Source organism: Gossypium raimondii, chromosome 10, assembly GCF_025698545.1.
Source record: "Gossypium raimondii isolate GPD5lz chromosome 10, ASM2569854v1, whole genome shotgun sequence".
Lineage (NCBI taxonomy): Eukaryota > Viridiplantae > Streptophyta > Magnoliopsida > Malvales > Malvaceae > Gossypium > Gossypium raimondii.
The window spans coordinates 55,550,330-55,682,291 of record NC_068574.1 but is presented as its reverse complement, the minus strand read 5'-3'; the positions used below and the strand labels follow the sequence as shown (position 1 = coordinate 55,682,291).

At 32.4% G+C, this 131,962-nt stretch overlaps 6 protein-coding genes and 1 non-coding gene across 11 annotated transcripts; 3 read left to right on the top strand and 4 right to left on the bottom strand.

Moving 5' to 3' along the window:
- The first annotated feature begins 21,749 nt into the window (after positions 1 to 21,749).
- Positions 21,750 to 26,530, top strand: LOC105776733 (phenylalanine ammonia-lyase G4). Its single transcript, XM_012599601.2, has 2 exons — positions 21,750 to 22,258; positions 24,509 to 26,530. The coding sequence occupies exons 1-2, from the start codon at positions 21,876 to 21,878 to the stop codon at positions 26,256 to 26,258; spliced, it is 2,133 nt and encodes a 710-aa protein (XP_012455055.1). The 5' UTR covers positions 21,750 to 21,875; the 3' UTR covers positions 26,259 to 26,530.
- Positions 26,531 to 30,761: 4,231 nt separating this feature from the next.
- Positions 30,762 to 31,418, bottom strand: LOC105775620 (RING-H2 finger protein ATL72-like). Its single transcript, XM_012598120.2, has one exon. It carries the CDS (start codon positions 31,414 to 31,416, stop codon positions 30,916 to 30,918), a length of 501 nt encoding a protein of 166 aa, XP_012453574.1. The 5' UTR covers positions 31,417 to 31,418; the 3' UTR covers positions 30,762 to 30,915.
- A 39-nt stretch (positions 31,419 to 31,457) lies between these two features.
- On the bottom strand, positions 31,458 to 35,012 carry LOC105778069 (ATPase GET3B). 3 transcript variants are annotated; one of them, XM_012601656.2, is made up of 11 exons: positions 34,737 to 35,012; positions 34,024 to 34,235; positions 33,876 to 33,938; positions 33,586 to 33,696; positions 33,122 to 33,196; positions 32,964 to 33,032; positions 32,812 to 32,877; positions 32,481 to 32,555; positions 32,299 to 32,397; positions 32,032 to 32,166; positions 31,458 to 31,870 (listed from the first exon to the last, which is right to left on the bottom strand). In XM_012601656.2, exons 1-11 carry the CDS (start codon positions 34,924 to 34,926, stop codon positions 31,733 to 31,735), a joined length of 1,233 nt encoding a protein of 410 aa, XP_012457110.1. In that variant the 5' UTR covers positions 34,927 to 35,012; the 3' UTR covers positions 31,458 to 31,732. The 3 variants fall into 3 exon arrangements, 2 of the variants coding, with proteins under 2 accessions (XP_012457110.1, XP_052478675.1); XM_052622715.1 differs by lacking the exon at positions 34,737 to 35,012 and adding an exon at positions 34,329 to 34,568; XR_001128510.2 differs by having other exon boundaries at positions 31,686 to 31,870; positions 32,032 to 32,156.
- A 756-nt stretch (positions 35,013 to 35,768) lies between these two features.
- Positions 35,769 to 41,866, bottom strand: LOC105777321 (ABC transporter G family member 24). Its single transcript, XM_012600530.2, has 14 exons — positions 41,186 to 41,866; positions 40,892 to 40,968; positions 40,324 to 40,590; positions 40,157 to 40,220; positions 39,911 to 40,057; positions 39,742 to 39,776; positions 39,574 to 39,647; positions 38,488 to 39,386; positions 38,023 to 38,319; positions 37,451 to 37,942; positions 37,145 to 37,293; positions 36,707 to 36,996; positions 36,474 to 36,607; positions 35,769 to 36,261 (listed from the first exon to the last, which is right to left on the bottom strand). The coding sequence occupies exons 1-14, from the start codon at positions 41,425 to 41,427 to the stop codon at positions 36,105 to 36,107; spliced, it is 3,324 nt and encodes a 1,107-aa protein (XP_012455984.1). The 5' UTR covers positions 41,428 to 41,866; the 3' UTR covers positions 35,769 to 36,104.
- Positions 41,867 to 61,908: 20,042 nt separating this feature from the next.
- On the top strand, positions 61,909 to 65,355 carry LOC105776928 (serine/threonine-protein kinase PCRK1). Of its 2 annotated transcripts, none has more exons than XM_052621967.1 (5): positions 61,909 to 61,934; positions 62,639 to 63,053; positions 63,962 to 64,222; positions 64,356 to 64,478; positions 64,653 to 65,355. In XM_052621967.1, exons 1-5 carry the CDS (start codon positions 61,924 to 61,926, stop codon positions 65,169 to 65,171), a joined length of 1,329 nt encoding a protein of 442 aa, XP_052477927.1. In that variant the 5' UTR covers positions 61,909 to 61,923; the 3' UTR covers positions 65,172 to 65,355. The 2 variants fall into 2 exon arrangements, with proteins under 2 accessions (XP_052477927.1, XP_012455349.1); XM_012599895.2 differs by lacking the exon at positions 61,909 to 61,934 and adding an exon at positions 61,958 to 62,233.
- Positions 65,356 to 65,416: 61 nt separating this feature from the next.
- Positions 65,417 to 70,952, bottom strand: LOC105776926 (amino acid transporter AVT1C). 2 transcript variants are annotated; one of them, XM_012599892.2, is made up of 14 exons: positions 70,905 to 70,952; positions 70,053 to 70,107; positions 69,759 to 69,957; positions 68,872 to 69,200; positions 67,711 to 67,925; positions 67,565 to 67,588; positions 67,225 to 67,405; positions 66,913 to 67,132; positions 66,554 to 66,689; positions 66,349 to 66,368; positions 66,032 to 66,177; positions 65,882 to 65,925; positions 65,716 to 65,778; positions 65,417 to 65,609 (listed from the first exon to the last, which is right to left on the bottom strand). In XM_012599892.2, exons 3-14 carry the CDS (start codon positions 69,932 to 69,934, stop codon positions 65,511 to 65,513), a joined length of 1,653 nt encoding a protein of 550 aa, XP_012455346.1. In that variant the 5' UTR covers positions 69,935 to 69,957; positions 70,053 to 70,107; positions 70,905 to 70,952; the 3' UTR covers positions 65,417 to 65,510. The 2 variants fall into 2 exon arrangements, with proteins under 2 accessions (XP_012455346.1, XP_012455345.1); XM_012599891.2 differs by lacking the exon at positions 70,905 to 70,952 and adding an exon at positions 70,670 to 70,818.
- Positions 70,953 to 129,113: 58,161 nt separating this feature from the next.
- Positions 129,114 to 129,219, top strand: LOC128034210 (small nucleolar RNA R71). The gene has a single exon (XR_008190341.1). It is a non-coding gene; the product is annotated as a small nucleolar RNA R71 (small nucleolar RNA).
- Positions 129,220 to 131,962: the final 2,743 nt, after the last annotated feature.

The window sequence follows — 131,962 nt, the reverse complement described above, 5'->3', positions numbered from 1 at the left end:
TATTAAGTAATAAGATAGTTTAGTCATATAATTATTTTAGAAGTTTGTAATTTTTGGGTGGAAGAATTAATGATCACAATGATTTTTTCCCAATTTTTTTAAAATTTGACTTTTATCATTTAAATATTTTAATTAAAATTTTATATGAAATATATTTTAAAATTATTGTTGCTATCTACAGTTGTTTATTGAAAATCAAAATAGATATTTGAAGTATCTGATTGCATTGGTCACTGCGGCTTAGCACTGCACAACTGTGCACACTAAAACACAAAGGATATCAATGTTTGTTTATACAGTTTGGTTTCTCTATATTTGTAGAGCCTAAATCAATGAGTAATTTCACTATATTTAATCTACAATACAACAAGTGAATCATATTCTATCACTTTCCAAGTATAAAGATCTCATCTTTGTACCTAAAGACTAGAACACTCACCTCTAAATTCTCCCTTTAAGAACTTGAGCAGTAAATACTCAATGTTTACAAATTAGTTTGCACTTACAAAATAATTTTTCAATGAATAGATTTAAGTGCTCTCGCTATGCTCTCATACATTGCCTAGACAAGCCTCAAAACACTTATCAATTTCAGTTTGCTAACATATAACCTAAGTGGATACAAAGTAACTACTTGAAAATAAATATTACAACATAAACATTAAAAGCACAATTAATCAAAGATATGATCTTCAAAAATCAACAACGCAATCTCGATTAAATCTCTAAATTCTAAGGGCTGAATTGATTCACTCAAATCCAATCCAATCTTAAATAGCCAAGGATTGATTTTCACAGATGAACTATAGTTTCTTTAAAAATAACAACACATTAACTAGGCTAAAGATTTCCTTCATTAAATTATCAATTCAAATAAAACAAATAATTTTGTCGCCTCAACGACAACCTACAATGAGCACTATCGAGCGCCACTCAGATCAATCAACACACCTTACCTCAACAACTACTACATCCAAAAGTTTTAAAAACTTTTATCAATAATAAATATAAAATGATAAAAAGTAAAAGTTAAAGATTCTTTACCATTAAAATCAAAATGTGATAAGCTTATTGGAACGGAAGTAATTATCTATTCTAAAAATCTATCGTTTTCTTTTCTTTCTTTTTTCCTTTTAAGTTGGAGGTCAAAAGCAGGACTTTAAGCATCAAGGTGAACTGAATAAATTAATGTAAAATAGTAAACCCCTAAGATTACGTATATTTTTATATCGATATAAAATTAGAAATGATATTAATTAAAAGATATCTATGATTATTAAAGCATAATTTGTCGATTGAGTCTTAGCTCAATTGGCATGAGTATTGTTGCTAATGTAGGAGGATGTGGGTTCAAGTACGCTGAAGTGCATTATTCTCCTATTTATAGGTTGGGAGAGGTAATGGATAGTTTTAAGTATTGTATAAAAAAACAGATATGATCAGAAAAATCAAACATCATAGTTTATTAATATTTTTTGAATGAGTAGTTTATATTTGTTTGCATGTTAACACATATTTATATGTTAAAACATAATTTTATTGATTATAAATATTTTGATGTTCTTTAATTAAATATGTGTACGTGTCACGAGGCTAGATCTTTCACCTCGCGATCCATGCGGCCTTAGGCGACCCGTTTGCTCCAAACTCGCCTAAGTCAGCTTTTACACCCAAAAATGAGGATTCTTTTAGAATTTCTCTGAGGCACCAATTTATATAGTGGAAGCGATTGTGCCAAAAGAAGCTACAAATGAACAACAGAAAGCCAAAGAAAGAATGCACACAAAGTGTTTGAGTAAATGCTTAAAGAATTCTATTACTCTTAAGAATTCAACATACAATGGATGAGATACAAATGGGGGGAGGCTCTCTATTTACAGTTGAGCTCCCCCAGAACCGACTGTCAATATCAAATTACATCGACAAACGAGATTAGCCTATCCTTTAATTTTAGGTATTTACAAGATTACATCATATCAAATCAAATCTACAAGATATGATTCTCCTACTTACTAAAAATAGACTAAGTTGTCATATATTTATTATCAGGCCAACCAGGCTTTAATCTGACAGTCTTATCCAACAGTTCTTTAAATCGGGCCAATTCTCGTGGGCTAAATGTTTCTCATCTAATCGATAGACTTCCATGAGGCGCATCTTGTGTCATGGTCACGAGTTTTACACTTTGGCCCGTGACATACGCATATGAAAAGAGTTATAATTACCAACCATTAAATTTGAGGTTAAAACATTTAATTAAGTGCAAATATACTCAAATTGAAGGAGAAAAAAATCTACTTTTCTTTATTAGAATTAGTGTTTGATTATTAATTGAAGCCTTTCGAAACATGCCAAAAGCTTTTAAGATAATTAATATAGTTAGACATCATGAATACCATACGTTTTAAATATATATAATGTAATTTTTATACTGTGTGTTGGTCTGATGGTTAAGGTGTTCATCATTTCAAGTGTAGCTTGAATTCAAGTCACGCTAATCACGTTGCCATTATGACTTTACCCTCCTCTTATAATTCATAAAAAAAACTTTTACTCCAAACAAAATCATTATTAATAATGAAAAATATCAATGTCTATTTGATGTTTAAATAACCTAATGAAGGCAGGCCTCGGGTGGCTTTACAACTTTCATTTCCAACATTTTATATTCATTACTTCAATGGGATTTTGGTTAATTTAATTTCGATCAAATTAATAATAACAATTGGATACGGTAAAAATAAGATTTGAATAAAATTTATAGTTAAAAACATTTGTTTAAAAATATATAATATAATATAATATAATATATTTTATTTTTATATTAAATAATAAAATTTAAGTTGAAAAGTTTTTGTTAAGTACTGAATAATAATCATTAAATCATATTTATGTCAAACGTAAATTATTTAAAATTATTATTATTAATTTTAATAATATTTATGTAAAAAGTAAATCATATTCAAAATTATTTTTCATATTAATTATTTTATGAAAGATTTTAATAATTAATTTAAATTTAAATGCCATTAATAAATAATGTACACAAACGATAATAAATTTTTGTTTTTGTAAAAACTTAGTATAGATGTATCCCATGAATTTGTAATTTGTAAATTTATATTATTAATGATTTAAAAATCAATTGATTATTTAAAATTATATACACTCTTATTGAACATAATATATATAACGACAAGTGCCGGAACCCTGTTTTTTCTATTTTTTAATTATTTTTAAAATAAAATCAAGTTATTTTTAGACATAATTAATAAAATATTCACCTATTATTATTTTTAATAATATTAAATTTAAAGACACTTTTTTAATTATTTAAAATTTAAATTTATTTTAAGATTAATTAACTTTCTTTTAAATTAAAATTAAAATTAAATCAACACCATCATAATATTAACAATTATTATTTTTAATTTATCTTAATATAACTATATATTTATTTATGAGCGTATATACATATTGTTCATGAACGTAAATTAATTATTATAATAATTATGAACAATTGATACAAATTGTTATTTATATACAATTTGTAATTTACGTTTATAATAATTATTATAAATAAAATTATCAATTGTTTGTAAAAAAAATAAGTATTATAAACACGGATCTAGAAATACATATATTTTATTTTATTTATGATTTGAAATATGAATAAAATTAAAGTTTAACCTTGAGAATTGTATTGTGCTTTTATTTTATTTTTTGGGGGTTTGGGAGAAAAATTTAAATTTTTAGAAGGTTTAATGTAATAAAGTTCATCTTAAAAGGAGTGTTATATGTAAATTTCTGAAAAACAAGGCTGTGACGCCCGCTAACATATTTACCTACATTGATGCTTTAATCACCCTTTTAGTTGATCCATTTTGCATACTTTGTAAGCAATGAAAAAATAGTTGGATTTTAATTAGCAAATAGACCTTTCATTCTGCATAAATCATTACATTAATCTTATTATAAGTTCTTATCATATCAACTGCTCATAACCTCTCTCCAACCCTTAAATAGGAGGATAATGCGTTTCAATACACTTAAACTCACGTTCTCTTGCATTAACAATAATATCAATGCCAGGCAAATTAAGATTCAGTCGGTCATTTTAGTTCATTGTTTTCTTTTTTGATCTATTTTACTTACATTCATCGCTTTTTTCTTCATTTTATTGCAACAAATAAAACTTCAATTACTAACTTTTCTTTTTCATTTAAAAATTGAATAGTAGTTTAACACAAAATTAGATATCTAATATTTTTACCGTAAAGCTTTAATGTACATCTCAAATGTTTTTAGGAACAAAATGTTCTTGACGAAATTAAAAGATAAATGATTAATATTATTTCAAAAAATTAAAATGTAAAATGGTCACTATATTATTAATAATATTGAAATTTGTCACTAAATTTTATTTTAATTAATATTTATCATTATATTTCAAACATATAATTAAATTTGTCATTCAATTTTTCGTTATTGAACTTTATCTCCAAACTTTGAATTTTACTAAATTTTGCCACTAATCTTGATTTTTAAATAAATTTTACTGATTAATATTGATTTTGGTTATTTGAAAATAAAAAGAATATTATTATTTCAAATATTAATATTAATGTTAATATTTAAAATATTAAAATATATAAGTTAACATAAAATTTTTATTTAATAAAAGGAAAAGTTGAAAAATAAAAAATAAGTTTACTTTATTTTATAAATAACTTAATTATTTATTTATAAGTATTTAATATTAGTTTTATTATATTTTATTCAAAATATTTTTAAATTAAAATTAAATAGTAAAGTTCGATAAAAAATTAAATTTTAGTGACAAAATTCAATCAAACAAAAGTAAAGTACCAAACCTCAATATAAAATTAAAATATAATGGTAAATTTATCTTAGGCTCAAAATTATAATGACAAATTTGAACTGGAAAATTTACACATTAACACTATTTTAAATATGTTATTATATTTAATTATTTACATGCATAAATGAAATTGATTATAATATTTATATTGAATTTATGTTGTATTTCTACCAGTCGTAAATCCTTTAAAGATAAAGGAAAGAGAAAGGTTGTCGACAAAATTGATGATGCCAATTATGTTTATCTTACCCTTCTAAACTTCAATCTATTCAAATCTGCATCTTTACATTAATTTTTGAGTTTTCATATATATATATATATATATTTAGAAATTCTAAAATAAATTTTAATATTTTTTGTACTTATAAAAAATGAAAATGAATTTGAACAAATGATTATCTATATTCATTTTAATTTTTTTTAAAAATATTTTTTTACCCATGTTAGCACGCTGCCACGTAGTAGTTTTTATGGCTTCCGTCTGTCATGTCAGCATGTTTAGTGGTCAAATTGGTCAGTTAATGATATTCATTAATGGAAAGAGCCAATTGATTTTTTTTTTATGTCACTGAGGACTCAATTGAATACAGGCTAAATTAATTTTTATTTTATTTTCACTAAGGTTTTAGCCTATTATATTTAACATTATAAATAATATAATTTGTAACAAATTACGGGCAAGAAATGCAACCTATACAACAATGATATCATCACCTTTGTTGATTATATTATTAACACTTTATTTATTTCATGTTACGATACTAAATCTGAATTCTTTCATCATTTTTATGAATTTATGAATTAATGTTTAATTTTATAATCATTTTAGTATCATATATTTGACTAAAAATTATATATCCAAATTAAAAATGAAACATTTTTTATTATTACAAATTTTATTTTAATAAAATTCTAAGAAAAATGCTTATTTTTTTATAATTTCATATATTTTAATTTATACGCATAATTAATCAATGCATTGCCAGGTAAAAAAACTAATATATATAATATAACTAGGTACATAGTTTATATTTGCACCAAGTGGCACTTTTCAATTTATTTTTAATTTTAGTCATCCATTAAATAAATAACTATTTAATAAAATAAAATAATTAATTAATTAATTATCCATTTGATTTAGCTTAATTAAATTATTTAATAAAATTTTATCTATACAATTTTTAAATTTATTCAAATAAAATTATTTAATATGATATAAATATATTATTATTTTTCACAAATAACATGAAATAAACATGTGAAAAATGAATCCCTACCCATCGTAATCATGTTATGTCAAATTACGTATTAATTTAATTGTGAATGACAATAATCGAGAATGGCACTTTTCTTTTCAATAACATAAAAAAATTTACTTTTTTAATCAAAGGCTCGAAATTTCTTTGAGTTTTCCTTCTTAATTATTATTATTATTATTTACTGACTGTTTCTTACTTTTTAAATATTGTAAACTTATTAAATTAATCACGAGGGAAAAATGAAAAAATAAGTTAATTATCTTATCATTTCTAATTTTTTATAAACATTTACCCAAAGTCTGAAGTTTAGACAAAAGAGAAAGAAATAATTTGATTTATTTATATAAATATTTTAATGTAACATTTTTCAATTTTATAATTATTTTTATTTTGTTTATCTTATCGCTATATAATATATTAATAATTAATTTCTTGATTAAAATTTTTCATAACGTTAACGTATGTATTTGTTAATATATGTAATATACTTTTTATTTATATAATAAAAATTTTGTAGTAAACAAAATATTTCTGGACCCAAATGTTAAACAACACTTAAGAACCTATTTACTTTATATTTGTTGTCTACAATACCAACATAATTAAAATTTAATAATATAATTATACTTAAAAATATGGTTATATTAATTCCACTATTTCTATTATTAATTTGCTGATGTTTTTGGTGTTGTTTGATAAACTGAAAAATAAGTGCTGAAAAATTAAGTATTGAAAATTTAAATACTGAATTTAAGTTGTAAAATTGTTTGATATATTACTTAAAATTAATTATTGGATATAATTAGATTGTTTGATAAATATATTTTTAAATTATAAAATATATTATACATTTTATCCTTAATTTTTAAATATTTCATCTTATTCTAAACAAAAATCAAAATTTTAACGTAAAGTTTTTATAGGATAACATAATATTAAAACAAATAAAATTAAATTAAAGTTTTTATAGTGATAAGTAATTCTTATCTACTTATTATTTTCTACACTTTTTATAGAAAAATTCTATCAAATTATTATTTTAATTATCAAACATTTTAAATAATTGAAAATATTAATTTTCAATTTATTTAATTTTTTCAATGGTCTATCAAACAAGGTCTAATTTTTTTAAATTTCGTGATTTTTTCTTAAAAGTATTATTACAGAATTAAAAAATAATTAAGTTTTAAAATGTTAAAAATTTATTTGGAAGACCATTTAAATTCAAGTGAATTATTGCAAAATTATTATTTATTATATTTATAGTTTGTAAGAAATTAGGAAATTAATCTCATTTTGCAAGAAATTATAAACAAAATCTTATTTTGTAATATATTATAATTTTTTTCATTTATTTAATGTTGACAAATATATATAAAACAATTTTTAAATTATTTATTTATTCCCCAAAAACATGTTTATCTAATATTTGTTTTAAAAATCTTTAATTTTCAAAATTTTAAAACATTTATATATTATTTTTATTATATTTATAGTTTGTTTGAAATTTTGATATGTGATTTATCTAATATATTCGGTTATTTTGAATATAAACTTTTAAACAAGAATTTAAAATTACAGATTTATTATCATATTGTATTCAGCTAATATAGTTATTTTATAGGGATCACGATAGATCTTCTTATGTAATTGAGCACTTAATCTATTCTAAGTAAGGAACCTTATTGTATGAGTGTATATTGATAGTAAAACATTTGTATTGTAGTTTTACTTATTCACAATGGGTGAATTTAATGGTGAGAGTATTAAGTCTTCAAAGTATAATGATGATGAAAATTATCACGGGGTGTGATGAGTAAGTTCACTTTGTGCAATTGTTGAAGAAAGTGGATATTTTTCACTAAGTTAGACTCGACAAATATAGGGAAACCGAATTACGTAAACAACCTTCTTGTGTTCTGTTTCTTTACTGTTTTCTTTACGTAAATTTTTCTGTAATTAAATTCAATAGCAACTAATTATCAAAATAAAAATGACGCCCCAACTTCTACCAAACGACCATCACATTTTCTAGCTATAGAAGGGGGGGGGGTGGCATCTATGTTTCCATGTAGATGTAGGCCATTTATCCAAGATTCAAGTAGAATTTTAACTCATTTGATATTAGAATTTATAGAGGTAGCAAGTTAGAAGAAACATTGATGCATGATATTCAAAATATATAGCATGTATGATGTTTATTATATTATGATTTAACTTTTTTTTAAAATTTATATTAGTTTTTCATTTAATTTTTCATTTCGTTTATTCATTAAATTTGTATTGTTTGTCTAATAACCCAAAATGAATGGAAAAGTTTACGTTTATTAACTTTGTTGACATGGCATCCACGTAGCAGTCTAATGTGTTTCATATTATCAATTAATTAATTTTTTAAAATATTTTTAATAAATTTTGAAAATTTAAAAAATTAATTGGCTGCTGGCATAACATCCACATGGCAATTCTTATGTATTATGTATGTCGTGTCAGCAATGTTAACAAGTATTAATTTTGATTTAAAAATCAGTATAAATTTAAGACTTATAAAAAGTGGGAAAAAAAATGGAGGACTAAGTAAAAAAAAAAAAAATCGCCTACTTTTAATACTACTTCTAGGGTAATGAAAGGTAATTGAATGATAGGGGCAGTAGGAGTTACCAACTATGTCCATATTAAAGTTTCTATTATTTATTTCACATCATAAGTTGATGTCATGCAATTGTTTATGCTTAAATTTATGTACATTTAGCGGTTCCTACATCTTTACTCATAAGGTCCACCCTTGATATTAAATATTGGAGTATTACTAATATTCCATCATAAATGAACATATCCCTTTAATATATTAGTACAAAAGGAAAAAAGAACTTAAAAATAATATTAAAAAATTAAAAATTAAATTTTTTTATAATTAAATTTTAAAATGTATTTTATTATTTAAATTGAATTCAGGTCGGGCTGACTAGAAACGTGAAAATTCTTGTCCAAGTCCAACCCTAGTCATGTCGGGTAGGGCGGGCTACCCCGCCCTTAGATAAGCCTACTTGGTATTCATGTAACAAAAAAAAATAACATTGTAATGGATCTAAATTTAATAGAGAATTTTAACCGTGTTAACAATTATTAAAAATTCACGTCAATATTTTAATCATAATAAAGTATTTAGATTAATTAATGACATTATAAAATTTGAGGTACCAAATTATGTTAAAATTAAATTATATAAATTAAATCTCAAATTTAAGTGAAAATATGAATAAAAACTAAAATTTAATCATTCTTATATAATTTTAAAATATGGAGGATTAGAACTACAATTTAACCATTATATTCTCAAAAGGAGAAAAGAAAAGAATCAATGAATGGACAGGTGTCATGTTAACACCTTCCTTTTATATATATAGTAGTATCGATGGTAAAAATATCAAGTAAGCCTAGGGTGAATTGTATTTCAGTTTCCTATAAATTAACCTTTATATATTTAGAAACATGCAAATTAATACTTTCATTAAATTTTATTTATTAAATATTAAAGTGAAATGTTAATTTATATGATTAATTACTAATTTGGTCCCTGAATTATAGTTAAAATATTATTTTAATTTTTTTTAAAAATTTCTTAACAATAATGGTTTAAGGTTTTAATGGCGGTTCGATAATGGTGATAGTCGAGGGGCTTGAATGATGGTGATGACTTTGGTGAATGGAGTTTGGTTGAGGTGTCTGTCTGGTTATAGTTCTGTTTGTGGTTGGTTTGGGAGGTAGCCGAATAGCAATGGAAGCAAGGTCAAATGCAGATGATTCGTGGTTGGAGCTGGAATTCTATAGCAATGGAGGCTTTATGGGTGATGATAGTAGCTGAAGGTGAAGGAAAAATGACGGTGGAGATGGAATTGCTAACCTCCCTTGCCATGGCTTTCCCTTTTGTTTGTATAGAAAAAAGAGCAAAAAAACATTAAAATTTAGTCATCCTTTTGCCGATTATAACTTTGTTCAAGAAATAGGGATAATGGTGGATTCATAAGTGATATTTGTTCAACAATTTTTTTAAATGCGTACATTTATTCAAACATAAATAATTACATTAATATAATATGAAAATAAATGCATGTATTCATTTCTTTAAATATGTAGAATTAAATCAAAATTAAAATTTCATATATACATATGAACTACAATTCAAATCTTATATATAATTGTATCAAATTAAATTTATATATCAAATTACACACTAAATCAAAATTTATATACAAATTTGATATAAATTAATAATACAAATTTGATTGTATTAAAAAAAACAACCCAATAAATAATCAAATCATACATTAAAATAAGCACAAAAGAGGGTAAAGAAATCTTAGAATTTTCTTGATAGTTGCTTGAAGAATATGAGTATGACAACAATGGTGGTTAAAAACAACACTAAAGTTCATATTTTTATCTAAGAAAAGAAAGTTTAGTTGAGAATAAGGATTAAAATAAAAATACAAAGAGAGTTAAAGTACTAAAATGCAAATTAAACCAAGCTATATTGAAAATAACTAACATTAAAAAAAAAGCTTAAAACTAAACCCTAGAAAGGAAGAAGAAGATAACTAGAAAGCTAAAAAGATAAAAAGAAAGTAAAGTGAACAATCTCCTTAGTTCTTAGCCAAAAATGGCTTTTAACATCTTATTACAACCCAAAATTTTGGACCAAAATGTCTTTGGACATTGTATTTTGATTGGTGTTGTTGTTGGACAAAAACTACCTCTACAATCAATTTTCTCTTAATCCACTAGTGGTATCACGACACCAAGGCTTTGATTCGCGATACCCAAAATAGTATTGAAATTGGGAGTCTTGGGGGTTTCGATGTTGCAATACCCATGCTCGGTGTCGCGATATCACTAGAATTGGACTCAATTTTCTTCACTTTAGCACCTTCAGGGGCATCACGACTTCCATGCTCTCAATGTCACGATACCCACTTTGAATGATGATTTCCTCGAGCTCGGGTCATTATCAACTTCCTACACCACCTCGATCATATTATTAGGTCCCTCAATGGTGCCATTTGGCCAATTTGGTTCTTAAAAGGGCGTAAAACTAATAAAAATCATTTATTAATGACAAAAGCTAAAAATCGACAAAAGTAAAGAAAAGACACCTAATTGCTTGAGAATAAGCTCTTTTAGTGCAATGGAGAGTCTAATTTGACGTATCAAATTACGTCAGTTAATCCTAATTGCTATAGGAGTACCGTTTAATTGACCCGTACTTGTTTGAATCACCTCAGTTAATCTTGTCTTTCTTTGATAAAAATTAATACGATCTTTATAAAACTCTGCTTTAGACTGAAATTCAATGGGATCTAGAGAGATCATGTCTTTATCCATAGGACCCCAAGTGCCTGGATCAATCAAAAGTTCAATTCTATCTGAACTACTCATTTTCAAATGATATCCACATTGTTCACAAATATTCATTTTTGACTCAACACAACACACTTAATTTTTTTTACTTATCCTCAAGCAAACATCTAAAACACATGCAATGCAGACGACTCTTGAACAATGAGCAGAATTGACAACCAATTAACGAGTATGTATAGTGTAACTAATTCTTCTAATTTACAACCTAAGAATGATGCATTGCAAATTCACAAATTCGGGATCAAATTGAGTTAGCTATCGAAGTTACTAAATAATTAGATATAGAGGTAATCTCATAAAAAGACACTTTTTCAAATTATTCCATCAAAATGAGATTTGCATATAAGGTGTAACTATACATGAAGGAATTCAACTTATTCATTTTGCGCTAAGTTTTTGCACATTTCAGATTTGTACATGAGGATGCTAATGTCACATTGGGCTTTTTGTGTAACGCCCAAAACCCAGCCCAGAAGTTTTGATCGGGATCCGGAGGTCACATTGGTCACCGAGGTGACCCAAATCCAAAATGCTAATCAAATCCCAAAAAATCCCATTTTGAAAATCATTTCATTCTCATGTCCAACAAAAGTCCAATAAAACTTATGTTTTTGTATTAGTGTTCTTAATATCGCTAACATTTAAGTTTAATCAAATTGATATTTTCTGTATTGATTTGCAAACATTTATTGCAGCCGAAAAAAATCGTTGTTTGGCACTAGCTCAAAACTCGTAAGTGATATTTCAAATTTTGACTCTTTGTTTAAACAAAACAGTTATATTGTTAATGCTTCCGCACAAAAACATTGGAGTAACTTAGAATCAAAACCACAAACAATTATTTCAAACCCATGCTTGGAATTAAAATTTAGTTTTGGAAAAACTTAAACCAAAAACTTAACGAAAGTCCAAAAGTAAAACCCATACCACAGTTTATATAATCTTCTTTACAAACCAATTGAAAATAATAAACTGAGATTTAGGAAGCATCAATTTAACCAAACAAAATTCCTTAAACTCTGAGACCACCGGTTTGCCGAATCTAACCTCTAAGCTCAAAGGTTACCTAAAAGGAGCAACTAGGGGAGTGAGCTATGAAAGTTCAGTGTGAGTCTAAACCAAACGTAATTAAATGGAATCGAATAGTTAACTAAAATTTAAAATTACGATAAATCAATTCAAACACAGAGATCATAACAGATTGGCGTATCACATTACTACAACACTTAACAGATATGCATAACTTATTTACATATAATTTCTCAAAAATACAAAAACCGAATCAAGTCATAACCAATCAGTCATATGTGGAGTATTTACTCTAAAACAAAACAAACACAAATCATAATCAAATGCATCAGTCCCAATACCTACCTATCCAGCCTCTACACACCATCTTCATCCATCCATCACACACCAATTATAGAGTTTTTTTATAAACCCTTCCATCCTCTACACACCACTATCGGATTATGGTGGACTTGTCCAACCAATTCACACGATGAAGAGGTCATTTTCCTCATTATTGTTATGCAGTCAAGTTACTAACAAATGTTGCGATTTTGTCGTTATTTAAAATAACGCAGTTAAATTGCCGGATCAAATTTCCTTCATCTCCAAAATCAAAACCTAACCCGGAATGCAAATACAAACAAATTCTAGCATACGAATATACAAAATTACAGATACAAACATTCTCCTTCTCAATTTCCATAATCTATTACATATGATCAAACAGTTCAGACATGTAGAGTCAGCCTCAAATACTCATATAATCAATTGTAAAATAACAAAGTCAGTACGCATAATTTCCTGATCATCATGACCAATACATTTATAGATACCGAATTTCCCAAAGCATTATCATACTTACAACCAACAAGATTAATAGTATGAAATTTACAAACATTAGTAAATAAATTATTCTACCAGTAACACATCTACTGTAAGCAAAATTCATGTTCCAAACACCCCTACGGAAGCTTAAACAAGCCAGAAATCAACCAGGGACCGAAACGAATCAATTAGCAAAAATAGTGAAAATTTGCAAAAACAGAACCACATGGCCGTGTAGAAGGGTCTAGACCATATGACAGGAACACACGACCGTATGACTAAGGCATACACCCATATGGCAAAGGGACACGGCCGTGTGGCTGAGAGACACGTCTGTGTGACTGAAGTACATGGCTGTGTAGACAGACCATGTAACTCTTTGAACTGTGTGTCAAAATTACACAACTTAAGGTGTAGGGAAGACATGGTCGTGTAGTTAGATGGCACGCCCGTATGGCTAAAACACACCCCCGTGTACGACCGACAAAAATCCCTGAACACAAGTTACACGACCTTATTGCCAGCCTATGTGACCCACTTCAGGTCGTGAAGCACAAACGATACCCTAATCTGCTACACGCCCATGTAGTCCAAAAACCACCTCCAAATCTGCTACAATTCACGAAATTCGACACTAAACCGACCCCTAAACTATATTTGATTAAGAAACACACTTGATAGACGTTTTCAACGCACTAACAATCGATTAACGCGCCTCAATTAAACCAATCTAAAAACTCAATTTTACAATCATACTTAACCTGTAAGAATTTCGATCGAAACAAAACATAAAAAGAATAAAGAAACTAATGCAAATTAACAGGAACAATACTTAATCTTACCTAAATTGACACTTGATTAAACAAGAAATTAGAGTACAAACGGATCCTTGAGGAATGTCACAAAATTACTAGAGCCGAAGTAAAGTAACGACGAACACAGGAAAAAGAACCCAAAAAGAAAGACAATTTTTACCAGTGTTGTAAAGGCCCAATTTTGCCCGGGCCCTAAACAGCAACCAAAAAATAAAAATAAAAATTAACAATCCCAGTCCAAATTACATCAAGCCCAATTCAATAAAAAAACCTAAATGTCATTTGATCCCTCCCTTTTTTCACGTGTTACAGTTTGGTCCTTTATTTTTTTACAATTTGGCCCCATAAATTTTATTTAAATTTTAATTTAGTCCTTTTTGCATTTTTTTATTATAATTTATGCTCTAAATTTAATTTTAATTTCGATTCAATCCTTTAATCATTTAATTTCAACCTTTTATAGATTATTATATGTATGTTGTTCTATTTGTTTTTTTCTTTATATTTATTTATTCACTTATTTATTATTTCTTTACTTTTTGCATATTTAAAATTATATTTTACATTTTCTTAAGCATTTATTTTTTGTTGCCCCAAATTATTATTATTATATTTTGATTATTTATATTAGAATTAGAATAGTAATTACATATATTGTTTTATTTGTTTGTTTATCTATATATTATCTCTTACCCTTTTATATTTAAAAATTATGATGTTTATATTTTCTTTATTTGTGCACTTGTTTTTTTGTATTCTTCTTCTTATTATTTTCATTATTATTATTTATTTTTCTTATTATTATTTAATTAGTATTAGAATTAGTAACTATAATATGATTATTGCCATTATTTATTTGGTGTTTTATTATTATAGATATATCATCATTTATTAGTATGATATTTTATTTTTTGTATACCATCATTTCATTTATGCGCTATTATTTTATTATTACTACAACCATGTCATGAACTGTGTTCACATATATTTACTCGTTTCTATACTATATTCGAATAAATCAAATACACGTTATTTCAAATTTTACATTCGTTTTTGGCACAATGCACAAAAAAGAAAAATTTTAAATTGAGGCGATGTTCATTATTTTTGGAATTAGAAAAGTCGTGTTCCTAACTTATGAAATATGACTTCCTTCTAAAATCGAGATATTCGAATGTTTACTTTAAAATAAATAAAAAAAGAGATTTAAGTCAAAATCAAATGGCTTTTATTCTCGTTTTCAAGAATTCAAAGTATCATATTCTAACTTACGGGGCATGGTCTTTCTTCTCGATCAACTTGAAATAAACCCTTTTCGCGAAAATAATTTTAGTAATGTCTTAATAAAAAAAAGGGATTGTATTTTAAATTCTCTTCAAATTTTTAATTCTCGATGCTAGGACATCAAGTAGTCAATTAGGTACCAATTTTGGGTGTAACGAGGGTGCTAATCCTTCCTCATGCGTAATCGACTCCCGAACTCATTTTTTGGATTTTGTAGACCAAAAATCATTGTTTTAGTGAATAAAGCCTTTTATTAAAACAATCAAATTACGAGGTGATCCGATCATACATCATAAAAAAAGATTGGTGGCGACTCTATTTTTATTTTTTTAAAATAAAAATTCGATTTCAAAAAATGGTTTCGACAAGTGCAATTGCAAAAGAAAGCAAAATCTCAAATTGGAGAAAAAATAGAAAAACCCACGTGAGAGAAAGAAGTGGACATGAAAAGAATCAGGGAATTTCAATTTTTTTCTTTTTTCTATAAAAGAGTTTTGTTTCCTAAAAATCAAATAAAAATAAAAATTACTAAATATAATTTAATAAAATGCTAACTTACCAGATTTTCAAAATGGAAGCAAAATAAAATAAATCCACTTTGCACACATGGGGATTCGAACACGGGACCAAAGGGTAAACTAAAAAAACACCTTACCACCGAACCAGTATGCTCATTCTTGCCCTTAAAATACAAAAGAATACATAACAAACTATCAGAAACCAATGACTCACTTGCAAATCTTAATTCTTCTAACCTTAATTTCGGGGTGTTACAACTCACCCCTCCTTAAAGAAATTTTGTCTCCAAAATTTCCCACTACCTAACAGTCGCTAACTCGTACAATTTGCTACCACGCATCTGCTGCGCACTCTAATCCCACACACTACAAAACAATACTTACTCTCACAATCTTTTACGAACAGTATTAAAAGACCTAATTTACTAACGCACACAATACCACATCCATACAATTAAAAGATCAAACAGAACAAAACATAGATCGAAATAACCTACAACTATACTTGTCTCGGCCTCAGTTCCAAATCTCTATTTCCAAGTCTTCTTTGGGGCTTACCTCTAAACAAGTGGTCGATAAGGAAAATCCTTAATTCGGTGCTCTGTGGACCCACATCTAAAACACGCCCCTGACTTCTTCTGACACTCGTCCGGATGGCGCTTACTATAGAACCTACATATCAAATAATTCGTGCCTCTACCAAAACCTATCGTATCACCTTTCTAAAATCTAGCCCGCTTTGTAGAGTGTGACTCAACTAGAGGAACTAGGACCTATCTTATTACGGGTCTTACCATGACCCTTACATGCATACACAATAGACTTACCTTTTTCCTCCACCTTGGACCTTTCTAGCATGGTCTCGAAGACCCTCTCCAGAACTTCCAACACCGACTCAGTCAACAAATCAACACTAGTCTCCGAGTTACCACTACCAGTAGCTGGTGTAGCCATGGAAACTTTCGGCTCTTGTGCAGACACACACCCCGACAAAGCAAAGGACTCATCTAAAGTCTCACTAGGTAGATTCTCATAATCTTTCTTATCATCAGATTCCAGAGCAGTTTTTGAGCCTAATATCTTAAAGTATCTACAAATTTCGTAATAGAATAATCAGAAATAATAATCTAATACCTTATATTTCTCATCTTACAATTTTGGAGTTCCTACAGACTAGCATCGAAGTCTTAAGCACTTGCTTGAAGAAACACAAAATTTTAAAACACCGTGGTATGTTTTTATCAAAACTCTTTTAAAAATCCATGCACGCAAACACATTAAAACACAGACTGAGTTTTTGCAAACTTGGCTCTAATACCACTAAATGTAACTCCTTAAAACTCGGCTCAGAAGTTTTAACTGAATTCAGGAGGTCACATTGGCTACCGAGGTGACCCAAATCCAAAACACTGATCAAATCCTAAAAATCCCTTTTTGAAAACCATTTCCTTCTTATGTCCAATGAAAATCTGATAAAACTAATGTTTTTGTAAACAATGTTCTTAATATTGCTAAAATTTAAGTTTAACTACATTTCTATTTTTTGAATCGATTTGTAGACATTGCAGTGAAAGAAAACGTTGTTTGGCTCTAGCTCAAAACTCGTAGTGTGACATTTCAAAATTTGAGTGTTTGTTTAAACAAAATAGTTATATTTTAATAGTTTCACACAAAAACATTAGAGTAACTTAGAATCAAAACCACAAATAGTTATTTCAAACTCATGCATGGAATTCAAATTTAGTTTTGGAATAACTTAAACTAAAAACTTAATGAAAGTCAAAAAAGCAAAACCCATACCACAATTTATATAATCTTCCTTACAAACCAATTGAAAATAATAAACTAAATTTTAGGAAGCATCAATTTAACCAAACCAAATTCCTTAAACTCCGAGACCACCGGTTTGCTGAGTCCAACCTCTAAGCTCAAAGGTTACCTAAAAAGGAGAAACTAAGGGAGTGAGCTATGGAAGTTCAGTGTGAGTCTAAACCATACATAATTAAATGGAATCGAATAGTTAACTAAAATTTACAATTATGAAAAATCAATTAAAACACAGAGGTCATAACAGATTGGCGTATCACATTATTATAACACTTAACAGTTATGCACAACTTATTCACGTATAATTTCTCAAAAATACAAAAGGTGAATTAGTTCATAACCAAATAGTCATATGTGGAGTATTTACTCTAAAACAGAACAAACGCAAATCATAATCAAATGCATCAACAAACGCAAATCATAATCAAATGCATCAGTCCCAATACCAACCTATCCAACCTCTACACACATTTTCAGCCATCCATCACACACCAATTATAGAGTTTTTTTCTAAACCATTCCATCCTCTAGACACCACTATCGGGTTATGGTGGACCCGTCTAATCAATTGTTCCTACCTAACCCTCAATGTCTGTAGCCTGACATCCATTCTATAGTGCAATTCAAGAACAAAGACCGAGAAGGCATGAGTCTTTTAACACACTTTAGGCTCAAGGTTTCAAACACATTGGTTCATTAAGAAATGATCACAAGTCTCAAAATTAGAGTGCTAGGAATGTATATAGCCTACAGGTTAGTCATTTAGGCTCTTGGCTAATAAACAATGTCTTAAGTCATCCCTTAGCATCTCAATGTATACAAAACCTAAACACTTCTATTTGTTTTCATGAATAATGTTAAATTCCAATGCATGCATTCACTCATAATTTGACAAAGAAAAAAAGGAAAATATCTTATGTGGATATATCAATATTGTGATGTGTACAACTTTAAAAGATAATCTGTTATGCATTTAAATATTTTCACTTAATTTCTTTTAAACATTTCACATGATGAATTATATTTTTTCATTTTTAATTAACTTACCTTATAAGATATTTAAAAGAAATTATACATAACAAAGTATCTTTTAAAGTTGTACACATCACAATATTGACATATCCACATCCGATACTTTCCTTTTATCAAAGGTTTTGCATTTAGGTCTAAGGCCTCTTAATTTTTGACAACATTAGACTTCTACTAAATTTAAAGTCAAATTAGGTCAAACTTTTAAATGAGGGAAATCTCTTCGAAATTATTTATCTTTTATCAAGAAATTCGAACTTAAAACCTTATTTAAGGAATTATGAGTACGTATATAATATTATTATTTTTATCCGCGTAAGACAATTATAAAATTTTAATAATGAACTTTGATTTCAAATTTTAGTATATGTTGATTTCTTTTCTTTCTGTTAGATTTGTGTATCATATACATATCATGACAAATTAATTGAATTTAATTTGCATATTCTATAAAAAAATCATAAAGGCAACGTACACATAGGAAATATACCTAATTCAATAATATATATGAAGAACAAAATTAATTTAGGTTTTGCACTTAAGTCTAAAATCTCCTAATTTTCGATAATATATATGTGTCTAAAACCTCTTAATTTTTAATTAATTTAATCGAACCTTAATATATTTATCGAAAAATATCATATTGTTTTTATTACTTTAAATCTTTCATATAATAAATTAATTTTGTTAAACATATGATATGTATATATACATAAACTCTAATAAAAATTAGGAAATATACCTAATGCAATAATATATATGAAGAACAAAATCATAAAGGTTTTGCATGTAGGTCTAAAACCTCTTAATTTTTGATAACCACATTAAACTTCAATTAAATTGAAGTTTTAAATGAAGGAAAGCTCTTCTAAGTATTATTTGTTTTCTATTCACAAAATTGAACTTAAAATTTCATTTAAAGAATTATGAGTACTTTACAATTGGACCAACTCAAAGAAGGGAACACTATAAGTAAAAGTATCATGGAACCTTTATATTAAGAGTCAATTTTCATTTTGTCTCTTCTACTAAAAAAATGAATAAATCAGTCCTTGTATGTTAAAATTAACGAGCAAACATGTCATTTATGTTAAACAAGTCATCCATTTGTAGTGTTAAAAAAATGGTATGACTAACTGAATAGACAATGATACTTGGTGTGCCACGTACACCTCATGCTGATGTATAGAGATCAGTTTTTAATAGTAAAAAGTTATGAAATTTTTAATAAAAGGATCATATTACTTTTTGATTTAACATTTAGGAACTAATTTATTCATTTTTCGAATAAAGAAAATAAAATACAATCTAACTCTTAATATAAGAGTCTCTATGTTATTTTTACCGATAGCCATATTAAACCAAAAAAAAAAATAAACTCCAAGGCTCTCTATCTCCTGTTTTCCACCTCAGCTTGCCACCAAACACTGCTATTAAATCTGATCCAAGTATTTTATAATCCTGTCACAGGAGACACATGATGCGTCATACCACATTTAATCATTTATAGAGTAAACAGTAATGGTGATCTTAAAATTTTGAGTTTACATTTGATCCCTAGATTTTCAAAAGTTACTTATCAGTCCTCATTCTTTCAACGTTTAAACCAAATAATCCTTCTGCTAACTCTACCGTTAAATAATTTTCCTCGAAATGTGTCCATCTAGAATTTGTGTGTTAAAAATTTAGTCAAATATTTTAATATTAATGTAAGTAAATATGATTATAGTTTCTTACAAAACAAACATTAATTTATTATTATGTACCCCAAATACATTGCTAGTTCCTTTTATTATTACAAAATTCAGCAAACTTTGTTAAGTTTGTCACACTATTTCTATCAACACGCCAAGTTAAAAAAAAAACTATTCGGATAATAAATATAAAAATATATAAATAAACTTACAAATTATTACCCTATACTTAATTTTTTTAAATGTATGATATTATATTGTTTCATATCTGATTCAACTAATTAGACAATCAGCTCTTAATTCGACTAGTTAAATCGTTGATTCAATAATAATTAAAAACTTAAATCAGTTTAATAAGTTGAACTATCGATTTTTATCTTGATTTTGATTTCTTATTGATTCACAAATAGTTTGGTTTATACTTGGTTTTATGTCATCAATCGAACTATTAATTCTCGATTCAATCGGTTGGTTTGATTTTGGTCCTATATCACTATAACCATGTTTAATATATTATATATCTATACTATATATAAAGTGTCATAAGTCAACTTGATACTAATTCAATTAAAATACCCTTACTTTAAAGAGTAATTAATATTATGGTAAGGATATTTTTATAAAATATTCAAATAAAACAATTTAAAAATACTATTTGAGAATCAAATACAATACCAATAAATTCATATAAAAAACTATTGCCACTCCGATGATAATCATTTATTAATATATTTTACAAATATAAAATATTTTATTCACTCACATCGTAGGTGTGATAAAATTTACTTTATATATATTTTAAAAAATTGTAAATACCATCCAACCAAAATATATCTGGATACAATCTACGTATGATAAAACTTAAATACGAGTAATAATGGACAAAATGGTAATTTAGCAAGCTGAGAATTGTGGGATGACGTTGCTAATTTCGTGCCTCCCCGAGTGCTCACCAACCCCCATTTCCCTTTCAATTAAAAAAGAAAAATGTTGGAACCATTGGAGGTTAATTAGAGCATCCACCAATCAAGTTCAACCAATTGTCAAAATCACAACCATCAAGATCGAACGGCCATATAATGTTCTCAACTAACCCGTCGGCCAACCCACCCAACACTCAATGTTCATCTCTCAGACATTTTTATTTATTTTTTTATTTCTTTTTTCTCTCTATTTAAACCTTGGAAATATTGTTCAACAAACTCAGGAAAATTTTCACTTTCCCTGAAAAATTTCCTTTCCATTTCAAGAAGGAAAAGAAAATTCTTTAGTTCCAAAACTTCCCAGACGCCAAACATTAGCCATTTGAATCAATGGAACCAATGGAGTTACAGTTTTGTAATGGCGGAAACGGTTCGTCACTGGCCGACCCCTTGAACTGGGCCGCGTCAGCTCAGTCAATGAAAGGTAGCCATCTGGATGAAGTGAAGCGCATGGTTGAGGAGTACAAGAAACCGGTGGTTCGTCTCGGTGGTGAGACGTTAACGATAGCTCAAGTCACGGCCATTGCGAACCGCGACGTCGCCGTTCAGGTTGAGCTCTCGGAGGCGGCTCGGCCGGCCGTTAAGGCCAGCAGTGATTGGGTTATGGAAGGAATGAATCGAGGTACGGACAGTTATGGTGTCACCACTGGCTTTGGTGCAACATCTCATCGGAGAACTAAACAAGGCGGTGCCCTCCAAAAGGAGCTTATAAGGTAACTTCAATTTTTTCATTTTATTTTATTTGTTACCGTATAATTCGGTGATTATATAAAATTTCATACGTTAATTATTTATATCATATATATAAATCTGAAAATATTTATGCATTAATATCATTTCCATACTTTATGTTTGCTTTGTTCTATAATCGTTATTTATTTTTCTATGTTGATTTCATGTCGGATTAATTATTCTGAAAAATTCGAAAATCGAACCTTCAACATCATGTTAAGGAGTTGTTGTCTGGTATTATTATTTTCACGTATCAAAACAGTACTATTCCATTATTGGTAAAATTGCTATATGACCTTTTAAAAGATTGGTAAAACTGCTATTTGACCCTTGTAAAATTTATAATTCAATATCAATTTTTGGACACAAAATTCGTCTTTGATAGTAGGTTAATATCTGATTTTGATTAATTTTATATACTTATATTATACTTTTATTTTATGATAATATATTTTAATTATATTTTCCGCCAACTTAGGTAACTAAAAACTAAGATCCTTTAAATAGGCCATAATTAGCACAGCACTCTTTCCGCCATGTTTGGTAGTTGTAATTTCAGCTATATATCTCCTTCACTAATTAATTATGTGAAAAACCCATGCACTTAGCTTTCAATTTTTCCCCCACCTCCCCTACACTTTTTCTAAAATTTTTTGTAGCTTTTTTTTTAAAAAAAAATCAAAATTTTCATGGAATAGAAATTATAAAATATAAATAGTTTTATTTTTTTATATTAATCTTTTCGATAGGAGTCGCTTTTAGGAAGGGCACAAATTTTAATTTTGTGGGTCACTAGAAAATTGTGGTAATTCAAATGGTTTTAGATTTTATTTTAATACCTGAAGAAAATTTTCAAAAAAGAAATCAGAGTTAATGATCCTCAACTAAATATTAATTATGGAACAAATCTGGCAATCCGTTTATGTTAATCACGTTTCCTATTTTTTTCCCTAATAATTTAAACATAAATATAATTGATTTCAACTAGTATCACAGATTAACGGGGTTGAAAAATAATTAAAAATTATTATTTTAACATAATATTATAATAATTTGAACTTAAAATATCATAATATATAAACATATATTAATTGTATTTAAATATGTGTTTCTTACACTGTTTTCGTGTTTTACTAGAAACTTACATGCACTCCAAACATGAATAGAATATGTAATAAAGATTGGATTCTGGAGTTTAGATAGTTGAAATGAAATGATTGGCTCGAGTTAATTTATTTTAATAAATTAAGCCTCAATCATTTAGGTCTTAATGTGGGGTCAAAATTCAAAGACAATGACATATTTTATATAATCTTAAAATAAAAATATATTTCATTTGGTTGGTGGTGAAGTAAAATCCAAGAAATATTAGAAAAATAAATTTGGTAATCTCCAGCACTTCAACTTAATTTTGCCGAGTCAAAAGGGTAAAATTCTTGTTGAAAATGATCTATCAAGGTAATAGACAGTACTAATTTGTCATTTTCCAACTCAATAATCAATAATAAAAACTTGGAAATTTAGATACTGTTAAAACATTAAATTTGTTAATTTAATTTTTTTCTCTCATTTTCTTACTGGATATAGTGATTCGTATGTTTGTTATGCTTTTATTGTTATAATCCTTTTGAGATATTATATATTTATATCAAATTTGATACTTCAATAATTTATTTTATATAAATTTGGACATGTTTGTTATTACATTATTGTTTTGTTTTGTGTATTGTAAGTGCTATTTTCAAATCGAATCAAATCAGTCAATTGAATTATAAACCAAGTACAGGGCCTGAATCAATTGTTTTGTAAATTGATTTTTCTATTTTTATATATATTTTAATCTTTTTTATAAATTTTTAAATCACTTGAACTGGTCCAACTAACAATAAATGACCTGGTTTATCTAGTCCCATACCTTCTCGGCCATGGCTAACCTAGGGATGACAAAATTTTCCATAAATGTTGGATCCCAGTCCATACTCATTAAGTTCTGACTTGCTCTGTGTGGATAATTTTTTTGGAAAATTGAGCTGGGACCATATCGAACTTTAATTACATCAGGGACTGTTTTAGATAAAATCTGTTTATTCTGAGATATTTATTAAAATATTTTTTTTTTTTATTTTTTTTATCACATGTGTTTGGTTGAATTTCAGCTTGTAATCTTAGATGTTGTTCTTGAAGTTAGTATATTGTTAAACTGTGGCTAAAATATCATATTGTTGCAATAGGTTCTTGAATGCTGGAGTTTTCGGGCAAGGAACCGAGTCATGCCATTCTTTGCCACACACTGCAACGAGGGCAGCCATGCTTGTGCGGATCAACACTCTGTTGCAAGGCTATTCCGGCATTAGATTTGAGATCCTAGAAGCCATTACTAAGCTCCTCAACGTCAACATCACTCCATGTGTGCCACTCAGGGGTTCAATCACTGCATCCGGTGACCTGGTTCCACTTTCCTACATTGCTGGCCTTTTGACTGGCAGGCCAAACTCTAAAGCTTTAGGACCTAATGGTGAAACATTGAATCCAACTGAAGCCTTTAGCAAAGCTGGGATCAATGGTGGGTTCTTTGAGTTGCAACCAAAAGAGGGTTTGGCTATGGTTAATGGAACCGCTGTTGGGTCTGGGTTAGCTTCCTTGGTCCTTTTTGAAGCTAATGTATTGGCTGTTCTCTCAGAAGTTCTGTCAGCCATTTTTGCTGAAGTTATGCAAGGGAAACCTGAATTTACAGACCATTTGACTCACAAATTGAAGCATCATCCAGGTCAGATTGAAGCTGCTGCAATTATGGAACATATTTTGGGTGGTAGCTCTTACATTAAAGCAGCACAAAAATTGCATGAACTGGATCCTTTGCAGAAGCCAAAGCAAGACCGATATGCTCTTCGAACATCGCCTCAATGGCTCGGTCCTCAGATCGAAACTATCAGGTTTGCAACCAAAATGATCGAAAGAGAGATCAATTCAGTGAACGACAATCCCTTGATTGATGTCTCAAGAGATAAGGCCTTACATGGAGGGAACTTCCAAGGTACTCCAATTGGTGTATCAATGGACAACACTCGTTTAGCTATTGCTGCAATTGGCAAACTCATGTTTGCTCAATTCTCTGAGCTTGTTAATGATTACTACAACAATGGGTTACCTTCGAACTTGTCAGCAAGCCGGAACCCGAGCCTGGATTATGGTTTCAAGGGGGCGGAAATCGCGATGGCTTCGTACTGCTCTGAGCTTCAATACCTTGGCAACCCTGTCACCAACCATGTGCAAAGTGCTGAGCAACATAACCAAGATGTGAACTCTTTAGGCTTAATCTCAGCAAGAAAAACAGCTGAAGCTATTGACATATTGAAGCTCATGTCTTCAACTTTCTTGGTTGCCTTATGCCAAGCCATTGATTTGAGGCATTTGGAAGAGAATTTGAAGAACACTGTGAAGAACACAGTTAGCCAAGTGGCTAAAAGAGTCCTAACAATGGGATCCAATGGTGAACTCCACCCATCGAGATTCTGTGAAAAGGACCTTCTACGAGTCGTCGATCGCGAATATCTCTATGCCTACGCCGACGACCCTTGCAGTGCAAATTACCCCTTAATACAGAAACTGAGACAAGTACTAGTAGACCATGCATTGATGAATGGTGACAGAGAAAAAGATTCCACCACTTCAATCTTCCAAAAGATTGGAGTCTTTGAAGAAGAGCTGAAAACCCAATTGCCTAAAGAAGTTGAAAGCGCCCGAACCGAATTCGAGAACGGGAGTCCGGCTATCGCGAACAAGATCGAAGAATGCAGGTCCTACCCATTGTACAAGTTTGTGAGGGAAGTTCTTGGGACTCATTTGTTAACAGGTGAGAAAGTGATTTCACCAGGAGAAGAATGTGACAAGGTTTTCACAGCAATGTGTGCAGGGAAGTTGATTGATCCGTTGCTGGATTGCTTGAAAGACTGGAATGGTGCTCCTTTGCCCATATGCTAAAAAGGGTGTTTCTTTTCTCAAAGTTTGAGAGCGACAACAAAGCCACACTGTTCTATAAGTTCTTTAACCTGTGCTCATATATAAAGACATATATATAGCTTGTTTAAGTTTTTCATTCGAAAAATTTGTGAAAAACAAGAACTGCTGCTGTTTTTAGTGACTTGTTCTTTTCTTTTTTGGGGAATTTAATTACTTGCATTAAATGTTTCTTTGTATCAAGACGTTGATTACAGCAAAATGAAATGAATATATAAGATACTGTTTCTACTCAATTCATTGAATTACCTCTCTTGGTCCTGGCTTTGGAAATTAATTCTTGTTATCATCTCAAAGGATGCTATCGGGATAAATTAAAGGGTAGTAAGAAAAAAAACTTTTGATTAATTTAACTAAATTTCAATTTCTATGTGACATGGTCCCAACATTTTCCAATCTTTACATATCGAAAACTTGGATACAAAAATCAAACTCGATCAACTCAAATATAAACAAAGCTTGATCTTATTTGACAAGTCAATAACCCAAACATTAATAAATTAGAACTTGAAACAATAAAAATTTAAAGTGACTCAAACCTAAAAAATTTGAACTCAAATTACCTAAATCTAAAATAATCGAACTTAAATCAAAAATTCATCTCAACTAAAACTCTTCAAATATTTTAAAACTCGATAAAAACAATCCAATCCAATCTAAAATTAATTTAATCCACTAAATAAAATCAATTTGACAAAAACATCTCAACTTAGAAAGTTGAACCCAGATTGGACTGTTTTGCAGTTTCAAATATTTCTGCTTTGATTTGATTAGTGTTATGCCTATTTATAGTGGAGGATCTGGGTAGGTTGAGTTCGCCATTGTTGACACCCTTCATGCTGTTTCAATTGTTGTATGGTCATCAATCTCCAACTTGTTAATTTTAACCTTTTAAATTCCACCATATTTTAGAGTTTAAAAATCTTATCAATTTGGTTAATTATACCTCAATTAGTGTCAACTAATTGATAAAAAAGTCAACCATTTGAATTCAACAATGCAATATCAAAACAATTCAAATTTTATTTAACTTGCAGGGTGTATTAAGTATTACTTTTAATAAATATTTTGAGACAAAAATATTTTTGGAATAAATGTATTTCTAAACAAGTTTTTTAGAAAAAATTGCTTCTTTTAAGTCAAAAAGTGGTCCAAAAACACTTTTTCAAAAGCTGCAAATTTTAATTTCTCTCCAAAATAACACTTTTGCTAAACTAAGTCTTAATCAGCTCAATCCGCCTATTTACGAACTTTAATCATATGCTTAACATATTATTTTTATAAATTTATATTAATATTTTCTCTAATAAAACCAAAATTATTATTGTAATCTAAGGAGGTAAGTAGGTAGTCACTAGCGCTTAACCAAGTAAGAATTACACGTGCATATATAAGCATAGAATTTTCAATGCATACATATTATTAGGGGTAAGCAAAACTTGATTCGACTCGAAATAATCGAAAAAAATTTGAATTTCGAGTTAAACGAATCGAGTTATTCGAGTCAACTCGAATTCTTTTTCAAATTTCAAGTTCAAATCGAGTTTGGTTTTCGAATTCGAATAACTCGATTAATTTGAATAAACTGAATATTAAACTATAATATTTATATTATTACCCCAAACTCCTAAACCTCTTCACTTTCCTCCCAAAACTTTTACTCCCCTCCCATCCTACCTCCGTTCTACCTCAAACCCATCCCCCCGCCCCACATCTTTTTTTTTTTGAATATTTTTCTCCCAAAATTTTACTCCTCCCATTTATTTCCCCCTTCCCAAAAAAATTTTACTCCCTCAACCACCAAATCTTTTTATTTTCTCCCAAAACTTAGGAGTGAGCAAAATTCGATTTGATTCGAAAAACTTGATAAAAAATTCAAATTTTAAATTAAATAGTTCGAGTTATTTTAGTTAATCAAGTTATTCGGATCAACTCGAATTAAAAATTAAGTTTTTTTGGTTTAACTCGAATATGAATTACACAATTTTGAGTTATCTAAAAATTCGAATAAAAAGGCAAAACTACATCGTTTTGATAAATGTTTACATTTTCTAAAGTTAAAAGTCAAAACTATTAAGTTAGAAGGTAAAATTATGTTGTTTTGATAAATATTTACTCATTAAGTTAAAAGGTAAAACAATTATATAATTTATGCAGTTAAATAATCTTGTACTTCGTTTACTAGTTAAATAATCGGTCCATGTAAACGCAACATTGAGTATAAATAATATGATTCGTTAACTCAACTCGACTTAACTCGAAATTTTTTCACTCGATTTGATTCGATTTGAAAAAATTCAAATTGAGTTCGGTTGCTAAAATATGATTCGTCAACTCGACTAACTCGAATTTTTTTACTCGATTTGACTCGACTCGACTCGACCGAATACTCACCCCTACCTAAACTTTTACTTCTTACCCTTTACCCCAAATAAAAAATTTAAAAAATCCAAAAAAAATTCTAAACCTAAATAATACTAAATTTATTTATATGTACTATTTATATTATTAAATTAAATTTCAAATTTGTACTATTTATATTATTGAATTGTTTTATCATATTGAATCTTTATAAATTTTTGCTAAAATTGAATTATTGATGATACCATAAAATATTCGTGTTAAAATTTTATATTGGTATCAATTTCATATTTTATCTTTAAGATAAATTTTATTAAAAATCAATTTTTTACATTTAATATATTTTTAATTTCAAAATGCATAGTGATAAGAATCGAAGATAATTGAAGCAACTAAGCAAGTAAAAAGTTAACCCGTATATAAAAGATTAATAAATAAAAGTTAATAACAAATTTGATTATGATGGGTGATAGTGATTGCAAGGACCTAAAATATTCTTTTTTATTTAACTCAAACAAATATATTTGATTCGATTCGATTTGAATTACATCTCACTCGACTCAATTCGAGAAAATTTTAAATCGAGTTAGGATGATAAAATATGATTCATCAACTCGATTAACTCAAAATTTTTTCATTCGATTCGATTGAACGCTCACCCCTACATATTACTACTATTAGATGCGAACTCATCCAATTGTAGGTTTGGTTTAAAATTTAAAAGGGTTTAAATAAAAAAAATATAAAATTTAAAAAATAATTTTGGGCAATAAAAAATAAACTTATTTGAAATACAAGTTAGGCTCAGCTTTAAAATTCAAAAGCAGTCCCTTGATTTGGTTTAACCTATTTTCAAGTTTATTTTTGTTATTTTATATATTTTATATCAATAAATATTAAAAATACTATACTATAATGTATATATTAAAAGTATGTTAATTTTTATATTTAGAAATTAAATATATATAAATAATGGTAATAATATTATACATATAATCACCAAAAAAATAATTACTTTTTAAAAATAATATGAGCATGCTTAAACAAGCTTGGATTAGTCTTTTACAAAAGCGGATGAACTTGGATCAAATTTAATATCCATATTTCTAAACAGGACTGAACATGAATTTTTATATATAGTATTGATATCATGCATGTAATTATCCCAAGCCCAATCCAATCCAACTTGATTTATGAACATTTCTCTCTCTCTCTCTCTCTCTCTCTATATATATATATATATTACATATATACGAATACTATTATTAAATACTTGATTGAGTTTGATTCTTTTTACAAAAGAGATATCTTAATACAAGAAACTACAATGGATATTGATTGAATCTTAACTCGATTGGCACCAACATTGTTGTCAATATAGGAGGTCGTGGGTTTGAATGTACTGAAGTGCATCATCCTCCTATTTGAGGGTTGGAGAGAGGTTATGGATAATTCTAAATATTGTATCAAAAAGAAACTTACAATGAATATTTAATTTAACTAAGGGGTAGATAGCTACTTATCACTTAATGTAGAAATAAATTATCTTCTTTTAAAAATGAAATATTGAAATTAACATATTTATCTTTCAACTAAAATTATTCAATATAATATAAAATATTATATTAATAAGATTAAAATTTTAAAAAATCTTTAAAATTATTATTTATTTTTATCAAACAATATAATTATATTAGTACATGTATTTACTAATTTATCAAATAATTTTTAATATAAATTCAACACTTATAAAATTTAACAATAAAAATTCATTTCTTAATTTTTCAACACTTTAAATTTTATTTATCAAATATTATTACTGGGGTTAGCCTCCTCCACTTTTTCCTTCTGTACCTAGAAAAAAATACTAAGAATACTAAATTAATTACTTAATTTTAAATTTTGGACAATAAAAAGTTAATAATAAAATAAATCTAATTAAATAAACCCTAATAGAAACCTAAAAGGCGGATTAGCAACTTTTCATGCACAAAAAAAAGAAGAAGATAAAAACAACTTTATTACATAGAACAGAAACTAGAACAAAAATCACAGTTACAGCATCGATTTCCAACATCTCATCCATCTTGACAATAAATCCCAAGATTTAATATCAATGTATTCATTAATGAAAACAGTTATATATCAAAAATCAAGAAAAAGCATCCATATACTACACCTTCACCTTTAAGCAGCTCAAACCCCTTCTAATTTAGAACATGAGAATACTGAAACATTAACAGCCAATTTAGTTTCAATGCTACACAGTGATGGGTGTCGGTTCTAAACCATGGACTGAACCACGACAAAGAGGGCAATGCCTGTCCTTAACCAGCCATTCATCTATGCAATGTTGATGGTATTGATGTTTGCAGTTAGGAAGAACCCTACAACAATCTCCGCCTTTAAACTCTTCCAAGCATATAACACACTCGCTGTACTGCGATTCAATTTTTTCCTCCTCGTACCGAACAATGGTCCCGACCGTGATTGGCCTCAAAGTTTTTTCAAGCTCCGTCTGTGATGGCTGTCTTTGCATGGCAGGATGAACTACTGGAGAGCTAGGTAGCCCGTTTTCGATATCTTGGTGGATATCCCGGCGGGAACGACCAAGCACTAAATCTATGCAAAAACATGTAGGCACTTCCACATCAAACGTCAAGAAATCAAACGCCATCTTGATTAAGTTGCCAAAAAGCACAGCAGCAATCCATAAAAGTATGAGCTTTGCGAATAACGTGATCAATTCTTCGAACACCATGTTGAAAGGAGAGAAAGATCTTCAGAGAGATACTCGTAATATTAATCAGCAACTTCGATTAACTACGACTTTTATAAGCATCCTTGTTACTTGCTAGAAAAGTAACGTATAGTTTGAACCCTATAAATCTAGTAATATTAATAGCAAACAAAATACCTAAACTCGACCCAAGCTTGGCAAATCAAATAGTAAGCCAATACTGCTGCTCAAAAGAAGTTTTTTTTAGGACATTAATTAATTATCTATTTTTTAAAAATAAATATCAAGCCTTTGATAGAGAATGTTTTTGTGTACCAATTAGCCTCAAAATGTTTCTTTATTTCCATACAAAGTCCCCCATAAATTTAAGTGCTGGAACACCCCTAATCTCCATGTCAACTAGGGGCGACTGGATTAACTTCAAGCTCGATAGCTCAGGATCGTTCCGAATCATATCAAGTGCGCGCATCTGATCCTGAAATTTTCGATTAATGGAAAGTAAATACAGGGAAGTGTTAGGAGAAAAGGAACACATAGATGTTAATGTTCTGTTCATCGGTTATAATCTAGCACCATTGGTCTCTTGACATGGTTAAGGGGGTTATAATCTTCCTACGAAAGTAAGCCGATTAATACCTTCCTTTTCACTGCACAAAATTTGCAGTCGAAGGCCGAAGGGGGAAGAATCTGATTAACAATAAGTCTCCGGACTGGAACATTTTCCTTGCTCAAGGAGGCTCGAAACCTAGATGACTCGCTGACTGCCATCACCTAGGCAAAAGTAGGTAAAATGTAACCAATTGCTTGGAGGCAACAAATGATCACCGTAATATTCATGTAAAGAAAGCTAAAATGGTCCGCTATCGAAATTGAGCCCTGAATTAAAATTGTGAAGGGTGTCACCGTGGGGATTGTGACGATGACAAACTCGGTAGAATCTGTGTCACGGAAAAGGTCTCTCACTTTCACCATCCGCTCCCTCAGCTGCTCCAACTTGTCAGCCTATGCAAATAACATAAGTGAAAATAATATAAAAATAAATTGGTTTTTAGAAAGAAAAAAAAAATGCCGGTTATCAAGCTTACAGCATTTTGACGGGTTTCTTCTTGTCCGAAAACAGATTTAATGGCTGAGGTGGCTGATGCTATCTTCTCTCTAAGCTGTACAAGGCAATGGAGGTGAGAAATCATAGCAAGAAAATAATTCCTCCAGAACTAGATATGAAAAGATAATACAACCAAATTGATACAGCAATAGTTCCGGATTCATAACAGAGTTAGTTCAGGATGCTAGAACCATATGATAATAAGAAAATGTCATACAAATCACTCATTTTGTCACTTCATGGTTCATCCTTAGCTATTGATAGCCGACAAATAAGAACAAAGAGACTACAGGATTTTATGGCATTCCAACCTTCAATATCTTGCCTATGGATGCATCCAAGAAGTCTGGCAAAGACAAAAGTCGCAAAGTATGTCCCTGAAAAGAAATCTCATCGATTAGAATCCGTTACGTTGACTTAAAATATTAAGTGCCACCAAAATAGAAATATAACTCAAACTCACTGTTGGTGCAGTGTCAAAAACTATTCGAGTAAACTTGCTATATTGTGGCGAATCAAGAAATTGCATCACCTACCAAACAGCTTCAGTTGTCAGTATACAGCTCAAAGATATGAAAATGGCATTAAAACATGGAAATAAGCAGAGCACTTGTAACTTACCTTTGAAATTGCAATCGCTTCATCTAAACCGGGAGGTGGAGTGTCCAGTAGCTCTCCCAATTTCAGCTCTCCTAACTACATAAGTCAAATACAGCACCAGAATCAGAAATTTCAAAAGAACTTCCGCATTTCTCCATGGTGTAGCATCTTAAACTTGCCATGTTACTGGGGTTTTGCGAGTCCATGTATGCATGAACATACGCTGTCTGCATATTTGCCTCATGCCCACATCACTAGCCCTAAATAAACAAGCAATTGAGAGAGACATGTAGCAAATAAAGAATGAAACTCCAACCAAATAAAAGTTTTGGGGTCATTTAGAAGAAATTTTGCTTAAAACAAAGATTGGCTGCCTAAATGCAACCATTGAGGTGACCATCAATGGAATTACATAGTGAAAATTATATCAAAGGATTATTTAGTATCTTAAGTTACCATGCTCATAAGAATAACTAAAGCTTCACCTGTTCGGCAAGCATCCCGAGGCCCATGCCATCCATAAAATCTTTGACCCCAGTTACACCATTGTTCTTAGCTGCATCCCTAAATTCTTCCCTAGCCTTCTCCGGGTTTATCTGTGTTAAAGCTATAAATTTAACTTTCTGAGTATACACAGCAAATATAACGATCAAATCATAACTAGCAGACAGTTATCCCTTACAGAATACACGACCTCAAGGGTTACATGTAACAAACAGAAAAGAATCTTCAAAGAAAAACTAGGAAACTTTGATTTGGAGTTTATTCCACATACTTCAAGAGCAAACAAGGGAAAGTCGGGTCCTTCAACTGGTACTAGCATTCCTCCAGTCAAATCCTACAAACACATGGATTAAGACCAAGCAAAGATGAATGCAGTAAGAAAAGCATAGGAAAAAGAATACGAGGGAGTGGATTTAAACCTGCGCGAAAGAATCAGACAACGAATGAGCTGGATCGGTTGAGACAACAAGAGTGTGATGTCCATTATTTGCGAATTTTACAGCTAATGAAGCAGCGCAACTTGTCTTTCCTACACCTCCCTTGCCGCCTAGCATGTAATACTTACGTTGCTTCCCGGAAACCATGTCATCAAACCCTGCAACATCTTCTGTTGGAGCAGCCACTGATCTCACTGCCACCCAAATATACAAATTATATATCCAGCTCCAATATGCTAAGTACCATTTTTATATGGAAAATATAGCAATGGCACGAAACTACTAACCATCTACCATAAACATTTTTCCAAAACACTAAGCATCATGGCATAAAAAAATTTTCAATCATTGGAATCACACTAAAAGCTATTAACCTCTTCATCTCATACATGAAAATATCATTTCAATTACTCTTTTAAGAAGCTTTTAGCGTTAATATCTACTTCCATCCTCAAAAATTAAAACATTTTTATCTAATTAGCACCACTACAAATCAGTTTCTAAAAGAGTGGAATTTTATAACAGTCATACTACTTCTAAACCAAAAGTACCCAATGTAGAATCCATTGTAAGAAGCAGAAAGGAAAAAAAAACATTGAAAAGATTAATATTTTCCTAAAAACAAAGTGAGACCCAAGACAGACACAATGATGAAAAAAAGTAAAAAAAAAAAAAAAAAAGAGTAAAGGAATCACCTTGAAAAGTGTTTGTGGGTCGCTTTGGTTTGATGGAAAGTGAAGGAAAAGGTGAAGATAAGGAGTGAATTCTTGGTGAAAAAGAAGCCAAAAAACTAACTGCTGCCATGGAATTTTTAGGAGTTAAAATCTTGTTAAAAGACAAAGAATATGAAGTAAAAGAAGCATTCAGAGCTGCTGTTTTTTCCATTTCTTGTTTCCTGTGCTTTTCTTTTTCTTTTTTCTAGTTGTTCTTAAGAGGGTTATGAACAGAGTTGTTTTTTCCGTTTGTGTAGAAACAAGGAAAACTTGGATAAAATAATATAATAATCAAGACGTGGCCCCGACCCGCCAATCCTTTGCCTTTGGCGGGCGGGTAGAATACTAATTTTGTTATTTCTTTTATCATTTAGTCATTTTAAATTTTAAATTTTTTAGAGAATTTACTTTAAATTATTTTATTCGGATTGTTATGAGTTCAAGTACTTCAAATGTGTTGCTCAAGTATTTTTTGGTAAATTAATTATTTAGATTATTTCAAATACTATCAAATTTGAATTCATTTTTTATTTTTTATTTTGCTTAGCGGTGGGCTGGCTATCACCAAAAGACGGTACATATTGTTCGTTAAAACTCCACTCACTATCAGTAATTTTTCGTGAAAAGTAGATAATTCTTCGTCAACTTAATCTATTTCTATTTTAAAATTATTTACTATCTTATAATTTCTTAAAAAATTCCTACTTCAATCCTTAATATTTTTATAATATAATTATTTTTTACTAAATAAATAATATTTTCAAGTTAAACCAAACTAAATAGTATTTAATTTACTAGTTTAAAACAAATGTTGGGTGCGAAAGTAAACACGTTGTACTCTCGATAACAGAACACAAATTCAGACTTTAAAAACAATATTATTAAAAGAATAAAAAAATTTTAGTCTAAATCACTCCATAAAATTTATCAATCATGTATGAATTAAATCGTCAAAGATATGACATTTTATCATCTATGGATGAAATCATAACTCTTTTCGAGTAACTCAGGAGAGAAAGAGAAGATGTGTACGGACTAAATAAAGGAGCTGTATCTTTACAGTTATTATATGCCTGGAAATGGATTATCAAGTAAAAAATCCTAACCAAAGAAACATTCTCTCCCTAATGTACAGATGAAATGGGAGATAGGGTAGTATACCTAAGTAATCAAATTTAACAGATTGATTCCAGACGTACAAGAAAAGACATGGCACCATTTACCAATTGATTGTGATCATCGCTCCCATGATTTTCGTGTTGCTGAAGGTTCGATGGTGCCACGAGCCTTTAGGTCCGAAGACCACTTTTTGACAGGAAATAGAATACACGTTAGGTTGGATGCCTATTTTCACTTCTTTCGGAATGTAATCATACCAAAAAACGCAATTAAACGGCTGATTATGCCGGTGAGAATAAGGATGCCTATACAAAGAGTCCATTCGTGTAGATTATAATCGCTTTTCGATAGGGCTCCACATCGAGTAATTAACCACACTCCGTAGTACCTGAAACGTAGCAAGCCTCTTTCTGTAAATTCATGCATCTATCATGGAAACTTATTTGTACGAGTAAGTTCTCGTTAAGCATCAACTTATTCGGAACTTATTCGTACGAATAAGTTGTTCCTAAAGCACAACTTATTCAAAACTAAGGAGCAATGCATAAATATATATATTCGTGATCTCTTGAAATAGATAAAAGGGTGAATACAACTTACTTTTCGGTATTTGCTATCACGAAAGCTTCCAAAGCCCACTTAGGATAACACAAATTAGATATATTTTTCAAAACTTCATTATCTTGAGTCCGAGTGGCAACGAGAGTCAAAACAACTGGAACAAGAACCGACCACTACAAGAAGCACATTGAGGATGAATGAAAGGATATATGAAAATTTAAATCAGTAAAGAGACCTTTTTTCTCACTCGATATGGTCTAATTTTTACTTACCAGTTGCGCAGAACCAGGATGAAAGAAGATGGCAAATGCATAGCCTATACCGGTCACACAGTACACTAGGCACAGCAGGACAACGTAATTTTCTGCGAATGAAGATCTTGGATTCGTGAAGAAAAAGAACATAGAGAGATACACCAGGGGCTTGATCACAGTATTGAAATGGTCGATTGTGTCTTTGGCCAAAAAGTAAGCCAAGCTGCTCATGCCAGATGCTCTTTCTCTCAAATATTGTAGTTTATCGAGTGAAAATGATCTCAAAGCAGCTATTTTGCATAGAAGAGCTGAAAACATCAAGAACCTTTATGGTAAGTAATTTGATATGGCGATAAGACAATTTATGTTTCATTTGCAATTTTCATGGGAACAAATCGAAAGAGCAATTTAGTTCAAAGAAATCCTTGTAGCATCAGTAACAGTTGGCCAACTTACAGACTGCGATTATGGTATACGTATAACCAATGGCTCCAAAGTTTTCTTCGCCTGTTTTACCTATTGTTCCTAAGCAAGCCCCAGCAAGCAGTAAGATCAGATAATCGGTTGCTTGTACTTTGGCTTCCCTCATTCGCTGCTTGCCAAGCCTGAGATTTTACAGATTTAAGAAGCTGATTATTTGTCAAGTAAAAAGGAGACCACGAACAAATTGTACTGTTTTCACCAAGGATAGTTAACTCAAAAGATCATAGACATTTACCCCCTCAGGCAAATCCAAGTAATCATTATGTAGATAGTGCTTACCTTCCGAGAAAGTATCTGTATTGCCAGAGCACACCCGGAGTTCTCCGGCTCGATAAGTCCTTAAACTTCAAGAAATTGTGGCGTATGGTATCCCGATGTATCTCGACAGTTGTCCTGACATCTTGCCATAACTCTCCAGCAAAAGATCTTTCATCTATTCCAGCATGAGGACTTATCCCATCTGAAAGATCTGGACTTGCTGAGGGCATAGAAATCCGAGCAGCAGTTTGCTGCAGTTCAGGGGGCACCGGGTAGCCATTGTGAAGCATCCACCTAACCGGAAGCTCTTTATAGTTCACGCCCGAGCTTTGACTTGGTTTTACTATACCCTCTAAAATGTCAATAAAGTGGTCTGGAGGATTAACACGATCTGGGACATGGATCCCAAGGCCTGCAAAGTATTGTTCCGCTTTCTTTGCTGAACCATGGTAGACTGTGAATCCCCCTTTCGCCAAAAGGACTAGATCATCAAACATTTGGAACAAGGAATAGCTGCACCAGACTTCTCAGCAATTAATATGTTTCATGAATACCAGATTGGCAATGTGGACTTTGGATAAAATAATCGTTACCTCGGTTGATGAAGCACCATGCAGATGTTTACACCTTCAAGAGCTTCATGTCGAAGTGCTCGAAGAAGTTGCAAAGAGGATGCGCTGTCCAAACCAGATGTAGGTTCATCCAAGATCAAAAGTGAAGGTTCCATGACCATTTCCAGTCCGACATTTACTCGCTTCCTCTGGCCTCCTGAGATACCTCGCTTCTCTACGGTTCCTACCAAGGAATCACGCACCATCTGAAGCCCCAAAGCCTCTATAACTCTTTCAACAACAAGAACTTTATCCGGTTTTGATAAATGAGCAGGCAGTCTTCGGTATAGAGAAGTTTATCACATAGGAAAATGGCAGTAGTCAATATAAAAGAAATCATAGTAGAAAAATATAGAAAACCATAAGATCATGACATATAATTGAAGCATGCACAAAAGAACATCAAACACAAGTATCAGGAAATAAAAGGGTTTGAATCTAGCATACCTACACTTTGCATTGAACCATAGATTCTCTTCCACTGTCAAGTTCCCATGCACGATGTCATCTTGTGGCACGTAACCAATTATTTTCCTATATGAGCGGATTGACTCATTTTTTCCATTTATAAGAATCAAACCAGTCATCTTGCAACCCATTGCCTTTCCAGCTAGAGCAGAAATAAATGTTGTTTTCCCAGCACCGGAAGGGCCCATGACAGCAGTGATGCGACCGGGCTTAATTTTTCCAGTAACACACCTCAAAAGATGCTTGTCTTTTCCTTTCAAAGTGAGTGTAAGGTCTTTGAAAGAGACCTCAATCAGAGGCCTTTTCCTGATTTCAGGATTAGTTGCCATAGAAACCACTCCCGAGAATGTAAGATCCTTATTTTCTTCTTGCTTTGCTTTCTCTTTCTCAAGTTCAGCATATGCATACTTAAAAATCTGGCTATTAGTATGAGGCTGCTTTCCCTTTGTAGTATGACCTTTAGATTTTCTATCATGGCTGCTGACATCAAATCTGTCATGCTTCTCAATGTCATCTTCAATTTCATGCATCTGCCCCTTGGATGCTGCAGATGACGATAGAGACTCACTTGAAGCACTCGTATACGCAGGAGCATATGAGTCTTCATCTGCTTCAAACCTTGTTCGATCCAATATTTTGAGTTCCTCAGGATCTTTTGTGGATTTTTTAAAAGAAAATTTCTGCGAAATATGACTTTGCAGTTCACTTGCATGCTTCTTAGCAGCATTCTTAGCAGCTATCCACCTCTTCCGTGCTTTAGCTGTCTCCCTTGCACTTCTTGCCGCTGCTTCTCGGGCTTTGGCTAGTCTTCTTTCCCTCGTGGTAAGAACTTGGTCTGAACAGTTGTAGATAATAAGGAGTAAAGTAACAGTAGCAACCTACATGAGAAAAGGGGATTATTATTGTTGACAGTTGCCTAAGGAGCTATAAGCTTACTTCGGTGAGTATGTCTGATTCAAATGAGAAAAAATAAAACGCAAAACAACTAGAAAATGGTAAGATTACAAAAATAAAAACCAGTGATCAGTCATCCTGATGGCTACCGGAATAAAACAAACAACTTACTATAAGCATAATTCCATAGGCATGCAGATCTTGAGTTGATGTGCTTGCATTGCAAGAAGTCAACTTGAAGCAGCCTGCATGATCAATGAGAGTAAAATAAACAATCCAGACAACTCGAGAAATATTTTGAACTAGGACGTATAATTAATATTCTAAGCAAAGGCTTACGTTTCTCAGACGTTGAACCCTTCCTGCAGTAATGTCTGAAAAGGCACACAAAAATTTGATAGCATCAAGAAAGATGAAAACTAAAGCAGGAGTTTAAGCTATACATAGAAATAATGTGAAAAACATATGAAAAATGTTGGAAGAATGAAACTAAAAAATGTAGCAATACCCTTTACTGCAAAGCTCTTTCTGGACTGTTGTTGGACAATATGACCCTGCAGAACAGAACACCTCACCACTGCTATGAACATCAGCCCATACATTGGCCCCTCCGCAAGTATGGTTTTGCTTTCCGGGAGGCAGCTGGTAAGAATATCTGAAATACCATATTCATAAATCTTCTTAATACGAACCTTGTTATAGCCGTAGGGCATTCAACTTGTTACGAAATGTTTAGAAAATAATATGAACTTACGGCTCACATATGCCAGTTTGATCATTCAGTTTTGCAACCGGACAATGGGAACCCAACGGACAAGCTTTAGGAAGACAGCATCCAATGAAGCATATGCAGAAAACATATTATGAGACACTAACTAAGCACAAACAATATAAGCTAACAAAAGATTCTCAGATACTTACGAATCATGCACGTAAGACCACGAGGGCAGAAAAATCCCTCACAACATGGTTGACAAGAATTAGTCCTAGAAGGAATAACCTGAGAATTTTCAAGGTCCGGCTCATTTGAAGGTGTTCTACAAGCCCATCCAGGCTCACAACCGGAAACCCATGAGGTTAAATTACAGTTCCTGTTAGGCTTCAAAGTATTGCCATTTGAACCTTTGAAAATGGTATCGAAGTAGAATATAGCCTCCGCAGCTGTGCACACACGCTGCATAAAACTTCCTGTTCAACCGATAAACACAACAGTACCATAATAAAATGTGAGAAAACATGATTCTTAAAGCAATTCAACTAATCTAAGTTCTAAGTACATTTTTGGTTTTATGCAAGAAATCTCCACTTAAAGCAATAACTTATGTCAAGGCAGCATGTTTTAGCAAAATAGTACTTGAAGAACACTGTCGAACTATGCTACTCCGAGTATCATGTCCAGCATATCAAACACCTAAACTCCGAGTCCTAATTTCCTATAGCCACTAAAGAAAGAGAGCACTTTAATTTTTTGTAATTATAGATATTGTACCTTGAGTTTTTTCAATACATGAAGCCAAAAACTCCAAATTTGATGAAAAATTAAATGCTTTATTCCATTCAGCTTCCCTGAAATATAAAGACAGCTTCAATCTCAAAACAAGAACCAATTCCATTGCATACACAAGTATATACATATATAAGTCTTAAGCATTGAGAACCACCAATTAGTTCATATATTCATAATCAAGAACAGGTCAATGCAATTAAGAGTTCTACAATTCAATTCAAGAACCAGACGATCAACATGCATAACAATTGGGGAAAAAAGAGGAGGAAAACTCACGGGTCCTTTATGCAGAAACTGGCTTGTTTACTGATATCCTTACTAAGAACAGTGGTAAGATTAGAAAGCCTGCTATTAACAAGGGTTGTAACAAGTGGAAGAACATCTGGGTTGTTCACTTCATAATCATTGAAATTTTGACATTGTACCATGTTTACCAATAAACTCAAAACTACAAAGCCCCAGATTGAAACTGACCATAAAGAGCAAATTTTTAACTTCTTCAACCCCATTTTCAGCATTTTGAAAAGAAACCCAACAAAGAGACAAATTAATTCTTTTTGACACCCAGGATCAATATGAATGTTTGTAGCTAAAGAAAAATGCGAATGAAGAATAAAAAGGGATCTAGGGTTGGCTGAAGGGCACCAAGTCGTGGGGTTTAAAGGTCAAACCTTTAAGATGCTTTTAAGTAAGCAGCTTAGCCACCTTCTTCATTGAAAGGGGAAATAGAAAGGAAAAAACCTCCATTTTTAATCTTCCTATTCCTTCGTGGTTCATGTATAAAGACCAGGTGAGAACTAAGAAGGGCAAAAGGAAGCTGGTGAAAGTGGGACCCTTGTAAGAGGAGACCTTGTCTTAAGAACTATTTGCATTGTTTGCCGGCTTTTAGAAACCATGACATGCTTGGTTGTGGTGTCCAGTTTTGAGAAGAAAACTGTTTGTAATAATTTAAAAAAAAAAAAAAAGCCATATGTTATATTTTATATTATTAGATTCTAAATTCTAAATTCTAAATTCTAAATCCCATACGAAAAACATCAAATTGATCTTTTTAGAAATTTTGAACAACTAGTAGTATACTAAATTATTGTATTTCTGGGTTTAAGAACTTTAGGACCACTTGTTCTTGATAGTTTGAAATGTGGCGTGACCCTTGGGTTGGGTTTAGACCAAGTCAAGCCAACCATGGCTTACTCTTCTTCGTCCATGATAGTACATCACATATTTCAGTTCATTTTTACCTTATGCTTTGTCCTCAATGCAATTAATTGAGGTTTTGATTTCACATTGAATTTTTTGTCAGTTCATCAATATTAAGTACAAATTCATTGACTTGTATAATTATGGATTTAATTCAATTGATTCTATAGAATTTTTTTTAAAGTACTTAATAGACCTCACTATAAGAAAGGCATCATAAATATCTAGTGTCATTTAAGATGTTATAAACATCTTTCCAATTTAGAGGTTGTGAAAAATATGCTGTAATACTAATTTTTACTTGTAGTTCTTTTTTTTTCCTTTTAAGGAATTTTTAGTTGTAGTTGTAACTTCATATACTTCATTTATTTTTTCCAAAATAGGTAAAAGTATCAAAAAAAACCTGTGGATTACATTTTAGTTTCTCTATTACAAATATAATTTAACCTTTATATATTTGAAACATGTAAATTAGTTCTTTTGTTAAATTTTTTGTTACATAATTATGTGAAAATGTAGAAAATTATTCTTTCATGGGTAAATTATAAAAATATCACCAAACTATTTTTTTAGTCATTAAATTTTTAAAATTAAATATTTTAGACACTTTAAGCTGATATAGATTTTTTTATCGGTCTAGTTACAAAATTATCCTCTAATGTTCACACATCTTATCAATTTGATCCTAAATATAGGAAATTCAACAAATTTAGCCCTCAATGTTTACAAAATTTTTCATTTTAGTTCTAATTATAAAAATTCAATAAATTTAGCCCTCAACATTTACAAAATCTTTCAATTTAGTCCTAACTTTGAAATTTTTAAAAATTCATTTTTTTAAAATTCAGTTTTAGCCCATTATAACCCATCGGTGAACTAGTGGTGGCAATGGGTGGGTGATTTTTTACCCGCCCTAACCCCAACCCGATGCTCTACCACCATGTCCCACCTCGACCAACCCTGACTTTTAAAAAATTTAACCCGCTCCAAACCCGAACCTGAAACTTAATAGTATACCCGACTTCAATCTAATTCGAACAGACCCGAGTTTATTTATTTATTTATTGTAAAATTGTGATTAATATATTTTTTTTAAATGAAAGGTTTTGGCACCATTTCTTATTAGATTTGCTTAATGATTTATCTTTGAATTATGTGCTAATGTATATTTACACACATATTGTGATTACAGCACAAAAAGAAAAGAAGGAATAAATGTTCTTTTAATAAGTTATTAAATTAAGAAGATAGAAAATGGGGGAAATAACCTTACGAGGGTGATAGGGGAGACTAGTATAGAGGCGATAGATTGAGACTAGTACTGATAAATTTTAGGGATTTTTTAATTTAATTAATATTAAATATGTATAGAGGGTAATTTCATAAATATCTTGAGGGAGGGTGGGGAGGTTTCATTCTAAACCCGACCCGATTATTTTTAAAAATTAACCACCCCAACCTGCTCTCGACCCCTCAACTTCAAGAAAAAGAAACTCAGACTCTATTGAGTCAGATAAGCTTGGATCCCATTGAATTTAGGTTCTTTTTTCCATCCCTATGGCTAACTCATATGAGATATTAAAATAAGAAAAGGAGTACCCTCTTTCAAGTCACTTGCAAAAATTTCTTGAACTATAATTTAAGCTTCACACTGGACTAAACTTGGGTTGCAAAGGGCTAAAAATAATTTATTTTTAAAGTTTTAGAATTAGGACTAAATTGACAAATTTTATAAATATTGAGGTCAAATTTATTAATTTTTTAGAATTAGAACTCAAATGACAAATTTTGTGAACATTGAGTGATAAAATTGTTGAATTGTTATATTTAGGATCAAATTGATAAAATGTGTAAATATTAGAGGGCTAAATTTATTACTAGATCAATAAAAAATTCACATCATCTCAAAGTGACTAAAATAGTTAATTTCAAAAATTTAGTGACTAAATCGAAAGACATAGTTAAATGACTATTTTTATAGTTTACCTATAAAAAATTATTTTCAATATTTTCCGTGTTATTATTTAACAAAAAATTTAACAGAATATAGAAGAATTAATTTATTATTTTTGAACCGAAATGTGATACTTTCCTAATGCTTTTACTTAAATATATAAATAAAATGATTGCATAAGAAATTTATTATTTGTTGGAATAGGAATCATTAAAGGGATCATATTAAATTCAATTTTAGAAAAATTTAAGTCAAATAGAATTTTATTGAGGTATTAAATAGAAAAGAAATTCAGTCAGAAAGTGGCCGTCCTTTTGAAAGTGTGCTAATTCAAGTTCCGACCCAGTTAGGATCCGATTGCCGATTGGTTCGTTCATTATATAAAAGGCTACAATATGTTCGTATTCTTCGAAAATCTAGAATTTAATTATTATATTTTTATTCAACTATTACCATTATTAAATGCTTTTATTAAAAGTAAATAAATTATTATTTTTAAATAGTGATTAAATTTTAAAATTTTTAATAGTATATAAATTTATGAAATATTTTAACCTGTATAAAAGCTGGAAGAGCTTTGGGCAGGCAGAAAATGAGCCCCATGTGGCAGGCCATGGAGAAAAAAGATACAACAAAACATAAATAGACGTGGCCTAAATGCTATTTACCACGTGGTTACATGCATGGTGAAAAACTCCAAACACTTGTGGTTGACATGTGACTTGAATGTTTTACTCAATTTAAGACACAGACATAGATAAAAAAAAAAAAGGAAATGGTTTATGGGGAAATTTAATGTTTTTAGGGTTAATTTCATGAAAATGATTTACTAATAATATTATATTTTTATGATTTTATTAATAGAATAAATTTAGCATTAGTTATGGTTAGAAGTATTTATGGGTCAGGTTCATCCAAAATTTTAGGTCTATTTTTTAGGTTTAGGCTCGGGTTTAACTCGGATAAAAATATTAAAATCTAGGCCTGGTCCAGCCTACCCATATTAATTTATATATATATTTAAAACATATTACATTAAAAATATTAAAAATATTAAAATAAATTTCCTAACAAATTGAAAATAAATTAAAAAATATGTATACTTAAATAAAACTAAGATAGGTGTAACTTAACTAGCAAATGCCTCTAAAATAGCAATAAAACTAATATTTTTTTTTGTAAATTCGGGCCGAGCTCGGGCAAAAAACCTTACCCGAGGCCCTACCCATTTTCTAAACAGTCTTTTTTTTGCCCAAACTCATTTTTCAAGTCTCTATTTTTACCAAAATCCTCTCACTTGTTAGATGGACCTTCAAGTCAGGTCAAGTGACCCAGCCAATGAATAGGTTTAATCATGATCTCAATAGTCTACCCAACCCGACAAACTCGAGTATATTAAGTCCAATAATAAAGGCTTTTGTACTTTCGAGGAGTTTGATTTGTTCCAAATTATTGTTTCTATAATATTAATTTTTTAAATTTAATTATTCGTATGAAAATTACGTATTTAGAATAAAAAATATATTTAAAAATAACATATAATAAATAATAAAAAGTTTGACTTAAAACTAATTACTAATAACAAATAGAATATATATAATATTAAAATAAAAATAATTAATTATAAGTAAAATAAATTTTAAAATATATTATAGTAAGGGAAAATTATAAGCATCAGGAAGTTGGCAGATTATTGATAAAAGATTTCCCTTTATTCTCATCAAATTTTTATATATTATTATGTCATGGTCAAATAGGTAGGTTAAGTGTGTGAGAGTCTCTAAAATGTCAATTCAATGTATGAACTTAGTTGGAGAATATACATATATGTGTGTGTATAAATAAATGTATATGTGCCTTGGAATCCATATATTGGATCTCATGTTTATACATATGTTTATACTCCCAGATAATTACGCAACATTTAGTATTACGAAGTTTGATGAGGTGGTTCCTAAAATTATTGGATACGAAAGGTTAACATGCAATTCTCAAACTTGAATCAATTTTAAAAATAATAAAATAAATTTCGTATTTTTATTTTTAAATTGAATTCACTCGTGCACACTTTAAAATTTATATCCTCATGATTAAATATCAAATTTGAATTTATAATTTCAAAATCTAAAACAATATATGTTTAATAAGGTATCAATTTTCGAGTGTTACAAGATACTATAACTTTCTTTGTATGTAATCGACTCTCAAATTCAAACTCATTTTTTTATGAAAGGTAATTTTATAAGTATTGGTCACACCTAGCTGAGAATATCAATGACAACTCTTGTAATTTAAGACGTGACATATTGTTTTCAAATAGATAAGTTTTGTACTTGTTTGCAAACAACTTAAAACCTTTCAAATTTACTTGTAGATATAATTTCAACCAAATCTATATTCTTAATGAGTTCCATATGTCTAAAGTACCAATTATACATACATGCTATCATCCATTTCAATAATTTCATTCAATATATAAGTCAATTTATCCAAGTCCTTCATTTAACTAGTTGCAACTTATATACATATGTACATGAACACAAAACCAATTAAGTTATTATCAAACCACAAAACATGCCTAACTATAAGTTGTGACATTCATAGTTTCATGTATTTAGCATATAATCAAATCAAAATACTAATTACATTAGCTCTAATTTGTCAAGTATTTTGATATATCAAAAGTACATTAAAATCCCTACTTAAATTTGCAAAATTTATTTATATGTCCTTAAAAAAATTTCAAAGTGTTGGACAAAATAAACTTTTAAAAAAGCCTTGAATTAACTTAATTTTTTAACAAGTTTTTGAAGTCTGAAGGACTTCTACCAATACTTAGATGGACAAGTATTGGTAAAACTCAAGATGAAAAGACCTGAAAAAAGCTACAGAATTCTATCCGTAGAATTGAGAGTTCTATCGATACAACTCTGTGTTCTACCGATACAACCCGAACTTCTATCGGTAGAACGCACTCGAGTAAGTTAGGTAGTTTTGGCCTGGGACTTCTATCGATACCCTGGTCCGATTACCGATACAACCAAAGTGCTACCGATACCTTGAGGACTTCTACCAAAACAATTCAAGTCAGTAGCCAAAGTTCAACATCCCCTGCACTTCTACTGATACTTTGATAGATTCTACCGATACTAAGTGAAACCCTCAGAGTTATACCGATACAAGAGGACTTGTACTGATAGAATGAGCCCAACGGTCATATTTTGGAAAGACTTCTACCGATACAAGTTTCCTTCTATCAATACAAGCAAGCTGCAGATTGCATTTAATGCTGGTTTTTATAGCTACAACGACTCCATTTTGTTTCTAATGGCTACAAACATCCACAAGGTTGTTAGAGGACTTAAATATAAGGTCAAGGCTCCCCATTGAAGTGAACAAAGACAGGAAACAAGTGCATAACTTCTAAGAACTCAATTTTCCAATCTTTCTCAATCTTTTACTAAATATTTCTTGTACACACTTGTGGGTTAAGTTTTCCATCATTCTTTCAAGTGTTGTAACTTTTTGTGAGAGTGCTTAATTGTTGATTATCTACCTTTTAGCGGTATCATCTTATTCATCATTATTTTTCTCTCATTTGTGAGGGTTACTTAAGGTTTTGGGTAGAAAACCTTAAGGGGAAGTGATTCTATCTTACCTTTGAAAAGATAGGGAGGGAAATCCTTAGTTGAGGAAAGCTAAGGTAGTGGATGTAGGTAATTGAGGTCGAACCACTATAAATACTTGAGTCATTTTATTTTTGCCCTTTCCTGACAACATTTTAATACACCAATTCACCTTCCTCTTGGTGTATTTCGATCTCAACAAATTCCAACTCAACCTAGGTACAAGTCGTATAACCAACAAAAGAAACTATACAAACATTGTTGAGTCTAGGGTCTTTGTCTGGATGGTGAAGTTGATGCTCGGGACCTCGACATGAACCTAATCTACACATGAAAAACAAAATTGTACACTGAGCGATAGAGCTTAGTTGTATTTCCATGATTCAAATCAATATAATACAAAATCCAAATCAATTGCATACAATTAATCTCAAATGAAAATATTAACTAATTCACATACAACTTATGCAAATATTCAAATCATATAACAATATGCATATACCATAAGATACATTAATTATGCCAATTGATTTAACCAAACATATTATCTAAGTTAACAACTAAATGAACATACCATACTAATATAATTTATATTTACTTTTCTTTCACTTTTATGCATTCAATAAAGTTCACATATCATTTCCGAATCGAAAACACCATTATCTTTTCGTATCGGCCTTTAGGCTTATTTAACTGGTCCACTTGGTCTTTCACATGCTATTGATAATCAAATATTGTATATACCTACCTATAATTCAACTTATAATGTTTAATAATTTTTCAATATCAATCATCCAGTTCATAATTTAAGTTATCTATTAACATGACTCGGACTCAAGCGAATATACAAATCCCAATCAACACACCAATTTGGCATCCAGTGCATCATTAAAACGTCCAAAGGAAATAGATTGCACCCAACGCTCATCGGTATAACCGAAATGAAAGTTGTGCCCTGCACTCATCAAAACACCTGAAGGAAAATGCACCCATCTCTTATTGACATATAGCCGAAGTAGCCCGTACTCAATCTATCATATGACATGCCAATTATATCCGACTCTACCCGAACAGTTAATAGCATAACTAATTATCCAATTCGTCATATATCACAATTTACAATACATCATTTCCAATTCATCATTTTATCACATAATATATTTTAGCCCAATTCAAAGTCAATTTCATATTTCCATCAAATTACACTATTTTCTATTCTATTCAATTTAGTCCTCTTTTCCGATAATCAATCTTAATAATAAGAATTCAATCCAAAATAATCACTTTGAACTTAACTTAATATTATACTATGCAAAATAGTATAACTATGCAACAATCTTAGTGATTCGAATCATAAAAATACAAATTAAAGATTTGAGTTACTCGTCATCAACTCTCACCTTTCCTTTCCCTCTCGATGGCTTGACGTCATCTTTAGCTATGAATAATAATCCAACAGTATACAAAATTAAATTTCAGATCAAATCACATTCAATTACAAAGTCACACATATTTTGTAATTTATTCGATTTAGTTCCTAAACCCGAGACAAGCATTACTTTCGATTTAGACCTTAAGATTAGAGTCCGATTTTACCTATATTCATCAGGGACCTTTTATTTTATATTCCTACCAAAATTTCATAATGGTTTTTCATTTATTCAATTTGGTCCCTAATGTACGAAACTTGCAATTATACTTTACAATTAAATATTTTTCTTAAACTAAGCTTAATTTCTATCATTTTAATACCTAAATCATTCAATTCTCAACAATGAAAACTTTCTAGAACTTTAAAAATTTCACAAATTGGTACATAAGCTAGCTAAATCAAGCTCCCATGACCTCAAATCTATAAATATTACAAGAAAAGGACTTAATGCACTGCATTACCTAATCAAATGGCTGAATGGTAGGAACCCTTGAAGTTTTTCTCTTATGATGGATGACCCAAGGTTGAAAATGAAGAGAAATTTGTCCTTCTTTCCACCACAAGTCATATTTATACTTGGTTTAATGCTTGATTAACTTTAGTTAATTATGCTTTAATTTTAATTAACCTCAAATTTTACTTATTTAATCAAATATCATCATACCATCCACTAAGTCGTATTTGAGCATGACCTAATTACTATTTTTAACATTTGGTTAATTGTAATTTAAATCCTCAAGTCATTTACTAATTAAAATTCATAGTGATTGGATTTTACAATTTGTCTCTAAGGCTTAATTAAACACAATTTCGCTAAATTAACTATCCAAATTTCAATTAATCTAAACAATAACTCTGTAAATATCCCTATTTAATATTTACAAACTCGATTTATGAAAACGGGACCCCAAAATCGTATTTTTTGACAGTACTGAGTTAATAGGGCCATTTATAATTAGTTGTTGTAAAATGAGTTTTAGAGTGTTTTGGTATTTTTTATGTGATTCTTAATTCTTTTGAATAAATAAACTTTTTCAAGGTCTACTTATATGCATTAGATCGAGTTCAAGAGAGGAAAAACTTTGTAAGTAGCAAAGTGTTTCCTTAAGTTAGGGAGGTTATTGAGTTTCATTAAGTTGTTTTCTCATGGTAGTTTTCAATTTTATCGTCATTTTATTTCCAACTCCTAATTCTCTTGTGAATTGAAACAACTTTCTTTTTAGACATTATTTAATATTAAAATTTATAAGTTTTATTTAATTATCTAATTATCATGTTTTATTTTGATATATTTTATGTTGTTTGTCAATACAATGGGCTATAATAGCTTATGTGTTGGGAGATCCATAGGTTAATAACTTAGCAATTGAAATAGGAGTAAAACTTGATTTAGTATTAGACCGCGGTTCAATTTTTTTGATTTGTGCTCCTACGTTAATTCTAAATGACAACTAGGTTAATAGAAATCCTAAAAGGAAAGTGTGGTTGAGAAAACTCGTGGCTCTACCTTAGCAATCCAGTCAGAGATTATTCAAAGAATAGTTTTAGGGAAAACGACTAACTGATAACCACATTACACAAAGTACGAAGTTAATAAATAGTTAAACTACACGAGGCATTGAGGGAAGTGTAATAGTGGCACTTGTGCTTTTAACACTTGATCTAAATCTAAAAACGCGTTTGAATAATTAATTCGAGATTAGGTTGAATATGAAATAGGTTATTAGTTTTCATTAATCGAATGAGACCCTGACCACTACTGTAGTGAAATAGGGTTGCTTACTAATTCAGTACTTTATTACTTAGTCTATTGCATTTTTATTTCTTTTTACTCAATATTGATATCTACTTGATTTATTTGTCATCTAATTAGTAACTTAATTATTGAGTCAAGTAAGTAGTTGAAGTCATCCATAGATATTTTCTTGTGGGTTCAATCCGAACGTTCTCCTTTGCTATTTCTGGTCAATGTTGTAATGTCCTAGTGGGAACATGCTCCCTTTTATACATATCATAGGTAGGCCCTGTCCAACGATGATCCTAGTTTAGGGACTGGTGATTAAGGTTATGAGCTGTGGTGGAATGGAGCACCTTACCATTTCGGATGTAATGAATGTACCAACCTTTCATGTTAGCTATCGCTAAATTAGGTTTGCGTTGGCTTAGCTCTAATCAGGTGCCCTTGACGATGTGGGACTGACAATATATAAATATAACAAGTATGACTGTATAATATATTAAATACGATACCAAGGGTTGTTAGGTATCAATTTTTTCTCTTTGTCAAGGTTCAAAAGAAACAAGGGCTAAATATGTATTGAGGAGCAAAGTTATGCAAATTGTCACAACTCGTTTATGTTGCCAGCTTCATGACAATGACAAAAGGATATAATCCTGACGTAAAATACTCACCATATTATATATTATTTATAAAATCGTTTGATACTTTGATGTCCCCCAATTAGACAAATGGACTTGTTTTTTAAAACAGTGATTAATTTCTTAATAAAATATCCCCAAGAAAAAGCTTAGGATGAAATTGATTTTAAGATTTAATCAATCTTTATTTGAGAAGACATAATTAATTGATTATGTCCAATTGAATTTGATTCGATTGGTTGGCCTATTTTAATGTTTACATAATAATAAAAATTTTAAATAATTTTATAATTAAATTAATTATTTTTTTAATCACGTGCATTTTACTCCCCACTTTTCAAAGTTAAAATCCTTCTAGAGAATTATGCTAAGAAGTTGGAGTCACAAGAATAGCTCGATTGCATTATCTCCCATTATTGCTTGTTTGTGGATTAGAAGACTCGTTATTAGAGCTATATACTTCACCACATGGAAAATGAAAAGCACAAGTCTTCAACCTCTATCTTTCAATTAAGATGGCCATAAACTTTATCACCATTTCAAACTAGGGGTATATAAACTAGTCTTCGATATATGGACTGAACTAGCTAAATTAAGATTATATTGTGTAATAGCCCGATTTTAGGCTTAGTCGGAACAGTGGTTTCGGGACCACAAATCCGACGAAAAAAAAATGTAATGGCTTGAATTTTCAGAGGTGTCGGAACGGTGATTCGAGATCACTAAATTCGACAAATGGGTAGAAAATATTATTAATTTAGTAAGTATAAGTTAAATATGAAGTTAGGAAAATTTTTGAAATAGTGAATAGTGCACTAGAAATAAATATTAAAATAATTAGAATCGAAATGAGGTATCAAGACATCGGGGATTTTAAACTGAGCCATAAATATTTTTATAAATATTTATGGAGTGTTAAAAGTTAGTATTAAAGTTTCGTTAAGAAATTTTAAAGTTCCGATAATTAATTGAACAAAAGGACTAAATTGTAACAAATGCAAAATTTTGGGAAATGATTAAATAGCTTAAATGATAAAAGGAAGAGGGCTTAAAAGACAAATAGACCCAAGGTCTATTTGGGCTGGACAACAGAGGCATGAAATCAGCAAGAAAGTAAGGAGAATTAAGGGCAAAATTGGAAAATTTCAAAATTTGCTTAATAAAGTTAGGACCCAAGTGGAATTATCTAGATTTCTCTTCATTTTCTGAATTCTCATCAGCTAAAACACCATGGAAGGGCTTCTTCAAGCTGGTTCTTCATATTTTTATTACAAGTAAGTTCAATTCTTGACTATTTCTTGAAATTTTGTATTTTTATGACTTTTACAACTAGGCCCACTTGTTAAATTCATTAGTTTTGATTTTATGAAAGAAGTTGAAAGTTGATATGAATATGTGCTGGAAGTATATGATGATTTAGCATGAAATTAGAGCTTTAAATTGTTCATATGCTGATTTTATTGAAAGAATTGAATAGAAAGTGAATGTTTGGGACCTAATAGTAAAAGAGTTTGAAGATAGAGTTATATGTGGAAATTCTGAATTTCAATAGTTGTGTAACAACTTATAATGTCTAGTAAAGTACTAATTGAGAAAATTAGATTAATTGAGGGGTTAATTGAGAAAGGACCGAATTGTATAAACTGTGAAATTTGGGGCAAAATGGAAATCAACATTTTGCACTAAAGCAGTTTTGGACAGCAGCAGTAGTGTAACTTTGAAAAATCACCAAAATTGTAGAGATTGAATTAGAGGATGAATAAAATATGAAACTAAAGCTTATTGAGTCTAGTTTCTTATAAAAGAAATGATGTGAGCAATGGAATTGTAAATCATGAGATATAATAGATTTTGTGAGACAAGGTCAGAATGAATTCAGGTTCCCTGTTCTGACTTTGGAAAATCATTAAAATTGAAAAAATGATTATGAGTTATAGTTTATATGGTTAGAATCCTTAATGAGTCTATTTTAGAAGAAACAAGCTAAAACATCATCTGAATTCTGTACAATGAGATAATTAATTTTTAGTGAAGAGTGGTCGGAACTGTCAGACAGCGAAACAGGGAAACTTTAAAGAATAAACTGTACTATTTGGCTGAACCAAAATTATGAAAATTTTATGGTATGAAGATATGTGAGTCTAGTTTCAGGAAAATTAACGGATCTTAATTTGGAGCTCTGTAGCTCCGGATAAAAATAATTTAGTGACTCTGACTCGGATAAACAGCTTTGAATATACATGTTAGTGAATATTGAAATTATGGTTAATGTTGTTTAAGTGTGTTATACACATTAAGGATGTGGAATGGAGAGGAGGAGGAGGAAAATTGGGAAATATATGAATGATTCGTGTATAAATGGTCATATGTTTGATTATAACTCATAAACGATGAAATATGAATGATGCTTATTTTTGTGCATTATTGGTCATGGTTTAAGCTCATGTGTGAAAATAAAGTTTCATAGTATGTGTGTATGGTATATTCAGTATATGATTTGGCATGAAATAATACCATGAATGGTTTATGAATTAACACATGTTGGTAAGCCTGATATATGAATAAATGATCAAATTGAGCGGAACGCCGGATTTGAGTACTTCTGATCAAGTGACAAAGTGATAAGTGGTAGCTTTAGCTACACTTATCTGATCAAGTGACAAGTGGAAAGTGATAAGTAATAGCTTCGGCTATACTTATCTGATCAAGAGACAAAGTGATAAGTGGCTACACTTATCTGATCAAGAAACAAAGTGATAAGTGGCTACACTTATCTGATCAAGAAACAAAGTGATAAGTGGCTACACTTATCGATCAAGAAACAAAGTGATAAGTGGCTACACTTATCGATCGAAACAAAGTGATAGGTGGCTACACTTATCGATCGGGGACAAGTGATAAGTGATCATACGTAAGACCATAGTTATACTATGGCAAAGTGAAAGTGAAGTACTCAATTTTCCGTGACCGTTCCCTAATTTAATTAAGGATGGTAAGTGACAAATGGGCCGAAAGAATTAAAGTAAATGGATAAGTGGTAGTGTATTTATATCGGACGATGTTGTTATTCAAACTAAAGTGATATTTTCATTGCTAAATTGAGAATTTTATAAATGTGTTATTGAATGGTATAATCAATAAACATTGAGTTAAATGGTAAATACGTATTAGTTTTGAATTTGATGTCATTGAATTGTACGTGAATTAAATGGAAATTGCTAGTGATATGATTTAAATTATGAGCATGAGAAATTGCGAATTGAATGAAATGGAAATGAAGCATTAAATTGCATGAGTATGTATCGGGTCTCGCAGGCCCTAATTATTATGATTATAATATTTTGAGGATATATTGTGAAAAGTTATAGAAACATGTTAATTATTTTGAAAGTTTTAATTTTGATGAAATTTTATAACTCGGTTAAATACGTTTACAAGTGTATGTGTTTTGGTAATGCCTCGTACCCTATTCTGGTGTTGGATACGGTTAAGGGGTGTTACATATTGGGTCCAACAATTTGATAATTATTTTTTAAAAAAATATACAAAAATTAATATTTATTTTAATCAAAATTTCGTAATAATAAAATTTAATTGTTATAAAATCTAAAAATAACAAACTGACCATATTTCTGGCTCAAGAGCTATGTATTCATCTTACAACCTCAACGAAGCTATTTTATCAGCAGGTTGAAGTAAGAATGGGAAAATGGAGAGATTAAGGATTTTAGGGAGGGTTTTGGACTTTTGTGTTTTACAAAAAGGAATATATATTTATAAGGTGAGAACTCGACACTTGTAGTTATAGAGGTCATTTAAATTAAACGGATGGTTGGGTCTAAAGGCAGTAAATGTCTAATTTATGTCATTGGTATGATCTCGAAACATATGAATGTTCAGGTTAGCCCACTAACATTGATTTAGGTAGCTGGAGAGTCTGAACAAAATTCAAAGGGACTTCAACATGTTAGAGTAATAAGAGCAGTTAGAAGTCAATTAGCAGTTAGAAGTCAGTTAACACAAACTGTAAGTAGTTAGCAGTTACGTTATTGTTTACGTGTATTACTATAAATGCATGTATCAGTATACCATGAATAAGTAATGTAATCTTGATAGTCATATTATTCAAGATGTTCTTTGCATAATTCAACATGGTATCAGATGTGTTGTTTCTGGGAATGATATCTTAAGTATCATTTGTTTTGTATGAAGCTACTAACTAGTCCGTCTGCTACTAGTGTTGTACAGTCTCCTACACCCACGATGGCTTCCAATCTTGCTACTGGTGCTGTTGATAGTAGGTTATTCTCCACCAACAAGGTCAGTATTCTTCTTGACGACACCAATTATCTTTTGTGGCGACAACAGGTGTTTTTGGCAGTTAAAGCACATAAACTTCAAGGGTTTCTTAATTTGCAAACTGTCCCACCTCCTGCGATGGTTCCAGATGATAATGGAGTACTTCAAGAAAATTATGAGTTTACACGATTTGAGCAGCAAGATAGCGCTATTGCTGCATGGCTCTTTTCTTCAGTAAGTAAAACAGTCCTTCTTCATCTTATTGGGTTGGACACAAGTGCACAAATCTGGAATGCAATTGTGTCTCTCTATGGCAGCAAAACTACCTCTCGACTGATGTTCTATCGTCGGGCGCTGCATTCACAGCGGAAGGGGATCTTACTATGAGAGAATTCTTGGTAAAAGTCAAGTCCTACTGTGACAATCTTGCTAGCTGTGGGGAGGTTATCAGTGAACATGAGCATGTCACTGCTATACTTAATGGTCTACCATGTGAATATGAATCCATTGTCTCAATCATTATTGCAAGTCAAGTGCCATATAGTCTGCAGAGTGTTTCAACAATGTTAATTGATGCTGAAGCTCGACAGCAAATGACCATGGCTGAGGCTCCAAGCTCTGCCAATCTTGTTTCTCAACAAGTAGTTAAACCTGCAAACACTGATTCTGAATCAACTTATCGTCTGGCTTATCGTCCATCTAGCTCTAGAGGTCGTGGACGTGGTCGTTACTCAGGAACCCGTGTTCAATGCCAGCTTTGTGGCAAGACAGGTCATTTAGTAGATCGCTGTTACCACAGATTTGATGCAACCTGTAAAAGTGCTAACTATAGACCTCCACCACAAGCAAATGTGTGTATGTATGCGCCTAGCTCCCCATGGGCACCACCTGCCGTACCATTACAGTCACCTATGGCCTCAATACCTCCAAGCAACTGGATATATCAGTCACCTTCGTCTCACTGGGCGAATCCGTTTGTTGGTAACTATGTGCCACAATCTCAGTTCTCATCTTCTACTGCGCCTCAGGCTCATGCAGCATTAGCTACTCCTGACACGGTTGCTGACTCGGCCTGGTACCCTGACTCAGGTGCCATACATCACCTTACTCACTCGACGGTCTCTCTTGGGGATAATCCCTCTTACACTGGGCCAGGTAAGGTGTATGTTGGAAATGGTAATGCCCTCTCTGTCTTATGCTCTGGTCAGTCTTCCTTGCTCACTAGGACACGACCGCTTTATATGAAATCACTGTTGTATACACCTGGTATAACTAAAAACTTGCTTTCTGTGTCAAAATTCACAAGAGACAACCAGGTGATGTTTGAGTTCTTCCCTACACAGTGTAAAGTGCGTGACTTGAAGACCAGAGAAACACTTCTTGAAGGTTCAGTGCACAGTGGACTCTACAAGCTCCATTTAAAAGATGATCTACCAAAAGTTCAGCCTACTTACGCAGCTAGTTACCTTACAGTCAGTACGTCTGTGCCTCTTCATGTTTGGCACTCTAGACTAGGCCATCCTTGTTAAAACACACTACTCAAGGCTTTGCAGAGTTGTAATGTGTTGGTTGATAATAATAAAGAATTGAAAGCTTGTGTTGCATGCCACCTAGGCAAGGAGCATAAACAACCTTTTTCCACTTCATTATCTCAGTATAATGCATCGTTACAGCTTGTGGTTGCAGACGTTTGGGGGCCTGCTCCAGTATACTCTAATGGCTTCCGGTATTATGTGGCCTTTACTGATGCGTATATTAGGTTTACCTGGGTTTATTTTTTTGCATAGAAAGTCTGAAGTTCTTGCGATGTTTCCTCAGTTTCATAAACAGACTGAACGGATACTTGGGTTGAAGCTTCAAACATTGCAGAGAGATGGAGGGGGTGAGTTTCAAGCTCTCAGACAGTATTTGGCACAACATGGTATTGTACACCATTTTGCATGTCCGTATACGTCAGCTCAGAATGGCCTCGTCGAGCGCAAACACCGTCAAATTGTTGAAACAGGGCTTTCCATGCTTGCTCATGCTTCTATGCCTGTGAATTATTGGAATGATGCATTTAGTAATGCTGTCTATCTCCTCAACCGATTACCCACAGCACCTCTAAACTTTATCTCGCCGTATGAAAAATTATTTCAAATCAAACCTGATTATTCCTTTCTCCGAACCTTTGGGTGTCTTTGCTTCCCGAACCTTAGACCATATAACAACCACAAACTTCAATTTCGCTCCACACCATGTCTTTTCCTAGGATATTGACCTAGTCATAAAGGATATCGCTGTCAAACCTACAGTGGAAAAATATACATTTCTAGACATGTCACCTTTCATGAAGAGGTGTTTCCCTACATTAACTCTACCTCACCCATGTCCAAGCCTCAAACACAAACTAGCTCAACACAAACTAGCTCCAAACTACTTATACTTTCACCTCAAACCCAATTACAAAGTCGTCCGCCTTCTGTTCCAATGACAGCCACCACTCCATAACCTTTGACTTCTTCCCACTCTCCTAACCTACCAAGTTCAACACGGGCATCTCTAAATGCATCTGTTTCTCCTTCAGACGTTGCTGCACCTATTTCATTCCCGTGTCTTGCTCCCCACAATTCACATACCATGGTCACTTGCAGCAAAGCTGGCATCCATAAGCCAAAGGTTTACCTCAGTAGTGCTCACCCACCTCTTGATATTCCTACGGATATTCATACTGCTATGACACAGAAGTGTTAGAGTGATGCTGTATTTGCTGAACTAAGTGCACTTGCTCGCAATAACACATGGAGCTTGTGTCTTCTTCCTCCTCACCGTCAAACAGTTGGCTGTAAATGGCTATTTAAAGTAAAAAACGAGCGGATGGAACTGGTGATTGGTACAAGGCTCGGCTAGTCGCGAAGGGGTTCTCTCAACATGCTGGCATTGACTTTCGCGAGACATTCAGTCCAGTGGTACGAGCTGTCACCATTCGAACAGTCCTTGCTGTTGCTACGATGCTAAGCTGGCCATTGCGTCAAGTTGACATGAACAATGCCTTCTTGAATGGAGAGCTGACTGAAGAAATTTTCATGGACCAGCCACCTGGCCTTGAGGTACCCGGTCCCAATGGTCAGCTGATGGTGTGCAAGTTAAATAAATCCCTGTATTGCTTGCGTCAGGCACCACGTGCATGGTTTTATACACTCAAGCAATTTTTGGTCAACACACTTGGATTTTGTGAGTCAAAGGCTGACCCCTCCCTATTCATTCGATGTGCTGGAGAAAGTCGGTTGCTGCTTATGGCTTATGTTGATGATATAGTCATCACCGGTAACTCCAATGAGGACATTGACAGCATAGTACTTCAACTTCATAATCGGTTTGCTCTAAAAGACTTGGGGCGTCTCAATTTTTTTCTTGGTGTTGAAGTTCAGTCTGTTCCTCAAGGGCTGTTTCTCACACAGAAGAAGTATATTCAGGAAATCCTTCGTAAAACAGGCATGGAAGGAGCAACAGCTACACCCACCCCTATGGTCAGTATGCCCAAGCTAGTTGCTGCTGATAATGATAAGACATGTGTCGATGGTCAGCTCTATCGCAGTACTGTTGGCATGTTACAGTATCTGTGTGTCACACGACCTGACTTATCTTTTTGTGTGAATAAGCTTAGTCAGTATATGAACGCACCAGGTGAGGCTCATTGGAAGGCTGTTAAACGAGTTCTTCGATACTTAGCTGGTACGCTGGAGCACGGGTTGTTCTTCTCACAAGGACAGCTCAAACTGGTATGTTATTCTGATGTCGACTGGGCGTCATCTGTTGAAGATAGACGGTCCACTACAGGGTATGTGATCTACCTAGGGACAAATCCAATAGCCTGGTGTTCAAAGAAACAAGCAGTAGTTTCCAGGTCTTCCTCAAAAGCCGAGTACCGTAGCCTGGCAAATTGCGTGTCTGAGCTTTTGTGGATTAAGCAGTTGCTAGAAGAAGTTGGTATACCCATGGAACAGTCACTTGTAGTCTGGTGTGACAACACCTCCACTGTGTCTATGGCTGCCAATCCAACTCATCATGCCAAGGTTAAACATGTCGAAATTGATCATCATTTCGTGCGAGAGAAAGTCATTGATGGCTCCTTGCAAGTCAATTTTGTACCATCAGCCAGTCAGATTGCAAATGTTCTTACAAAACCAATCACCCACAAATAGTTTGTCAACCTTCGACATGCTCTTAGAGTCACCACAAAAGACACATTGTCTGATCTGTCTGGTCTTCAAAAAGAAAAGAAAGAAACCAGGAGAATGTTAGAGTAATAAGAGCAGTTAGAAGTCAATTAGCAGTTAGAAGTCAGTTAACACAAACTGTAAGTAGTTAGCAGTTACGTTATTGTTTACGTGCATTACTATAAATGCATGTATCAGTATACCATGAATAAGTAATGTAATCTTGATAGTCATATTATTCAAGATGTTCTTTGTATAATTCAACACAACACGCATATGTCGAAAGAGTGTTAAGACCCAACCAGTCTAATTGATTGTACTTCATGTGTAGCTTTTCACAGTTCAAAGCTACGAAATTTATGAGAATTAACGCTTAATGAACATTGACACTCATAAATATCAAGATAACTTTAAACAATATATATTTTTCCTTAAAACATATTTAATTTAAAAATAATTTTAAATTTTTTCCCTAACTTTGGTAGGAATCAAGTTGGAATTATATGAAGTTATGAAAAGCTATTTATGATGGCCCATGTAAGTTGGATATAACTATGGCATTAATGTTGACACCATCAAACAAATCAGCTTATAAATTTTATTTAAACTGATCCAAACTGTCAGTAAACAATGTATGCCCTCCCAATTTGTTATTTTTAAAATAAATATAAATAAGTTTCTTTATTTAATCTATAGTAATTTATTTTAAAAAATATTATTAAATATAAAAACATTGATAATTTAACATAGTTTTAATATTTATTCTACATAATTATATAAATACAAAAATTATGTATAACAACACAGAAATAAAAGTTAAATCAAAGCTCAATTATTTTTATCTACATTCATTTTTTGTCAAATAATAGAATAGTCATAAACCCTAAAGTTTGGATGAATTCATATTTTGTTATATAATTTATTTATTGATCAAATACTAATTCTAAAAAGTACTTTTTGAAAAAGAAGAAAATTCTAAAAGTACTTCCATGGATGTGTTGTCCAACTCAATAATAGAGACAAGAAGAAAAGTGGGCAGAACATGACATGGGCATCAACAGTACATGTTTATCATAAAACGATAACAACTCTAATTAGTCATCATTGACTTTTCTTTGCCCTTTTTATATAAACATTTTAAAATTTAAAGTATACTTGTATCCCACATCTATTCTTATTCTTTAATCACATACATTCAAATACAATACAGTGAGGAGGAATTCTAGAAAAGTTGAACTAATTTATAAGGAATAGATAGAAAGAGATTCGCATAATTAGAATCCGAATAGTAAAAGTGTCGTGGAGGTTTTTGTACTATAGATTAAATTATATTTTATTTATTCTATTAAAAGATAGTAGATTAGTTCACATATGTTGGATCAAAGAATAAATTCATCTTTTTATTAAAATTCATCACTTTATATTATTAAAATTGATATAATTAATATAATAATTAAATAGTGACATTTGACGTGTTAAGTATATTTTATATTGATGTTTGCTTTTTAATCTAATGTAAAATGATTTACTACCCGAACTTTTACTAGCTGATTATGATTCCTATGATATAGGTTTTTTTATGCTGAAAAACTTATGCTGCCGATCAACAATAAGTTAGAACTACTTTTTTTCACCTGCAAATTTATTAAAATTTTATGATTTGTTCTTCTTTTTGTCTTTACTTTGAATGTTGGCATAAACAATTTAAAGCCCATGGCTGTAAGCTACGTCAATGGTTTCCAACTTCCAACTACCTTTAAAAATATTATACCTTTATATTTTTTTGGAGGTATTCATGGATACACAAAACTAATGACTCGTTCTCCGTGATTTCTTCACTTTCAAAATCCTTTCTTTTGAAGAAAGTGACACCCAAATCTTTATCTCTTTTCACACTTTTTCACTTTGATTTTTTTTGGTTCTTTATGTCCTACAAGTAATACTATAATAATCTCATTTGGTTTTAATTATTTTTTTTGGGGTTTTCTTGTTTACTTACTCAAAGTTTTTGTTTTGCCAAATGGGGTTCTCGGTTGGTGGGCTACAATTCATCTGTTCTGTATTGACTCATTATTATTGCTTTAGTTCATGGAGAGCTCGTTGCCATTTCCTTGGATCCTCTCTGTTTAGCTTTTGTCTTTCTGGGTTTCTCTTTCATATGAATCCCTCTAAATTGTAGCTCTTTGTTATCTCCTTTTTGGTGTGTGTTGTAAACAAAAAAATATTAATCAAAAGGTCAGTGCTTTCATGAAATTGTCTCGTTTCTGTCATCAAAGTGTTTTGAGTTTTTGTTTCTTTGGTCATTCACAACTCAAATTGTTGTTGTAACTTCATATCTTTTTCAAGAATTTAATTATGGATTTCACTTTGTTCTAGAGATAGAAAATCTGGGTTTTCATAGTTTCTTTCAAAGATGAATTCTTTGATCTAAAACCAGGTTATGGAATTTAGCTCTTGTTTGAGTTGATCATGGTGTTTAAGTTGTAGTTTCCATTGATGAATTTTGGCTACTTTATAAAATATTCTTGGTTTCTACAGTTTCTTTTTATCATCAAGTTTGTGTAAGGTTTACAAATAGGTTCTTCAAGAAGTTCATATATTTTATTTTGATCCATGCTAATGTGATTTGTTTATACGCAGTGAGGTTTGGTTGTTTCTTCGGGGGTCAATGAAGTGTTTTCATTTCTCTGGTAATGAGAAGAATGATGAACCGAAAACTACAAAGTCTATTTCGGTTCGATCCTCTGAATCTGTTTCGATATCGACGGATCATGATATGAGGAGATCAGGGTCTGAGTTTAATTCTCAGAATGTCTCGGATTTTAGCACCGAATCCTCGACGAAGAACTCGTTTGCTGCTTTGTCTCAAAGGCAAAGTAATCTCAGAGAGTTCACATTCTTGGAATTGAAGGCTGCAACAAAGAATTTCAGCCGGTCCTTGATGATAGGAGAAGGCGGATTTGGCGGTGTGTATCGAGGTGTAATCCGCATCTCTGATGATTACCATAAGAAACTCGATATTGCCGTTAAACAACTCAGCAGAAGAGGATTGCAGGTGAACTTTTCTACTTCTCTAACACAATATTACAATCTTTATTTTCCAATGCCCATTAATATTCACCGCTGATATTCACTGTGATAACATTTGTTATGTCTGCTCTGTGTTGTCCAGTTTTGAGTGAATTCTGTGTGTAACATGCCAGCAAATTTGTTAGGAAATCTGTGCATTATTGAACTTGCATAACTGTCTAAACCTGTATTAGTATCCGACAAGGCAACAACTTCAGGGAGCCCTTTTCAATCCAATAAAGTTAAGATATAACTTACATGGAGGGGATTTTGATAGCTTGTTCTACATACTGAATTTAGATACTTAATATGTTTCTTAAGATCATTGTTTACATGAATGAAGATAGATAATCTTGTTATTCTAAGGAAATCCTTACTGTTACATATAGTCAAACTGTATGATTTATTCTCGGATTGCCTGGTTATCTCCTTAGCTTGCCCTTCCATACAACAGCTAAACCTTCTTTGATATCCATTAAATTGTATAACTTAGACCTACCATGGTTGACACATTGAAGCATTTTACCAAGTTCAAAGGCCTCTGTATGTCAGCATAGCCCTTCCGATGCCCTTCTTCCTCGACTTTTGTTCTCGGACTGCCTGGTTATCTCCTCAGCACTCCTTCCATGTGACATCTCTAGAGACCATCTTCAATATCAATGAAATCATACAATTTGGACCTTCCATGGTTGACACTTAAAAAGAATTTTTACTGAAGTTCAAAGGCCTCGATATGCCAGTGTAGCTGTACTGATGCCCTTCTTCCTAGACTTTTGCTAACCTGTTTTACCATGGACTGTAATGCATATTGACTTACTGTTTAAGAATGCGTAACCTATTTTTTCCCCTCTTTCGGTGACTTACCATAGATTCATATGATCTGTTCTTTCACAGGGGCACAAAGAATGGGTGACAGAAGTTAATGTTTTAGGGGTAGTCGAACACCAAAACCTTGTCAAACTGGTGGGTTACTGTGCTGAGGATGATGAAAGAGGGATACAGAGGCTACTGATATATGAATACATGCCGAACCGGAGCGTGCAGGATCACTTGTCAAGTCGATTTCAAGCAACGCTTCCTTGGGCCACAAGAATCAAAATCGCCCAGGATGCTGCTCGTGGCTTAACGTACCTCCATGAAGGAATGGATTTTCAGGTTCCCTTTTACTTCTCAGTAGATACGGCTTTCCTGAAATCAATAACCTTGAAGCCTCGTTTTACAATCGAAACCTGGAATGACCTCATTATTGCTTTTAGGCTAAAGAAATTTTGGTTTATGGTTGCTACAGATTATCTTCAGAGATTTCAAGTCTTCAAACATACTGTTGGATGAGCATTGGAACGCAAAGCTCTCGGATTTTGGGTTGGCCAGGCTAGGGCCTTCTGATGGATTAAGCCATGTTTCGACTGCGGTAGGTTCGAAGTTGCTATAAACTATGTTGCTCTGACTTTTCATTTTCTTTTATTTGAACATTTCCAGATTTTTATTCCTACTCTGGTCCAGTTTCTTCAAATATTTCCGAATTTTCAGAAGCATGCTTGTTTTTATGGATATAGAGGTATCAAATTGTCCCGGTTTTGAGCAGGTTGTAGGAACCATTGGATATGCAGCTCCTGAATACATTCAAACCGGGCGCCTCACGGCAAAAAGTGATGTGTGGAGCTATGGAGTTTTTCTTTACGAGCTCATAACAGGTAGGCGTCCCTTGGATCGGAATCGTCCCAAGGCTGAACAAAAACTCTTGGAATGGGTCAGGCCACACCTCTCTGATATGAAGAAGTTCAGGCTGATCTTGGACCCGAGGCTCGAAGGCAAGTATTCCCTCAAGTCTGCTCGTAAACTTGCAGCGGTAGCCAATAAATGCTTGGCTCGGCAGGCTAAACAACGGCCAAAAATGAGTGAAGTTCTACAGATGTTGGATGAAATTGTGGAAACTGCAGATATGCTAAGCCCTCAACCCGCTACGAAGAGTTCGATTCCAAAACATGTTTCAGAACTATCAAAAAGAGAGCGATTGAAAAGAAGGTTCATTGATCTGATAAACAGCGACAAAAGGTGCTTGGTTTGGCGAACATGGAGACCGAAGATTGTGAGAACTACATAAGCAATTATCAGTTCGAGTTTTGTCTATATTCATGTATTCGTATAAAAAACAATTGTAAAGGTTTAATGGAGATAATCAACTGCAAGTATTATGTATAGGCTTTGCATTTGTAGGAAGTTATATATATATATTTATATATATGAAGTTTCTAATGAAGAGAAAAGCCATGTGAGAGTTCATTTCTCTTTGATACTGTTTTTTTTTTTTTTTTGTGTAAATCACATAAGAAAACAACACATCAAAACTTCAAAATATAGGGATGTATCTAAATTCCAGAATTGACTCAAAAATTTGGGAAATGTAAAAGCAGTTCAAAAATGAGGAAATTAAATTAAATTTTCAGCTACTCAAATTCTGAATAATCTTGGTGAGTGCTGAGTATGTTCCAAAGGCTGATGAAACTGCTCCCACTGCAATAATTATAATACAGATTGTAGCCTGTAAAAAAAAAAAGAACATACCTGGGTCTAAGTAACGTAGCTTTTATGCATTAAAGAATGCTTAAATATGTATGTTACATGATATTTACATGATATGAACATACCTGGATACAGCCTACTTTACCCCTCAGTATGCTTAAATAACAAGCAGGAGGAAGTATCAAGGTCTGCCATGGAAGTAAATTATTAAAAACAGAACATTAGTGTACAGTTCTATGTTTATTTCAGCCAAGTAGCATCCATGATTAACAATGGCAGAAGATTACTTACAACAAGCATTGTGAGTAAAGATCCTATCAATGACAATACCAAGCCTGCAACAAGGAAGAAGAAGAATTTTAGTTCCCTTAGTTCAAAAATGGTGGATTTGTTGCCAAGTGTATAGGTTTCACTCATTGATGATGAAAGGGAGGCGCTTACCGAAGAAGGGAACGCTGAGACCTACAAGCAAGGTTGAGACCACCAGTGCTGTTCTAATTAACATAGGGTACACGTGAGACTTGAGATGGCGTGGTGGTAATAATTCCTCAAGACTCATTGCCACTGGAGACAAGGTTAATGCATATGTTTGTTCTAATTAAGGCAGAACATTTATATTTTATACATGCATACATCATGGCAGCACAAAGGGTAAAAAAGAGCTAGACATTGTTAACTCATGTTTGGTAAATGGGTAAATACCAGTATCTCAAACTCATAGTCAAGTCCAGAGTAACATAGAATAAAGAAAAGGATATTTGGTAAATGGGTTGACAATCTGCAAAAGAACAAAAAAGTTGAATATATTAGGCTAAACACGAAAGTAATAAAATGCTATTCGAAAAAGTATTGAGCGACTAAGTTACTTAAACTCTTCATTTTTCTTAAAGTACTTATGTCCGACATGCGTAATTAAGCATGGAACAAATAGTGTATAACAATCTGATAAGTCCAGCAGCATACCGTAGCCCACACAGCAATCTTTGAAGCAACCAGGTCTTTAGGCATGTTAAGTGTAAACTGTGATTCTGTTGCTTCTCCAAACATTTTGTACCCCATAACTGCTGTTCCAGCATACAACAAAGAACAGATTCCGAAACTACAAGGAAAATCAAAACCAAAAATGACAAGTTACTCAGACTCGGGTCATAATAGTGTATTTGAAGGGTCCTAAGAAGCTCATATCCCAATATCCATGTTCAGACAAGCATTGAACACAAATGGTAAACCGATTTTTTGAGTATAGCCTCACATCAGCAAAACCAATGCAGAAAGGTAAAAGGATACCAAAAGAGTAACACCATAAATCTCATTTAGTTTACCATGATAAGAGAACTGAAGAGAATTTTCTTGGTTCTGCCATTGAAGTATATATATTCGGGAAAACAGCATGGCCTGAATAGCAGAAACCATAAAGTCCAACAGCAACTGGAAGTGTAGAAAGATTCAATACTGTCCCTTTGTTCTGAAACCCAACTTGATCTACCAATCCAACCCAAAACAAGCAAAACACTACCAAGAATGATGCAACAACTCCACCAGCTGGAAAAACAGACGAAGATTCCATTTAGACAACCTCAAACTCGCCACAAATTGTGGTGAGGGATACCCTACAGATCAATATGTTTTATTACCAGAGATATAACTAAGGACACTGAGGTCTCTGAGCCAAACAGTGGGAAGAACAGCAAGGGTTGTCATCAACGAGAAGAGACGACGCGAGTTCAAATCGAATCCGCCCAAACTAATGTGTGCATTTGGGAATAAGGATGACAAGTTATCACCCTCTAGAATTATATAGTCAACACAAGAAGCCTACATAGAAGAGAACAATGTTCAAAATAATACAAAGTGAATGCTATATTCATGATGATGTGATATCCAACTGTAAAACCATAAGTTTATCAGGTCATGTAGAACCACTTGGTACAATTTATCTGCATAATTCTTTTAGGAAAAGCCAGCTAAACTTACATATAACTCCACATACAAAATTATCTGCATCCACCGAAAACAAGCAAAATTGGCATCAGTGATCACACAGTTTTTGTAAGCTAGTGCTTATATGAGTACTTCAAGAAAAATGAAAAATTGAAACAGGTAACAGGATTACGACTTACTGAAAGGGCGATTCTACCGGTGGAACCAAATGCAGCTTGACCAATATCAGGGTAAGTTTCAAGCTCAGGTGAGCTATCCAGACACTGGCGCAAAAGGAGGCCAGTGTAAAAAGAAAGCACTGCAAATGTTAATAATATTATTAGCCCTAACCATCCTCCTTCCTTGGCAGCATATGGGGTAGAAAGGATTCCTACTCCACATAGCACATTAATCCCTGCAAATAAAAAAAAAATCAAAACACTCAATCTAAAATCTTAAAGTTGATTTTAAGACATATTGATTGACCGTAAGCATATCATCAACCATGTTCTTAATAATAATGCATGTATCTTTACTCCTACATTAGTGTTGGATTTTTTTTTGTAGTCTTATGGGGAAGTTAATATGTTTCATGTGCACCATGTGCTATGGAAGTCATGCCACCTCATCATTTAGTTTTTTTCATTGAGAAATGTAACATGTCCATAAATGGTGGCATTAATGAGCAATGGACAGAATATGGCTGACATGAATCGAAAATCAAAATATAAAATGTAACTATACTATTAAGAAAAAAGTTCTTAAATTACTTCATATTTTTAAATAGACCTTATACTTTCCTTATCTCAAATAAATTTTTATCCTCAAATAAAATTTAGGGATTTATTATGCTAAAATAAATTTGTTTTCCTGTTACAAAAAGAAATAAAATAAAATAAAATAAAATAGAAAAGACTAGAAGTATAATGGTGGATGAGAATATAACAAAAAGCAAAGGTGTGGTTTTAAGCCATGTGATGAGAAGAGGGGTGGGGGACTGATGGTGACAATAGAACTTGCCTGTTCAATGTGTTTCCACATATTTAGCCACCATCAAAGGCTTTGGCCATTGGGGTATTGGTTCGTGGTTGGTGTTTATTGTAACAATCCAGGCCTACTTCACCAATCCTTGAACAGATTTAGCTGACAGTGGTATTGTAACAATGGCAAGTGGCTTCATAAAATGATTCCTATTGCATGACTCCAATTTAAAAGTGTTTTTGTCTACATCTATTCATAATTATTCATAAATAATAAAATTCTAATTTTAAATTCGTAGAATATTTATTTAAAAAATAATTATATAAATCAACTGGATTAAGTTATAGATTTAAGAGTGAATCAAAGTTAGTAAAACTAACCATTTACCACAGCTTGACCATATGAACTCTGGCGACCAAGGGGAATTCCATGACCATGGTCGACCTGTACTTTCTCATCAAATCTTACAGACGGTTTCCTCGACGGTGCCGGAGTTGCCAAAGAGTACGTACTACGTTTATGCGGCTGTATTTCATCATCTACTGATGGTGGTAGCAACGGTTTCTTTACTGGCGCATTAAGTGATTCCGGTGTGAATCTTCGGGTTAACGATGATGAAAGAAACGAACTTCCTAGTCTTGATAGTGTAGGAGTGCCCAAGAACCCGATGGTCGGGGATGGTACACTACTATACAAATCAATAGACTGCCTGAAAAGAAAATCTGCAAAATCATAAGCATTTCGAATTTGACATAGAATCTTATGTTATTCAGAACTTGAAAGTGAATGTCAATCATAAATATGTGCCTGTTAAAGATGTTAAAAAATAATACTTTAAGAAAAATGAAAAGCTGGAGGAACCAGTAGAAGTTCATCATCCATATTTCCAATATCAACAGGGTAAGCATTAGCTCAAATCAATAATTGGAGGCAGATTTGTGAACTTCTTTTATCTGCATTCGAGATTAAGTGTCGGAGATGAAGCCATAATTTTATTTACTGAGAGAGACAAGTTAAACAAGGGGAGCCGCAGTCTTGCCTGCCACTAGTGCGGCCCGTGGTTACGAGTACGGATCTAATAAAGATCTACTTAAGAATCGACTCTTTCACAACATTTATCCACAAAGACGATTATAATTTTCATCAACCAAAATCAATTTTATATGCACTCGAAGTGAGTGACAAATGAGTTCGAAGATCATATGTCATAATATATTCCGAGCTGTAATAAAGCAGAGAAAAACAGAGCAGTGAAAAGAGAAATGACCTGTAACTTTGAGGCCATTGAGTGGCATAAGAACTGTTTTTTCTTTGGGAAGAAAAAGAAGCATAAAATTCTTCATTTCCCTCATCTTCTTCATTTCTATTATACTCTAATTTCTCAACTTCTTCATCGTCTTCGCTCTCGATGTAGAAACTCTGATCCGAAACCGAGTTCTTCATTCTCTTCTTACCTCTCAAATCTCCTGCAAAATCCACATCAGAACAACTCGCCTAATTATTTAAATTGAGGAAGTAATGGATACTATTACGACTCGAAACCGATGTTTTTTTAACATACCTTAAATTGAAAGTATTTAAATACTTTGTTGCTTGGTATGGTAAGTAGCTCTCGCCTAAAATTTTCAATAAATTGGATGAGATAATGAGGAGAAATTGCCATATATATTTGAATGTTTGAAGTTAAATCAAGAAACTAGAAATAAAATTAAACTAAACTAAACTCAAAGAAAAAAAAGAACTGCAAAATTGATAGCAAAATTTGATTTTTCCCATACTTTTAGGAATTTTAAAGAATGTAAAAGGGATATAATCTAAATTTGATCTTTTCCCATATTTTTAGCAATTGAATTTTGAAGCTTTCAATATATATATGTTTCTTTGAATCTTAAACCTTTTATGTTCTGTTTGGTTCCTGAAAAAAAAAATCAGAGAAACAAGGAAAAAACTGGAGAAGGCAAAATTTTCTTAGTTTGTGGAATTATATTCAGTTTGCTCAGCAACCAAACAGAAAAGCTACAGAGCATTGAACAGGAAAATAACCCCAGAAATTTTCTCGACTAAACCAAACAGAAACCATTTACTATACTGGAAAGCCTGTGTCCCCTATAAACACATTGCAATGGCTTCCTTCATAAAAGAGAAAAAAGTATATATACTAGAATCATTGAAGTAAACCTTTTTCTGAATATCTGATACAAAAACTGAATTGGGTTTTTCTTGAGATGAAGATCTGAATCAAGAAATAGAAAGATATATATATATATATAGAAAAGCAATCACACAGAAAGAAAAGGATAGAAACAGAGAGAAGTTGTCTGGTGGGACTTGTTTGAGTTCGAGTGATATATATATAGCTTTTATATTGAATTTAAAATAATGTGATTTACATGAATCATGAAAAGTTACTTACGTGAATCATGAAGAACTGATATTCATGAATCATGAGGACAAAAGGCAGTTTTTAAAAAAAAAATTTATCCCTGTTTTTTTGTTTGCATAAAAGTGCAAAACTGGTAATCCTGGGTTATAAATAAGAAGAATAATTAAAATGTAATATAATTTTTTAATATTAGAAAAGAAATAATAGAAGAAAGTATGAACCAAGGTTGCCAAGAATTTATAAATTATGGGTGTAGTAAGTGATTTTAGAGATAGTTTTGTTTTTGTTCTTTCTAGTTTGATGGATGCTTGATTTTTTTATCGATTTTTATCCGTTGTTTTGGACTATCCGAGGTGATTTTAAGATAATTTTGTCGTTGTCGTCTCTAGTTTATTGGATACTCAATTATTTTGTCGATATTTACCTGTTTGGTGGATGCTCGATTATTTTATCAATTTTTACCTTCCTTTTTGGACCATCAGAGGTGATTTCCTAATTGAATTAAGTGCTTGCAATCACTCTAAGTATGTCGTGTTTGAACTGTGATATGCTTGTAATCACTCTAAGTATGTAATTGTGATAAAGTCAATTGTCAACTTGCTAGAATATTCTATTAATGCTGAGGTTGAAGCATTTGTGCGGATAGAACTTGTCTTTCACGACAAATATTTATTTATTTTTTCATAGAATGAATTAATAATTAAAAAAAAATTATAATATGAAAACAATGTATATAAGCTGTAATTATAATACGAAAACAATGTATGTAAGCTGCAATTATAATACGAAAACAATGTATCTAAGCTGTAATTATCTGACAATTTGAGTAATTAGTTATTTGACAATTATAATACTTTCTTTATCGTCCATTGCTTATTATTATTTTCTTTTTTAAACAAAAACGACCCCAGGGGTCAACTAGAGGTGCTCATGGGCCGGGCTCAAAAAAATTTGTGGCCTACGTCTTAGGCCCGGCCCCGGCCCGAAATATGAGCTTGAAATTTTGTCCAAGCTCCGCCCGAGAAAAAATTTCTAAGCCCGAGTCCGGCCCAGTCCATTTTTTAATAAACACAAAAAATTATTTTAAAAATAAAAAAATAAAAAAGTATTTTAAAATATTTTAAAATAAAAAATAAAAAATATATTTATTATATTCGGGTCGGGCCGGGCCGAGCCCGGGCCAAAAAAGTGGTGCCCGAGGCCCAAAACGGGCCTCATTTTTTTACCCAAACCCATATTTCGAGCCTATATTTTTACTCGAACCCTTCCATATTTCAAGCGGGCCGTCAGGCCGGGCGAAGGGTCAACTCATTTTATTAAGTAACATCATCATTATTATTATTATTATTATTATTATTATTATTAAGGGAGATTATATAGAGATTGTATTTGGATGAAATATTAAAAGAAGTATTTGTTGGGAATTTCAAAAAAAATTTAAGTTAATTGTTTAAGTATAAAAAAGTAAAGGAAAATTTTTAATTTTATGAATTTTAAGGAATTTAGGTTTTTTTTTATTGTAAAGAAACATTTGTCAGTTATAGCATTCAACTCATTTAAGATATGGGTAAAAATATTTATAAATATATTTATTAAAAGTTTATATAAAAAATAATTAAAATTTTGGTTGAAATGCTAGAGATAAAGATTTAATATTTATAATGTTTTAATCAAATCTCAATATATTGTTTTTATTGATTTATAAAAATAAAAAATTCATAATAAAATAATTTATTTCATAAAATGGAATTTTAAAATTATTTTCAACTTAGTTAATATCCAATTATCTGGTGACATTAATTAAATAAAAATTTAAATATATATATAAATTAAACAAATTATTAATGATACAAATGATCCTCTAAAATATACCAAACTTAAAAATCAAAATATCATTATATTTAACTCTATTATATATTTTTATATTATTTTTAAGGATATTTTATATTATTAATTATATCTATATATGGATATTTTTAACTACATATTATATATTGTTTTATGATATTAATAACATCCATATATGAATATTTTTATATAATCTATACTATTATAAAATTTTGGTTGAATTAATGTTACAAGTTAATCGTCTACTCATTAAGGAAAAGATTTGAATTTAAACAAAAAATTAACAAATATTTGAAGGGTGCCTTTTTCTTTTAAAGTTTTTGTATAATATATTTAATTAAATAACTTAAACCACTTAAAAACTATTCTCTTAAAAAAACTACTACTAATTTAAAAATAAAGGGTAAACTACATCCAAGGTAATTAAACTACTAATAAATTTACATTTTGGTCACTCAACTCTAAAAAGTTGCAAAATAGACATCGAACTATTCGAATGTTTTCATTCAAGTCAATGGATCATGAAGTCTTTTTTTTTTAAGTCTGGTTAATGAGTTTCAAGCGACGATTTGATGATCGGTACTGTGGATTAGTACCCATCAACGTGTAGAAGAACATATCTTAGATCTAAGTTGATTAGATGGTTGATGTTAGAGATCAGAGAAGAAAGCTGTTTAGCTTTTGGTTTGCAGATTCGTGATGTTCAAAATTGTTTTATGAAAAAAAAAACTAAGTGGTAGAAGAGGAGGGGAAGTTTACCTGTTTGATTGGTGTCAGAGGTGAGAACGGAGAAGGTCATACAATAGTGATTTTAACAGCCCAATGACTTAAATTAACTCTTTCAAACAGCTTAATGATCATTTTGTAACTTTTTGAAGTTGAGTGGCCAAAACGTAAACTTACTAATAATCTATCGACCCTGGATGTAGTTTACCTAAATATAAATTAATGGATTAAAGTAATGTAGATTTTCTCAACATGGAATTCTAAGCAAAACGAATATTTCTTATAAAGAAACATAACCACACTAAAGTTATTAAAAGAGTCATTACTTGACTTTAACTTCCTTCAAAATCAACATCTTTTATTTAAGGTAAGTAGATCAAACTAGGACTCTTGAAAACTAACCTTGTTTGATCCAATCTCTTATCCAATTATAATCTTGTATTTGCTACTCAAAATCCTAAAGATATATGAAATTAAATAATCAAGATATGATTGCCAAACATGCCAACAACTAAGGCAAGTTAAAATATCTTGCTAGCTTTTCTTTAAGTTGCAACTAGCGTTGTAGCTGTCAGTTATAACTAGCACTAACAGTGTCTAGTAGTATTCTTGATCCCTTCAATTTTTCAGATTTTAATGCATGTATAAACCGTATTAAAAGGAAACAAATAAATATCAAAAAGTAGGTGTCAACAAGAAAATAGATGTCTTAAACTAATACACATAAATATTTGTGGACTAATCCTATGGATTCTTACAATAGTCAACAATATTCCATAACTTTCATAGATGAATTTTCATGATATGGCTATATTTATCTCATTCATGAGAAAACACAATCACTAGATGTGTTAAAAAATTATAAAGTTGAAGTTGAAAACCAACTTAGCAAAAGAATTAAGAGTATTAGATCTGATCATAGTGGTGAGTAACACGATAGATTTGGTGGTTCAAGTGAATAAATTCCAAGATCATTTGCAAAAATCCTAGAGAACAGCGATATTGTCCCACAATACACAACTCCAAGTTCACCCTCTATGAATGGTGTATTGGAAAAATCAGTTTAGAAAACGTGTTTGTTGGCACAACGAAAATTTAAAATTTTTCTGAAACCCAAGCCTTTTGTGTTATTTATAACAATAAACTTTACCAAATTAGTACCTGAGTTTTTCGCTTAGCAGGGTTTGTCGAATCTTGGCTTTCAACCAACATGATCTTCTTCACTATTCTCTAACTCTCATTTTACTTAGAGAGTGATCTCTAATTCATGAACTAATCACATAATGAAAACTTTTGGCTTCTCAGTACGGAAAGTTATTTCTCTCTATAGCCAAGAAACCTAACTCAAGTTCTCATGAAAATAGAATTTATTTGGAAAATATATCTTATTATTTTCCAGTAGAGTAACTACACTCAAAATATGTATAATATGTGTATTTCTGACTTAGCCCATAGTTCCTATAAATAGGGAAATTTTATAAGAACTTTATTTGAACAATAAGAGACAAAATAATAATATTTAAATAGAAAACACAGACTTCCCCTAAAAGTCTACATAGGCGGGTGGTACACCCTCTTTGGGATACCTTGGTTGTCGCCCATTACTATACACATGGGCTCAATTTGAGACTTTCATGTATTAGACATAATTATATGTGTTATCCAATTTTAAACCAACTCATATAATTTATCCAACCCAATAACCATTTTCTATTCTTAAAATATTAGTTAAATTATTTTCTCAACTCAATTATAATTCTATTAAAATCATGATGATTTTATCGTACTATAATCTATGAGTAAATAAATCCATTTGTCTCATTCTGTAAAAGTGCAATGACTAATTAATTTAATTTCAATTTGGACTCAAATATTTAATTACAATCACTTAAATGATAATTCAACGAAATTAAGTTAATTTCTAAGTTATCTCTTGTTCTGTGTGAGAAAATGGATTTATTGCAGATAGTAATACATGCAATCTATTTCTATTTTTATCATTTTCATTCATTTAACGTATTGGTTCTAAATGCAATCCGTAATGGGCTTTGTTGAGCTAGTGAAGGGATCGATTGAACATATATACTTAGGACTCAAATAATTTGTAATTAAGTTTTGACTCTTTGTCTATGAATTACAACATTATTTATTCATGGAGTCAATCCACTAAAAATACCATGATTGATTTCTCCCTTATTATATACCATTATGAAAGTAACTTATTATTTTGTTTGTTCAATAGCCTTGCCATTATTGTGTTACCCTTATACGATATCATTTATCTCTTTAGGTTAAATCCGTTCACTCAATATGATCATAATTTATCTTATGGTAACCATTTCTTCTTCCTTCATGAAAAAGTATATTACTAACACATAGTAATAAAATCATTCTTCCTAGACAAATGATCCGTGGTCACATTTTTCCCCATCAACTATGCAATACCAATGAGATGATACATTTTACCCTTTATTGGGCTATGAATTCCACTATTGTAAATAAAATTATGCCATAAATAAGTCCTATACCTAACATAATAGCTTTCGACCCTATTACCAATTGAACTTAAGATTTTAGTATATCAAAGCCTATGAGTTACATACACACAGTCAGTTACTTACTCAAGATTGAGGTAAGTCACATCATAAACATCACAGGTGAATAAATCCACAAACAGACCTAGGATAAATTCAACTTGGGTCCTACCCAATGTATTTTTAGTCTAGACAATCACACCTATATCTTTATCTTTCTAAAGTCATCTGTTTCAATATGTAAGACTAGGTATCTCCCTATTTGGACTTGATAGACAATATAATAGTCCATTGAATCAATTTTCTCAATTTTGATTCTTTAGACTATAGATTATTTAGATTACCTACTAATCTAAGTTGTCTTCTCACATCATGATTTGACCACATGATACAATTTGATATTAGTTAAAGATTAGGTAATCAATGAGCCAAGATTTTCTTATATATTTTGCTTTTCATGCAAAAACTATTGAGGAAAAATATACAAAATTAATTTAAACAATAGAATTTTATTAACCAATATGTTCGAAAAATTACAAGCATAATGATGAAATAACTACACTAAGGGGACTAGATCCCAACATCGTGTTGTTGAAAGAAAAAACATAACACTTAAGGAAAAAGTAAGGAGTATGAATAGTAATTCTACCTTATTAAAATCTATCTAGGGAGAAGCATTAAAGACTATGACATATATACTCAACAAAGTTCCAACTAAAACAATTGAAAATACCTCTTATGAGCTTTGAATATGTAAAAGGCCCGGCTTAAAACATTTGCACATTTGGGGATATCCAATTGATGAAAGGAAACTAGACTCTAAGGATTTTCAATTACTATTTCATAGGATATTCTAAATAAGTATAGGGGTTACAAATTTTATAATCCCACTATTAAGGCTATTTTTAAGACGAGCAATGCCCAGTTCTTTGAGGACCAGGGGGAATAAATTACATTGTCTTTGTAGAAGAATATGATGATATTTCTCAACATATTCCTTAAATTGCTATTAGCAATGATTAGAAATAGTCGATTATACCTAATGTGTTGGAAAATTAGGTTTGGAAAACGCAGCAAAAAATAGGTTTAAGAGAAAACTAGAGTTTTAATTTTTTTTTCCAAAAATAAGAACTTGATTGTGTTATCTAAAGTAATGAAAACTTAATTAAAATCATACCTTTATGATTCATCTAGGATGAATGCTTCGACAGAGTAGTCATCTCCGCTATCATCAAGCTCACATCTACCAAGTGTGGGCTCGCTTCAAATTAGTAAAATTTCCACAAAATTACCAGTGAGATAATTTTGTAATTTCTTTAACTTTTGGGGTCAAGTTGTAAATAACAATAATATATTTGGAAATTTTTTAAAATGATTTTTCAGAGAATTTTCTCTCTACAACTTTTTTTGAATCCAAGTGTGTCAGAATAATGACCCATATTCTTTTTATATAGGTAGGGTTTAGAGAGAGTTCAACTAGGATTAAAATTAATCACATTAATATTAAATTTAATATCTCATATTAATATTAAATTAATAAAATACTATCTAGATAAATATTAAATGAAATTTAATATTAAATTTATTAAAATAATATTATCTTTAGAAAATTTAATTGAAATCAAATTACCTAGTAGAGTCCCACTGGGAGCATGAATTTTCCACTGCTTTACTGCTGAAGAACCACCACCACCGACCATCCATCGGTCGCCATCTCACCGCTGTCGTGCCATTGCCAACACAACTCCCCCTAGCATCCCGAATCGCCGCTGCTTTGCCTGAATGGGCTTGGCCAACTCAGCGCCCCTTGCGAGGTCGTTGGTATCGTGGTTGGGGTGGGGTTAGCCATTCGAACGATTGGTCCTACACCCAGCCTACCCCTCTTCCCCGATTGGCAGGTGGTTGCCCAGGCCGTTTGTTTGCACAACCAACCATACGGGGTGCAACATCCTTCGGCTAGGGGTTCGCACGCCTGACCCGTTGTTGTCAATGGGATTGGCCGAAACCCCAGTAAGATGTTCGAACAACTTGCTGCCATGGTTGAGGCACTATCAACTAGACATTCGCGTGCCTGGCTGGTGTGGTAACCGGTTCGGTCCGGGCTAGTGACGGCTCGATTGGTTTGGTCCAGCTACTGGTTGGACTGTCGACCCTGTTTCACACATTGGGCCTAGTTCAACCAGTTTTGAATTTCAATCTCGAGTTATTGTTCTCAGGTCTAATTTTGAAGTTCAATTTCCTATTGGGCTAATTGTCTGACTTGAAAATTTATTTCCAAAAATATCATATTTATTTTAATTAATTTGATTAATTTAATTTTACTTGATCAAAAGTGATTTTCCTAAAAATCACTGAGAATTTCTAAATTATTTTTTCAAGAAAATTCATAAATCAAATTCTCTAGTTGAGCAATTCTCACAACCACCTAATTTAATTCCACATCGAATAAATCGACTCAATTAAATTATTTCCAAAATCATAGAATTTTCTTCTGATTCAAACGCAGTTCGATCGAGCTTTTATTGAGCTAGTGGAGAGACCAATCGGACACATACCATTAGGCTCGAGTTAACTGCAATTATGTCCAGAAGTATCGCTTTGATAATTCATAATTTACTTAATCATGGAGTCAGTCCACAAGAAGTAATATGATCGAAAACTCCTTATTGTATACTCTTTACGAAAGCAAATCATCTAACTGTTTTGTCCAATGACCTCGCCATGTGTGTGTTACCTGATATGATATCTTTGATTCCTTTGAGTTAAATTCGTTCACTCAATATAATCATCTTTTATTTCATTGTCACCATTGTGTCTTCTTAATGATTAATGTGGTCATTGTCAATTAATGAATGTGATAAATTGCTCGTTCGAGAACTAGCAACCCATAGCCACATTGCATATTTATCAGTCCACACAATGCCAATGAGAGGATATCATTAACTATTTAATCAAGCTATGCATTCCATTGTTACTAGTAAAGTCATGTCATACACAAGTCATGTACCCAACATATCGACTCGATTATCTTTAGAGCATAAGCCTCCACTTGTATCAAAGCACATTAGTTCATAAGAATGGTCAGTGACTAACTCATGATTTTGGTAAGTCACAACATGAATGTCACAAGTGAATTAATTCACAAACGAGTTCAGAATTAATTCAACTTGGATCTAGTACAATGTATCATTCTTCCAATGAGTACATCTATGTCTCTACTCATGGAGTCAATTGCTCCAATAGTCAAGACTAGTCATCTCCCTAATTGGAATTGTAGACGACATAATAATCCTTCTAAGTATTTGAATCAAATGCTCACTTTGATTCTTTTACGGGATTATGGACTTATTCAGATTATCTATTAAGGTAAGTTGTCTTTCTCGCAATGTAAACATTCTTATAGTGCCACTTATCATCAATTTGAACTTAAACAATCAATGAGCTAATATTTGCTTGTCACAATTTCGCTATGTATGCAAAACATGAAATATAAAAACACAAAAGATATAATAGTGAAATGTAAAATTAACTTTATCTATTTATTCGTTGTTTAAATACATAGAAAGCAGTTACATGTTTACTACAATATGGGCACATTTCCTAAAAATATTGTTCAAGTAGCAACTCCGAGTCAAAACAATGTCATTGAATCTCTCGGTGAAGTACAAGAAATTGTTTCAAAAGAGAAAAATATCAACATAAAAAACTAATGTCATTAAGAAGATCCATTACAGAAAGGAGAAGTGCAATACCATATAATTATATTGTATTTCTCCAAGAACATGAAACTGACATTAGAGTGATTAAAAGTTATCTTATCAACTTTCATGAAGCTATGAAAATTTCTAGCTCTCAAAAGTGCATAGATGCCATGAATTAGGAGATTAAGTCCAAAAAAGACAATAATGTGTGAGAATTTGTTTCATTGCCACAAGGTGCGAAGCCTATTGGTTGCAAATGGATATTTAAAACCAGTAAGTCTTCAAAAGGAAAGGAGGAGAGGTACATGAAACATCTTGTTTCTAAGGGCTTTACACACACAAAAAGAAGACATTGTTATAAAGAGACCCTCTTTGGTTGCATCGTAAGAAACTTTCAGGATTATAATGCAAAATTTGAGCTTGAGCTACATCAGATGAATGTCAATACTGTGTTTCTCAATGCCAACATTGATAAGAACTTTTATATAGTGCGATTAGAAAACTTTGTATTCAATGACACAAAGTCAATGGTTTGCAAATTAAAGAAATTGATCTACAGGCTTACGTAGGCCTTTCATCAATAATACTAGGAATTTCACCAATTTATTATCTCATTAGTTTTGAGATGAATTTGATTAATAATTGTATATACTACAAGTTAAATGGGATAAAAATATTTTTCTAATATTATATGTCGATGGCATACTGCTTGCTAGTAAATATACATGTTTATTGTATAAAACCAAGGGATTTCTAACATGGAATATCAAAATGAAAGATCTTGGTAATGAAATTTTGTATTAGGGATTCAGATACAACAAGATTGTTCCCAAGAAATTCTTAGATTATCACAAAAGGCCTAGATAAAAAATGTATTAAAGAAATTTGGTATGCAGGATTGGAAACCAGGTGATAACCCTATTGCAAAAGGAGACAAATTCAATTTTGATCAATGCCCCAAGAATGATTTTTAAGATTAAAGAAACGAGAAAGATTCCTTATGCTTAAAAAATGGGAGTCTAATGTATACTCAGGTTTGTACACGTTTAGACATTGCGTACATTATTGGGATGTTGGGAAAAATTTAAGTAATCCGAGTATAGATAAATGGAAAGTAGCTAAATGATTCATATAATATTTTCAAAAAACATGTAATACATACTTACATATCTAATGTCTGATAAGGTAGATATTGTCGTGTATATAGGCTCTAGTATTGTTGGAATATGGATGCAAAATTTTGTCACTAGGCTACATAGCATGGATTGTAACACCTTTCTACCCGATTCAATCGTCGGGTTTGAGTGACGAGATGCCACATTTGTTGTCGGAGTAACTACGATCAATTCATGTTTAAATTATGCAATTTATTGAAAACAAATCAAGCAATTATACAATCAACATGAAGTACAATCATTCTCGAGCTTTGTACGAGCTTACGGAAGTTCTAAAGCTAATTTGAAATTGAAGAATGACTAAAATAGAAAGATTCAAAATACAGGGCCAATGTCGTGACGTGAGGGTGTTTCTCGTCACGACGCTACCTAGAGCTTTAGCTTATTCCAATAGCCCGATTTCAGGCATCATAACATGGATCCCTCGTCACGACAACGTGTGAACGGCGTCGCGATGTCACAAACTGTTTCTGCAAAAATTCATTTAAAAACCTACAACTTTTCAAGTAACACCCAACTAAGTTATTCTCATCATCAAAATGACCAAACAAACAGTACCAAGACACTTTAAAAAGTCCAAAATACATTCATTTAATATACCAACATCAATTCCACATGACCAAGACTATCATCACTCAATAACATTCAACTAACAACACCAATTTCAACCTTTTCCATCCTTTACATATATATATGCATATGCTAATACCCTATCCAAGTCATTTTTAACCAATGCATACTATTTACTAGCATCTCCAAAACGTACCAACATTAACTAAGTATAATTACCTAATCCACACATCATGAACACCATGATACATCCACATGGTTCATACCATACCAAAAATTTGTGCAAACTTATATACATGGTTCATCAAAATATCAATTCATCATTCAAATTTAGCATTATATAAGCATAAGACTCCTTTAGGTTCTTGCCATTAAACTACAAGAAACATCACCACTTGTTATGTCTGGGATTACTTTTGGATGTTGATATCGTTTGACGTTCACGATCAACCCTAACTTGCGCATGGAAAATAAAACCGTACGTTAAGTATAACTTAGTGATATTTCTATATTCAAACATTAGAACGTAATATAAACCATATAATGCATGAACAAGAAACCAAAATTCAAATGCAAATTAATATGCCAATTTACATGTCCTAATACATTACTTGACTATGTAATTTATTTCGCTTATATTAAATCGAGCTATCATAGTTGCGAATATGTATTTTCCATATATCAATCAAATCGATTAAATCCTACAATATCAAATTCACATTTTGGACTTATAATCTACTATCCACTATCCACTCTTATTTCAATTTCATTATAATCAATTTCTCAATTCTACATCATAATTTCATCAACCAATCATGTAACAACCCGCTTTACGGTGGTTTTGAAACCCGTATTTTGATAATTGATTTAGCAAATATTATTAAATAATATCTACAAGTTTATTATAAAGTTATATTGAGTATTGATCTGATAAATTTTGTTAATTGGTCAATTAGTTAAAGTACAAGTGGTTTAACCCTAAGGTTAGGGGTTTTAGAAAATGAGGCATTGAAACCTCATTTTTGTAAACTGAGCTCGTAAATATTTTCATTGAATATTTACAAATATTTTATACAGGTGAATTGAAGTTTGATCCGGTAATATTTTTGATTTGATAGTTAATAAAGGTACAAGGACTAAATCATAAAAATCATAAAAGTTAATCAGTATTGGTTTTTATTTGTTGAAAGCTTAATTAATGAATGTTCAGGGATTTATGTGGCCATTAACCACATTCTAAAAAGCATGGACGGTTTTTACATGTGTTAGATGGAAATTATAAATTAAATCTAAAGTTAATTTGGTAATTAAATAAGTGTTTTAACATAAACAAAAGAAACAAAAAGCCATCTTCTTCTTTATTTTCTTTATTTTGGTCGAGACCACCATTTTAGGAGTGCTTCGAATTGGCCAAGCTTGTTTCCTTTGCATGTAAGTCCGTTTTAAGCTCATTTTTCATAAATTGTATGTTTTTTAGATCATTGTAGCTTAGTCTATATATCTCGGGTACTAAATTGTTAAACTATTAAAGTTTTTTAAACTTACCATTGATGAAGTTTAGATGTTTTTGATAGATAATGATAGATTTGAAAGCTAAGAGATGTTTAAAGACTATTTTGGTAAGTGATTTTTGTTAGTTTTGCTTTAGGGATTAAAAGGAGAAGTTGATAAAATTGACATGAAATTTCTATAAATTTAGATTTTAGAGAGTCAGAAGGATATAATTGAAACTGGAATGAAAAAATGAAATCCACTTGTGAAAGTTATAATGGTTTCGATTTTAGGGACTAAATTGAATAAAATGTAAAATTTTATGGATATGTTGTAAAATGAGATTGATAGGTCATATGCAAGGATTGGAGTGTTATATGTTATATGGAATTGTTATTCTATACTTAATTTTGTTTAGATCAAGAATTGGAACAATCACCATAAACGAGTAAAAGGGAAAATTGTAGAATAGTCGAAGACGACTCAACTCAATAGTGATCATATTAGGTAAGTTCATAGGGTATAATTAGGAATTTATTTGGATTAAATGTGGATTTTTATGTTTATATATTGTTAAATTGAAATTTTATAATGTATACAATTTAGTATGAAAAGTGAGAAATGAGGTAAGGATCTAATTGTAAAATTTGTATACTTGATAAATATGGTTCATGTGATTTGTTGAATAGATGTGACATGGTTATGGTATGTGACTTGAAAGTATAGTAGTGCCCCTATTTTGGTAAAGGTTTTGGATTCTATATAAATTTCCATTTGAATGTAGGAAACAATTAGGATATGAATTGCATGTCAATAGGGTTAGATGTGCGCTTATACTGTTTGCACTTCGGTGCCCCTATTTGCACATTTGTTCTCCTGTTCAACACTACAGTGCTCCCTGATACATTTACCCAAGTATTCGAGTTACTTTTTTTATAGTTCATCGGGTTATTCAAATCCGTGTTTAAGTGGATAATGATTAATAATATGGTGATGATATGAAATTGAAATAGCTTGAATAACATGATCAAATTTAAATTACTCAGTGATTTTGTGTACGGTGAACTCACCTGTTTCTTGTGAATAATTATGTCAGGTGTTAGTATAAATGTTATTTAATTTATTGCATATATGTGATTCAAGGTAAGTTTATAAGTAAATTTAATCCCGTGAACTTACTAAGCTATTTAAAGCTTACTCTGTTTCATTTCCTGTTTTATGTAGTTGACAATTTACGGAACAAGGTTGTTGGACCAACTCCAGAGCTCACACTATCAAGCTTCAGTCTCAGTAGACTTTGAAACCGTTTTTACTCCGGTTATGTGGTATGTATATAGGCTATTTTGGATCATGTATTGAGCTTCAAGGTTGATTACTATGAAGTGTTCTATTTGATATATAAGGTTGAACTTTAAGATTTCTATGGCATGCTTATACGATAAATGGTGAATATATGTGTAGTAAATGTATTCTTGATCTTGAATCATGGAATAGTATGAGAATGGTAATGCTTGGATGGAATGTGTGACATATGTGCTAAATGATAGTTGTAATGTTTGGACTTATTAGATCAAGTTTGGTTTGTGAAATGATAAACTTAGGCAAAATGGAATTTGATGGGAATGACATTATAGATAATATGTTTTTGACATGGTGAATGTTTGATAATGTAATAACTTGCTTGTGATGGTGCCAAAATAACATATTGATTAGGCACTATTAGGATGCTTTTGTGATATGTTTTAGTTATGACATGTAGGTATATGAACAAGAATTTTAAATTGATATGGTATATATATAAGGTTGTGATGTCATGAATGGTAAGTTTTGATCTAGGCATATTTAAGGTATGTTTTGGGTTACATGGTTTACCACACGGCAGTGTGGCACATACGGGTGGTTGACATGGTCATGTACCATTTCATTTTAGGTAACAATTATTTTACTCGATCACGTTTAGTTACACGGCCCAACCACATGATCATGTGACATTTGTTGGAAATTTTACATTTTGACCCACATGGCCTCAGTGAGATACACGACCTTGTTACACGGCTGTGTAACTCAATGCTACACGATCTCAACCTTTCACACGGCCTAGCTACATGGCTATGTGACCTTTGTTTTACATTTTTACCTTTATTTTGTGAAATGTTCCAATTTAGTCCCTATTTAGTTTTGAACTGATTTTAGAGTTTTCGTGAGCTCGAACTTGTATGCAAAATATGGTTTGTTTGAATGATTGAGATTTAATGAATGTTTTGATGAATCTTGATTTAAATTCACATGTTCTATTTATTACTGTAGTATCCCATATCCCGATTCTGGCTACGAAGATGGGTGAGGGATGTTACAGGTCATCAATTCTCATATGTGTTAGTGTATTTCATCACAAAACTGATATAATTGCATATTTGTAAAAATATAAAATATTTTCAAAACTATTTAATTTAGTACTTATCACCAACAATTAACTCAAATCAGTTCTATTCAGCTCATTTATCATTTTCAACTTACATTATGATATTACCATGCAACACAATTCATAAATGCAACAATTGAGAATGTTCAGATTATATAAATAAAAATCGTAAACTCCAAGTTATTGTCGACGACTTTATCTCTTCCTTTCCTTTTCGAGGAATACGGGTCGTCGTTATCTATGAATTAACATAAATATACAAAAACATCAATCTACACTCAATTGCAAAATTACACAAAATTTTCATTTTATTCAATTTAGTCCCTAAAACTAGGACTAACATAAACTTCAAATTAGAAATCCAAATTAAATTACGATTTCACTATAATCCATTAGGGACCTCCTATTTCCAATTTCTACAACGAATTTTACAAACTATTCAGTTTGGTCCCTAATGTACAAAACTATTAATTAACTTCACAATTTAGTCTTTTTCACTTCTAAGCTTAAAATCTATCAATTTGGTACCTAAAACTTAAAAAGTTCAGCCATGGAATCTTTCTCAACCTTAATAGTTTCAAAAAATAACATGTGGGTCAACTAGATTAAGCTTGTAACACCCAAATTTTGGGCCTCGAAGAAATAGGTTTTGAACAAGGGAACAGTTAAGAGACTGCACATAAATATTTAGTTGTGCAAGGAAGTAACATAAATTAATGTCTGCTTCAGTGGTTAAGTGATTTAGGAGTGTTTGGAAGTGTCTGAGAAGTTAGGGGTTGAAGCCTTGGCTTATGCAATTTTTTTTTATTTTAAGTGAATAAAATCCTTGGATCTAGATAGTAGGTTCTTAAAGTATTGTGGTTAAAATATGATACAAAGGAGTTGTTGGTCTAGTGGTAAGGGGCGTGTGGAGTGTACATGGGGTCTAAGGTTCGAGTGGTGGTGCATTAAAAAAGGGAGTATTTACTTTGCTGCCTAATTCGCTGCTAAATGGAGTTTGAACTGGTCATAGAGAGAATTGAGGAGAGATATTTGGAAAGATGTTAGGAGAAAAATGTGGGATTGAGGGAATATCTGATTTTAATTAATTCTTTTCCCAAATTCGGTTTCATTTTTTTCCCAGAATCCCTCCAAAAAGTCTGACGTTACTCTCTTCCTCCTCTACCATCTTTCCTTTTTGTTTTTTTTCCTATGCCTCCATAGCCGAATTCTGTCTTTTTTTTTACCCACATCTTTTGTTTCATTTTCTCTTGTCTTCAATCTCCCTATGTTGGTGTCGAAATCTCTTCTCTGTAGGTGAATGCTTTTCCTTGTTTCTACCGAAACTCCCCTTCATTCTCTCTTTTCCGTCGATTTCTTCCTTAAACGGTCTTCTGTCTTTTCAACATTGGCTGCGTCGGTGGGTAAGTCTTTTGGTAAGAGGGCTATGCCTCACTTGATTTGGAGAAGTTTTCATTTATTATTTATTTTTTGATAGGTTCCTAACTCTCTGTTGTGTCGAATTTTGTTTTGGTAGCAACAAATCGTAACGAACGTGGTTTTCCGTGGGATAGTTCTTTTCATCTTTCGGAATGGTTGGGGGTAAGCAATATATTTAGAGATCGTTTGTTGTTGGCTTAATGGCAGTAGTTTAAGTCATGATTGATTTTGGCATGGGATTGTCGTTCTCAGGTGCTGTTCACATCAGGAGCGTTTGCGTACAAAAAATCATGTCAGGTGTGTAAACACCCTATTCAACTGTAAAACGAAAAAAAGCCGAAAAGCCGAAAATATGACGTTTGAGACCACACAGGCGTATGATCGCTCGTGTGGCAAGCTCAACCCGCAAACATGGGTGTTTAACTGTAGAGGGCTCCATGAGCAAATTCATGGGCTTGGGCCGTAATGGGCTGTGCGGGCTCGTGGGCTCCACATAGCCGAAATCTGTAATTTAAGGCAAATACTGCACTGGACTCTGTGGATTCTATAGTCATGGCAAAATCTGGACTGAGCGGGCCGCACGAGCATGTGGGCCCACTTGGGCTGAGTACTGGGCCTTAGGCCCATTTACACTGTTATGATCATTTAGGTTACCTGAGTCGCTTGAGGCGACTGCGGACCTTTCGAGAGATCAATAAATGACCGAATTACCCCCACCGGATAAAATGACTGAATTACCTCCCACAGGGTAAAATGATCGAATTACCCCCAGAGGGTAAAATGATCGAATCACCCCCACAGGGTAAAATGACCGAATCACCCCCACATGGTAAAATGACCGAATTACCCTCACAGGGTAAAATGACCGAATTACCCTCATAGGGTAAAATGACCGAAATACCCCCATAGGGTAAAATTACTGTTATGCCTCTAGGAGATGAAATGACTGTTATGGCCTTATGTTATGAATGATTTGCTCTATAATATGTATGACATTGATTGGGCATGACATTTTGCATACACATACGATATTATGTCACGACATATTGCATGGGGATGGGTTGTTATATTTGAAGGAAGTGTACTGTATTGATAAGGTTGCACGGGTTGCCCAAGATGACTGTAGACCTACTGATGGCTATATGCTGTTTATTTTACTGGTAGCTTTTCTACGATATTGGTGTGTTGGCTGGGTGGGTCGATTTAATCCCCACATGGTGTGTTGGTTGTATGGAGTGGTGTGTTGGCTGGATTGGGATGTGTTGCATTATTGCACCGTACCATTACTGTATTGGGCTAAGGCCCACATTGTTACTGTAATGGGCTAAGGCCTACACTGTACTGTTACTGAATAGGGCTCAGTCCTAGACTGTCATTGCTTGTTGTATACTGATTGACTGATAGGGGATTACACATTGAGTTTCGTAAACTCACTCTTTTCTTTTAACCGTGCAGGTAATCCTCAGTCTTAGACGATTTGGTGCTGCGAGGGACTCGGAGGTGGCCACACAACTGCAGCAGTTCTATATTTGCTTTCATTTAAATTTAATGTTTATGTTAGGTTTTGTTTATGTAATAAGGGCTTTAAGTTTGTTTAAATTTTTAATTGGGCTCTTGCTTACTTATTTTAAATTGCTAGTTTAGGGGATGACGAATTTTCAAAATAATTATTGTTTTCAAATACACAAAATTTAAACATTAGAGTTTTCAAAAGCTTTCGCGATTTTAGATCAACCTTTTATACCAAAAGTAGTCAACAAAGCAAACGTTTTGGCTAGATGATTTGTTAAATAATAATTACGGGGTTTTAAAGCCTAGAAACAAACTTTTACCAACGAGTCCAATCTTTCGAAAGACACTTCAATGTGACACGCTAGATTTGACCGTAACGTCTAGGCCGGGTTTGGGGTGTTACAAAGCTACCGAAATTTTAAAAACATAAAAATTACAAGAAATGAACTAAATTGCACTCACCAATTTATTCCTATACTTCAAAACTTTAAGGCCAAAATCTTCTTTCTTTCTTTCTTTTTTTTTCTTATGGTGAATTCGGTGAATAGGGAATATGAAAAGAAAATGCTTTTCTCTTTCTTCCCACCAAGTTTTTATTACCTTTTTTTTTATTTTTATTATAAATATTACAAATTAATTAAATTTTATAGCATAATCTTATAATCTATTAAGTCGCCATCCACTAACATTCTTATAGCGGTAAAATTTCCACATTAATCCCTTAATTTAAGTTCTAATTAAAGATTCTTTAGCAATTGAAGGTTTTCCACTTTTACAATTTAATCCCTACACATTAATAAATCATTATTTCGATAAAATTGATTATCCAAAATTAAATTCACTTCTAATATAACTCCGTAAATATTTAATAAAAATATTTACGATCTTGGTTTACAGAAATAAAATACCGAAACTGGATTTTCTGACACTACTGACTTTAGGATCGTCACACTCGTACCTTAATAAACTATCAATTAGATGAATTTACTAGACCAAACTTTAATATATTTCTGTACTAGCGTTGTAAGTATTAAAAAACATGTTTGACCGAAATAGGATTCCAAAACCATATTTTTCAACACCATTGAATTTCAGGTCATTACATGGATGGAATAGAAAGACAGCTTAAGTTATTTTTTGATAATTAATCTGTAGTCCTGTATTCTAATAACAATAAGAATACATCAAATTTGAAACATATAGACATTAAGTTCCTAGTTGCTTAAGAAAGTTTAAAGTGGTCATACGTCTATATCTTGGGATAAACTTTGTGGTTTTTATTTTGTTTACAAAAGGGACTATAACCCAATATCTTTCATAAGTACAGCACTTAATATAAGTGTGACTGCTTCCGGACGTACTAACATCTAGAGTGTGAATACTATAACCAAATATAAGCGTTAGGTGGTTTCCACAAGTATACATGTTAGGTTGTAATATAGTTATACAATGAAGTATGAAAGTAATCCAAGGATTGTACCACATATTGCAGTTTATGGGAAACTGCTATTAAGTCAATTACCAAAAATAATTATTAATAAACTTGAGTCACGAATTAGTAGCGTTAATTTGGAAGCAAGATGATAATAATAAATTAATTAAATTTAACTAAACCTAAATCTACTCCTAGGTTAATGTATCAACTCTTCCTATTCTTTGTTTCAACTACGCAAGTTCTTTTAGCCTAGATCCAATTGCTTTACCAAATAAACTATTGATGTAGGGCTCTATTCAATCAGTTAGTCATCAACCTATTTGCTCCTCTCGACGTCCAACTAACCTAATGAGTTGGTAAGAACTACTTATCTTTTGATGTCACGGTTTAGACCAGATTGGGGGTAAGGTTTTCACGGATAGGCAATACCGATTTCAAGTTCATTCCTACATATATGACTTCCTAGGGTTGTCAAGCCTAGGGTTTTAGGTTCTTCCTTTCCAAACCAATTGATTGGCTAAGGAACTCTACCTTCCAATTAATTAGGCTAATACAGTTGAAACATGCAAAATATGTATAAAGCATAAATCGATTCTAGTCTTTACACAAACCTTCAATTAACAATGTTAAAGAAAGAGATATAAAGAATAGAATAAAAGAAAGAGATGCTCATAGATTTTATCAATGTAAAAATGCAGCTTCGAAGCAATCTTCGCTCGCGATAGTCTAACGTCGAAATAGGATTTTTAGATTACATGAACATGAAATAAACTAAGTAAAAACTAAGAACAAAATAAAAACCTAAGAATAATTTTTATCTCCTTAAAATTGTGTGTTTAATCTGATTACAATGGCCTTTATATAGGCTGAACTCGGAATATTGAAGTGCTTAAACTATCCTTGAAGTACTTAGAGTTCAACTAAGAAAAATACTCCTAATTGGCCTAAAAAACACAACTGTCACATGCATTGATTTTTGGGCCATGCAGAAGTTGTGTTGCAACATAGGCCTGTGGTGTTGCAACATAGGTCGGTGTCACGACACAATAGGGGGCGTGTCGCAACATAGTAGGCAGTTTTGCTCCAGGACTTGTTTTTGCTTCTGTCTTTGGTGTTGGGACATCTGTGTCTTGGTGTCGCTACATAGGTAGCAGTTTCGGCCCGAATATGCATCTTTAGCTCTCAATTTGTCTTACAAGACCATGTATCTTTATTTAAGTATCTAAAGTATAATAAAAATGACTAAAAAACATAAATTATGAATTCAAGTATGAAAACATAAATATATACTAAGATGCTTTGATTTAACTAATAAACAAGCTAAAGTTATGTGTAAAAAAGGATGTAAATAATAGTGTAATTCATGGTTGATCAAACTCCCCCATACTTAACTTGTTGCTTGTCCTTAAGTAATCAAAACACATATATGGGGAAAAAGAGAAAAGAAAAAAAATTTAAGAAAAAAATGAGTTGATTTCTTTTTTTAAACATTATAGAGTTAGTGAAGATGAGTGTAAATAAAACTTGGATCATAGCAGATCATACTTGAACTCCCCCACACCGAACTTTTTGCTTTTCCTCAAGCAAACCAAGTCTAAACATATAGCATGCAAAAAGAAAGACGTCACTTGGATTTTATTACTGCTAAGAACATGATTGTTAAATATTAAAGGTATAACGATTCTTACCACACATACAACTTAATCTTGATAGTTCGATGTCTTGAAAACCTTTTTAAAGTAATTTAGGATTAGTTTACAAAGTTACATTACTAACAAGTTAGAAGTGATTCCTATGACCAAATGTTTAACAATATTACTGTTAACATATATCAAACAGATATGTAGTAGACACAATCATTTCAATCAAAATATTTATGAAGTATAATTGTTAGCAATTCTGGAACATTGTGTACATAGAATGCTTAAGTCACATTGGTATTCTAGGTTTGTAACGTTCTGAGGCTTAGGACGGTATGAGTTCAAATAAAGATATGGCTCAAAATGGTTCAAACAATAGAAATAGCTAGGCACATGACATTGTTCCCTTTCTTCCCCCTAAGTTTCTCTTCCAAGCTCATCGCCTTTTATCTCATTCTCTCACTTTCCTTATCTCTCCATGTAGGAAGATACACTACAATACTAGCAACTATGGTCAGCTTAATGAGTTCTGGTGCACCGATGATTGAGTTTCCTCTCACTTTTGTGACCTTTTGTTTTGTCATTTGACTTTTTACTCTTTTCTCACTCATGATGCTTTTGTTTATGTTCTATACTTTTTCTTTTCATTTTTACTTTTGACTTTTTCTGAAATTTTATTTTTAAACCATCATGATTTATCTACCGAAACCCTTAATATCTATGGCCTGACGTCTATTTTATAATGTATTAAAGGACCAATGATAGGGAAGAGTTTAAGTTTTCAATTTATGTTTAGCTTTTGGGTTTCAACTTTGTTGGTTCATCAAAAAGGAGTTATCGAACTCAAATAATGAGACTAGGGAGTCATAGCATTAAGGTATGGTCATTTGAGAACTGGCTATTCAAACAATGCTTTAGGTCGTCCCTAAGCATCCCACCATACACAATTTCTTTCAGGCTTCGAATTAGACAGAATGAATTATAATCAATTCAAGCATTAATGTCTTTACGACTATCTATAAGACTTATATCTCATATGGCCTCATCAAACATTATTACTTAGGTACTTCTAATCTATTATGTAATTTAACTACGTAACTTAATCAGTTTCCTTAAAATAATCAATTTATCTCATACCAATAAAAATTCCATGCTTGACAAAAATCATTACATGTTTTATTATTTTCAACAACTATTCACAATTTTAATATAATCCAAGCACCATGCAACAAAAACAATAACATTTTTTCAGTAAATAAATAATCAACTAAAACGAAGTAAATACACAAGAGAAAATAGACAAATTAATCCTATGTACTTCCCCCCACACTTTAGAACATACATTATCCCCGATGTAAAGAAAACATAAGCATAAATAAAGAAACTTCCCCGAAATATTCTCAAACTCTGTGTGTTCCAAGCAGGTGGAAAACTACTTAAAAAAATACTACGAAAAGAAATATGAAATAGAATGTAAAGAAAATAAAATAAAAATGAGAATAAGAAAAATAATAAGTGTTGATAATGGATAACAAAACTTCTAAATAAAGGAATTCAGATGAACTTGGCCTTGCAATGTTGTGATGTGGCATTCTTTCTTGGATGTTGCGACATTATGAGGTGATGTCATGACATCGGTCACAGTTTCTGGCTTTTTCAATTTTTTTGTTTTTGTCACTTTATGGTATCTACACTTTCTATGGAAAGAAAACTTGAACACAAATAAGTTTAATACTAAAAATGAAATAAACAACCACTGGAAATTAAAAAAAATAAAATAAAGAAAATTATGAAAGTTGTTTAGAAAATAGGACGATCCGTGTCACCATCATAGAAGAACTTCCAACTAGTTCTCGACACTTTGATCCAATGTTTGTTGTACTGTCGATGTATATGAACCAGCCCCTTCGGTCGATTCCAATAATGTTACCTTATTTTTAACTGGCACGACATCTACATTACAAGCCATTTGGTACCAAATTTGAAGAACCCCAAATTGTTTTCTGAGGTATTACTGCCTCGAGCTTTCTCCCTTCTATGTTGCATGAAGTTTTGGTCACTCGAGCTTTATCATCATTGTCGGATGAGAATGAATCGAACTCATCGACCTCTTCAGTTGGAACCTTTTCTGCTATGGCTAGAAAGTGTATTGGCTCCTCTACACTTTTATTCAAGATCGGTTTAAGCTCCATGTTAGTAGTTTCTTTTACTTTTACATCAGAAACTAGATCTACTATTATGTCTATTTTTACGTTAATTCGATTAGAGACACTTTTGGTTATCTTCAATTTGTCATCATGGTCCTCGATTCCCAACTTTTGCGGATTTCCATTATCTAAGTCCAGACGATTATCGAGAATAAAATGGTCATCTTGATCAGAGTTAAGAACATCATGTATGATCTCTTCCCGTGGAGGTAATGCCTCTGACATCTCTCAGAGTATTGTTATCATTTGTGTCATCTTATTGACATGTTTGATAATATTTTATATGTTTCTTTGTTGACTTGATAGATTTGATCACACTTAGGTGGATGTTTATCTGGCTCACGTAAGGGTTCCTCTGGATACTTGCTTTTATCTTTGTAATCATAACTCTCATACGCATTGTGAGGTAGCTTGTCCAAATATTTGGACATATCGTATTCGTTGTTATCACTCCATTATTTTGTCGAAGCCCCGTTCAACCAAATCTATCTTTCATTATTTTTCCAATTGTTATACCAAAAGGACAATTCATCCAACTTAGATCAGCAATCGTCATCATCAAATTTATCCATGTGAGCATCTATGTTCTGAGCTGAAGGTTTGTCGGACTCAATTGTTTCGCATGACGATATCTCTTGTGGATTACAAAGAGACTCTACTAGGTATTTGGGCATATCGGTCTTTTTATCATCTAACTCAAACAGAGGTTATGAATGCCCTTTTTTTCCACATTCACTATCTGAACTCTATTGGTGCATCGAATCTTCATCTAACCAACTTGATTCTACGACATTGTATAAATTATCCCACTTCTTGACTTCATACCTACTGTAGTCATCATTAAATGCACTCATGATTAAATTTTCTTAATCAACAATGAAAATAATAATAATAATAATAATGAAAAAGAAAGTAAAATTGGAAAAATAAATAAATAAAAGAAATTAGAAAAATATCTAACTCGTTCGTATTTTGACTAATATTATTCTACAAATTAATTGTTCAATAACAATTATCATCATCGCAATCCTCAACAACGATGCCAACAACTTGACCGCCTCTAGACGTACTAACGTCTAGAGTGTGAATACTGCAACCAATTATAAACGTTACACGATTTTCGCAAGTATACGGTTCATGTTGTAATATAGTTATACGATGAAGTATGGAAGTACACCGAGGATCATACCCAATAAACTACAGTTCGGGGAAAACTTCTATTAAGCCAATTACCAGAAATAATTACTAATCTACTTAAGTCACGAATTAGTAGTGTTAATTTGGAAGCAAGATGATAATAATAAACTAATTAAATTTAACTGAACTTAAATCTACTCCTAGGTTAATGTATTGACTTTTCCTATTCCTTGTTTCAACTACACGAGTTCCTTTAGCCTAGGTCCAATGTTTTACCTAATTAACTATTGATGTAGGGCTTTATTCAACCAGCTAGTCATCAACCTAGTTGCGCCTCTCGGCATCCAACTAGCCTAATGAGTCGACAAGAAGTACTTATCTCTCGATGTCACAGTCCAAACCTGATTGGGGAAAGGCTTTTATGGATAGACAATACCGATTTCAAGTTCATTCCCACCTATATGATTTTCTAGGGTCGTCAAGCCTAGGGTTTTAGGTTCTTCCTTTCTCAACCAACTGATCCATTAAGGAACTCTACCGTCCAATTAATTAGGTTAATACATTTGAAACATGTGAAATAAGTATAAAACATAAATTGATTATAATCTATACACAAGCATTAAATTACCAATGTTAAAGAAAGAGATATAAAGAATAGAACAAAGGAAAGAGATGTTCATGAATTTTATCAATTTAAAAGTGTGGCTCCGAAGCAATCTTCACTCGTGATCATCTAACCTTGGAATAGGATTTTTCGATTACATGAACATAAAATAAACTAAGTAAAAACTACGAATAATCTTTGTATCCCTAAAATTGTGTGTTTAATCTGATTACAATGGCATTTATATAGAATAAACTCGAAATATTAAAGTGTCTAAACTATCCTTGAAGTACTTAGAGTTCAACTAGGAAAAATACTCCTAATTGGCCTAAAAAACACAACTGCCACGTGTAGGGATTTTTGGGCTGCATAGAAGCCATGTTGCAACATAGGTCGGTGTCGCAACACAACAAAAAATTTTGCTCTAGGACTTGTTTTTGCTTCTATCTTCGGTGTTGCGACATCAGTGTCTTGGTGTCGCGACATAAGTAGCAGTTTCAGCTCGAATATGGATCTTTAATTCCCGATTTGTCCTACAAGACCATATAATTTTATTTAAGTATCTAAAGTATAATAAAGACAACTAAAAAGCATAAATTACGACTTCATGAATGGAAACATAAATATATACTAAGATAATTTGATTTAACTATTAAACAAGCTAAAGTTATGTGTAAAAAGGATGTAAATAATAGTGTAATTCGTGGCAGATCAGAGTGTAATATCATTTAATGATATTTAGTTTTAATGAGAGTTTGTAATTTTCAATGTTTTTTGTTATAGACATATATTTTGTTCTTTCAACTTATGGATGTTTTAAGGTTATTTTCTATAGAAATAAAATTTATTTTGGTTTGTTCACATAGAGTTTTATATGTCTTGATCTTGCAAAGATTTAAGGAGGACTAATTAGAAATAAACATATTTACATTGCATTGCCTGTAATTTCCATACTACACATTCATACTTGATATATATTATTTGGTCGTATTAATATATGTGGCGAGGATGCATTTAGTTACAATATATGTAACAAAAGTCATTTTTGTTCTATGTTAACATAATTGATTGACAAGATTGTTCGAATACCTTTTGGTTATGCAAGTAAAATTTTGAACTAATAGAGTTTTTTTATCATTACAATATTGGGGAAGGAAAAGGAATAATAGAGTTTGAATCTATGTCATCTAGGAGCTAAACAAGAGGTCTAAGCACTACTCTGAACAAGTCTTGGTTGAGTTAATAAAGTTATATTATGACATGTAATTATAAGGTGATATATATGGTCCAAGTAGGAGATTATTGAATAATATGAACGATTTTAATAATACACATATAAATGGTAATGGTGATTTTATCAAAAATAATTTAAAGTAAATAATAGATCATAATCCTTAAAAAATGACCATATAGCATTGTTCGGGAATCTTTGATTTATATTGAACGGTGATTAAAGTTCTTACCAAATATTTATTTAATATGACTTCTACTCTTATATTAAGAAAAACATTGTTGACGGAAACATTATCCTATTGTTTGTATAAAAACAACAATTATATGCATTGGATCCTACATCTCATCCATGTGCTTTTCTTTTTTGTTCTTACGAATAGATAGAGAAATATATAAATGTATTCATAGGTTAAACTTAAATGAACTTATGTTCATGTTGGATCCAATATTTAATACATAAAATGAAGTTCTTGTGAAAATTACGTTCCACGTGTATTGAATTATGAGTTAGTCAGATAATGGATAAGAATGCATGTTCGGAATTGATTTGGAAAATCAAGCCCTTCCGATATCAAGAAGAAAAAACAATTTCATTCTCAGTTCACATCGAAATGGACAAAACTGAAAAGCAAAATCACACACCGGAGCTGATTTACCTGCTTGGAATAATCCCATGATTCATGTATTCAACCTATACTTATTTTTATGCATTATTATAATTATGTTAAAAATAATATCTTATATACAAAAGAAGAGGGGATAGATAGGGCCGAAGTCAATCAAACCCAACTTAAAATTGAAGTATAATTTTGGATTTAAAATTTAAAATTTATCATTATAATAACTTATAATTTTTACATTTTTAAAGAGATAAAATTACAATTTTACAATTTAGGGCTATCCGAAGTTAATAATTGAGACTAAGTAACTAATAATTAATTCTGTATTTTTGTAACATTAATCTCATAATAGATTCTTATCATATTTGCTCTTTTTTATACAATGTCAAGAATTATTCATAATCCTTCTTCAATCATTAAATAGGAGGATGATGCACTTCAACATATTCGAACTCACGTCCGACTGCATTGGAAACAATACCCATATCAATTGAGCTAATCAAACTAAGACTCAATTGACATTGATTATGTATTATATATTTATACTATTTTGCTACATTGAACAAACTATTTTTACAAATGACTTTTCAACTTATTGAAACATGGAAAGACCGTGGGCACTATTTTTACAAATGTTTTGCTTATGTGCACAAGTTTAATTTCATGATATACATTTCATTATCTACCAAGGGAAAAGACAGGGAAAATTAGGCTTAAATGTCGTTTTTTTTAATTAGAGAAATAGATCGATTTTAGGAGAGAGAAAGTAAAAATGTGATCAGTTGGGCGCACTTTTTGCACAGGTAGCAAGAAAACGTGGCCAGCTGGACGTGCTTTCCCTCATTGGTAAAAAAACAAATGTCTTTTTTAATGTTGGCATTGTAACAGTAAAATAAATTAAATGGGCCAACAACCAAATTTTTTAACCTATAAATAACAACCAAATTTCAGTTTTTTTTCATTCACATCCTTTTTCAACTCTCTCAATCTTTTTGTTCTAAATTTATTGATTTCTCATTTAAAAATATTTTTTAATTATTCTTTCAAATTAATCTCTCATGAATGGCCGCCTCTATAAATTTTTTACGACAAGCATATTTCTGCCACACAAGCAACAATGGTAAGACGAAATTTTAAATTTCGTTATTTTCAATTATGATAAATTTAATTAAATTTTTTGATAATTTGAAATAACTTATTTTATGTTATAAATAGGTGGATGATCGTGTTTTGGAGGAGTTCTATAACAGCCCATTTTCAGTAAAATTAGAACAGTGGTTTCGGGACCACAAATCTGAGTCAAAAAGAAAAAAAGTTATTTTAATATTATTACATGGTCTGCATTATGATAGGAATGACGTATGAAAATTTTGATAAGAAAATTTTATCGTTTACATGTATAATTATAGAAAAGACCAAATTGCATAAAATGAAAAAGTTGAGTTCTAGTAGCTAAAAGGATTAAATAGCTATAGAATTCAAAATTTGAGGTCCTTATATGGAAATTAGACCATTAATAGAGTTAGTAGATATTTATGATGATTCATCCATGGAAAATTAGAAAAATAAAAGGACTAAATTTGAAATTGAATTAATTAAAGATGGAAATAAGCTAATATCATCTTATTTCATCATCTTCCCCAAATTAAAATACATGGAAACCCTAGCTAAGAGAAAGTGAGTTCAAGCAAGTTGTTTTGGCTCAATTAGGTATGAATTCTTGTCCCGTTTTTAGTAATTTTTATATTTCCAAGATCGTAATAACCTAATATATCTATTTTAGGGATCAATTTGCAAAGTTATCAAAGTATAAAATTTTTTCCATGGACGAGTATGCTAAAAATTTTGAAATTCATGGTAGAAAATGAAAGGTTATTGATAGATAAACAACTTTTGTAAAGGAAAATTTCATGAAATTGTGATTTTATGACTAAATTGAAAAGATGTAAAATTCATGGAAAATTTTTGAATTTTGTGAAATACGTGGGTTGTAAATGTTAAATAAAAAATTTGGCTAGGCTTGGAATAAGGATTAAATTGCATGAATTTCATTTTCCGAGCCTAGGGACAAAATTGGAATTAATTAAAAGTATAGGTGCAAAATGATACTTTAGCCTAAGATGTAAGTTGGATTGAATTGAATATGAAATGTGTTAAATTGATGTTAAATTCATTTATATAGACCCAAAAAGATCAAATAAAGAGTTAGATCGAAGAAAATAAAAAGTATCTGATTAGTAGATCTCCGTATACGAGCAAGTGACGAGGTAAGTTCGTGTAAGTAAAATGTATGTTTATATGTTTAAATTGAATGTTATGATTGTGAAATGTATGATTGCCATGTATAAACATTAAATCACATATCCGATAATGTGTGACAAGTGCTAAGTCCCGTTTGAATAAATGAAATTCGATGGATACATGATTTCCCGTATTGGTTGTGGTCCTGCATATGTTGCGGACATACCATAGCTCTTACGAGCATATTGTTATAAGCCCTCTTGAGCTTCCCGTTACATAGTTCCTGTGAGCATCCCGATCAGTATTGATCCTGCATGTGTTGTGGACATACCGTAGCTCTTTGTAAACGTCATGTTATATGATCAGTATTGATCCTGCATGTATTGCGAACATACCGCAACTCTTTATGAGCGTCCTGATATAGGCTCTTTGTGAGCTTCCTGATATGGCTCACTTGAACTTCCTGTTTCAAACTTCCTGATATAGGTGCGTATGGCTTGGCCGTGTGACCCCTGTACTTAATTTTTGAAAATTAAATTGTCCATACGGCCTGGCACACGGGCGTGTAGCTGGCCGTGTGACCCAAGTCAGAGAGTTACACAGGTATGGACACGAGTTGGGACACGGCCGTGTGCCTCACATCAAATGCCCACATGGCCTTTGCACCTAAGAAAAATTTTGAGATTTTGCGAAAAATTCTTTGAGTTTCCGATTTAGTCCCGACTTGTTTCTAAAGCATGAATTGAGTCTCAATGGCCCATTCAAGGGACATTATGATTGAATATGTTTGATTTCGGTTATGAATAATAAATGATATGCGTAAACCATTTTTAAATCTATAAATTCTGGTAATGCTTCGTAACCCTGTTCCGGTGACAGATATATGTTAAGGGTGTTACAAGTTCATACATAATATGGGAAAGCCTCCGATCCATCAAATTCGTGGCTATTTGCACGAGGCTGGATTCTTTCATATGTCTGTCCACCTTTAGACGAACTAACGTCCGGAGTGTGAATATTGTAGTAAAAGATATATAAATGAGGCGGTATCCGCAAGTATACGGGTCCAATTGTAATATAGTTACATTGGAGTAGGTGAGTACTCCGAGGATCATACCTAAGGGAGGCGACTGCTAGATCGATTTTAACCTAAACATGAAAATATTTAATTAGTACTTTAAGTCAGTTATAGTACAAAAGTAATGGTAAAAAAGGAGTTTTTATGGTTTTTATGAATAATAAAATAACATAAAGAAATAAAATTCGACAGATTGAAGAATAGAAATAATCGAATCTGAATATGGGTGACTAGCTCTCTTCGGTAATCCCCATCAACTGCCACTTCGGGTTCCTCGTTAATCAACTAGTTGCTATCGCAGCAGGATCTTCTGATCTTCCACTTGAATAATGAGTTGGCAAGGACTACTTGTCTTTCGACCTCACAATCCAAACCGGTTTGGGGTGACGGTGTTCACGGATGGGCGATACCAATTTTGGGTTAATTCCCACCTTGATGAATTCCTAGGGTTTTCAGGCCTAGAGTTTGTTTTACGTTCTTCCTTTCCCAAATAGATGATCTGTTGAGTATCCCTACAAAACAGTTAACAGATCATCCCTCCACTCGCTAATCCCCCAGAGAGGGATTAGTTTCTCATGGTCTCCATAGACAATATAAAATCGATATAAAGAGAAAGCATGCTAAATAAATTTACAATATAGAGTTTTGAATGAGCCTGATTATATTAAGATTGATCGCGAATCCACAATGTTTAATTGTCTGCACAATTCAGATCTCTCCAAATAGAACAAAGAACAAATAGAAATAAATATAACCTAAGAAAAGAGAGAACTAAATTGAATTTTAAAGGCTAATTCTAAGCTAAGTGAATGGTGTCCTTTATATGTGACAAAGAAGCTTATTTATAGATCTCAGGTGGCCATCGTCCTTAACCTTAGGTTAACTGACATTCCTGAGCTTTAAGTTTGATTATGCAGACTAAAATGCCCTCCGGCTCATGTTTAATTCTTGTCCAGAGTCGATGTAACGACACACCATAACCTATATCGCGACATAGAAGTTAGTATACTTCTTTTGGGATATCTTCAGGGGTATGACACGACACCCATAGTTTGTGTCTCAACAACAAAGGGAATTTCGTGATTTCTCCATTTTGCTCATTATGTTACGACATCAATCATTTAATGCTGCGACATAGCGGCCAATATCTATTTAATATGCCTTTTAACAGTCTTCTGCACACTTATAAAGTTTATTAACTCACCCTTAGGCCTTATTCGGCTCCCAAGGTCAATAAAAGACTCAATTTGCACACTTTATTAAACTTAACAAAACTTACTAAAAAATAACTAAATCTTAACGATAATGCTTAATTTCAATCTCCTAAAGTGTGAAAACTAGTTTAATCTAATACACGAAATAAGACTGATCAAACTCCCCACACTTAAGTTATTACTTGTCCTCAAGCAACATGAAAATAGACAAGAAATAAAAGAAGTCCCTTGAGTAGATATCATACACGTATTGACTTTGGAGCACATGACTAAGTGTTTCATATTCACAAGTAACTTTAACATGATGAATAATTGACTTACCACTTTTGATCACAAACATTTAAGTTCAGTAAATTACAAAGTATACAAACACTAAAGATCTCACCTATAGGGGTCCATCAATAAATCATACAAGTAATTTGATTATCCAGCCAGAATACAAATAGTCATTTATGCGATTGTTTAATATAATGTCCATTCATGCATAAGGATTTTTAGGTCACATAGGAGTTTTCGGCTTGTAACGTTCTGAGGCTTAGGACAGGTAAGGAATTCAAAGACAATAAGCATCAAAAGGTTTACAAACAAGAAAAGAGTTTGGCACATCGTATCGATCCCTATTCTTTCCCCTTAGTGACCCTTACCCGCTCACCGCCTTATTTCTCATTCTATTAGCATCCTTGTTTATCCGCATATGAAATCATAGCATGATATGGTAACTACAACTACCTTACAAGTTTGTTGTGCACTAATAAACGAGTTTTTTTCTTTTTATGACTTTGCCACTTTTTTTTAGCTCATCTTACCCACAAATGCTTTTTTTGTTGTTTCAAGACATTCTCTACTCGTACTGATTTTCTTTTTGAAATGTTCTTTTGTTTTACACTTTCAGGCTAACCTCTAGTTCTCATATTACACCGATCTTTCCTATTTCACTCTAGTTTTTTACAAACTCTACCTTGATGTATCTACTTAACCCTCAAGATGTATAGCCATATGTCTATGGTCGTGCAGTACAGGACCAAAAAAAAAGAGGGCAAATACAAATTAATGATTCAGGCTCGGGGTTTGTAATGAGGTTCTTCAAGAAGTGTCAATAGGTTAAAAAAATTAGTACTAAAGGTGAAATGCAAATAGGTCAGCTTTTTTGCTCTGGATGTGTTCTAAACAATGCCTTAGGTCACCCCTTAAACATCTCAGTATGCACAAATTTAATCAATCAAACAAAGTCAAATTCAACCATTTATCATTCATACTAGCATGATCGTTTCCTTGTTTTTTCTATATCCTTTGGTATAGTTGATTGCTTAATGCCTATTTACTGTGTAACGTATAGAACTTACTAGTATAATAATAAAAAATTTAAAATCACCTATCATCATACCAAATTTATTTGTAAAAATAAGCAACCTATATACATGCTTCTAACCAATCACTTGTATTTCTACAAGCTCAAAGACAAAAAAGACAAGAAAAATCAAAGAAAAACGTACAAATTCTAAAAAAATTTCCTATGTTACCCCCACAATTTAGTTAACACAATGCCCTCAATGTGTAGCCCATAAAAAGATAAGGAAGTAAATTACCCAATTGATCGTGGTTGCTCCAACTGCTAATGGTGAGTGTTTTTTCCTTTGATCGTGTAAAGCTCGAATTGTTTGTGTCTCCTTCGTGTTGGGTTCCTACATAAAAAACTTAAACAAAATGAAATATAATTTAAATTGACTATTAATCCTACTCCTGAAAAGTCTAAATCAAAATTATTCAAAAATTAGTAGAAGTTTTTCAAAAAAAAAATACAAATGTTCAATCGCCCTCCTCAAACTCTATTTCCTCGTTTCTATCGTTCTCCTCATCCTCCCTTTCCTATTTGTTTTCATGTGCCTCTTTTTCCTATTCTAGATTCTTTGGCCCAAACATGTCAAGTGTATAATTTGGGACCCAAATGTTGTTTTTCCTAGCAAATTCTTGAAAAATTGGTCCCAACTATTGCATCCACTGTATTATTCAATCTAGCTTTGGATGACTACTCTCACCAATATCTTATGACGACCACTGTGATGTCGCTTCTTGTTGTCATTTGTTCCAATCTTTTATTTGTTTTGCTCGTAATTCTATATACAGTTGTCACCGATAATACTTTAGGAAGGTTCCAGTGACTACTCAGTGGATGTCATACGCACACCTGCCTTTTTGCATAAGGTCGTCACAAAGTGGGGAAAGAAAAATCCCACCTTCTGGCCACTGATACGTCTCTTCATGTTTTGGTGGATCCATTTTCATATGCATACTTGCTTTTTCTGCAAAATTGCATACAATAAAATTGCTCGAAAGGTACTAACATTAGAAACATTTAAAGCAGGGACTATTCGTGTGCACACAAATTAAATTCACATTTTAGCCTCTGGAAACATAATAGCCTAATGAAAGGATGTGGGAATATTGGTACCTAGGCGATATTTCCATTTGCCCCCTTCCTTCAGTAAAAAAATTTATAATGTTGTTCATATCTATGTCCTGAAAATATTCTAAATCAGTTTCACCACTAAAATTGTTTTCACAGTATAGAGCATTATAAAAGTCGCAAATAGTTCGAGGGGTTACTCACACTTCTTTCCCTCACACAAGTACTATATCTCACATATGACCTTCGGTGTTTCTAGACTCTTAGTCCCATAAGGATGCATAAAATTCTTAAACAATAGGGACCACGACATTATCTTTTGGGATCGTCCAAAAATGCTCCCACCTATGATACCTAACCAAATGCCATATTTCCTTACAAAGAACTATAGATGAGTCAAATCCCCACTCTTGAATGAATGTCTTTCCTTGAAGTTTATTGAAATATTTTTCAACATTCGGATTTGAAAAACTAGAGGGATTTTGACTCATCGATGATTCTGTTTCAGTAGTTTGCCTAACTTTTCTAGGGGGCATGTTTAGTTCTACTAGTTGATAAGACTTTCAGCAAGTAATTTTAATGGAACAATAAAAGTTGAGTCAGGAACCCTTAACCTTACGTTTAAACATTGGATTCCTTTTCACCCGTGTTTTTCTTTTGTTCCTTACTATGTTTCCTTCTTTTTTCTACACCAAATAATGCTAAAAAAGGAAATTTTCCTAAGTAAATTTAAAGAGAAAGGGAAAAGTAAGTTTTAGGGTTTAAGGTTTTTGAGAGATTTTTTTTAGAAAAAGAAGTACATGATGTTTAAATAAGAGTTAAGTTGTATTTAGGTTAAAAACTATGGGTTTTGGAGGGTTAAAATTGGGTAAATAGGGGTTTAAATCGCCAGGTTGCGCGAATAGGTTAGGTAAACCTTGCAGAAAATTGAAGCCATGTCGCGACAAAGGGGTTCCCTGTCGTGACATCCTTGGTAGTTTACCATTGTCGCGACACCGAGGTTCGGTGTTGCAACACACTCTAGATTTTTGGATTTTTGGGTATACTGACTTCGGTGTCACGACATGGAAAGTTCGTGTCGTGACATCGAAAGGATTTTGTTACGACACATTGGCCTTCTGTTACGGCACTAGCTCTGTTTTTACCCGAAATTCCCTTATCTAGAGTATTAAGGTTTCTATAAAACAAAAAATTAATTAAAATTATAAGCTATACTAAATAGTTAGCTAAACATATACAATAATTTACAACAATTTAGCTTGGAATAGAATAATTTAAGTTTTACTATCCAATTCATCCAACAATATCATCCATTCATAGCTGTACGGTCTTTCTATTCTATCAACATTAGTCCATCGTCCGTCATTCCATTCTACCGTTGCCCGCTTGCCCCTTTCCTTAAACATATTTATTCTTTCTGGATACATAAAAGGAAGTATATCCCTTGACTTGGGAGTGTTAAAGACAAATAGTTCTTTATGCTGATCACCTAACGTTCTCCTACCATCCTCTTTGCTCAGTTGATAACCTTATTTAAATGTTTCAGTTTCACCATTGATTTTCATAGTTAATTCATTATTTTCTAAATCAATGGTGGACCTAGAAGTGACTAGAAAAGGTCTACCTAGTAAGATCGGTATCTCACGATCTTCCTCAAAATCAAGAATCACAAAATCTACTGGGATAATGAAGCTATGCACGTTGACTAACACATCTTCCAGTACTCCTTTCAGATGTACTAAAGAATTGTCAGCCAACTGTAGTGTTATTTGAGTGGTTTTAAGATCCCCCAACTCGAGTTTTTCAAAAATAGATAGAGGCATTAAATTAATACTAACCCCTAAGTCACATAGAGCTCTATTAAAATTAATGCTCCCTATCTTTATGGGAATAGTAAAACTTCCCGGGTCTTTCAATTTTTGGGGAACCTATCTTGATGTAATAACACTATAGGAGACACTTAAATTAACTTGTTCTTCTACCTTAATTTTCTCAATTAGCGTACTTAGGAACTTTCTCAATTAACTCAATTAAAGGAAGGTTTAGACTTAATGTTTTAAACAAGTTTAAGAAACTTACAAATTCTCTTTGTCCCGCTTTTGTTTTTCGTCTAGTCTTGAAGGGATTGGGATCTTTGTAACGACAGCATCTTTAATAATTTCTTTTCTGGTTCAACCGCCGGTGCAATTTCCTATTCTGGTTCTGTTCATCTTCTAGGGATTTCTCTTGAGGATCGTCAGCATTCTCCGTATTTACCTCCAGAACAGAATTTTCTGGGCTACTCAGTACTTTGCCCAATCGGAGTGCTATTACTTTCAAGTGCTCTTTAACCTCCTTCCAAGGATTATTTTCTGTATTACTGGGGATATCGGTGCCAATTTTCCTTTCGATGTCACCCTTCATATTCATCAGTTGGTTCATTTGGTCCTCAAGTTTAGTTAATGTTCTGGTTGAGTTGGTGCACTCAGATTGCACCTGCTTTACATCTATTCTCATTGACTGGACCTCTCCCTCGATTCTATCCAGTCTTTGACCACATGCAATATGGTCACTTAGGTTGACCTTTTCTTGAGGTTTCTACAAATAATGAGGTTGATAATTAGTATTTTTGGCTTGATTCAAACTACTAACTACGCATTGGTTTCCTCCCCATATCAGATTCGGGTGATCTCTCCAGCTATAGTTCATAGTGAAAGAGCGGTTTGTCTCATCCACACATGGATGGTTTATTAGCAGATTCGATATGGTTAAGTTTATCCACTAAATGTTGATACTTCTCATCCTTTTGGATAGCTTTCATGTAACACCCTTAACTCTTAACCGTTGTCGAAAAAGGGTTACGGAGCATTACCAGACTTTTCAAATCAAATACGAACGTTTCATAACATAAAATATACATATCAGATACTAATCATAAATCATTCATATTATCCCTTGTATGAGCCATCGAGGACCAAAATACACGTTAGAAATGAATCGGGACTAAACCGAAAACTCAATAAATTTTTCGCAAAATTTCAAACTTTTTTTAGGTGTAGGTGACACATGCCCGTGTGGCTAGGCCTTATGGCTCACACGGCCAAGAGACACACCCGTGTCTTAGGCCTTATCAACATTTGAAGTGGGGCACACATTCGTGTCCCAACCTGTGTCCTTGCCCGTGTAACTCTCTAACTTGGGTCACACGGCCAAGTTATGCGCCCATGTGCTAGGCCATGTAAAAGCTCAATTTAGGGCCTAAACGGAATAGTGGTTTTGAAACCACAAATCTGAAGTAGAAAAATTTATTGCGATTAATTTTTAATATTTACTGTGTAATTGAATGACTGTGTGAAATTTTCGCTATGAAATTCTATCGATCGGGTGTCCAATTTGATGATAAAGACTAAATTACAATAGGTGAAAATAGTGTGTTCTAGTTCATAAAGGTACTTGTTTGTAATGGGTTTTTAAAATGGAAGTCCTTAGATAGTAATTAGAACATTATACTTAGTTTGGACAAAATACCCAAGGAAGGATAAAATACCATTGTCTTTAATAAAGGGCATTTTGGCCATTTGGTTAATAAAAGAAATAAAAAGAGAAAATAAGGCCAAAATTGTGTCCATCTTCTCCATGTTTGGCCAAATTTCTCTAAGTCTCCATAGCTAGGGTTTTTTCAAGCTTTCAAGCTCAATAATCAAGAAAGAATCAAGGAAAAGAAAAGGTTATGGACTAAATTACAATTTTGTCATATCTTGCACCGAGGTAAGCCTGTATGTAAATAATGCGTCATTTTTACTTACGTTATCATATTTTGTTATGTTTTATGAAATGTGGCTGAATATTGAATGAAATTGACAAGTATCGAAAAGTGAGAAATTTCCCGGTTAAACATTAGGAATAGAATAGGATACAAGTGGCATGCCACTAGTGACTTAAGTTTGGTACTATGTGAAGGCCACTTTGTGAAGAAAGATAGCTTTGGTCACAATCGTGGTACTATGTGAAGGCCACTTTTTGAAGAAGGTAGTTTTGTGTAAGCAAAATAATTTCATAGTATGAGATATTTTAATTTTAGTGAGACAGGGTCAAAATGATTTCAGAATCTTCTGTCCTAACTTTGGAAAATTATTTAAAAATTGTAAAAACAATAATTAGGGGTTAGAATTTATATTTTTCGAATCCTGAATGAGTCTATTTTCAAGATAAATAAACAAGAACACCATCCGAATTATGTACAAGAAGATAATTAATTTTTAGTGCAGTAAGGTCAAAATTGGCAGACATCAGAACAAGGGAAACATTAAAGAATAAAATGTACTTATTGGCTAAACGTTTGAAAATTTTATGTTAAGAAGATATATGAGTCTAGTTTCAGGGAAAATTTTCGGAACTAAATTTGGAGTTCTGTAACTCAAGATATAAATAATATAGTGACTACGATGCGAGTAGATAGCTAGATACGAATTTGAGTAAATGTTGGAACTTTGTGCTTTTATGATTGTATTATGTTGAGAACATATTGTGAATATTGATAAAAACATATTAAAAATTGTTTTTTATTTATATATTAACTTACTAAGCTATATGCTTACCCCCTTTCTTTTCATTGTCTTGTAGTGTCACTAAGCTAGCTCGGGGTACGGAAATCGTCAGAGTTTCATCCACATTATCAATACGTTTTGGTATTTTGAAATCAATATTTTGAATTATGGCATGTATAGAAGGCTTGGTTATTTTTTTATGTGTCATAAATGATTTGGCCTAAAATGTTGGTCTATGCTATTTGATAATTTATTTTTTATAAAGCCATTTTTGTTGGCTAATATTGATCAAGTTATATGTTCATGAAGATGCATCTCGTGGATGTGCAAGCTTGCATGACTTGATCGAAAATTTTTAATTTTTAAAAATATATATAAGTCTTGGTTCGATTGTGTGTGTTTATGTTCTGGTAATGCCTCGTACCTTGTTCTGGCGTCGAACACAGGTAAGGGCTGTTATATTTTTGTGGTATCAGAGCTACGGTTTAGTCGGTTCTTGAACTAACATAATGTGTGTAAAAGTCTATCTATACATGCCATAAATATACTGTGATAGTGTGGTGACTCCTGACAATTTAAATTGTGTTTTTATATAGTAAATAGATCCCGACCGAGTTGTAGCTAGTGACGTAGAGAGTAATGCGCCGGATCCCGCGCAAGGGACCGCGCCAGTAGATAGTAGAACTGAAACACATAATCCGGGATATAGGGCTTGGGAAATCTTCCTCCATATAATGAATAATTGGTATAAGAATTTATTTGAGCGAATCTGAATGCTCAACCTCCTTCACCCCCTTGTATTCCCCAACCGGTCGTCGTAGCTTCCTAAGGTGTTGATTTGCTAAGATTGAAGAAGCCTTCAGTTGATAAAATCTGAAAGCAAGGGGATGAAGAATTCAAGGCTAATATAGATGATGATCCCGAGAAAGTAGAGTTTTGGCTTTAGAATTCAATTCGGGTATATGATGAGCTATCTTGTACTCCCGAAGAATGCTTGAAATGTGCTATATCTTTATTGAGGGATTCAGCATATCATTGGTGGAAGACATTGGTATCCGCGGTTCCGAAAGAAAGGGTTACATGGGATTTCTTCCAAGAGGAATTCAGAAAGAAGTACATAAGCCAACGGTTCATTGATCAAAAACGCAAAGAGTTTCTCGAGTTAAAGCAGGGTCGATTGTCTGTGGCAGAATAAGAAAGAGTTTTTGTTAGACTTAGTAAATATGCTCAACAGTGTGTGTCCACAGAGGCTATCATGTGTAAGAGATTCGAGGATGGGTTAAATGAAGACATCAGACTGTTAGTTGGGATTTTAGAACTGAGGGCATTTGTGGTACTGGTTGATCGAGCTTGCAAGGCCAAAAAATTCAAGAAAGAAAAGAGAAAAGTTGTGATTGACACTCGAGATACACGAAAAAGGCCAATGAGTAAGTCATTCCAATCTCAGTCAAAGAAGTTCAAATAGATGAATCCTCGATTGATTGTTTCAACTGGGTATTTGCACCGAGGCCGTGGGAGATCGTATTCGGGTTCTAAAGTTCAAGCTATTTCAATGGCAAGTGTGGGCAATATGAGGTCTAATAAACCCGAGTGTCAGCATTATTGTAATAGCCTGAATTTTTAGTGGTGTCGGAATGGTGATTTGAGATCCCTAAATCTGACAAACGAGTAGAAAATATTATAAATTTAGTAAGTATAAGTTAAATGTGAAGTTAGGAAAATTTTTGAAATAGTGAATAGTGTACTAGGAATAAATATTAAAATAATTAAAATCAAAAACGAGGTATCGAGACCTCAAAGATTTTAAACCGAGCCATAAATATTTTTAGAAATATTTATAGAGTGTCATTGAGTTGGTATTAAAGTTTAGTTAGAAAATTTTAACGTTTGGATAGTTAATTAACTAAAAGGACTAAATTGGGAATAGTGTAAAATTTGTTAAATTGTGATTAAATAGCTTAAGTGACTAAAGTGGAGGATTTAAAAGGCTATTAGGCCCAAATTATATGGGCTGGACGGTTGGGTAAGAAAAATCAGCAGAATGTAAGGAGAAACAGGGGCAAAATTGGAAACTTAACAAATTAAACATTTAAAACAAAGACAAAAGTGAAAAATCTAGAGATCTCTTCACAATTTATCAGCAAAACGCCATAGGAGGCCTGGAATAAGCTGGTTTTTCATATTTTTGAATCATGTAAGTTTAATTCTTGATTATTTCTTCTAATTTTGTGATTTTGATACTTTTACAATTAGGTTCAACTAATTATTTCATTAGTTTTTGATTCCATGGCTGATTTTGAAAGTTACCATTGATGAGTGTTGGATTTTATGATGAATAAACATGAAATTGAAGCTTTGATTTTGTTATATGATGATTTTATTAAGTAATTTTGATAGAAATTGATTTTAGGGACCTAATTGTGAAAAAGTTGGGAATTAAGGTTTGGTGTTGCGGTTTTGAGTATGAAAGGCTATGTAGTAGTCTAAAATAGTTGGAAAAGGTGTTAATTAAGAAAAATTAGATCAATTGAGGGTTAATTGAGTAGGGATCAAATTGTAAAAGCTGTAAAGTTTGGGGTAAAAGTGTAATTTCGAAAATTAAAGGGCATAAATTGTGAAATGAATTAGAATTGAATTAAATGCTGATGAATGAATAAATTTGCATTTTAGATCGAGAACACGAAACAAGTCGAGGAAAAGAAAAAGTAGCCGATTAGTCCACGAACTTTTACAAATTCGCAAATCGATCCGTAAGTTCATATGGCTGAAATTTAATGATTAAATGTTAATTTCATGAATTATACAATGTATGGTGAAATGTATTTATTGTTGAAATGAGAATAAAATAAAATGTGAAAATCGAATAAATGATCAAATTAAGTGGAACGCTTGGTTTGAGTACTTCGATCAAGTGACAAAGTGATAAGTGGTAGTTTTAGCTACACTTATCTGATCAAGAAACAAAGTGATAAGTGGTTACACTTATCGATCAAGAAACAAAGTGATAAGTGGCTACACTTATCGATCAAGTGATAAAGTGATAAGTGGTAGCTTCACTACACTTATCCGATCAAGTGGTAAAGTGATAAGTGGTAGCCTAGCTACACTTATCTGATCAAGGACAAGTGATAAGAGGTCATATGGCAAAGTGAAAGTGAAGTACTCAAATTTCCATAACCGTTCCTTAATTTTGATCAAGGATGGTAAGTGACAAATGGGCCCAAAGGAATTATGGTAAAAGAATAAGTAGTAGTGAGTTTATACCAAGGAACTCACCAAAGATTGTGGTTGACAGGTAAATTTAGTAATGGTGTATATTATATAAGTGTACAATGGTTCGGTAAGATTTATGTTTTATGCCTATGAACTTACTAAGCTTTTCTATAAGCTTACATGTGTGTGTTTATTGTTTTTGTAGATTAACGTATTTATACATTCGGAGGATCGGATATACAACAAGAATCACACTATCCAGATATACTCCGGTAGTTTATGTTAAGCAACTTTTTGGATTTATATGGCATGTATAGGGAATTGAAGTAAAAAGTAAATTTGAATGTTATGGTTATGTTAGATATCGAAATATATACACGTTTTAGTTTGAAATGGTTGATTGGTTGAAATTCATTAGTATTTAAATGAAGTAGATGAAATCTGGAATTGGTTGTGATTTGAAATTTGCGGGAAGGTTAGACAATTATAAAGGGTTATATTGAATTTTTTTAAAATTGCAATGGAGCAGTTCTTGGACAACAGCATTGATGTAACTTTTAAAAATCACCAAAAATAGTGGAAATAGAATTAGAAGTTGAGTGAGATATGAAATTAAATCTGAAAGAGTCTACTTTCATAGGAAAGAAGTGGAGTAAGCAAAAGAATTATATACTTTTAGATATTTGAATTTTAGTGAAACAGGGCAAGAATGTTTTGAAGTCCCTGTTCTGACTTTAGAAATTCATTAAAATTTTACAGAAGGAATTATGAGTTATAATTTATATGTATAGACTCCTTAATGAGTCTATTTTCAGTAGAAATAAGTTTAATCACCATATGAAGCCTTTAATAAGAGATAATTAAATTTTAGTGATGAGTGGTTAGGATAGTCGATTAGTGAAACAGGGGAGATTTCAACTAATAAACTGTACTAATTGGCTAAACAAAAAATTCTGAAAAATTTATGGTGAATAGATATGTGAGTCTAGTTTTATGGAAAATTTACAGATCTAAATTTCGAGTTTCTTAGCTTGAATTATAATTATTTTAGTGACTGCTGTACAGGAGGACAGCTTTATTATGAATGATGAAATTAAATTTGAAAGTAAATTTTTATGCCCCGAACTTTTAAGTTAAGTCAAGTAACGCCTCATGCTCGACTCCGGCCATGGTCTCGGGTAAGGGGTGTTACATTTTAGTGGTATCAGAGCCCGGTTTAGCCGGTCCTCGGAATATGTGTGAAGTGTAAAGTGTTTAGAAATACATGCCATATAAATCTGTGATAGTGTGATGTGTATGATCCGATCTAATCTTTGTTATTTTATAGATACTCTCGATTATAAAGATGTCAAATATACCGAACGTCTCGATCAAGAAGAAGTTAACGAGAGAGCACGAATTCGAACAAAGAGCAAGCAAAGGATGTTCGATTTCCCAAATGCGAGAGCATGAATTAAAGAATATGATTTATGGGATTATGAATCGGTGGTATCTTGAAATGAGGCAAGAAAGAAATCAGTGAACCACCTCCTCCCCTCTTGCTCCATCGATGGTACCCGATTGCTCCTCCACCTCCTACAACGACTGAATCTAGTAAGCGTTCTCCATTGGAAAGGCTTAGAAAACTTGGAGCCAAGAATTTTGGGAAGGACTGATGATGATCCCGTCAAAGTTGAATATTGGTTCTGAGTTTGATAAGAATTTTAAAGAAATGGCTTGCTCACCGGATGACTATTTGAGATGTCTTGTGTCTCTGTTGAAAGAAGAAGCTTATAGTTGGTGGGAGACGATCGAGGTGTGGTTCCGCAGAGAAAATTTCTTGGGAATTTTTCCAAAATGAATTTAAGAAGAAATATGTAGGCGACGGTATTTGGATAAAAGAAAAGGGAATTTCTCGACCTCTGACGGAAATAAATCAAGAGTGAATATGAAAGAGAATTTGTCTACCTCGGCAAATATGCCCGAGACATTGTACCTACTGAAGAAGAAATGTGTATCCGGTTTGAAGAAGGGTTAAATGATGAAATTAGAATGATGATTGGGGGTAATGAAATACGAGAGTTCGTTGTTCTATCAGACCGTGCTCAAAAGCTTGAAGAAGTATACAACAGAAAAATGCAGCGGGATCGAAAAAGTAAAGAGCCATTCAAAAGAGGTGCTTCTAAGTCATTTTCAGATTTTCCAGTGAAGAAATCTAAAGAAGAAATTAATCGAACTACATCAGTGTCGGGGAGATCGGGCAGAGATAGACCAAGACAATCTGATTTCAGGGTATTCGATAGACCTGTAGCAAGTGTGAGCAGTGTTCAGAATGCTTCACGACCTAAGTGTCAATATTGTGGAAGATATCATTTCGGAGAATGCAGGACTAAGATGGGGGCTTGTTATAAATGTGGGGCTACTGATCATCTTATTCGAGATTGTCCCCGGCTGCAAAAAGATGAAGTGGAACAGAAAGAGATACAGAGAACCATTCCTCAAAGAAGTAGACGTTCGGGCCAGAGCAGTGCTACAGGGACTACCCGTTCAGGTACGAGGGAATCAGTTGGTCGATCAGAGAATAGAGCACCAGCACGTACCTACGCTATTCGAGCAAGGGAAGAAGCTACGGCTCCTGATGTAATTGCTGGTACTTTCTATCTTTATGATGTTATTGTTTATGCATTGATAGACCCTGGATCTACTCATTCATATATTTGCACTATGTTAGCATCTGAAAAGAATTTATCTGTTGAGTCCACTGAATTTGATATACAAGTTACAAATTCATTAGGTCATAGTGTGACGTTAATTTAATATGTCGTAATTGTCCACCGAAAGTGAAAGGCTATGAATTCCCACGATTTGATGTTGTTACCCTTTCGGGAATTTGACATTATTCTGGGGATGGACTGGTTAATGAGGCACGATGCGGTGGTGAATTGTCGTGATAAGCAAATCAGTTTGAAATGTCAAACAGGAGATGTAATCTCAGTTGGGTCAGAAAATATGGGCGATGATCGAATTATTTCACTCTCTCGCTTTCGAGATTATTACGCAAAGGCAATGAAGCATTCTTGGCCTATATCCTTGATACTCGGGGTTCTGATTTAAAGCTCGAACAAGTGCCAGTGGTGAATGAATTTCCTGATGTGTTCCCTGAAGAGTTACCCGGTCTACCACCTGATAGAAAAGTTGAATTTGTAATTGATGTGATTCCCGGAACAACTCCTATATCAATGACACCGTACAGAATGGCTCCAGCAGAATTAAAAGAGTTGAAGGCGCAGTTGCAGGAGTTATTAGATAAAGGGTTCATCAGACCGAGTATGTCGCCCTGGGGTGCACCTGTCTTGTTTGTGAAAAAGAAGGACGGTTCTTTAAGACTGTGTATAGATTACAGGCAGTTGAATAAGGTAACGGTAAAGAATAAATATCCTTTGCCTCGTATTGATGATCTGTTTGATCAGTTGAAAGGTGCTGCAGTATTTTCCAAGATAGACCTTCGATCTGGGTATTATCAGTTGAAAGTTAAAGAGTGTGATGTCAAAAGCGCCTTCCGAACTCGATATGGTCATTATGAATTTTTGGTGATGCCATTTGGTTTAACCAATGCTCCTGCTGCTTTTATGGATTTGATGAATAGAATTTTTCAGTTATATTTGGATAGATTTGTGGTTGTGTTCATTGACGATGTATTGATTTATTCAAAGACGAGTCCGAACATGCACAACATCTAAGGATTGTATTACGACTTTGCGGAGAAAGCAGTTATATGCGAAATTCAAAGAAATGTGAATTTTGGCTTGTGAAGTTGCGTTTTGGGTCATATGGTATCGGTGATGGAATAAGAGTGGATCCAAGTAAGATAGCGACGTGGTAAATTGGAAAGTTCAAAGAATGTTATTGAAGTACGGAGCTTTCTAGGATTGGCGAGTTATTATCGCCGATTTGTCAAAGATTTCTCAATGATTACCTTACCGTTGACTCGATTACTACAAAAGAATGTTGAATTTATATGGTCGACGAATGTCGTGAGTTTCGATCAGTTGAAAAGATGTTGACAGAGGCTCGAGTGTTGACTCAACCGAATCCATGCGTCTGTTTGTAGTATATAGTGATGCGTCTCGAGTGGTTTGGGTTGTGTACTTATGCGGTCGGGAAAAGTGGTGGCATATGCTTCCCAACAACCGAAACCGCATGAGAAGAATTATCCTACACATGATTTGGAATTGGCAGCGATCGTGTTTGCTTTGAAAATATGGAGACACTACTTATATGGTGAGAAATGTTACGTGTATACTGATCATAAAAGCTTGAAGTATTTAATGACTCAGAAAGAGTTAAATTTGAGACAGAGACGATGGTTAGAGTTGCTGAAAGATTATGATCTTGTCATTGACTATCACCCAGGGAAAGCAAATGTTGTAGCAGATGCACTTAGTCGGAAATCATCATTATTTACATTACGGGCATTGAGTGCTCATTTATCTATTAATGAGGATGGTTCTGTACTAGCGGAATTAAAAGCTAAACCTGTGTTCTTTCAACGGATTCGGGAATTACAACATGAAGACCCAAAATTGATGCTAAAACGACAGATGGCTCAAAATGAGTTAAGCTCAGAATACTCCATTGATGAAAATGGTATGTTATATTATCGTAATAGAATATGTGTTCCAAATAATTTAGACTTGAAAATGATATTTTATCGAGGCTCACGAGTATGTGTTCTATTCACCCGGGAGTACAAAATGTATTGTGATTTGAAGAAAATGTATTGGTGGCCTGGAATGAAACGAGAAATCTGTGAATATGTAGCAAGATGTTTGATTTGTCAACAGGTGAAAGCTGAGCATCAAGTGCCGACAGGGTTGTTACAGCCCATTATGATTCCAGAGTGGAAATGGGAACATGTCACGATGGATTTTGTATCTGGATTACCAGTAACTCCGAAGAAGAAAGATTCGATATGGGTGATTGTTGATCGGTTAACTAAGTCGGCACATTTTATTCCAGTCAGAGCAGATTATCAGCTTGAAAAGTTAGGGGAGTTATATGTGTCTGAGATAGTGAGTTTACATGGGGTACCGATATCTATTATTTCGGATCGAGATCCGAGATTTACCTCGAGATTTTGGAGTAAATTACAGGAGGCTCGGGCACCAAATTAAATTTCAAAGACGACTTTTCATCCCAGCATGATGGGCGATCGAGCGAGTGATTGATTTTAGAAGATATGTTAAGGTGTTGTATACTTGAGTTCGGCGGCAGCTGGGAAAGGTATTTACCTTTAGCCAAATTTGCTTATAATAATAGTTATCAAACTAGTATTAAAATGGCACCGCTTGAAGCTCAGTATGGAAGAAAGTGTAGAACTCCATTATATTGACCTGAATTAAGTGAATCAAACCGGTGGGAGTGGACTTGATTCGAAATCAAGAAAAGTTCAGATTATTCGAGATTGTTTAAAAGTCGCCTCCGATCGGCAAAAATCATATCCAGATTTGAAGAGAAGGGATATAGAGTTTAGTGTGGGTGATCGTGTATTTTGAAAGTGTCACCGTGGAAGAAAGTTTTATGGTTCTACAAAGGGAAAACTCACCCACGATTTATCGGTAGTATGAAATCATTGAAAGAATCGGTCCCAGTAGCTTATAGATTAGCTTTGCCCCTAACTTGAAAATATTCATAATGTGTTTCATGTGTCTATGTTGAGACAGTGCAGATCGGATCCATCACATGTAATTCCTCATACGAAATAGAGCTCCAACCCGACATGACTTATTCAGAGGAACCGGTGAAAATTTTAGCTCGGGGGGTTAAAGAGTTGAGGAATAAACGTGTACCACTAGTTAAGGTGTTATGGAATCGACATGGATCTGAGGAGGCAACCTGGGAAACGGAGGAATTGATGAAATTTCAGTATCCGAATTTATTTCAGTCGAAATTTTGGGACGAAATTTCTTAAAAGGGGGGAGAGTTGTAATAGCCTGAATTTTTAGTGGTGTCGGAATGGTGATTCGAGATCACTAAATCTGACAAACGGAATGGTGTCGGAATGGTGTCGGAATGGTGAAGTTAGGAAAATTTTTGAAATAGTGAATAGTGTACTAGGAATAAATATTAAAATAATTAAAATCAAAAGCGAGGTATCGAGACCTCAAGATTTTAAACCGAGCCATAAATATTTTAGAAATATTTATAGAGTGTCATTGAGTTGGTATTAAAGTTTCAGTTAGAAAATTTTAACGCTTGGATAGTTAATTAACTAAAAAGGACTAAATTGGGAATAGTGTAAAATTTGTTAAATTGTGATTAAATAGCTTAAGTGACTAAAGTGGAGGGATTTAAAGGCTATTAGGCCCAAATTATATGGGCTGGACGGTTGGGTATGAAAAATCAGCAGAATGTAAGGAGAAACAGGGCAAAATTGGAAACTTAACAAATTAAACATTTAAAACAAAGACAAAAGTGAAAAATCTAGAGATCTCTTCACAATTTATCAGCAAAAACGCCATAGGAGGCCTGGAATAAGCTGGTTTTTCATATTTTTGAATCATGTAAGTTTAATTCTTGATTATTTCTTCTAATTTTGTGATTTTGATACTTTTACAATTAGGTTCAACTAATTATTTCATTAGTTTTGATTCCATGGCTGATTTTGAAAGTTACCATTGATGAGTGTTGGATTTTTATGATGAATAAACATGAAATTGAAGCTTTGATTTTGTTATATGATGATTTTATTAAGTAATTTTGATAGAAATTGATTTTAGGGACCTAATTGTGAAAAAGTTGGGAATTAAGGTTTGGTGTTGCGGTTTTGAGTATGAAAGGCTATGTAGTAGTCTAAAATAGTTGGAAAAGGTGTTAATTGAGAAAAATTAGATCAATTGAGGGTTAATTGAGTAGGGATCAAATTGTAAAAGCTGTAAAGTTTGGGGTAAAAGTGTAATTTCGAAAATTAAAGGGCATAAATTGTGAAATGAATTAGAATTGAATTAAATGCTGATGAATGAATAAATTTGCATTTTAGATCGAGAACACAAACAAGTCGAGGAAAAGAAAAAGTAGCCGATTAGTCCCGAACTTTTACAAATTCGCAAATCGATCCGTAAGTTCATATGGCTGAAATTTAATGATTAAATGTTAATTTCATGAATTATACAATGTATGGTGAAATGTATTTATTGTTGAAATGAGAATAAAATAAAATGTGAAAATCGAATAAATGATCAAATTAAGTGGAACGTCGGATTTGAGTACTTCGATCAAGTGACAAAGTGATAAGTGGTAGTTTTAGCTACACTTATCTGATCAAGAAACAAAGTGATAAGTGGTTACACTTATCGATCAAGAAACAAAGTGATAAGTGGTTACACTTATCGATCAAGAAACAAAGTGATAAGTGGCTACACTTATCTCGATCAAGTGATAAAGTGATAAGTGGTAGCTTAAGCTACACTTATCGATCAAATGGTAAAGTGATAAGTGGTAGCCTAGCTACACTTATCGATCAAGGACAAGTGATAAGAGGTCATATGGCAAAGTGAAAGTGAAGTACTCAAATTTCCATAACTGTTCCTTAATTTTGATCAAGGATGGTAAGTGACAAATGGGCCCAAAGGAATTATGGTAAAAGAATAAGTAGTAGTGAGTTTATACCAAGGAACTCACCAAAGATTGTGGTTGACAGGTAAATTTAGTAATGGTGTATATTATATAAGTGTACAATGGTTCGGTAAGATTTATGTTTTATGCCTATGAACTTACTAAGCTTTTCTATAAGCTTACATGTGTGTGTTTATTGTTTTTGTAGATTAACGTATTTATACATTCGGAGGATCGGATATACAACAAGAATCACACTATCCAGATATACTCCGATAGTTTATGTTAAGCAACTTTTTGGATTTATATGGCATGTATAGGGAATTGAAGTAAAAAGTAAATTTGAATGTTATGGTTGCGTTAGATATCGAAATATATACACGTTTTTAGTTTGAAATGGTTGATTGGTTGAACTTCATTAGTATTTAAATGAAGTAGATGAAATACTGGAATTGGTTGTGATTTGAAATTTGTAGGGAAGGTTAGACAATTATAAAGGGGTTATATTGAATTTTTTTTAAAAATTGCAATGGAGCAGTTCTTGGACAGCAGCATTGATGTAACTTTTAAAAATCACCAAAAATAGTGGAAATAGAATTAGAAGTTGAGTGAGATATGAAATTAAATCTGAAAGAGTCTACTTTCATAGGAAAGAAGTGGAGTAAGCAAAAGAATTATATACTTTTAGATATTTGAATTTTAGTGAAACAGGGCAAGAATGTTTTTGAAGTCCCCTGTTCTGAATTTAGAAATTCATTAAAAATTTTACAGAAGGAATTATGAGTTATAATTTATATGTATAGACTCCTTAATGAGTCTATTTTCAGTAGAAATAAGTTTAATCACCATATGAAGCCTTTAATAAGAGATAATTAAATTTTAGTGATGAGTGGTTAGGATAGTCGATTAGTGAAACAGGGGAGACTTCAACTAATAAACTGTACTAATTGGCTAAAGAAAAAATTCTGAAAAATTTATGGTGAATATATATATGAGTCTAGTTTTATGGAAAATTTACGGATCTAAATTTCGAGTTTCGTAGCTTGAATTATAATTATTTTAGTGACTGCTGTACAGGAGGACAGCTTTATTATGAATGATGAAATTAAATTTGAAAGTAAATTTTTATGCCCCGAACTTTTAAGTTAAGTCAAGTAACGCCTCATGCTCGACTCCGGCCATGGTCTCGGGTAAGGGGTGTTACAATTATAGTAGGTGACATTCTGGTGAGTGTTGGTTAATTAGCCGAGCTTGTTTCAAGTGTGGATCTCGAGAGCACTATATTAAAGATTGCCCTAAGAAGGTTGAAAAAGAAAAATTTCAGAGTGTTAGACCGGGTAATACTGCCAATTTCAGAGTGTTAGACCGAGTAATACTGCCAGCAGAGGTAGACCACCGAGAAATATCGGAAGCGGAGCTAGTAGTAAAAATGTGGTGAAAGATTCAGCTATGAGATTAGAAGCTAGAGCACCTGCTAGAGCTTATGCCATACATGCTCGTGAGGAGGTGCCGTCTCCCAATGTGATTACTGGTACATTCTCTCTCTATGATACTACTGTTATTGCATTGATTGACCCCGGATCTACTTATTCTTATGTTTGTGTGAATTTGGTATCTAGTAAGAATTTACCTATTGAGTTACTGAATTTGTGATTAAAGTGTCAAATCCATTAGGCAAATATGTGTTAGTTGATAAGGTTTACAAGAATTGTCCTTTGATGATTCAAAGTCACTATTTTCCGGCTAATCTGATATTGTTACCATTTGATGAGTTTGATGTTATTTTGGGTATGGATTGGTTGACATTACATGATGCTAAGGTAAATTGTAAACAAAAAAACCCCTGAGTTGAAATGTGAAAATGGTGAGATTCTTTGGGTTGAAACAGATGAATCAAATAAATTGCCTATGGTGATCTCTCACATGTTTGCTCAGAAATACATGAGAAAAGGGTGTGAAGCTTATCTTGCCTATGTGTTGAATACTGAGATGTCTGAGTCGAAGCTTGAATCAGTGCCGGTAGTCTGTGAGTTTCCGGAAGTATTTCCAAAAGAATTGCCTAACTTTCCTCCGATTAAAGAGATTGAGTTTGCTATTGATTTGTTACCTGGGACTGCACCGATCTCCATTGCTCTGTATAGAATGGCTCCGGCCGAATTGAAAGAATTAAAAGCTCAGTTGTCAGAGTTGACAGATAAAGGATTTGTGAGACCGATTTTTTCTCATTGGGGTGCTCCCGTATTATTTGTGAGGAAGAAATACAGCTCTATGAGACTTTGTATTGACTATTGTTACCTCAACAAAGTGACTATAAAGAACAAGTATCCGTTGTCGATAATTGATGATTTATTCGACCTGTTGAAAGGGGCAACAGTGTTTTCAAAGATCGATTTGAGATCCAATTACTATTAGTTGAGAGTTAAAGAGTCAGATGTGCCAAAAATCGCTTTCAGAACGAGGTATGGACACTATGAATTTCTTGTGATGCCTTTCGGTTTACCTAATGCTCCGGCTATTTTTATGGACTTGATAAACCAAATTTTTCGACCGTATTTGGATAAGTTTGTGGTTGTGTTCATAGACGATATTTTGATTTATTCTCGAGATGAATCAGAGCATGTTGAACACTTGAGAACCGTGTTGCAGATTCTGAGAGAGAAGAAATTGTTTGCTAAATTCAATAAAAGTGAGTTCTGGCTTTGTGAGGTCGAATTTTTGGGACACATAGTTTCTGTTGATGGTATTCGGGTTGATCCCAGCAAAATTTTGGCAATTGTTGGTTGGAAACCGCCGAAGAATGTAACCTAGGTTAGAAGCTTTTTGGGCTTAGCCGGGTATTATTGACGTTTTGTCGAGGGATTTGTGATGATTGCTACTCCTATGACTAAGTTACTGCAAAAGAATGTAAAGTTTGAGTGGACAGAAAAATGTCAGCAAAGTTTCGAGAAGTTGAAAGCGCGATTGACTGAAGCCCCAGTTTTGGTACAACCTGAGTCGGGGAAAGATTTTGTGATATATAGTGATGTGTCATTGAATGGCCTTGGGTGTGTGCTGATGCAAGATGGCAAAGTGGTAGCTTATGCCTCGAGACAGCTAAAACCGCATGAGAAGAACTATTCGACGCATGATTTGGAATTGGCCGCCATCGTCTTTGCTTTGAAGATTTGGCGTCATTATTTGTATGGTGAGAAATGCTGAATCTTTACCGATCACAAAAGTTTGAAGTATCTGATGAATCAAAAGGATTAAAATTTGCGACAATGGAGGTGGTTGAATTATTGAAAGATTATGAGCTAGTGATTGATTATCATCCAGGGAAAGCGAATGTAGTCGCAAATGCCTTGAGCAAAAAATCTTTGTATGCTTTGAGAGTTATGAGTACGAGTTTGGCATTGTCTGATGATGGTTCGTTATTGGCTGAGTTGAAGGCTAGATCGTTATTCCTTCAGTAGATTTGTGAAGCTCAGAAGAATGACAGGGAATTGCAAGCTAAAAGAGCTCAGTGTGAATCGGGTAGTGATTCAGATTTTCGGATCGGTTTAGAAGATTGTTTGATGTTTCGAGATAGGATATGTGTACCAAAGAATGATAAGTTGATTCAAAAAATTTTACATGAGGCACACAGTGGTTGTTTGTCAATTCATCCGGGTAGTACTAAAATGTATAATGATTTAAAGCTTATATTGGTGGCAAGGTATGAAAAGAGATATTTCTGAATTTGTATCAAAATGTTTGATTTGTCAGCAAGTGAAGGCTGAGCATCAGATGCCTTTGGGTTTACTTCAGCCAATGATGGTTCCCCAGTGGAAATGAGACAGAATCACGATGGATTTTGTGACAGGTTTGCCTCTAACTCCTAAAAAGAAGGAAGTTGTTTGGGTTGTTGTTGATAGATTAACAAAATTGGCTCACTTTATACCGGTACGTACCGACTACTCACTTGATAAGTTGGCTGAATTGTATATTGCTGAAATTGTGAGATTGCACAGAGTGCCTATGTCTATTATTTCGGATAGAGATCCGAGGTTCACTTCGAGGTTTTGGAAAAAATTGCAAGAAGCCTTGGGTGTGAGATTGAATTTTAGTACCGCATTTCACCTGCAAACCGATGGTCAATCCGAAAGAGTAATTCAGATTCTTGAGGACATGCTTCGATGTTGTGTTTTAAAATTCAAGGGTAGTTGGGAAAAATACCTACCTTTGGTTGAATTTGCTTACAACAATAGTTATCAGTCAAGTATACAGATGGCACCGTACGAAGCATTGTATGGTCACAAGTGTAGAACTCATTTGTATTGGACTGAGCTCTGTAAGAAATAGATTCACGGGGTTGATTTGGTCAGAGAAACTGAAGAGAAAGTGAAAGTAATCCGTGATTGTCTGAAAGCTACTTCAGATCGACAAAAATCATACGCGGATTTGAAAAGAAAAGAGCTCGAGTTTCAAGTTGGTGATAAAGTGTTTTTGAAAGTATTTCCGTGGAAGAAGATTTTGAGATTTGGCCGAAAAGGCAAGTTGAGTTCGTGTTTCATTGGGTCGTATAAGGTCATTGAAAGGATTGGACCCGTGGCTTATCGGTTAGCTTTGCCAGCAGAGTTGGAAACGATACATAATGTATTTCATGTGTCGATGTTGCGACACTATCATTCTGATCTTTCACATGTAATTTCTCCGACAGAGATTGAGATTCGACCGGATATGACCTATGATGAGGAACCAATAAAAAATTTGGCTCAAGAAGTTAAGCAGTTGAGAAATAAAAATATAGCCTTAGTGAAAGTGTTGTGGCAAAGACATGGATTAGAAGAGGCTACGTGGGATTCGGAGGAAGCCATGAGAACACAATACCCAAACCTCTTTTCTAGTAAGATTTTCGGGGATGAAAATCCCTAAAGGGGGAGAGTTGTAACAGCCCGATTTAGGGCCTAAACGGAATAGTGGTTTTGAAACCACAATTCAAAGTAGAAAAATTTATTGCGATTAAGTTTTAATATTTATTGTGTGATTGAATGACTGTGTGAAATTTTCGCTATGAAATTCTATCGATTGGGTGTCCAATTTGATGATTAGAACTAAATTACAATAGGTGAAAAATGTGTGCTATAGTTCATAAAGGTACTTGTTTGTAATGGGTTTTTAAAGTGGAGGTCCTTAGATAGTAATTAGACCATTATACTTTAGTTTGAACAAAATACCTAAGGAAGGATAAAATACCATAGTTTTTAATGAAGGGCATTTTGGTCATTTGGTTAATAAAAGAAATAAAAAGAGAAAATAAGGCCAAAATTGCGTCCATATTCTCCACGCTTGGCCAAATTTCTATAACTCTCCATAGCTAGGGTTTTTTCAAGCTTTCAAGCTCAATAATCAAGAAAGAATCAGGGAAAGAAAAGGTTGTGGACTAAATTGCAAATTCGTCATATCTTGCACCGAGGTAAGTCTGTATGTAAATAATGCATCGTTTTTACTTATGTTATCATATTTTATTATGTTTTATGAAATGTGGCTGAATATTGAATGAAATTGACAAGTATCGAAAAGTGAGAAATTTCCCTATTGAATATTAGAAATAGAATAGGATACAAGTGACATGTCATTAGTGACTTAAGTGTGGTACTATGTGAATGCCACTTTGTGAAGAAAGATAGCTTTGATCACAAGTGTGGTACTATGTGAAGGCCACTTTGTGAAGAAGGTAGCTTTGGCTACAAGGGTGGTACTATGTGCAGGCCACCGGGTATCCATTATTATTCTGATGTGTTCAACGGGAAATGACTAAGTGTAAACGAATATGACTATGTGATGAATAAGTGCAGGTATGTGTGTGTAAAATTATGAGCAATGTACTCGATATATGATCGAACTTTGGTAAGACTAATACGGAGTAAGTGCTACAATGAAAGTTACTATAAAGAAAACATGAAAGAGTGAAATTTAGTAATAAAATAGTTTTGGACAGCAGCAGTTGTGTGACTTTGCAAAATCACTAAAAATAATAAAAACTGAATTAGAATTTGAATGAGATATTAAATTAAAGCTTATTTATTCTATTTTCATATAAAAGAAGCGATGTAAGCAAAATAATTTCATATTATGAGATATTTTAATTTAAGTGAGATAGGTCGTAATGATTTTGGAATCCCTATCCTGAATTTGGAAAATCATTAAAATTTTTAAAAAATAATTATGGGTTGGAATTTATATTTTAGAATCCTGAATGAGTCTATTTTTTATAGAAATAAACAAGAACATCATCTAAATTCTGTATGAGAAGATAATTAATTTTAGTGCATAAAGGTCAAACAATCAAACAACAGAACAAGGGAAACTTTAAAGAATAAAATGTACTTATTGGCTAAACCAAAAATTCTGAAAATTTTATGGTAAGAAGATATGTGAGTCTAGTTCTAGGGACTATTTGCGGAACTAAATTTTAAGTTTCGTAACTCAAGATATAAATAATTTAGTGACTATGACGTGAGTAGACAGCTAGATACGAATTTGAGTAAATATTGAAACTATGCGCTTTTACGATTGTATTATTTTGAGAACATATTGTGAAGATTGATAAAAGCATATTAAAAAATTGTTTGTTATTTATATATTAACTTACTAAGCTATACGCTTGCCCCCTTTCTTTTCCTTGTCTTATAGTGTCACTAAGCTAGCTTTGGGTACGGAGATCGTCACAGTTCCATCTACACTACCAATACTTTTTGGTATTTTGAAATCAATATTTTGAATTATGGCATGTATAGAAGGCTTGGTTATTTTGTTATGTGTCATAAATGATTTGACCTAAAATTTTGGTCTATGCTATTTGATAATTTATTTTTTATAAAGCCATTGATGTTGGCTAATATTGATCAAGTTATATGTTCATGATGATGCATTTCGTGGATGTGCAAGCTTGCATGACTTGATCGAAAGTTTTAATTTTAAATATATATATATAAGTCTTGGTTTTGTACGATTGCATGTGTTTATGTTCTGGTAATGCCTCGTACTCTGTTCCGGTGTCGAACACAAGTAAGGGGTGTTACAGGCCATCTGAAAATACCTGGGCATTCTGTTTCTCAATTTTAAAGATGCAGGGGACACACGGCCAGACCACATGCCCATGTGCTAGGTCGTGTGTGTCTCTGCCCGTGAGAGTGTCTCAGCCCATGTGGACAAAAATAGGTCATTTTAAGGCCACATTTCTTACCTATTTTTTTTTCAACCTAAACACTTCAAATTTCATACTCATAGGCCATAACAAGACCTTCAATACACTCAAATCAAACTCTAAACATGTCATATTGTCTCATATATCATAGCATTTAAAATTTACCATATTGATCAAAACACATATGCACATATTTATGCTAATTATACTATACTATTTCAATCACCAACATACTTATAAACTATCATTCATTTAATCATACCAAACCCATTCAAGCATGATAAACTACCTATATATGTATATATGTTGATTGTAAGAAAATAACAAAATGTAATTCATATTATATACACAACCAAATTTGATCAAACCATTCCAACCCTATTCATGCCATATTAACCGTAATGTACGTTACAAAAACTATCAGAACAAGTTGGATAGTGTGGCTTGATGTTGATCCGATCTCCCGACCTCACGATAATCTACAAAGACATTAAACAACATAAGTAAGCTTAATTAAGCTTAGTAGGTTCGTTAGGTTAAACATAAATCTTATCGTATCTAATATAACAAATCAATAAATATATTATACATGCAATCTCCTTGTCAATAACAACTTTAATCCATGAACATACTTATTTCAAATCAATACCAATAATAACAATAAGTCTTTCAATTTCAAATACATAAATCACTTACATAATCTTACCAAATCGGAGAACGGCTTACAAATAATAGTACATCGTTATCAGAAGCCCAAAGGCTGAATAGAAGCTCATGAGAGATAAACAGAAACCCATAAGGGTTGAACGGAAGCTCGTAAGAGTTTAACGAAAACCCATAAGGGTTAAACAGAAGCTCAATAGAGCTGAACGGAAACTCATATGAGTTAAACAGAAGTTCGTGAGAGGTAAACGAAAAGTAAACACGAAAGTTCATAAAAAATGCTGAACCTCAATTTACTTGGGTAATTTGCTGTCACTTTCCTCCAATGTTGTCAATTCATCGATTGCTGAATGTACTGATATCTCGTGTTCCATTTAAATTCGAACATTCAATTCAATTTTTTAACTTTAACAATATCTTATTTTCAAGAGTAGAATAAATACATAATACCATTCATCAAGTCAATATCAATATAAATATTTAAGTTTAACCATACAAACTTACCTAGGTTAAATTGTAATGTTTGCAGGAGTTTAGGGACTATTCTACTAATTTTCTTTTTTCACGAGTACCTACGGACTCTTGATCTAAAATATAAAATTACTCATTCATTAGCGTATATTTCAATTCCAATTCACTTCACAATTAATACCCCTCAATTTTCCAAAATTATGAAATTACCCTAACTTTTACAACTTTTGCAATTTAGTCCCTTAACTAATTTGTCTATCAAAGGAACTAATTTTTCTCAATTGATAATTTATCTAAATATTCTTGGCTATCATACAGCCCTTGATAAATATAAATTTAATACCAAACCCTAATATTTAACCTTTTCACAATTTAGTCTTAAAATCAATATCTATCAAAATTACTATGTAAAATCATCATACAACAAAATTAAAGCTATAAATCCATGTTATTTCATACAAAATATTCAGTATTCATCAATGGTAACTTTAGAAATTTCCAATAAAATAAAAAACTAATGAAATAGTTAGTTGGACCTAATTGTAAAAGTCTCAAAAACACAAAAATTACAAGAAAAATGCAAGAATTAAACTCACATGAAGCTAAACTATGAAAACCAGCTTTGAGAGCTCTTCAATGGTGTTTTTGGACAGAAAATTGATGAAGAAAATGTCTAGAAACTTTTAGGCTTTTCAATTTGATATTTTAATTTCATTTATTTCTAATGTTGCCCTTTTAGTCACATTATTTTGTCTTTTTTTTGTGTATGCTTATGCTGCCTCAGCCACTTCACTTGGGCTCAATTACTCTTTAAGTCCTCCTTATTTATCATTTAAGCCATTTAATCACTATTTCTTTTAATTAGCAAGTTTTGTATCTTTTTCAATTTAGTCATTTTTAATTAGTTAACTATCAAAACGTTAAAATTTTCTAACGAAACTTTAATACTACCTTAATAAAACTTGGTAAATATTTATATAATATTTACGGCTCAGTTTATAGAAATGAGGTCTCGATACCTCATTTTCTAAACCAATTGACCTAATAAATCCTTATAAAACACAAATTACTAATGCAAAAATCTTTCTAAAATCACATTTGACTAGTAAATACTAAATAAAAAAATTTACGAGCTTACTCATCAGATTTGGAAGTCTCGAACCACTGTTTTCGACACCATTGAAAATCAGGCTGTTACATTTTATCGTGGTAGATTTTTGGCCATATGTAAATCTTTCAATTTGCCACTGACAGGAGTTTAATGCCATGTTCCCAATGATTTCATACGCTCCTCATACGTTCTATTCATAAGGGCTCCTACTGCTCTGTCTAGTCCTGATCTTGCATTCGCATCCAACCCATTATAAAACACCTACAGTCGCATCCACTCAAGAAATTTGTGGTGCGAGCACTTTTGAATCAACGTTTTGAAGCTCTCCCATGCCTCATAGAAACTTTCCCCTTCCATCTGTCTAAAGACAACAATCTCTCTTCTTAGTTGAACTGCTTTGCTAATAAGGAAGACCTTTTGCAAAAACTTTCCTGCGAGCTCATCCCATGTCGCGATAGACCTTGGTGCCTACGAATCTAACCAATAAAAGACGTTATCAATCAAAGAAAAAGGAAACAATCGAAGATAATAGTGTCATCAGTGACCCTATTGTACTTAAAAGTATCACACAATTGGAGAATTTGTTTTAAATGTTGATTTAGATCCTCTGTTATTGTGCCCCTAAACTTTAGATTATTCTAGATCATTTGAATCATTGCCGATTTAATTTCAAAATTATTTGCTATAATAGCCGCCCTTGTTATACTCTTCTGAACCATGCCCAAACTTGGTAATGCGTTGTCTTTTAAGGTTCTCTTGTTACAAGCCATGTGCACATTCGCAAGTAGTGGTGGTGCTAGTGGACTTGACCGACTTTAGACGTACGAACGTCTAGAATGTGAATACTGCAGTAAAAAATATATAAATGAGGCGGTATCCGCAAGTATACGGGTCCAGTTGTAATATAGTTACAACAGAGTAGGTGAGTACTCTGAGGATCGTACCTAAGAGAGGCGAGTGCTAGATCAATTTTAACCTAAACATGAAAATATCTAATTAGTATTTTAAGTCAATTATAGTACGAGAGTAAAGGTAAAAAATAGTTTTTATGGTTTTTATGAATAATAAAATAAAATAACATAAAGAAATAAAATTAGAGAGATTCAAGAATAGAAATAATCGAATCTAATTATGGGTGATTAGCTCGCTTCGATAATCCCCATGAACTGTCACTTCCCATTCATTGTCAATCAACTAGTAGCTATCTCAGTAGGATTTTTCGATCTTCCACTCGAATAACGAGTCAACAATGACTACTTGCCTTTCGACCTCACAGTCCAGACCGGTTTAGGGCGAAGGTGTTCACAAATAGGTCATACCAATTTTGGGTTAATTCCTACCTTGATGACTTTCTAAGGTTGTCAAGGCTAGGGTTTGTTTTACGTTCTTCCTTTTTCCAAACAGTTGATCCATTGAGTATCCCTACAAAATAATTAACAGATCATCCCTCTACTCGCTAATCCCCCATAGAGGGATTAGTTCCTCATGGTCTCCATAGACAATATAAATTTGATATAAAGAGAAAGCATGCTAAATAAAACGACAATATAGAGTTTACGAAAGAGCCTTATTGTATTAAGATTGATCACGAATCCACAAGGTTTAATTATCTCCACAATTTAGATATCTCCAAATAGAACAAAAAAACAAGTAGAAATAAATCTAACCTAAGAAAAGAGAGAACTAAACTGAATTTAAAAGACTAATTTTAAGCTAAGTGAATAGTGTCCTTTACATGTGACAAATGAGCCTATTTAAAGATCTCAGGTGACCACCGTCCTTAACCCTAGGTTAGCTAATGTTCTCAAGCTTTAAGTTTGATTGTGCAGACCAAAACGCCCTCTGGCTCGTGTGTAATTCCCATCCAGAGTCGATGTCGTGACACATCAGGACCTGTGTCGCAGCATAAGAGTTAGTATACTCCTTTTGGGATATCTTTAGGGGTATGTCGTGACACCCATAGTCTGTGTCACGATAATGAAGACAATTTCGTGATTTCTTCATTCTGCTCCCTATGTTGCGACATCGATCATTTCGTGTTGTGACATAGCGGCCAATATCTGTTTAATATGCCTTCTAACAGTCTCTTGCACACTTCTAAAGTTCATTAGCTCGCCCTTAGGCCTCATTCGGCCCCAAGGCCAATAAAAGACTCAATTTGCACATTTTATTGAACTTAACAAAACTTACAAAACCATAATTAAATCCTAATGATAATGTTTAATTTCAAGCTCCTAAAGTGTGAAAAGTAGTTTAATCAGCTACACCGAATTTGGATTGCCATGTAGGCCTGCCGTTAGGGAGTTAACGGAGCTCAACGGTAGAGTGACCACTTCGTAAGAAAACAATAATGTAAGTGACTAAAATGTAATATTTCAAACATAAGTGACTAAAATATAATTTGAGGCAAACAAAAGCGACTATTTTTATAATTTACCGAAAAAAACCCACACTTTCAAATGCCTCTACTAGTCTGCTTGCCGTTCTTTTCTTCTTTTATCTTAAAAAAAAACCCCATTCTTTTATCTTTCATCTTATTACCATCCTTCCTTTTTCTTTAATCTTTAAAAAATGCTTGAGATATGAGAAGACTGAAGAGAAGAAGAGGAGGTTATTCTAGAACCTAAAGTTGAAACAAGGAAATTCAGTAATAAACCTCAACGAAGGACTTGGACGACTAAGCTGCAAAGATTCAAAACTTTGTAGTTTTTACATTTCTCTTGATTTTTCTGACTAGTTTTAGGGTTGCTTTTAATTTTTAAACTTATTTGTTTTATTTTTGTTTTGTTGGCTTTAGCTAGTGTTGGTTGGTCTTTTTCTCGATGTGGGCCGGGAAATATGACCCAAAATGTAAAAAACCGATTCTTTTACCGATTTGTAGAAAACCGATTCTTTTACCGATTCATCCGATCCAGGGTTTGCAGTTCAACCATGGTTCAATCAGTTTTTCCCCTTTGTTTGGACTGGTATACCAGCTGGTTTCTAGTCCAATCAGTCTAGTCCAATTTCAGCGACATTGAAATTCATACTAGTAAATATAAAACAATGGAATAAATTTAAACGCATCAATGAAGTTAAAACGGTTATATATTTTATGTTCATTTCAACAATTTACATTCAATTGTAAACCTG

Bases quoted from the DNA above. Each gene is read 5' to 3' on its own strand.
- LOC105776733 (XM_012599601.2), top strand. From the start codon at position 21,876: ATGGAACCAATGGAGTTACAGTTTTGTAATGGCGGAAACGGTTCGTCA. The intron at 22,259-24,508 runs GTAACTTCAATT...TTGTTGCAATAG, and splicing joins CTCCAAAAGGAGCTTATAAG to GTTCTTGAATGCTGGAGTTT.
- LOC105775620 (XM_012598120.2), bottom strand. From the start codon at position 31,416: ATGGTGTTCGAAGAATTGATCACGTTATTCGCAAAGCTCATACTTTTA.
- LOC105778069 (XM_012601656.2), bottom strand. From the start codon at position 34,926: ATGGAAAAAACAGCAGCTCTGAATGCTTCTTTTACTTCATATTCTTTG. The intron at 32,167-32,298 runs GTGACACCCTTC...ACTTTTGCCTAG, and splicing joins TCATCGTCACAATCCCCACG to GTGATGGCAGTCAGCGAGTC. The intron at 31,871-32,031 runs GTATTAATCGGC...CGAAAATTTCAG, and splicing joins TTTGTGCAGTGAAAAGGAAG to GATCAGATGCGCGCACTTGA.
- LOC105777321 (XM_012600530.2), bottom strand. From the start codon at position 41,427: ATGCTGAAAATGGGGTTGAAGAAGTTAAAAATTTGCTCTTTATGGTCA. The intron at 40,221-40,323 runs GTAAGTATCTGA...GTCTTCCTAAAG, and splicing joins TGGTCTTACGTGCATGATTC to CTTGTCCGTTGGGTTCCCAT. The intron at 37,294-37,450 runs GTAAGCACTATC...GTAAAATCTCAG, and splicing joins TACAGATACTTTCTCGGAAG to GCTTGGCAAGCAGCGAATGA.
- LOC105776928 (XM_052621967.1), top strand. The intron at 64,223-64,355 runs GTTCCCTTTTAC...TGGTTGCTACAG, and splicing joins ATGAAGGAATGGATTTTCAG to ATTATCTTCAGAGATTTCAA. The intron at 64,479-64,652 runs GTAGGTTCGAAG...GGTTTTGAGCAG, and splicing joins TAAGCCATGTTTCGACTGCG to GTTGTAGGAACCATTGGATA.
- LOC105776926 (XM_012599892.2), bottom strand. From the start codon at position 69,934: ATGAAGAACTCGGTTTCGGATCAGAGTTTCTACATCGAGAGCGAAGAC. The intron at 67,589-67,710 runs GTAAGTCGTAAT...CGGTGGATGCAG, and splicing joins CCGGTAGAATCGCCCTTTCA to ATAATTTTGTATGTGGAGTT. The intron at 66,369-66,553 runs GTATGCTGCTGG...GTTCTTTTGCAG, and splicing joins AGATTGCTGTGTGGGCTACG to ATTGTCAACCCATTTACCAA.